This window comes from Oenanthe melanoleuca, chromosome 1A, assembly GCF_029582105.1.
Source record: "Oenanthe melanoleuca isolate GR-GAL-2019-014 chromosome 1A, OMel1.0, whole genome shotgun sequence".
NCBI lineage: Eukaryota > Metazoa > Chordata > Aves > Passeriformes > Muscicapidae > Oenanthe > Oenanthe melanoleuca.
In genome coordinates, this window is record NC_079334.1 from 12,928,033 (window position 1) to 13,049,928 (window position 121,896).

Consider the following 121,896-nt stretch of genomic DNA (forward strand, 5'->3'; position numbering starts at 1 on the left):
GTCAGCAATTCCACCCTGTTCCACAGGTTTGTGTTGCTGTCAGTAAACCCTGAACATGGCTAGCCTGTACCAGATATTTGTGGAAGAGCTTGCATAATATTTGTTTCCATTTTCTAGGTACATCTGTTCTGTGCCCTGCCTGGTGCCAGCAGAATTTGCAGAATTAAGCCTTGGGGATCTATGAACTCAGAATTGCACATGCTTTTATAAAAATTAAGTTTCATAAAAGACTTAGGCAGTAGGTAATGCCCATCTGAATTATGGATGGATACCAGTACTTGTCAGAAGGCTGATGTTGGCACCTTCTTCAAAAGCAGTTTTTTAGCAGTATTGGTTTTCTGTACTCCTTTTCCTCTTTTGAACTTTTTTTTTTTTTTTTTTTTCCTTGCCAAACAGCAGGAATCTCTTCTTTTCCCACTGAATAAATAGTTATTTATACCTCTTTTATATTCAGCATGGTTGCCATGAGCTTTCTAGAGTTCAGATCATCAAAATATGCACTGATGAAAAAGTATTTGCTTCCTCCAGGCTACTTTTGTGGAATTTTTCTCTACAGCATCACTCTCAGTCTGTCAAACGTCTCATATGTCTTTAATGTGGAGTGGCAGCTTTACCAAGGCCTCTAAGGATCTGAGTGGGAACAAGTTTGAGGCACAGAGAATCCCTCAGTGTGGGGTAGTGGGCAGGGAACACCACAAACAGCAGGGCCCTAAAGAGAAGTAGAAGTTTGAGGACTAGGAAAGGAGCAAAAGGTAGGAGATTAAATGGGAAAGAAGAAGAAGAAATGTGAAGTACTCAAAAAATTGGGAAAGGTGAAAGTCCTGAGAGGGCTTGGCCAGAGCAGGTGGGAGCAGGAAGGGATCTGGAAGGCAAAGGGAAACCAGCCCTCACCCACCATGACCCAATCCCACAGAAATATGAAGGGAGATGCTCCAGCTTCCCATTTTCAGCCACTCTCCTGCCAGCTGAGGGCATACATGCCCTTAACACTGCCTGATTGTCTTCCTCCGTGTCAGTCAGAACACTTGGACTTGGAAAAGCCAGGAGTGAGGTCCTTGGGCTACTGAACAGCCCCAGGGAAGGAACAGCAGCCGTCTCACCATGTAACTTGCTGCCAAGCTGCAGGGCAATGGGATCGAAGGAAGTACTCACAGTTAGAAGAATGACAGTTTGAAGAATCATTGTTTAGGTTGGAAGGGACTTTTAAAGGCCATCTGGCCCAATCCCAGCATGAGATGTAGCATTCCAGATGCTGATTCAATTACTCAATTACATGGGAAAATTCCCTGTCTCAGCCTCCTGGCCACACCACATGATCACTGGCCATGGCAAGTCCACATTATTGACTTGACACCCAGTTTGCTGCCCTCCCAAGCCCTCTTGCCATAAGCACTGTCCCTCATAAAAACCATTGCACTTGCCTTTTTCCTATTAGGCATGAGCTCTGAGGACACCTGACAATTATCCATCTCAACAGTTGATAATCCTAAGAGCTAAACTACAACTGACAGGCCATGTACAATCTGAGCCCAAAGTGTCGTGTCATTTAATGGACCTAAGGCCATAGTGCTGTCACTCGTGATTTCCTTTTGTTGTCATGTTTTTGTCACACTTTCCCCATCCCCAGACATGTCTGGTGTGCCACCAAAGCTGGTTTCTCTCACTTAGCATTTTTAGCAGCCAGCTGGTGTCCCAATGGCAACAAGTGGTGGATTTGGAGATGGGGAGTGAGGAAAGCAAAGCACCTGATTTATAACCTGGGTTATAAAGTTTGTTAAATTGCTTTTCTGAACTATTGTAGCTTTTGAATGAAATCTTTGTTTAATAACTTGAGTGAAACAACTTTTGGCAGACTTTTCTAAAAGGGACTCTGAAAAATACATTAAGTCAAGATGAAAATGCTCCATTATGACACAGGTTCGTTACAAGAGAATGCAACTGAACTATTTTGAACTTCGTCTTCTCTCTCAAATGTATATTGTCAGTTTCATCTCCTTACTGAAAAATCTCATACTCACTTGATTTTCAAATTATTAAAAAAAAATTAATTTTAAAATTAAATATTTTTAAATTTAAATATTTTCAAATTATTTTTAAATTTAACCACACAAAGTCTGATAGTAATTCAGCATACACAGTTGTATTTTATTTTTAGTATCATGGCAGATAATTTTTAAAACAGGGATTCTGAATAGCTTTTCCTCATCATCTATAATGCTTTTTGGTAGTAAACCTGCATAACACAGTATAAAAACATTCCCTTTTTGGGAAAGTACTCTATGTCTTATGAAATGTTTTTGCATAATAACATGGGTATAGATTAATTTCAACAGGTAGATCTGCAAGTACCATCACTTGTAATTCTAAATAGTGAATACAAAGCTCCAAGAAATTGATGTGTAAATTCTGCCTGAAAATTATATCAATTTTTTTTTTTTTTTTTTAATGGTATTGACTTTTTCTTTGGCAGTATATCCAGGCACTTGATTTTTTTAACCATTTTTTAAGATCTATACATTGCTGGTACTGGTAAAGAAAACTGTTTTTTTGCTCAGTTATGGGTACATATAAGAGAAATACAAAGTGGATGGACTGACATCAAAATATTGTTAATACTACAGTGGTCTTTTTGAAAATTGGATCAAAATTTTTGGGACAAGGACAAGGTCTAAACCACATTACATTTTTACCCCTGCTAAATACCTACAAAATAAAAGGAGTCTGTAGCAGAATGGAGCACAGCAAATGATTCTGCCTCCCAGTATCTTTCAAGATAATTAAATTAGTTCTTTTTGCTCTTTGCAAAAGGGACCAGCGGAGATCTTTTCATGGAAAGTAGTTGAGTCCTAACATTCTTTCTTAAAAACATCCAGGTATCCAAAGGGGTTGCATTTAAATCCTTCTTTAGTCAGATGTCTACTTTAGATATCTGAAGCCTTCTCACCAAACTCCAGAATATATACATGTGTGTGTATATATATATACACATATGTATGTATACAGAAATCAAATAGAACTATTAGATTAAAGAAAATGCAAAGATGCTCTACTTTTAAATTTAATTTCAGCTGCTTAGCCCACCAGATTTACAGATCTTGAGGTTCTCAGCAAAGAGGCTAAAAGCTGGAGATGAGTAAGACCTGATTTGACAACCACTGAAAACAGTGAAAAGAAACCTTGTAATTGAGATTCCATGGAATTCTAAGCCTTTTATCTCAAAAAAAAAAAAAAAAAAAAAAAAAAGAAGTAAAACCAGAAAAGACTGCAGGGAAAAGCAAAGAGCAACAGGGATAATAACCACAGCTGCTGGATGGCTTTCATCAAAAGCAGTAAGTAAAGAGGGAGTCCTGTCTGGAGGAGAGAAGACTCAAAGGTTTTGTGTTGATAAATGGAAGTTTAATTACCAAACTGACTGGACAATACAGGAGAATATTTTATGAAGTAGCAGTTTAATCAAGATGGACATAATGCAGTATCTCATGGTTGTGGCAGACTTAAAATATTCTCTAAGCAGATATGGCAACACAAAATGTCACGGTCAGCTGGGTCTAGTGTTCTACTGAAGGAACTTCTGGGCAGGGGCAGCTTGCTTCTTTTGATTCTCCAATTATCTTCACCAGAATTTTTCAAGTATGTTAAGAATATTTTACCTTAATATCTGAGAGACTGCAAAGAATTGGTTCTTGTCAACAAACAGCAGCAACTTGACATAAAGTGGTTGATTAATTTGAGGGGATAAAGAGGAAATCTGCAGCAGAAATCACAAATTAAGGCTTTTGTCCCAAGTCCCACATGTCTTCTCCTGAAGATCTTCTTCTTGAAGTTGTTCCTTATGTTACATACATATGTTCTGTGGCCATAAGGAAGACAGCACGTGCTACTAGAGGCTGAGATCTCACTGCTGCTGAACAGGCTCAATCCAAATGTCCCAGCCAGCTAATAGATCCTGGTGTGTCTGATGCATCAACTCCACAAAACCTCTCAACAGAGTTTGGCAAAATTGCACCAGATGGGAATACCTCCATTAACTCATCCTTACCAACACCACTGCAGTTCTCTCTGCCAGCTGACCTTTGCATTTAGGAGCGTATTTTCTACCAGACACCCAGATCAAACCATAGAAGATGTGCAACACTTTCTGCTAAAATGTCATGAAGGGATGAACTGAAAAAGCACATCAATGAAGCAAATACTTAGAAGCCAAAAAGTGACACCCACACCAGACTGTCTCAGCAGGGTATGTCATTGCAGGCTGTAAATCTGGGTGGACGAGGATTTGAAGTGAGATACCAAGAGAATTTTCTGCTTTGGATGTGCTTCTCTTGTCCTTCCCTTTGATATTCAAGCATCTTATGTGAAAGCCAGATAGAAAGAATTCTAAGGCCCTGATACTGACAGTATTTTGCCTTTCCACAGTATATTTTCATACAAGGAATGAATATCAGTGTTATCAAGGTTAAAGGGTTAGGAAGAAGAGGCACACGGCTAAAAAAAATCCATGGGATCAGTGGTGCCACTAAGGAAGGATTCCTTTCCAGAAGTAAAAACTGCAAGACATCACTTTCAAGTAGCACTTCACCACCTCAAGGTGTAACGTACCTTCAAGGACTTGGATATTTGACCAGGTTTCCCACATTCCAAGGCAATTTTGCATCCACAAGGAAGCATCCACAGAGAGATCCTGTGCAAAAGCTTCCACCCACAGACCGCTCCCCTGGTGCTAACATCTGAGATGTCAGAGACAGGGTGTTCTCATTTTCTGAGCCCTCACTGACATCTGACCCTCACTGCAACAGGGAGTAATCTAGAGAGTGACCTTGATGGAGATGGTATATTTAAAAAAAAATTAGAAATATTAACTGAGAAGAATGAGGAACTCTCATTTAATCACTATGTAGGAACTTGCATTTAGAGAAAGGAAATCAATGTGTGAGAGAGCCAAGGAAAGTTATGGCATAATCTGAGGATTTCTAGCGTAAACATAATCACAGGGATATTATCCTTGACTGGATTCAGCAGTTTATATCAGCCCACATCTGAGTAAACTGAAATTACATGGTCTCTAACTCATCTTGAAACACAGGGTTTTGAAAAAGAGCCATCATGGCTAAAGGAAAGGGAACATCTGTCTTTCCCCCTTACCAGAGTCCATCTTTGCTATGGATAATCCTTCCAATAAAATGAAAACAGAGATGTTTGCTTTTTGGTACCTACCAGGCTGAGGAATCCTGCTCCAACTGTCCCTGCAGTGCTCAGGACCATCTGGCCCTTTATCCTCATTGTTTTTAAAGGGGGCTGAGGTGGGGAGGTTTAAAATGTAAAGAGGAACAGGAAATTGCCTTGATTGTTTGGACATACTGGGTTAGAGAGGAGGAACAGAGAAGAAAAAGAAGCCCAAAGAATACTCTTTTCATTTCTTAAAATGGCGATATTTATTTTTTAAGATATTTAATTTTGAATAACGAATAACATAATAGTTTACTTTGAAAAACTTCATCAAAATTAAATGAAACAATGAGCCTGTCCCTTCTGATCATGCTCATTAAGACTCTGCAGCTACGAAAAAAGGCATGGGCTACTATAAAATCATTATTTGTTTCCATCCACTTGCACAAACATTATAAATATGACTTTCCTTATAAAAATCATGTAAGATGCTTGTGGCACATTTTGTAAAATGCAACTAGAAAAAGACAAGATACTGTTAATAAATAATACATTCAATAACAAAGCAATTTTTGCTATTGAGAGACATCTAGACATTTTGGGGTACAGTCATCATGAAACCACCGGAAAAAGGGACATTCTTCAAAGAAGCACTGCACAGTACTTGAAAAATGAACAAATTCCACTGACATAATCATAGAAAATACATTATTGCAGGGCAAAGAAAGAGATTCCCTTAGTCCTTGTAATGGTGTTGGCTGACAGCAAACATTTGCTACATTGGAGAGTGAATTGGATCGAAGCCCTAATCACAAGACTCAGAACAATACCACGCTTTGGATGCTTAACACACTCCACACAAGTACCTTTGCCCCTGAGTGTGCCAAAAAACCAATGATTTGAGATGTTCACCCAAGTGCTCCTGTCATTTGGACACAATATCCAGCCTGTAAAACTTACACACATCAGAAATGAGACAATAAATATTACACGCTGGGCACTGGAGGTAAAACAAATTCATGGAATTATACAATCTCAGAGGCATAGTGGTTTGCTTATCTACTTTAAAATCACCTCATGACATCGAACTACCACATTACCATCACATTTTTTTCAGTAAACAGGGCAAGAGAAGAAGGAATGCAAATAAAAGTACCAGAATTTAACAGTTAACACTGACATCCCACATCACATGGCTCCTTTGGGAATATTGTGTGAGAGAGCAAAAATGGCCAAAGTGTCCAGTCCCTAAAAACCAGGAGAAACCTTGTGTCTGTCCTGCCAGGGCTTTGCATACCAGCATTCCTGTAAACCACAGACTGATCCTAGCGTGTTTTATCCAAACACTGAGCTCCTTCCCAACATCCGTTTAAGTTTTGGTAGCACCACTCACCCAAGCACCACTTCCTTGAGCACCTTGAGCCCCTTCTCACAGCCAGAGTCAGCTACAAAGCAGGAGGTCTGAGATGTGCAGAAGGCAGGTCAGGGAAGGTGGCAGCTAGGACCTTGCAACTACAGGGAGAAGCAAACAAGCTTTCAAGCAGTGACTCCTGGGCTGCTTGCTTTCTGTCAACATAGTTTGTTCCCAAAGTTAAAACACCAGGGAGTTGGGATAACCCCAGCTATATTCCCTGGTCCCCTGTCTGGGCAGATATTCAGGATGGCTGCAACTCCCACAATTATTGGTGCCCTGTGAAATCACTGACTTCTTGTAAATGCTCAGTGAGATAAATGCAAAATTAACAATTTTGAAAAAACTTTGCCTGGCCAATTTCGGCTCTGGTCAAGCACACAACTTCTCCAAGTTGTAGCTGTGCCTACAAGAAATGGGAGGCAATTCACAGAGTTTTAGTTTGCACTTCAGCTTCTATCCATAAGCAGGAAAATGTAACAAACCACAGTCTCCTGGCACAGGCACAGATTACTGGATGTGGGATGTGGGCAGGAAACATATGCCATGGCATCAACAGCGAGCCTGACTGATCTCCCAGCCACTGCAGCCCTGTGAGCCCATGCCTGGGAATAAATCAGATATGCTAGAAATACAAACAGATTGTCCCTTACAGTGCTGGAAAGAAGCAGATTTCACTTTAGGAACAGAGCAGTTTGTTTATTACTAGTCTAATGGTAAGGGCCATGTTACCAAATCTGAGTCTGAGTAGGAGAAATAGTCAAAAGGGGATGTGGTTCACTGCAAAACCTGCTAGAAGAATCTTCTTTCCATTTCTCTTCCCTTCTCTTTTCAGTATTTTTACACTACAGAGCTCATACTAATAATCCATCTCAGGGACACAACATTCAAATAAAAACACATGCATGTTTTTACATTCATCATCATCCACATGCTACATTTCACAGTTCATTACCAGAGCAATGTACCACTCTAGAAAAACATCACAGGAAGGCACCTTTCATTTCCTTGGTGTCTTTGTTTGCTTGCTTTTCTCTGGAGCTTTGAGAAATAGCCAGATAGAAACAGCATTAACACAGGTAAAAGCAAAGTGTCTGGTATGTGTAAGAAATAAAAAAGTTTAGAAGTCCTTATAACTTCCATGAGACATAAAATTATAATAAAAAAATACTTGTATTGATGCTGAATTTTTTTATGATTTGGGGTTATGGTTAGGGGTTAGGATTAGCTTTGAGTTCCATTTTGCAGAAGTCCAGACCAACACGACTGGACACATCTGCCATCTGTTCCAGTCTGGAGACTAGGTCTGTGTTAAATGGTGGGACAGTTAACCTTGCAAACTAAGTGAAGAGGACCATTCAAAGTCATGACTACTCTCACTCAAGCCAGGGTTGCTGGCAGGGAACTCTGAATTCACTGCTCCAAAGTTAAGAGACCTCTCTCCTGAAACAACTGGAAAACAGAGGCTGATAGAAATCAGGATTATATGATTTAAATGGTTCTTTCGTGCCTGTTATACGCACAGGTCGTAACTATGGCGCAGATTTGGTCCCAAAATTTGCAGACGGTTTTAGTCCAAAATGTATCCAAAAGCTCTTCATAAGAACAACTTATCAGGATGGTATTGAATATGTGAAAATAAGGAGTGGTAAGTTTTGCCTCTAGATAAAGCTTGGGCCTGTGCCCATGGGGCTGTAATTTCAAACTTAGTATTTGACCATGGTAAGGACTATTAAACATATTGAAAAGCAAATTTCAGATGCAATTTTGGCCTTACAAGAAGAAGCCCATGATTTGTCTGGTATAGTTTTAGAAAACAGGATGACTCTCAATTCCTATTAGCTGCAAAATCATTAACACTAGTTGTTGCTTTCATGTAGATGTGAAAAAATTATTAGGGATTAGGTTGAAACTTGAAAGCAAACTCAAATTCTTCATCAGGTAGCTTTCAAAAGGCCCATTGAGCTTTGAATAGATCTTTGACACTATCACCTCATGGTTAGGGAACTGGGCCTGGACAAAAGGAACTGCTCATACTACTTACATCTCTAGCTGTTCTTTAGATAATAGCTGGCTGTATGATACAGTGGTGTGGTTAAATATGGAGTGGACACTAGACAAGGTAGAGTCTTGTTAGTTTCTAAAAATGGGGGGAAATTATGCCAAATTGATTTTTGTCTTTTTCCTTTAATATATATTTTCTGTATTCTTTACACATCTGTCTGTAGTTCTGCAGCCTATTATTGTATTCTAGCTAGCTTCCCCAGTACTTTTCCCTGCCCTGATAGGCAGAAAGACAAAACACATTCCAAGGCCCCTATCCTATCCTATCTCAGTTCTCTCTAGGAAACAAGGTTGAGACCAGTTCTTTGAGATGTATTTTTATAAACAAAGTTTAGTTTCTGTATAAGGGAGGGTGGGCAGGATTCAAAGAATGTTGAAAGAGGGGAAATTGCCTCACCACTTATGTCTCTAATTGGTGATTTTTGTCAATTATGCTAATTTGCTAAACTTATAAATCTATATTCACCCCAATTGGGGGTAAGCATTTTGTGGATATTTTCCATGTCGGCCCCTGGGGGCCTCCAATAAAGACCAGCCTTTGTATTATCTAATAATATTAGTGTGAAGATAATAGATAATCTCAAAAGATAATTTCTTCTTTCGAGGCTCTTTAGGCCTCAGTATCACCATGGCAGTTACAGGCCCCTATTAAGGAGAAAACTCCTTGTTTTTAACTAAAGTTGAAAGCTATTTCGGAAATCAATTTCTATTTTAATGATATCTGATTGAGTATGAGTGTACTAAGATATACCAAAGATTCAACATGTGACTATGTTCAATCTAGGATATGTTCTAGGATAAAACCCAGAGACAGTTTAATAAACTGGGGTTTGTGAAAGCCAGTAAAATGTTCAGTTTTTAAAGAAGAAGATAAATTCTTGAGATTTCATCACTGAAAACATAAGTACTGCTATGAAAATACTGTGCACAACACAGAAAAAAAAGCATAAGACAAACTTTTTAAAGAAAACCATCATTTGAGTTTAGAATAATGCCTTAGATATAAACTGTCATTTAAAAAAACAAGAGAGAAGAAAGAAGAATTTCTTTCTTACAAACACTATCAGAAAAGAAGAATTGCAGTCGAAAAGCAGGGGAAAAGATCATCCCATCAATAAAATCTAACAAAATTATTTGATGAGTGGAAGCACTCACAGACATCAGATCCATCAAGAATAATAAATTACTTGGGGATATCTAGTTCCCAGTTACAGCCAGTGAATGGTGAAGCTTCCAAGTGTAGAAAAACCCTTTTTTCATTTTCACTTGGCTCATCCAACACACTTGACAAATCGAGCAGCTCATGGATCACTCCCATGAAACAAGGACATGACATAGATCATGATTTGATTTCAATCTGTGATGCCTTCATGCAGCAGAAGTTTGAAATGCAGTGAGATATTTGCCTTATCAACCAAAAAACAGCATAAACTGCTCAAGGTCTTTACTTGTCAGGAAAAAAGAATTGGTAGATTACAGAATAGGTTACAGAATTATGATACTTCAACAAAGTATCATAATCTGGCAGTGCTTTAGAATAATTTTAAATTTTCATAGGATGAATTCCCTGAGGTTTGAGAACAGTCAGCTAGTTAAAATCCAGGCAATTCTATTGATTTGGTTGAGTCAGAACAGTGAAAGAGCGCAGAGAAAATGGTTTATAAATTGAAGGGTGTAACAGAGAGGAGAAAACCTTATTTTCTCATTAAAAACACACAGCTTTTCCCTTTCCTGCAATCCAGAGGTTTCTATTGTACTTCCTAACAATAGGAGAGGATTTTAACACAAAAGCATAAATTCACTCAGATAAAAAGGGTAGTTCATTTGCTTGTTTTCACTGTTCAAAACAGATAACCTTAATAAAATTTCTGGGATTTTTTTTTTCACTGTAATTCCCAAGCATGAGTTAATTAATTCTCACAACTCTGAGCTAAAAGTAATCTCTATTCACCTAACAGAGAAATCACCACAGGAAGAAAGACTTCAAAACTCTGGGATAAGTAGCAGTTTCCACTTTTTCATTTAATCATGATTTAATAGAGTAATTAGTACTAGGAAGATGTAAAATGCTGCATACAAATATTGATAAACTTAAAGTGGTTTTTGTCCCTCTGTTAATTTTTTAGGTTTAGAGCCAGACAGAAGTTCAGTGTAGTGCAGAGAAAATTTTAAGCAACTTGTGAATACAGCAAGTTTCACCCCAGTACAACAAGAACTGAGGAAAAGAGAAGAAAAAGAATAAAGAACTAACATCTATTAACAACTTTGGGTTCCAAGTATTTAAACCTATGCTTTCATCCCTTTATCTCTACCAGAAATATTGTGTCCCTTTATCTCCTTTCTGATCTTTTTCTACTTCTTTGGCCACCGCTACTATATGGCAGCACATAAACAGTCACAGATTTCAGAAGAGCTGTTCATTTCAGAAGAGCTGAACCTCTGTCCTGATCTTGGTTTTTTTTTTTCTCTTTCTCTCTTTTTTTTTTTTTTTTTTTTTTTACTACATTTGGAGTATAATTTTTTTAGTCTACGGACATCACACAGGACAATCTAGAATTGGAAGCTTGAAAGAAGTATGGACTTGAATACAAAGCTAGAAGTGCAGAATGAGTTGGAAACCAGGGAAAATTCACATATCTTTTAACATGTTTTTTTAAAAACATGGTTTCTTTAGTTATTAGTGCATTTTATGAGAAAAAAAAATAGGAGATATTTTTCCCATGTAAAATTTTTGCTATTTTTTCCCTCTAAATGATGTGAAAGTAATTCTTCAAGATACTAACCAACATCTGAGCAATAAACTTCAGACTATTTTGTTTATATTTACATAACTGTGTGCCTATCTATTATTTAGGGAGTCTCCAGAGACCTCTGAAAAGGGTAAGAGCTCTGATTGACTTTTTGTTCCATTTTCAATGCAAAGTGACACACATGAACAAGAAAGAAAAAAAAAAAATCTCCTGTTTCTGCCTTTACATGGAACAATTATTGGAAGTGCTTATGGAGTTTCAAGAGCACTGAAAGCTGATCTAACCCAATATTACCTCAATGGGGATTTCATTATTGATAGAAATAAAACCAGAATAGTTTATGCACTCTGCAGCACCAGGGAGTCATATTCCTGTGACCTCCTCCTATATGCAAGTCTCATACTCAGATAAGACAGCTTTTGGATACTCAGATAAAATGATTTTTATGTATTTGTTCTGTAAAAGGCCAAACCATGCAGTGACCAAATTATAACACACTAAAGGACATAATTTCCAGGCATTTCCATGCTCCTTGTAGTTTTCAGTACAAAGTCCAGGCCTTTAAAACCAGTCAACACATGACTGATCTGTAGGATCAGTCCTTGAAGGGCCCTCACAGAATGAAGACACATCACTCAGTGGGAGACATCAAGCAGGCAGAGCTGTGGCTAAAATACCTTCTTTTTTTTCTGTCAGTGCAGCACACTCTGTATCATCTGCCCAAACTCTGCAGCTCAAGAGGCAGCAGTCAACTCATATGCTCAAAGTCAGTCAACTCATATGCTCAAAACTCATACGCCAGACTACTCCAAACCAGCATTTTCCTGAAAACTGTACATCTTCTGGCAGTTTTACTCTGCATATGATGGATACCCAAAAAGAAACTTGTGTTCCTGAAAAAGCAGTGTTTATTTTCAGCATATGGAGGGTTTATAAAAAAAAATAAATTCATTTCCTATAAAATCACATGCACAGAAGAAAAATGAAGATAATGGCAATTTTGCAGAACACCTAAATCTTTGTTGGAAATACCTGAGTGGAAACTCGAATTGGTCTCTCAGTACTTCAGACTATGCATTTATTTTCAGTGAAGCATTTTCAATTACTATCACGATAATCACGCAATAACAAAGTTTCCTGCAGAAGAAAGATACCTTAAGTTGTTGATACAATACAATTCTGTAATACAATTCTGTAATTGTTTCCTTCCAATGAAAAGAAAATAATGCAACTCATCTCTGCTATGAGTCCCATCTGACTGAAACAATTAATTGAATATACAATTAGAAATCAGATGGTACTGTCCAAATGTACTCCAGTGTTTTGTTGAACACCATCTTATTCATAAACCCAGAGAACAATTACTAGTAGCGCTGCTTTCAAACTCACTCTAGATTCACTCACAGGAGTTAAACCCAGGATAAAGGGGGGAAAAAGAAAGATTTAACTTGGAAGTTGAAGACATCAAATAACACAGTAAATTCCACTTGGTCGGAGTGCTAAAGGTTCCCTTGCTTTAGAGGGTCCTAGACAGGATAAATATTCTGCTCAGCAGAAAGCCGACCCCCTCCACAGCAGAGGGAGTACACAGTCAATAATTTAAGATGCAGCTTTAATCGGCCTTTCTGAGACTTGCTAGGGATTTCAGGTGCTGCTAGAAGCAGGCTGGTCTCCAAAGGGATGTGCTACTACCATCATTTCCAGTAAGCCCAGCACTCCTGACTGTGAAGCAGGACATCATTACCATGCCATTGGTAACTACCTGGGATCATGAGCTGGTCATGGAGCTGCATCCCCTGGTGCTGAGCCCAGTCAGGGTGGCATTGGTGGGCACTGGGCAAAGCCACAGCAATGGCCACAAGAACAATCAGCCTTTTACACCAGGGAAAAAGCTCCAGCTCCTGTTCTGTCCTGCAGAGCTGGGTCTCACAGCCACAGCTGGAGTATTTTCACAGTCCTGCAGAGAACTCAGAATAGTCAGAAGTAACTTGGATCTGGCAGTGCCTCTCTCCTGGTTGTACCAAATCCAGCATTTTCAATGAGCAACACTTTTTTTCCCCAGAGTAACAACTGAAAAGCAGAGTGAAATTCATTCTAAAGCATGTGAATTAAGCTGAAGAGACTGAATACACCAGGGCTCTGATGAAACTGATGAAAATGAATAATCAAGAAGGAATGAGTAGCTGTTTAAGTCCTCACTGCTGCCAAAAAATATCAGCCAGGGAGGAGAGGTTAAGCCTCCTGTTGGTTCTTTGCATTCCACTTATGGAAACAAGTTTGTTAATATTTAACATAAATAAATCTAAGTCTTTCACTAATTGTTCTCTTCAGAAACTACAAAAACTTCAAACATATGATAGATTCCAAGAGATGAAGTATGGGAATTCAAAGAAACAGGTATTATTTTATGACAATCGCCCTGAAAAACACATCCTCCTTCTATCTTCTTCCTCTTCTCCAGTAAGGGAATTACCAACACCTGGCTGAAGCTGTATTTTTTATTTGGAGCTATTTTGAACTGGTGGATATGTCAACAGTTGAAAAGAAAAGCTTGTTCAAACAACAAAACACATTAGCTGCCTTATGGCTGGACTTTTAAAAATCACACTTCTATTCGCAAAGGGAATGGTCATCTCTAAGAACAGGGAAGAGAGATCCTTTAGGATGACAGTTAGGGGCAGAAATAGAAGTCCACATTAAGAGGAGGTCACTGCACATTAGAACAGCTACAGTACCCAGAATACCCCTCAAGCAATCACGGAGATGGGGAATAGGCATTTCTGGACAAAGCCTGATGAATTTTGCTTACTTGGAAGAATCAGCTAAATGAAACTCCACCATATGAGCTTTTGAAGGAGGCCATGATTCAAGATAGCAGCTGGTTAGTCCATTTTATATCAGTGTTTTGATGGGAGTGGCAGGAAAGAACAGCTTGTCCTTCCTATGATCTGGACTTCTTCCAATACTTTCTAATCTATTAAGCTGAAGAAGAGTCAGTGAGGGAGCAAATGGTGAGACTGCTGTCATCTCTTTCATTTTCCTCACTTCTAGATCAAAGGTTCCCTTACGCCATAATTACAGGCAAGGATGAGTACAATATTAAGCTAGCATTCATGAAGCTGTTTCCAGGACTTTTCCTTAACTACCACATTTCAGGACAGTTTGAGTTTCTAAAAGCAGATGCTTTGCTTAGTTTCAGTTCTCACAGAGGTGCTAACTCAGCTGCCGAGAAAAGGTGAAAGTAATCAAGTGAAAAAAACAGCTGGTATTTTCATATTCTGTAAAGCATCAGCTGTAACAGAGTCCTAGACCTTGACTTTAGTAGCTGCCTCAGACCAAACTTGCTATCTTCATTCCAGCAAAAATATAAAAATACAACATTCATGAGCAAGAGTTCTTAGCAATGTAACAAAGTCTTTGCCAAAATTAGAGATGTTTTTATTCTCATGAGCACACCTCCCAGTCCCTTCTCTAGGACTTTTCTCTGCTGGTTTCAGTTTTGCTTGTCTGATCTAGAAAGAACTCCAAGAGGCTTCCTAATCAACAAGGAGGAAAAGTTTTACATAGTTTCATCACAAATTCAAAAATTGGTCTTGGTTTCCTCAAGAACATATACAGCCCCGAAAAGATTGTATCAAGAGGGATTTCAGTTTATACCTTTCTTGTAAAGGTATTTAATTTATTCTCCTTACAAACATGGGACGATTCCTACGCAGGCAGAGCAACATTTCAGCACTTCCGTCCCTTGTCAGCTCTATGATAAAATTAATAACTATGAATATTAACAAATCATTTGGCCAGCCTGAACCAGTTTTTATTGAAAATCAACTACAGTAGCTTTCAACCTGGCAGATTTGTGCAGCTTTAGCTACACTATCAGGGAAATTCAGGGACTGGCAGTGGAAACAGAGGTGCTGCAGGAGGGAATTTCACTAACAAATATTAAGATTTCAAAAGACTTCACTAAAAATACAGCAACACAAGCAATAATCTCCCTCCTGAAGGTGGATAAATTCTTAGGCCCTTCCATGTAATGCCATTTTTCATATCAGTGATCCTACACATGGACAGCCCTCCTCTGAGACATCCACAAGGCAAGCTCCACACTCCACACAGATGGAGAGCCTTCACTCCAACATTTCTGTCAGGTGACAGCCACTCTTGCAGCTGCTTGGTTTTGTCTTTTTGACCGCTCTTGCCACAAAAGACTTGAAGGGCTCTCCTGCATCCCTTTTTACCTGCTGGGCAAAAGGCTGATTGCTGGCGAGTGTTTCCACAGACAAGTCAGGTAAAACAGATTTTGCCTCTCAAAAGCAGCATTTATTTTTTTTTGTTTCTCTCCTTTTCCCAACTGCCAGTTTTCTGGAAGTTATAGAAGATTGTTTGCCCTTGAAGCCATTACTTCCTCACCAAAAGTGGTTGCCTTTGTATTGCTATACTCACTAAACATAAATGTGAACAGAGCCAGAATTATAGATATCTCCAATATCAGCCACACATCTCACACAGCCTGGGTCTCTCCTGCCCCTATAATTCCTTGGAAGCTATCTCCTAGCAAACATCAGGACTGCAGACACCAGAAGGGACTCACAAAGGCCTCAGGTTCAGTCTTACAGAGGTGGGGAATACAACTCCAGATATCCAGAGCACTGGTTGAACATGACCTTATGAAACACTGGAGAGAGTTTTCCTACAAGAACACTTGTACTTCTAATCCAGTTATTTTCCTAACATGTGGCACAAATAATTACCAAGGGGTTGGAGAGCTGTAAGAGAGGTTCAGAAGTGAATTCCTAAGTAATGCTAAAAATACCAAAAGACGACCGACAAAGAGGGAGTTCCCCCCTACTCTCCTTATTCCCTCCTGCTCTCAAGGAAATGCTGACATCCTGCTGAAGTGCCATTTGTAGCAGATCATATTCCAACTGCTGTTTTCACAGATCTATAAAGCACTAAAAAACGCAAACTTGATGCACCCAATAAAAACCATACAGACACCTCTTCATCTCTAAGAAAGGCAGCTCAGTCAAATTCTGCCGTAACAAGCAACAAGGAAAACATTTTACTTTCAAATCCTTCCTCACCGAGTCCCCACATCATAGATAATGCACTAATAAAACTAAATGAATTATCAAGTGATGTTCCATCAGTGTGCTCTCTTACTTTTAATGAAAACATGGAAAAGATAACATGGCTATGAGGTACATTCAGATTCTATCAGAACAATAACTAGAACACTCCAAAATCTTCACATTACCCTTTAGCATTGCCCTGTAATCCTATGAAACAGTGCTCACTTTATGTTTGGAATATCCATATTCCAAAAGAAAATTTTTATTATGAACATAGGTTTAAAAAGAAAAACACGACTATTTTTTTCCCCAGTTTCCTATACAAAGAGTTGAACTATTCATATTTAAAGAAGAGCCATGGATTTAGATTTTTTTAAAATTATTTTTACCTTTAGAACTTGATGCTGGTAGTCTACAAGGAGAGGGCTTATCAACACTTGAGAAGACATATTCTCCAAAATACTAGAACTTTGGAGCTAGAACAGCACAGTAAGTTGTTGTGGAAAGTTGATGACAGTTTTGTTGCTCCAACATCTTGACTAGATTTTCAGTAATAAGATAATAAGAAAATAAGAAAGAGAACACTGATCTGGATTTTTCAAGTTAATGGTGGGAACATCTTGCAGCTTAAATTGCACTGCAGACTGAGGTGGGATTCTCCTCTTGTCCTCCAGTGCTAAACCAAAGCAAACAAACAAAACAATTTCTCATTTCCATGGTGAGAGGACCATCTGTTGCCCAAGTAATAACCCAAAATAATACAGTCCTTCAGGCACTGTACGCACTGACAGAATTCACCACTGTGAGCACGGCAGCCTTACATCAGGCATGCCCTTATCTTTTCTCCTTTTTATGCTGCCTGTGCAGCTTTTTGGTGCTCCAAAGGCTTTTTTATTTCCCAGACTCTCTTTAAGCAGAGACAATCTCGTGTGAGAAGTATAAGTCTTTAAGGCTAATGTTACAATCCAAGCAGAAGAGCAAGACACACGCAGAGAAACGATTTTTGAATCTTTGACTAATTTAAAATGACACTTACATTCATTTCTGCAGTTTTCCTGCTATAAGCACATGAAGAACCTCATTCTGCATTCCACTGAACCCCTCAAATACCCTCAACAGTCCATGAACATCTGGAGTCCAAATGAATACAGAATTAATCCCTAAGGCTGGACAGCAAAACAGGACAGGAACCATCCCTGCTATGAAGGTCACTGTGGAGATCTTGCAGCGGGTCACTGAAATCAGGCTGCGTTTCACTGCTGGTTTTGTAACATGTTTTCTTTTCAGACCAATTTGCTTTAACCAGCTCTTGCCCACAGTACAGCACTTGCATAGCTCTAAGTACAGTGACCTGAACTATCCTAATAAAACCTACAACACATAGGTCTGTCCAGCCCCAGCAGCAAGGCATTCCTATGACATTCTAACCAGATTCTTAGCACCTTCACACTCCCAAGAGTCTTCAGAGGAGCTGATAGTACTCAGCTTCTTGGGCTTTTAAGCCCTTCCTTTTCCTCCCGGGGAAGTGGGGGGGGTGGGGGCTGTCAAAATAAAAAGGAAGAAAAGAAACAAAGATTCAATGACACACATATGCTGTCCTACATACACACACATACACAAACAGAGGAAAAAAGCAAGGAAAAAGGAAAGTTCTACAGGGTGCTGATCTGGAATGAAATGGAATTTGGAACAGATAGTCATATTTGGCACTGTCAGCAAAAGCTTATGAGTGGCCCGGTGACTCTCTGAGCCTTAATGCCCTTTTTACGCTTGTCACTTAAAAACGTCCCTGGAAAGTTCAGCTGCACTGCTTCTGACATTGTTTTCCCACTGCTGCTGAATGGACTTGATGGAGAGATACATTTCATCCCCTCCCAGTTCCATAAAGCACTAAACAATAAGGACATATTCCATTTGGCCTTCAAGCAGCATTTATATGGTCCATGCAGATCCCTTTAAGTACAATCAACATAAAACAGAACTCTCTGTTGGAGAGCATGGAAATTAAAAACTATTGGATCGCCCAAACTGACTCCTATGATCCTCAGGCTGAAGGTTGGATTAGAGGGTCCTCACATGGTTCTAGCTGCATTCTCAGTACACCACTTTTATGAAGAAACCAAAGCTGTAGAAATTCCTCCGGCATGGCGTGGAATCCGGAGTCAGGCAGGACATTGTCATAGTAGTGATGGCTGATAAACTTCCCGTGCAGGTCCACCGAGAACGGCCAGAAGCCGTAAATCGTTACTTCCTCACACAGACCAAGGGCAGCGCTGACCAGGAAAAGCCCTGTGGAAAGGCGTTTGGCATGAATACCTTTGCTCTTCCAGAACTTGCCAATGTCCCGCAGGAAGTTTGGGTTGGCAAAGAGGACTGTCTGCTTGGCCCCAAAATCCTCCAGGGTGTAGTAGACGCGGAGGGAGGGTCCTGTCCCTGTTTTCATGGAGAAGGCTGGCATGTAAATGTAGCTGTGGTTATAGACCTTCACGCTATCCACAAAGGCTTTCCGGGACCACAGCAGATTCTGGAACCTGAAAAATCACAAGGGAAAAAGAGTTGGTCACATATAGGTTTTTCCAGATGTTTCATAATCCACCTAAGGGCTGCTCTTCATACCCATATTTACAATTCCCTGTATACCTTTTCCAAGCCTAGAAAAAGTCCAGACAAACTTCTGGTTGTCTGACACTGCCTGTCATTTGAAAACAGACACCTGAAAAGACAGCTGAAAACTATCTGGTATCCTGCTAACTCCAAAACCTTTCTGATTTAATCTTTTTTAAAAAACCCAAATGAACACTGACAACATTCTGTAAGACTCAATCCTTTTCAGAAGTATTTTTCATCTGTCTGAAAACCAGGTATGGGAATCAATAAAATAGATTTTCAAATCTGTGTTGTTCTTGTTTCTTAAAGGCAGACTAAAATAAAAACCCAATTTAGATTAGGAGGGCAAGGCATTTGTACAGAATATTTCTGTATTTTCTGTATGAAAACAGCACATGACAATTTGTTTAATTGTCAACAGTTATTTGCTGATGGCTGTTCTATTTCTGATGTTTGACTGACAAACTACTCCACAACCAGTACCACGAACTATAAACTTTCCTTGCCATACGTTTCCTTCCTACCTTTATCACTTGACAATATCCAAAACCTTGAAAGTGTGAATCTTATTACACTAAAATATACTTTTGTACAAGTCTCAACACACTTATTTCATTGCAGCTAGGCTGCTCTCCTGTGTGTGATCCCATTTTTTTCCTCAGCTCCCAAATGCCCATGGTTGCTGCCTCTTCTCCCTGTTTCCTTCACCCAAGCGTCATGACTAATTCCCTAACACCAGAAGAGTCAGAACAAGAAAGTTAAGTCACAGCACTGGATTTTTTTTTTTTTTCGTTTCTTTGTGCAGGCAGAAACACGTATAATAATATGTTTTTAAATGGTTATAAAGAGATTCATTTTATGTACAAACCTCTTTAAAACTATAACAAGAATGACACAATCAGGTTTAAATAGAATGCCAGATGACCTCAAGACCATTAGAATAAGTTTCAGCTAAAATGATTTGAAACAAAAAACCTGTGTGTTGGTTTCACGTGCTGGGCAGGAGGGGTGGATTCGCCTCAGGGCAAGCTCCATGGGGCTGGGGAGGGGCTCTCCTGTCTCTGGGAGCTTCCCCTGTGAGCTGCTGCCACCAATCAGAGGGCTGATTTGGTGATGGACAGCTCGGGAAACCAATGAAAAGTTATTTCGCTTTCACAAATCACAGTGGATCAAATTAACTACCCTCTCTTTCGGCTTCCGGCTGCTGGAGGTGCGGTGGTCCCTGGCTGGGGCCTGGCCCAGCACCCCGGCCCTGGCTCTGCTGGGGAGGGCCCGGCTCGGCACCCCAGCTTGGTGGGGAACCCGGCCCGGCCGCATGGTCCCGGGCCCCGGCCCCCCGACCAATGGCTCCGGGCGGCTCCGAGCAGCCCGGGCTCGACTCTCCACGTGGCATGGCCGAGCAGGGGGGATCGGGGAACCACCAAAAGCTCTCCCTTCCCCCCTCCCCTCCCCGTTCTGAGAGAAGAGGCCTCCAACTGCCCACGTGGCTTCTTCACGATCTGGATACAATTTTAACTTCTTTATGCCTGGATAAGATTCTCAATCTCCTGAGCTCCCCTGAATGAGAAGGAATAAAGCATGGAGTCTACAGAAGTCAGCGGAATGAAGATAAAGTTCCTGATGGGAAGAGACTGAAAAGATCCAACTGATAAGCAGCTGAAACCCCTTTTTTGTGGGGCTATGAGGGGATTGTGACTTCACTAAAATTCCTTTAAACTGTAAAATATATTTGGAGAGGTTTGGGGTGCTTGAGAAGAAGACTTTTTGCCTCAGGGAAATTGAGCTCTCTATTTTGGGACTGGAATATGAACAGAGACATTTGACAGAGGAGGAGATGAAGAGAATTTTGCTTTTTGCACCAGCCTGCGTTTAAAAGTAGTACCCCATATGTGCATCGCAACCCATAACACAGCTCTGGAAGGACTGTGTAAATGGGAGGAAAATTCATGGTTCTGTAGGTCCCAGGTGGATGCAGACTGTGAAGGTGAAGACACCCCCTAAGCCATAACTAAAAAAGGGACTTTTCTTTCTTAAGTGAACTGAAATAATTATTTGGGTGGATAACTGACTGAAGTGTTCTCTGTATGTTGTTGGTAAGAAATGTGGAATGGAGGGAGGAGGGAATAATCTAGGAATCTTATTCTGAATTCTTTTTGTGTTATTAATAAATTTCTTCTTGTACCTTTTTAAGTTTTGAGCCTGCCTTGTCTCTACTCCTGGGTCCTGTCTCTAAAAGAAATTAAATATATTAAGGTTGGCAAACCCAAGTCACACCGTGACAACCTGAAACAGCTTCAACAGCATTGAAATGTCTCATAATGTATGCCAGATTTTTTTGTAGTCTTTGTTTTGGAAAAAACACCCCTTGAAATATTCTTGACAAATTGAAAGGTTTTCATTGTCATTTTTAATATTAAATATTTGGTCTCTGGATTGCTATAAGGTTCCTTGCAAAACTTCCTCTACATGGCATTAGAATGAAGCTGGCTTGAAATCTGAAGTCTGTCTGGGTCTTCACTGCTTCTGTGCTCTGCAGATCTGCTCCTACTGCATGGTGCTATTTGCTAATGGAGACAGAGCCACTGGCTTCCAAGCAAGACATCAATTCAACCCCAACCTACAAAACAAAAACCAGTAATTTCATAATTTATTGTATTTGGCTTTCTTTTCTAGAACCAGCCAAGACACCGCTTAGTGTAGAAGGTCAGCCAAGACCAAGGTGCCTTGGCAGAAATTCAGTGTCTGCCTCTCCCTCCATCACTATCACACGTATGACTGCTCTCCAAAATAAGCTTTAGCAGCCTCTCTTCCCAAGGAGTAACAGGACAACTTACAGATTACCAGGTCCATGAGCTGGCTCCATCCTACCAAGCCCATTTTGCTTCCATCAGCACACTGTCACTCAGCAGAAAAAGACAAATTAAAAAAGGAAACTTCAAGTTTAAGACTTTCAATATTCACCTAAGTGCTCAGACCCCCAGTACCCAAATATTGTTCTAATATCCCTAATCACTTCTGAAAGGTCCTAAGGCAAATAGCAGGCTTTCAGTCCCCATTCAGTCACTGGGCACTGCAGGCTCAAACTTCCTTCCACAGTAAAGGGGTGTTGAGAGAACAGCTTGATGTTGTGAGGTGTCCTTGCACCTTGGCTGAGGAGAGGCCACAGGCACATTCACCGTCACTCCTGAAGCACCACGTCCTTTCCCATTTAGAATTAGTCCACAAATTTTACTTCAGAGGGCAAATAGTTGTGATTATTCTAAACCTACATTTTCCAGCATATTTATTATCCTTAGAAAAGCCCCGTGCAGCTCAGGATGAACACATTAAAATTCCTCTGTCTCAGAGGGCCAGAGCCTGTGTCTGAATATTAATTTGCTATCAATGCCACAACATTTGCAATTCTTCTGAATAAATCTCCCCAAATGCCTTAAAGTAACAAGAAGTGAACAGCAGTGAGACCGGTGCATGGGAGGGACTCCATGCAGAAGGGACAGCAGCATTTGTCACCCTGCTGCAAACCGTCCTTAAGGAACACCATCACCTCCTGGAAACCCATGCCTCATTCCAATGACCAGGAATGTACTGCTAGGTATCCTGCCCAGTTCAACAAATGGACATTATACATGTGGCCAGGAGCCCATAAAACATGCTGATTATGGCTGGGCTGATGGTCTAACAGCCAAAAAGCTGCAGCCCAGCTTGAGCACCTCATGAGGGGAAATTAGAAAAACAAATGAAAATTTCTGTTCTCTATTTCTAAAAATAGAGAGCACTCTCCAGCATAGTGACACTTCACAGGCTGGAGAGAAGCTGAGAAACCTGGAGACAAATGCTGTGCATAAGCAAGCTTCTAGAGATGGTGCTGGAAGCTCAAGTGTGTTTTCCTTTAACTTCCAATCCAGACAGGGAGTCCTGCAGGCTTTGAAGGTACCATACCACACAAGGCTTTTCCGTGTTTGTCTCCTGCATGTCCTGGCATAGACACTGCCAGCCTGGTGCAGCCCTTGCATCCACACAGGCACAAATGCCTTCCCTTGTGCCAATCCTCACCCAGAATGAGGAGCTGCTGGTTCCTGGTTAGTGCTGGCCTCTACTGAGCATTCAGTCCTCTCAGTGGCACAGCCCAGAAGCTGTGCGGCTCCACCACAGCCACACAGCTTCCAAAGAAATGCATCAAATGGTCTAGTGCTTTGCACAGGAGGGCATCTCAGGCAATGTTATATCCCCAGGGCAGCCTGGAGCAAGAAACGCTGAATTGCTTTCAGGGTCCTCCCCTGACCTTCTGCAGTCAAGCTCACACAAACCTGTGGTGAGTTGCTAGAATTTGGATAAAACTGGAGCTGGAACCTTCCAAGCCCTGAGCAGCACCTGGAGACTCCACAAGCACTTGGGAATTTGCAATTATGTGTTCCAGCAGCTCTGCAGTCCAGGGAGAAACGAGTGACTGTGAATCCTGGTGAAAACAGATCCACACAGCAGGTCCAGCCCAGACACTCCTATTTCCACTGCACTCATCAGTAGACAGCAAGAAACTCAAATCAGCACCACATTTTTCTGTCAGGTTCCTATGAAAGATCAACTTAAAACCAGCAACTTTCAGCAGCATGTGGAGGCAGAGCAGCAAAGATATCAGAGAAATAACTTCTCTGCTCCTAGCTGGAGAATTCCCTCAAATGCTCTGGTCTACTTTTTAGAGAGAAATATTCATCCAAGAGAAAACTGCCATGGCACATTGTCATCACAGAACAATCTAAGACTTAAGAGCATTAAGTGTTTTGAGTTCTGTTTTTAATCTGTTTTTAATGTTCTTATTGATGTTCTTTAGCAAATATTCAGGGACAGGGCTGCTCTCTGGTACTGAGAGAGAGTTTTCAGTAACCACAAGGAATTTGCTGCAGTGACATTGAGCTAACCCTCTTGCAGATAATTATGGCAGCATTCTCTTGCATCTTGGTTTCTTTTTGATCTCCCCAGAGAGTTGCAATCTCATGCCTGTGACGATATCCCAGGCACTGACTCTGTTGACATTGAAAAGTCATAAATTCAGCCTTCCGGATTAACTGGGAGTTGACTTACCAGAGAGGAAAAATAAAATTATGTAATGAGTGGAACAGCTCAGATGCCAAAGAAATAGTGTATTATTTTAAAATTGTGACATAGAGCTCAAGGGAATAAAGCAGAAGGCGTAAAGACTTATGTTTGTCATGTCCCTATGACAATCAAGAACCTCACAAAAACTATTTAGATAATTTGATGTCAGCATTAGCCAATAATGATTTAGCAATTTGCTGCAGCTGTTGGACTCTGCTTACAGCTGGGATCACAAGAAGTCAGCTTGCAAACACACATCTGAGCCTCCTCTGCTGTGACAGAGGGGTTGTACTGCACTCATTTCTCGGAGTGCTTTTCAAACAGAAATACACTCCTTAATGCTCTGTGCCCTCACTCACATCTGGCTCTTCTTGATGATGTGCCCCTCTGGGGCTTGTGCAGAAAATCTTACTGACACACAGAGTGTGTCTTGATTATCACATTATTTCCATGTGCTCATTCCATGTGTGGGCACTTCTAGCATGCTTTTGGTGCAAGGTAGACTTTCCACTTGTCCACATAGGGAGAGAATATTGAGCACTTGAAGCACTATAAAGGGACTCCCTTTCTTATTTTATCCCAGTTTTCCCAACTACACAAGCCGCTGTTTACCCACCTTTACTCACCTACCTGACTTAAGAATCAATTATAATCCCATTAAAGTCAATGGCAAAACCAACTCTAATCCCCAGTGTTCTGTCTAACCTCAATTCAAACACCTTCAGCAGGAGGTATTCTCTCCTGTTCTCACTGTGGGTCCCTCCACAGGCACCATGGTCACCCAGCTGAGTGCTCGCAGCATGACTGGAGTGGTGCTATTCCGACATTGTCCTTCCCCTTTGCCCTTCTTCCCTGCTGGCTCTTTATGCAACAGATGTTCGCTCCTCTCAGGGGGTGACTGACTCCCAAACTCACCACAGCTCATCCCTTCCATGCATCCTGCAGCCTGCTGAGACCCCACACCGCTTCTTCTTTCTGATGGACAGCGACTTCCAACCCTAAAGAGCCTGTTCTTCTCTGTCCTCCCTGATACCAATAATCAAAGACCAATTTGCCTCATTCTCCTTTTCATAAACCTTTTGAATGGTGTTTTCCAATGCAGGGATTTGGGTACTTCCACCATTCATCTTTAAATACTCAAAAGCAGGGAATAAACACTCCTTGCAGTGACTTTCTGGGCCAGTCTGTTTCTTACTGATGCACTGTCCTTCACACATGACCTTCAGAATAATTTTATACATTCAGAAAGTCCAGTGAGACATGGCAGAGGTATGCTTTAATCCCCATGAAGAAGTAGGCTCATTTTCTGCCTGAATTAAGCATTAATTACAGCTTTTTTAAAACCTCCACCCATACTGCTCTGTGGCCCTGGAAATACTATATATAGTGCCAAGGGAAAGCTGACTTTTTCAATGGAACACAGAGCTATCCTGTACAGCAAAACAATGAAACATTAAAATCAGTGTTCACTGGTATTTTGGGACTGTGTGTGATCCTTATTCTGCCAACTCAAAATAAAATGTGCTTTTAATAGCTACTCTTTCCAAAACCAGCAGAGGTAAACATCAATCCTTTCTGTTATCTGAGAGCTTGGACCTTAGCTTTCAGAAGATGAGCTGCTCATCTTAGTCTGACTCCTTGAAAATCGTGGCTGCTGTAGTCACACACAAGTGACTACAATAAATATTAAAGAAGGACAGGCAGAACAGCACGGATGGAAATTACTTGTATTGTCAAAATTGCTGCCTGGTATTTCTGTGTCTTCTGAATACTTTGAAACTCTTACAGCTGGAAGTCAGGAGGACGGGCAAGTAGGTGAAGCAATGAAATCAGATAGGAAAAACCCCAAACAACACAGAACTAACTCTGGTATCTTTGGCATTGAGTTTCACTGGATGGCATGGCAGAGAGAACTGAGAAGAAACATAACCAGATCACATATTTCCTTGGGTTTTAATGGAAAAAGAATCACAACAAAACTCAGAGATTTTAGATTAAGTTTGGATTAAGACAGTGTCCCTAAGACTGTCTGCTGTGACTTTGTGACAAAAAAACTTGCTAGCAACAAAACAGGAACAGAATTGAGAATCATCTCCTGGATCTTTCCCTCAAATACATTCCAGACACAGGCCCCTGTGGATCACTGACCACAAGAGCACTGAAGAAACACAAGGTTAATAACACTACACCTTCCTGATTGTGCTGGCCTCCTATGCTTTGTAACCCAAACAAAATCTACCAAATAAAATAAAATCTATCAAATTATGGCAGTTATGAAAGACCTCTTAATAGATGAGAATACTTTAGCTGAGTCTTTGAGTTCTCTTTGTAATGTCATAACATCCTTCACACATTAATAATTTGCAAATATCAGTGAAGGTGACATTCAACTACATCCTTGCCTCAGATTCTTTGAGCTCTCTCCAAAAAAAAAACTGGAAAGGGAGAGAAAAACAGTGATGTTTGAATGTGTATTCTTTTTGAAGGTGCTCTCTGCTACAGAAATTATAGACTGAAGGAAATTATTTAAAACATTTAAATGCTCCATTTACACATTATTATTAGGGATTATGGCAAGAACTGTAACTAGGATGGGCTCTCTTTTTAAACTTTAGTACATGAATCACTGGTGTTCTCCCAGATCATACCACAGCTGCAGGATAAATCCCTCCTAAACACTGTCAACTATAAGCTTGGTAAGAAAATCAGAAGTTCAGAGCCCAGAGGAATATGTGGTGAATTTAAAATACTTTAAATGAGGTAAAATAAATTCACACAGCTCTAAAATACATAAAAGAAGTTCTCTGTATTTTTTCTGCTAGCTGCTCCCACTGGCCAACCTCACCTGCACTCCTAAGGGGACAAGCATTGTAATTGAGCAATGAACTAGTGGCCACCTGAGTATAAACAGAGGAGGTGACAAATTGCTCTGGAGCTAAACATGAGGCTAAAATTACAGAAAAAAAGAGAGAAACAAACAGCTGTTCCACAGACAAGGAAGTCCCCTCCAGTCCTTAAACACAAAATCTCAGGCCATCAGTAAAATTCCTGGAAATAAACAAGGAGGATTTAAACAGCCCAAGGACTTTCTTTCCATCCAATATCAATTTACAGCAATCTTGGTGCTGTTCAGTCATCCCTGGAAGGATTAGATAATCCTCAAGGCTTCCAGCAGGGTCCAAGGTGTATTGATTGCTGCACACTGGGTCTTGGAAAGAGCCTTCCTTCCCTTCTGCAGCTCACACACAGACCCTTAAGGAAGGCTAAAACCAAAACCAGTATATTTTCAACTGTACATCCAAGTATTTTCAGCTCAGATTTCCTGATAATTGTGTAGTTTGTCAACCCCAGTGAATCTTACTTCCAAATATTTGCCTAATCTGTTATCCTCTGCATCCTCCTAACCAATTATTTTATCAGTACTTTCCCTCTTACTTCGTGATTGTCTCAATCCCTTCATCCAAAGCCTTTTAAAAAAATCAAATATACTCTATCTACTGGGTATCCACATGCATCTATTCAAAGAGCCCCATAGTTTTACAAGAGCACATACATTTATCCAGGTGTTCACTAATATTATCTTCTACTATAGTCCCCACCAAATCAGCTGGAAGAGATGTCTGCCTTACAGATACACTTGAGCTATTTTTAATTTGGACTGTTTTTAAACACTGATCCCATTTCTAACACCTTCCAGTCTTCAAGTACCAAGGCAATTTCCAGTGAGGAAGTACATACACTACTCTTTTTTCATGGGTGAGCCCAGTTCTGCCTAAAAATTCACATCCATCCTGCATCTATACTATAAATTCACTTAAAATTATCTCAGTCTCAGCCTGGTGAGCATCCCTATGGGCACAGGGGATATCTCAGTGTCTTCCACATTGAACAAAGATGCAAATCTTTCATACAGCCTCCTTTTTAGACCTGTTTTTTACAGCTGGCCATCAACTAACCATACAAACACAGAAGATGTAGGTGGGTGTTTTCTGCTTCTTTTTGGCTTATGTGGTTGCTGGAAAGAGGTTGTAGCACTAGGCTTTAATCGCTCTGATTAGTTGTTCTTGAAAACTTTCTCTACTTGCCACAAAGATAAAATATTTAATCAGCCAGAGTTTATTATAAATTCAATTTCCTTTGGAAACAGCTGTAGCTTTTGATAGGATGTTTCTCTGTTTCCATTAATCTCCTCTTTCTCTGTCCTTTAGTGATGTCAACTTCCTGTTACCTTTTCTTAAGGCTTGACAGATGCTCCTGGAACTTTGTCCAGTATGATACTGTTAGGAGAGTCCATTATTTTGGGTAGATCATCCAGATGCATTTTCTAAGATGCTTCTTGGTGTTTAAGGCTGAGAATGCCACTTAAACTTCTTTTCAACACAATCAAACTGCCAAGGTTTCCCCTCCACTCTTAGTACTGCCTGTACTCACTTTAAATTGCTATAGCTACAACAATTTTGACCAAAGCAATAGAAAAGAATGAAAGTACAGATAGCTGAAATATGCTGGAGCTTTTTTTAATATCTTCAACTATTTTGACATCTGTGCAAGTTCTAGTTCCTACACCTTTTTACCCTTCACTAACTTCATTTAAAGGAGACAGAGCGTAAAAGAAGTAAAAAGCAAACTTTTTTTCTAAGATAGAAGGAAAGGAGTGCTATGCTAGGATAGAAAGATAGTTTTGAAAGCCACTGAGTACTTCAGAGCCCTCTATGCATTGCCTGAAGAAAGTGGAGAAGAACATTCAATTCCTTATTTTTCTTAGTTTCCAAATGCCAATGAAGGTTCAGTGGCAGAGGTATTTACATTATTTAGGAGCAATTTGCTAATTGCAGTTGGCTGTTTCCCTTATTGCACATCTAAAGATGCTATGGCTCTTTATTTATATAATATGCCATGACTCAGATGTGGCCCCACCTTCTCACAATCTGAAACACCATGCAAAAATACCTTTTTCCCTTTTGCTCTCTACCTCAGGGAATGGTCAATCCCATGAATTGTTAGAACTGGATGGAGCTTGACTCCAGAAGACAGCATTGACCCTTCTTTCAGATTCAGCAGCACAAAAATAAGCCCATTTTCTTTAATGCTCAGGGCATTTAATCCTGAATTACAGTAGAAATTCTATCAGAAGGCTTCTGACAATCACATTAATACCAAATAAATTCCACATGCTTTATGTGATTACAATAAATACTGAAGATACAAACACAGATTAAGCCACTATTTTAAAGTATTATTTACTAATCAAACAGGAACAAAAGCTACCATTAGTGTCTTGGCTCTAATGTAACAGTAAGCAGCAGTAACATATTACCCAAAAAAAAGTAGATGTGGACCTAAAAACCAGGCTTAGGGTACTTTTCAGGGATGAGGGAGGTCTGGTCTGGGGTCTACAGCACAACTCAGACACAGGAAAAGATAATATCTTTAAAGGCACCTGTTAGAGAAAGCCAAAGTATTTTTCAAACAAGTCCAAATTGTAGGTTTGAACGTAGCTATAAATGTCAGCAGCTCCAAAGAACCTGAGGTTGGCCATGAATCATTGGAACAGCCACAGCCATAAACTCCCCCTTGAGGAATCAATCACACTCCCAGAAGACTTACAGATACTTGAATGATCATTGAGGGATGATGCCTGGCCGACCTTCATATCCCCAGCAGCTCAGCACATATATTCCTAAAGCAGCAACTCAAACAGCACAAGTGATGAAATCCAGCTCCATGTTTTCACAGACTGGGGCCAGAATAATTTGTCTGGTGATGTGCAGAAGCTCTTGCTGGGATTTTTATCCACAGGCTTTACCCAGATAATGATTTGGATAACAAATACAGTTTTTAACAAGTGACATATCTTTATCTGAATTTGTCTCAGGGCCAGAATTTCCCTTCCTTAATCTGCTACTCCAGCAAGCCACAGTCCCAGGGCTGCTCTGCTTCACCAAGCTAGGCAGTAACCTTACACGCTCCAGTAAATCCAGCACTTTGCTTGGAATACCAAGTCCTCTTTAGACTTGGGTCTTTAGTCCTCTTTAGGTCTTACTTGTTCTAAAAATCAGACCATTTTTTCTACTTTCCCCCCACATCTGCATTTTTATGTTAAAAATGACCAACCTAAGGAGTGCTGGCAAATATGACAAATCCTCAAATATACTTTGACAGGGAATAAAAATATAATCATAAAGATCCTGTCTGGAGTCTTGAAATTACAGAATTCCCCCAGTATCAGTGGATTTACACCAACTTTCATCAAATCAGGATATAGCTCAGTCTTGATATCATATGCCAGATACTTGAAGTTGCAGGGACCACCAGCACACTGTGTACATACAAGTAAAGACAATGACATCATCTGGATGCATGAGGCTATGGAGATGATTCATTCAGCATAATCATTTGCATTCCTGAACCAAGTTTAATGTAGCAGGAAAAATGAGGGTTGGCAGCAACTATGCTGGAGTATGAAGTGAGAAAAATAAACAGAGCACCAGTGTTCTGGCAAAAACAGTCCTGTGTGTTGCATTCCAGAAGCCATTCCCAGTTCCATTTCCAGCTTAATGGGCCTAGGAGCATGTAGTGAAAAGCAAAACAATTTGCACAGGAGCATGCTAGTGTGCCTAAGGAGTTTTCTTTCCCAAAGCCAGTCTGCAAAAGCACTTCAGCCAATATACACCACCTCCTTCCTGCCTTGTTTTTCCCAGTGCCATCTCTGCATTCCCAAGAGCTGGAGCACCAGGTATGCATGGGGCAGATGATGACCTAGTTCAGATGCATAAACCAGCCTCCTCAGGTCCCCTGGCCAAGCCCAGCAATTGGATCTTTTGCAGTACAATTTAACTCCAGTTGTTTGGGAACAGCTTGTTTGCATGTAGCAACACTTCCAGATTTCCCCAGCAGTCAGGGAACAAATGATCACCTGGGTTTAGGGTTTCTGCTAGGGCTGGGTCAGGGACAGATATTCTGGCAGAGCTGAGATGCCACAGGGGAACCCAAGGAGGAACAGAGAAGATTAAAAAAGCTCTGGAAATCCTGCAGTGTCAGCACTGTAAGAGATGCTGACTTCAGAAGGCTCTTTATGAGCTTTCAGCAGCCCTGAAATGCTTCATAATGTTCTGTAACTACCACAAATGCTAGACTGTCAAATCCTGGAAAAAATAAAAATAAAATGAGCAGAAGAAATCAGGGATATCATCAGTGTCCTCTTGCCTCTAAACTCTGATGATATTTGCTATATAAAAAGCTCACAGATGATCTTAAGAAGCTGTCTGTGGCTATACTGCAAAATCTATGAGTAGATTCACAATTAACACTCTCGACTCGGAGAAAAACTTGCTCAGCCCAGATGCAGAGAGCATTTTTCTTTCAAAGTCAGATGTACAGACACAGAGTGTATCCACACCATCTTCACTCCAAACTTTGTTCTAAAAATTCTTCCTGAGAGAACAGCAAGAACTTGCGCAAGTTCCCATTTTCAGGACAATGGTTTTGTACAGCCTTCCTGTATAAGGACATAGTGCTGCAATACTGCTGAGAAACTGATTGTCCCCTTTCCATTCAAAGGGACCTCGAAGCCAGCAGAAGAGCAGGATTCTCAATTGCTCCAGATAGTGCCTGCAGGAAAAAAAACAGAGCAAGGCCATCCCAGGCTGGGGACAGGGCAGAGCAGGGCTGTACCTAGCTGTCAGCTCAGGGAGGAAGGACCCAAGGAAGGACAGTAATTCAGTGCTTCCTTTGAAGGATCACAGCAATGTATTCCACATGCTCACAGTAGGGGATGGAGTATTGTATAATACTCTTTACAGCACAATCTGTGCACTGTCCACAGTTTTTTACTTTATTTTTACATTTATGCTGACTACAGTGCTATAGGCTTTCACATGCTTTCAATTTCCATATGCGTACAAGTTCCCACTGAAAATATCCTGCTTGTCATCCTCCTGAATTTTACTTACTTTGGGAAAGCTCCTGCAAGATTCAAGCAGCCGTCTTCTGATTTACTGTCCTGAATTGGGAAAAAAAGACCTCAACTTTTTCTTCAACATTTTGACACTTGAGAGCATGTTATATTTTTGGATATAATTAGCAGCCCATTCCCTCCACATAAAAAGCTCATTTAAAAATTTCACTGCTGTGTTTAAAAACTAATGATGATAAAGAATAAAATTCTAGGATAACAATATTCAAATCCACATTTTAAAAAGTTATGTTACCAGTTGAGCACTTCTAAATATACAGCAATATTTTAAATAAAGCTCCCAATCAGCTTAAAAACCAATTTGTAATAAAGAGCTCCCTATTTACAATTCTTTTAATTCTTTTATCCCTTAGCATTCACAGCTAAGCCATAACTTTACAAGAAATCCAGTATGTAAGAATAGTTTATTACAACCATAATAAAAGAAGCTACTTCCTCATTTTCCTTCCACAAATCCTCATATTTCAGTGCCATAAAACTTTTAAACATCTGCACTGTTCTTCGCATGTTTGATGAAAGATTAGTGATTGTCCTTAGTGAAATACACATTAGCTAAAAAGTACATGAAGGCTGAAGAGAGAATTTTGCTAAGGGTTTATCACCTAGAAGAATTCTCTGTGTGACCTGCATGTCAGGAATTGGGTACAGAAGTAAATAAAATCTCTCCAATCAATTTTTCCATCTTCATCTATTCTCAAAGTTCGTTGAAACAGCTGTAATTTTTAAATTGCGACTAAAACAAGATGCAGAGATTCAGATCCTACTTTTTATTCATTCTGGGGCAGTTTTCCTGCCATGAGAGCCATGTTGTTCTCTGCCCTGTTGAACTGTACATCCTAACAGCTTGGTTTGTCCCATCCTGCTTTATCTTTCAGCAGTACCATTTGGTTCTCTTTCAGCATAACAGCTTTTATCAGGTTTCTGTTTCCTCTTCCAACAAACCAGCTATTGTAGAAAAAGGATGAAACCAAGATGAAGAATTCCAGTGGATCAGCTTTAACCTACCAAACTGCTCTTCATATCTTGAAAGCCTTTTCAAGATATGTCCTTTCACCATTTACTCTTTCAAATCAGGAACTGAAAAAGCATCATTGCCAGAGGCAAACCCCACCCACAAAAAAAAGAAAAAGAAAAAGAAAAAGAAAAAAAAAAAAAAAAGAAAAAAAAAAAAAAAAAAAAGAAAGAAAAGAAAAAAGGAGATAGAGAGCAGAAATTAAGATATTTATAATTTAATTAATTAATTCTGTAGAAGTTCTTGGCTGTAGTATATTCCAGACTGGATGGCAGAAAACTGCCCTGAAAAATTGATTAAAACAAACTTCCTCAAAAAGGAAGTGGCTGAACTTAATAGGAAAGCAGTCTGTGCCATTTACTACTATACCCAAATAAACCAGCCAGAACTAATTTCAGTTATTTAACTTTTCACCAAAAACTACATCCCAGAGAGGGCTCTTATCATGTTCTGCAGTAAAAAAAAAAATCACTTGCTGACCTGAGATCTAACTGACACACTTATTTTTTTGTTTATACATGAACCTATTTTATATTTGCTTCTGGACTTTCAGTTATCATCATTGCAGAGCATTTAGAAAAAGTAAAAATCAACTAAAATTTTCAATTGAAAAAACATACTGTCCTGAGAAGAACTTGTAAACTGCTTTTGAAAATACAAAAATTGTAAATTTTATTTTTCAATTGATAAATTATTCTTCTGAATAATGTTCCCCAGAACTGAAAACATCTTTAAAAGTCAATTTTGCTGTATTAATAATACTATGGCTGGGGCAAATAACACTCACATCTGTGATGATCAATGTATAAACATGGAATGTTAAAAGAGCCAACAGTCCTGGTAACCCTTGCACTGCTGAACCCAGATGGAAGCCCACCCGTGCTGACTGTGAGCACACATAGCCAGATACATCCTCCCAAGTATGTTGTATCTTCAATGAGATCGAGTGAAAAAACATTGTATAAACTCCATGTCTCATCAGCTCAACTGGAGATCAAAAAAAGCTCTAATGAGAGTAAGGGAAAACAGTCAGAAGCAGTGATTAAAACACAAGTAGAAATAAACAGCTCAGAGATGACAAAACATGGAAAATGCCAATGTAGTCTAGAAACAGATGCCATCAAAGAAAAGAGACATCTTTCAAACAAGAAGGTCTGATCCCACTCTGACAGAACCCCAAAAGAAATTCCTGTTGACTTTAGCATATAGGAATATATAGCACAAATCAAATAGGATAAGAATTTTATGGAAGGGAAGCTGTTATTTGATGACAGAGGACCTACAATCCATCTGCATCATTATCATAGCAAGAAACTCACTGGAATGAAGTTATCTAAATCTAAGAAAGATTAATTTCAGTATCACCCTGACAGAGATCCCAGATGCACTTTTGAGATGATATGTATCACCTTAGCCTGAGGGATTGCATTCATCCTTGTAAATTCAAAGGATGACAGATGGGTCTGTTAGGCACCAGCAGTGCACCCTGAACATGTTATGACAAGTAATCTGCTTGCAAGCAAGGAATAATCCCTTTTCTAATGCTGAATCTTATACTGAACGTGCTGCTTAGACAAAATCATTGATAACAAAGATGTCTGCTTTGTTTCTGCAAGTGCAAACACTGACCACATCCAAATCTCTGTGCTGTGCCTGAAGTGCTAAGGCTGCACCCCCTGTTGAAAGATGGTGATCATTGGATGTGGTTACACACCCAGTTTTGGACTAGGGAAGTGTGTGGCACAGGAACAATGGATGGAACTTGCTGCCTGGGCAACGCTGCTGATGTCATGTCTGTCTCCAGTGGAGTCACTCCAGACTCTCCTCAATTAGGGCACAATTACCCCAGCAGCATTTTGAAACATGAAGTCTCAGGGGAAGGAATTAAGGAAAGGAAGAGGGACTTTATAGTCCACCAGCCTCAGCTAAACCCTGTGCAAGAAACAGGCCACAACCTCTTAAGGATGACCATTCAAAAAATGTCCTTGGCTTTTAAATGCTGAGTCCTGTAAATAAATAATGAAAGGATGTGTGTGTGGAAATGTCTATCATGCAGGAAGAAACTGGAATGATGAAAATAATTTCCCCACAGTTCAGGGAAAACACTGCAGCTGCAATAGTGAAAAAAAACAAAGCGTCATCAGCACAGCCTGCAAGTTTGCTTGTACAGCACAACTGCAGGTAGCCAAAGACCAGGTATAAGAGTGTCTGACCATTTTTTAACTCCCCAAGGCAATGTCTTGCCTAGAGATACCCCAGCCTTTTGCCTTTTCACAGTTAACACATTTTTTGAGCTGTTCAACTTCCCTCATTCTGAAACAAAAAAGAAAATTACACTGTGCATAATCATCTTTACTTTGAAGTACTTTGAGAAAGTTATGAAATGAGGTGGCTGCATGGACTTACATCAGCCAGCAGATGCTAACTATTCACACTGTTCATCATGCCTTCGTTGCAAAGCTGGGGTTGCAAGATAATAAGACAAACAAAAGGCAGAGGTGAAAACAATGCAAAGGCTACACAGATTACCCAGGAACAGGCTGAGGTTAAAGCTATGCTTTGAGAGGTGCAGTCTAAGAACATAGGGAGAAAATCCCCAATAAAACATTTAAAGGTAATTATGTGGAAAGAAATATTTAAAGCTAGTAATGTGCAAACCACAAGGGAGTCAGATTGAGATCAGTTTATGAGAAGGTGAGAAAGACAAAGGTGACCTAAAGTGGCACAGGTTTATATAGAAATATATAAATTTTAATAATACAAGAAATAATATATATTACAACATTCATTATTATAAATATATTATTACAATTACATAAATATAACAATAAAATTACATTACAGTGTATTGTATATTTTACAATAATAATTATAATTATATAAATATAATATTATAATAATTATTATAAATAATATAATAATCCTTTAAAAAATATAACCTTTCCAAAATCTCTCCATTGCCCTTTCCAGGCTATGATTCCTGCCCAAAGGAACAACGTTTTCATGCTTTGCTAACATCTGTTAGCAAAATCTTCTCTCTCTCTTCTCAGTGAACATTAATCTAGACTCCATTGAACCTACCAGCCACCTGCTGACCCGGCATGGCACAGTCGGCTCCATCATCCACCTGCCTCCTATTTCCAGGATTCCAGGGCTACTCAGATGAGAGCTTCATTGAGAAAAAGATGAGCTTCCACCATGCCTGGCAGAGCCAATCCCTGATGGCTCTGGAGATGGACATGCTGCTGACCAAAGCTGGGCCAATTAGAGATAATGGTAACGCCTCTATTTAAGAAAAAAATCAAAACAAAGAGGACACAGTTTTTCCTTCTAGCCAAAGAGAAAGAGGTGAAAACATGTGAGGGAAACAACATGGGGACACCAAGGTCAGGGCAGAAGGAGAGGCAGGAGGTGCTCCCAGGGCCAGAGCTGAGATTCCTCTGCAGGCTGTGGTGAGACCACGGTGAAGCAGCTGTGCCCTGCAGCCATGGGGATCCAGAGGGATGCAGAGATCCACCCACAGCCCATGGGGATCCAGGGGGATGCAGGGATCCACCCACAGCCCATGGGGATCCAGGGGGATGCAGAGATGCACCCACAGCCCATGGGGATCCAGGTGGATGCAGAGATCCACCCACAGCCCATGGGGATCCATGGGGGATTCAGAGATCCACCCATAGCCCATGGGGATCCAGAGGGATGCAGAGATCCACCCACAGCCCATGGGGATCCAGGGGGATCCAGAGATCCACCCCCAGCCCATGGGGATCCAGGGGGATGCAGAGATCCACCCACAGCCCATGGGGATCCATGGGGGATGCAGAGATCCACCCACAGCCCATGGGGATCCAGGGGGATGCAGAGATCCACCCCCAGCCCATGGGGATCCATGGGGGATGCAGAGATCCACCCACAGCCCATGGCAGAGGTGCCCACACCAGAGCAGGTGGATGCCTGGAGGAGGCTGTGATCCAGTGGGAGGCCCAGTGGAGAGAGGGGCCCTGCTTCCAGGTTGGAGCAGCCTGTCCTTGGGGGATTGTACCCCATGGGAAGAGTGACCCACACTGCAGCAGTTTTGGGAGGATTGTTTGCCCATGGGAGGGACTCACACTGCAGCCGTTTTGGGAGGACTGCTGCTCATGAGAGTGGAACCATGCTGGAGAATTCACAGAGAACTGTCTCCTGTGGGAAGGGACCCCACAGTCTCACAGGAGAAGGACTCCTCTCCCTGAGCAGTGCAAGAAAATCTTGATGATGAACTGACCAAAACCCCCATACCCTGTCCCCTGCTGTTGGTGGGAAGGAGGGAAGGGTTGGGGGAAGAAAAGGTGGTGTTTAAAGGCCTTATTTTACTTCTCATCATCCTCCTCTGACTTTGTTCATAATAAACTCACTTCTTATCTCTAAGCCAAGCCTGTTTTTCTCCCAGTACTTACCTCAACTCATGAACCCTTCATTAATTTTTTTCTCTCTTCTGCCCAGCTGTGGTAGGCAAGGGAGAGGGAGTGGCTTTTGTGAGTGCCTGGTGTTTGACCAGTGTCTAACCACCACACAACTACCTACATTGCACAGCAATTCTCCATATATCCTTCCCTCTAAATCTCCTATTGCCTTTCCTCCTCACTTCACAACAGTCACATGAATTCTCAGAAATCACCACAGGACCATTTTCCAAGACTTCCTTTTTTATTTTTTGACATCCTCCACAGTAGAGTAACGCACAGGTGACATTTACCACAAAAATAATGCACAGCATTATAATGCAAAAATAATGCACAGTGTTTGCATCAAGTGATTTTACTGCCTGGCTGGAAGCAAGACCTCAATGAACAACAAGGAACTGCCTTATTCCATCTGAAGCCAAGAGCATTTCTACCTTTGCTTCCCAGGAAGTGGTGTCTGACAGGAACTAAAATCTACTGTTGTAATTGAGTCCAAACTCAGTGAGGAAAGCTTTAATCATCTTTGGGATTTCAAACCACAGCTTACACTCTCAGATCTCTTGAGCACTCATTTATTTAGCTTCTTCCATTTAATTTATACTGAGACTGAGTACAGAACAGCATGTAAAGGCCAAGCAGTTCTAAGGCTTTTCACCTTCATCATTGAAATGTCACATAAAATATTTCTTTCCTGAGGTAGATCTACACCAGAAGCAAGCCAGACACACCATCTCTTTCTTTGTGATGCTGCTAAATGTACCAGACTTCTTACTCAGACCTAGGGCTGGGGAAGAAAGGGCTGCTTCTAACAAAGAAGAAAATAAACAAGGACCTTGAGCCCTGTTTCAGTCCTGGAGCACACTGAATCATGAGCTTGTCCCAGCTTATCAGGACAAGAAAAAAAATTATATTTTCTTTTTTTGTGAATGAGAGAACATTTTTGGTTATCTGGAGAGAAAGCTCTCGATACTGAAAACAGCTTTTTCTGATTCATTTTTACATGGCATGGCTGTTGTGGATTTCAGGGATCAACTTCCCCCTTTTGCTAATTTTAAAAAAGCTTTACTGTAAGCTCTGCCCCTCATTCCATGCCAGGGAACTCGTAATGATCATATAAGCTTTTGCAGTGCTGAGGCAAACAGGCTGATGCCACTTTACTGAAAAACTTACCCTCTCTGTGGAGCATTCAAAATTATAATGTTCTATCCCAATATCACAGTGTGGCCTAATACACCTTCACTCAATGAACAACTTATATCACTCTATCATCCTTCTATCCCTCTCTAAACAACTTGAAATTCCCTGCACCTGCAGGGTTTTTTCCCACAAATCACTGCTGATTTCTCACTTTTAAATGCACTTCAGGGGTGATTCTTTTTAAAATCCAGGGGTTATGACATTAAGAGACACTGATGCTGCTCACAGACTCAGAGCTCCACAAGAACAACCCTCCCAGGTTTGATGGGTGACTGCAAGGACACGAAGAAAGGATGTCTCTCTAAAAGGGGTTACAATTCACAGTGGGAAGCTAAACAGAAACAGTTGGAAGGATTTTCAGAATTGCTAGAGGCTCTGACTCACGTTCATTGTAAGATGATTTAAAATGTAATGACCTGTTCTCCCAAGTGTTTGTTCTCACCTCCTGCTAGGCATTACTAACTCCAAGGAAAATCAGGAAAATGAAACTTGTGAAGGCTGGTTCCACCCAAAGCTCTGAAACTTTGCTAAAGCCACACTTGGAGATTAATTGAGCTATGGAACATGCACCAAACTCCAAAAATTCCATCTCAAATCAGTAGCAAACAGATAGGAATGAGGCACTTAAATCCATGTACAGCACTGGGTAAATAAATACACATATAAGGCATAAGGCCCTAGTGTGTCTAGAGAAAGGGGCCAGAAATTCAAAGTTTACCTGAAGAATAATAATTCTATATTATAGAATTATTATATAATAATATATATATTATTATATAATAATAATTCACCAACTAAAAATAAAAACAGTGCAAAAATACTTTTTCTGAGAAAATTTTTAATCACCTCTAAATTGATTATCTTTTAATCAGAATTTTTTTAAACATCAGAAGTTAAAGATGTAAAACTTTACTCATTAGCTCAATTTTAAATTGTTAAAATGGTAAAGAAACAGGAAAAAGTATGTTTTATTTCAGAGCAGAACTGAAATAACCAGCTGGTGGAGATTAGAGTCTCCTAATGTCCTGCAGGGAGGATATAAATTCTTGTTTCACTTCTGCTAGAACAGGCTGAAAGAATAGGTAGTCACTGCTGCCACACATGAGTTACCAGCTCTTGGGCTTCATATGTTTACTCTGTCTGAGCTTACAACTGCCAGATGCTACTTTCAGTTTTCAGTGCTCAGCTAAAAGATTTGTATTTTTTCCCTCACATTGAGAGCAGGTAAAACTGTTCTCACAAACAGTGAAGCTGTGAAACTGAACCCATGCTGGACATTTACATCCAAGGAAAGGCTTTTCCTCATAAACTGATCCAAGTGTCCCCTGACAAAAGCAAAATAAAGCAGTAGGAAATTAAAAACAGAATAATAGAGTACATTTCTTTTTTTACGATACGCTGCTGCTGCTATACGTGGTACTGACTGGCTGATTCCTAGAGAAAGGAACATCAGTGTTTTGGTGGCCAAAAGCACATTGCTGGTTTATAGGTAGTCATCATAAAGTCAGGCCACAAAATACGAGGCAGGCTTCCCTGCTATCGACCAAAAAAGTATCCAATCACACCCTCTAAAGAAATCACATGAATTTTAAGGCATAGGCATTGGAAAATATATAGCAATTGAGAGTGAGAGGCTTCTGGAAACACTAAGGTTTCTATCAATGTTAATCATTGCCAGAAGGCCTTAGTCATTCTGTAGCTCATCATTGAATAAAACCAAGAAATTACAATTTCAGCTAATAACCAGTAGCTTCTGGTTCCTATTAAGTTGAGTTTTCCTACAAAACAAACCCCAATTCTGCTCTTAATTACATAATTGCAAATCCAGAGTAACTGTTTGGGAGATAGAACACCACAATGAGAATAAAAGGCTATTAAGAGTTTGATTCAGAGTTTTCTGCTTGCTGACCTTAAGTGATGGGAATTAGGCAATATTTTTCATGGGCCCTTCCATTCCAAATGTTGAGATGCATATATAGTCAGCAAAGATGCTTTCTGAAGTGCAATACAGTAGGTACAAACATTGTTTACCCGGTAAAGCAGCTTCTCCTGTCTTTGAGAGACTGGAGAGGATTGGTTTTGGAGGAGAGCTAAGACAGTTCAAACATACATACATTTGGCCAAAACCACAAATAATGCTGGAGTATGGGTTTTTTGTAATAAAAAGTTTCCCAAGGACTGGAAAATACACTCATTTCTCTGAAAAATACTCAGAAATTATTGACCTGAGTTTTTAAGAAGTACAGGCTTGTTTATGTAATAGATTTCTGTAATAATTTCTATTTGGCTATGTTTGACTGTGGACAGCTGGAAAGCAGACACAAGTGCAAATAATTTAAAAGTTAAAGGAAATGGGGAATCTGTCTCTAATTAAGGGTTATGCTATGAAATGGGCTTATGAATTGCTAATTTAAATAACTGGCCTTAGTTCAGCACTAATTCCATCACAAATGAAGGGCATAGTTAAAAAAATAAAAGCACCTCACATGTGACCTAAATCTGGACCTCCAGAAGTGCTGCACAAACTTCAGTATTGTGGAAAGGCAAAGGCAGCTCTAACACTCACTGATTCAAAACAAAGCCTATTCTTTATAGGACTCTCTGCCCCATTCAGATATCATTTAGTTCTGCTGGAGAAGCACAAAAGGCACAAACATAAGCTTTGGCTTATGAACAATTGCAGGAACTGTAGCTGTTCAGATGGTGAAAATTAGTGTTGCTCCCTTGGCTTCCCTAGAATTATATGGATATAATGCACCAGCTGAGGATGTTATCCATTATCTGTAACTCCAGCTGTGCCTGCATGGCTAATCCAGACAGATCTTTGAGTCAAGGCTTATATGGCATGAAGCATGCTGCTTGAAATAATATAATTTATCCAGAAGAGACTCATAGATAATTTCTGCATCAAGTCACAACTCAGAGCTAAGTGAATATGGGAGAGCAAATAAACCAAGATCAGAGTTGTTAGGAGGGTTACTAAGTGATCCAAAGCTGAGTGGTCCATGTGCACATCAAAAAGTCATTGAAATTATTTAAGTGTTGAAATGACCCGTGCTGTGCAATTTGAAAGCAGTTTGTTATGAGCACTGAACATTCCATATTCAAGCTGTTGTCATTCAAAGTCCACAGCTGCTGCAAGATGGGAGATAGCTGATGAATTCCAACCTTATAAACAGTTTACTCTTAAAATTCTTTATTCAGCCACCTCCCTTCCCTCCCCCCACCCCCCAGCTTGCCCTAGAATTCAGGGCAAATTTGCAGCAAATATTTTAAAAAGAAATCTTCTCATCTCTCGTGAGCAAGTGTACAGAGGGAGGGAAAATCTAGGTTTGAACCAATTTTTCTCACCAAGTGAAACAATATGCACAGAAAACCAGTGACAACATATGCCTGGCTCTATTAGTGAGCCACCCTCTGAAAGCTGTCCCTTTATCATGTCCCAGGATGTCCTCTTTCTTGAGGCTACTGCTGTCAGAGCTTCCTGAAAAGCTTGCATCCACTATCACAATCTATGCATGTAACCCCTGTGTCACTTTGCATGGCTCGACACTCCTGGCAAACTGCACTAAAAGAAATGGCACAGTATCTTATGAGCAATTCACAGATGAGTCTACAGCCAAGAGGCTGCAGGAGGATGTTAATGGCTGGTCTGTCTGCAATAGAGGGAACATGTGCCTTCTTAAGGGCACACATTACCCCCACATCAGTCCCATACATTATCCTGGCCAACTATCCAGCAGCACTGACATAGTCTGGCCTCCCTCCATGCAGATCTGGTGTTAAATCTTCAGTGAGGAAAGGAGAAAACACAGTGCAAGAAAGAGGAGAAGCAGATCTAGGGTTTAAATCTTTGTTATCTGCCAATACCCTCATTCCCCACCCCCAAGCACTTCCTGCACCTAGTCTGTGCCTACCAGTCCACCCTATTCCTTCCTGGTTTCAGCATCAGCAATTTTCACTCTGTTGGGCTGGGAAGGAGTCACTTGGCTATTCAGACTTTGCTGATGGACTAGCTATCCCCCATCTCCTCCACTGAAAGTGAGACTGGACAGAAGGTTTCCAATGCTGGATTCAGACCCCATGCACACCCTCAGTTAGACAATGTTACTGTACACTGAAAGCCAGAATAAATGGTTGCATAAAGCATAAACCAGAAAATGGGAATTAGAATACCTAATATTCCAGCTCAACATAGGAATTTCCCCCTGTTTACAAAGGCAAAACCAGTCTCACTTCACTTCAAAGCAGAAGATGTTATGTCATTTGAGTACTAGCCAAGGTCATCAGAAACTCCACACCTATTCTAAAAACCAAGCCCCTCCTTTGCCAGTAACATTATAGCAAATTTCTCAAAGAAAAAGATCTTTCCTGAAGTCTGAAAGTTAGCACCCAACATACACCTTGTTTCTCAGTGTCTGCCCTGACCACTGGAATGTTGCTGTCATTATGAGCACTGACTGTCCTTCAGGGAATGAGAAGCCTTTATGAATAGTGCAAGACAAGTAAAATTAATATGGAAAATTCTGATTCATGGCTTCAGCTCTCATACCTCTGTTATCTAAACATTTCCAGCAGAGCCTCAGTTCCAAACACAATTTGGAAGCTGTCAAGCTTGAATTCCCTTCATATGAAGAAGGAATCAGTCCCTTAAAAGCAGCTCACTCTACAGAACGGGCATCATTGGCTCCAAGCAAAGTAGGATGCTCAGGGTCCTGCCATTCCATGCCAGAGGAAGATTTCTTGGACAATAAGTTTGTCACCTGATGAGCACTTCTGCATCTGAGGAAGAAGCATCAGAGATGAGAGCCAAACACTGCAATAACCTGACAGTGTGTGAACAGCAATTAGCAACTCTGTGGACAAAAACAGATTTTCTGGCAGGTCTCATTAATCTCTTTATGCAGATTTAACACTCATGAAATAAACTGTGTGAGTGGCCAAGGACATTAAGTCTTCTTCACAGGAGGTACCTCAGCAAACACATGTTGTGGACGCCATTGAAGCCTCAGGCTGAAAATGGCGAGGGCTTGAAACTTTTCTCATGCAGGGGAAGCTTCCCAGGCTGAGACAGTTTCTCTCTCATGCAGAGGAAGTTTTCCCAGGCTGAGACAGCTTCTCAGTTCCAGCCTGAGCCTTTCCCAGGATGATAACACTGGGGAAAAATAAAAAGGAATTAATAACAAGATTAACACCTGGGCTTCAATGATAAACAGTTCTCACGGTTTGTGAGAAAGTTTTGTTTTCTTCAATTATCCAATAGACTGCTGTTCTGTTTGTAGTTTGCGGACCACACTATAAGAATGTGGTCTGGCCGTTCAATAAACTGCTTCTTTAGCCACCTAGCTAGAGGAGTCCGTGTCGTTATTTTGCGAAATACATCGTGAGTAGCGACAACCTGTGATCAAAGACTGGGCAAAGAAGCAGGGATATGCTGCTCTGGGCTTCACTGACTCCCTGCTGGACTGTGATGGTTCCCTTGTGTTTCCATTATCCTGTCTGAAAACGAGGGACAGGGGCTTTCATCCGCCTTCCTAAATACATATCTGCACCAGTCTGTAAACAGCTTGACTTAAAACTTACCAAAAAAATGCACCTTCTAAAGCAGAAGGGAGATCAAATTATGCCCTACAAACCATTTTGTCCCTGCTCTCCACTACAAAACCAGCAGTCAGGAACCCTTCCCAAGGGCCAACTCAAACATGGCTGCTTGCTGTCAAACATGCCTTCATCCCAAAACTCCATGGCTTTTCTGCAGATTCCTTCCTGCCTGACACAGAAGGATGAGATTCAGTCGTCATTCCCTGGGAGGCTGACTGGAACAAGATGGGAATGGAAAGTAAACTGAGCCAGGAGACAACCTGAGAAGGAGCTGTATTTCTGAACTGTTTCTCATTTTCCTTAGTGGTATCCAGGCCCCTTTTGCCAATATGAGCACCTGGATTTATTGTTCTATTGTTGGTCCATGCCACACACTGGATCCCACAGGTGGATGATCTGAGAACAAAACACAACTAGGACTCCTGGGATGTCCATCTGTTTGGCACATCCAGCTGGGCCACCCCAGAGTAAACTGAGTTTACCTAATCCTTTTAGGGTTGATGGGAAGAGCCTGAGCAGATAAGAAGCTGCCCATCTCCTGGAATGAACCATTTAGAGAACTATGAGCTTTGCTGGCTAGCACAGCTGTGCTTTACATCCATGAAAGCACATGGATCTATAAATGCAGCATGATCATATTCTGGTCAGCACAGCAGCTCCACCTTTGATTCAGATTTAAAAGGCTTTCCCCTGGCTATTCATTCTTCCTATCTTCCACAAATAACAGGAGCCTACAACAAACCTGGCACTGATGCCAGGTCTTCACTGTATTTGTATATATCTTCACTGGCAACCTCTGATATGTATCTGAGTAAATGTGTATCCTGTTACAAAGCCCAGGTCTCACAAAATGGATCACTGCAACTGCTATAAAAGAATGGTGTGTTTGGTTACAGGGCTGTTTTAAAATTTGTTTTATAAGCCAACTGCTGTCTTAAAAAATGAAGCTTAACTCTTGTTGTTTTCTTCCCATTGCTACTGCTCAACAAGCCCACTGTTAGGCTGCTTCTTGGATTGTCTTATTCCCCAAACATTAGTCTGCCTTAACCATAATGGAAGGTAAGACAGTCTAATGAATCCAAGAATCACACCCTTTTACCTCATAGGGTGTAAGTAGATCTTCTCAGTTACTGAGCTGACCTTCATAAAAAGAAAATACAAATAAGTCATGTTTCAACATTTTATCCAATTACTCTATTTTGTCTTTTATTCTTTTCAAAAGTCTTTACTATTGTCATTGGGAGTGAGTAAAAAGTGCTATGAGTATGTCTACAGACCAGATTTCAAGTTTTTTCTAAAAATATCTACAGGAATGCATAGGCTGCCAGGACTAGGTGGCCTTGCTTGAGCAGAGGCTGATCTCCAGAGGTCCCTCACAATTTATGCCATTCCATGATTTTGTGAATTCTCCTCAAGCTTTAAAAAAAATTGCAACCCAGACCTGCCAAGGTAGCAGCTGCTTTCATTGTGTATTTGCAACACTGCCAAGACTTGGATAAGTCATCTCAGCATTGCAAATATCCAGAGAGTAAGAAGAATTTTACAAATTACATGATTAGATGTGGGGATTTAAAAGTCTACCTACAGTGTTTAGCAGTCTCTGCCTGGAATGGGGTTGGACAAGGTAACACTAGATGACTCCCTCTCAGTTGGATAGTAAATATAACCATCTGGTGTAAGTCTACATTACTGATTTACAGTACTTCATTACTGGATAGTACAAGAGAGCAGAGACTAAAACTGGTAAGAGATCAGAATGAGGAAGGAAATCTTGACTGAAGTTTTAAATAAACCACAATCTTTTAAACCACAGGATGAACTTTTGCCATAGAAACAGTGACAGGCTCAGCTCTCTATTCTACACTGAGCCTCATATCAGTGTTAATCAATGTCAACCTGCTGCATGAAACAGGCAGGGCACTGAAAAATTCAGCTAAGGGTATTATGAGTACAAATTCACCACTGCTACTAATTAGAAATGCTGCTCTGAGCATAAACCCAGGCAGAAACACCCTCTCATTTGTAAGTAAGGCCTGCCAAGAATAGCAGAAGTAATAATTATCACACAAGAATCAACACCCTCCCACAATATAATACAATAAATTAATTAGAAATGTAATAATACATGTATTTTTAGAGAATCACAGAATGGTTTGGGTTGGAAGGGACCTTAAAGGTCAGCTGTTTCCAACCCCACTGCAATGGTCAGGGACACTTTCCACTAGACCAGCTTGTCATTTTCACATGTTTGCTATCCTCATAGAAAAAGCAAAAAAGGTAGAAAAGTCACAGTGGAACATTCTAGTCTGAAAAATTAATTTCTTTTTCCTTCTAAATACAAAGAATTCATACCCCCCGCTAGGCAAGCCAGTTATAGGGGCTGGCACAAATGAAGTTTAAAACAATAGTAAGATTTCCTGTTCAAAAATTTCATAAAGTAGCTAAAATTTCTTATTTCAAGACACTTGAGAAATTTCTTGCATATTGTTTCAAAACTCATGTGAAATAGACCCTTAATTTTAGTGTGTAATTTAATTAAAGAGTCAGAACCTTAAGGGTCTGATTTTAGCACCTGTCCTGCCTCAGTGTGAAGTGCACAAGTGATCCAAATGCATAGATAATTGCCAAAATCAGCACTGCCAAATCTAACAGCTGTATGGTCACATACTCAAGGGAGGGTGTTAAAATTACTCTATTGGAGATCTTTTATAGCCCCACTTTACAGCTCCATCTTTTATTAGCTGTTAAAAACACAGTTCAACATTACAAGCTGTCTACACACTCTGATCTAGCTTTGGATTCTAGCTTTTCTGAAATTAAACTTATGGAAACCTAAGCTTATTTTATGATTATTTATTATTATTTATTTTATGATCAGATGCCTAGACAGTCATGTTTTAGTTAACACAAGTAAATTCACTGAAAACTTTCAGTTTCACAGAGATGACAAAAGTAGCAGGAGGCAAACTTCAAATCAACACACCATCCCTTGGTATATCCTGTGTGCTGGTGGAATTCATGAGAAGTTTTTGTGGTTCCTCCTAGTCAGAAAACAGAACCAGAAATTGAAATAACTGTCTTCCTTGTTTACAAATAATCACAACAGTCTGTCATATCCTAAAATGCAGACTTCTCTGCTGTGTGTTTTCTCCATTTACATTTGGAAGAATTGGAACACACCAGGAGCATCACAGAGAGTAGGACTTCTTTCTTCACTAAACTGTCTCCCCTGACACCACCATCCACCTTTTGAGGTCCTCTTGCCCTCTTGCAGAGGAATTCCTGCTATTAAGCTCGCTGGTGGAAGATGCAGATGAACTGCGGCCCCTTTAGGCCACACATTACGTTTATTTGAATCTCTCTATACCACAAAATCCCACCTGGGGCCAAGGGAAACCATTAGAGGAACACTCTGCAATCACAACTCACTGTCTTGGTTGCTCACAGACCACCTTCAGAAATTCAACTAAGTCAGAAGACAAAAACAAAGATTTTGGGGGGAAAAAAACTCCAAAACTTGTCTTTTTCTCCCTGTTGTGTCATTTTGAAATGCTGGCTTCCATAAATATTCTACCCATTTTGCCTTTACACAGCTACCTAATTGTTCATTCTGCCAGCCTGCATACAAGAGAAACAGACACATCTATACAATAAAATCAGAACATTTACTCCAGAGACCTCTTAATGAACAGTAATGAGCCTGTGGGTAGAGCTGCTCAACACTTTCTTCTCCCACTTGCCAGCCTGTAAGTTTAAAAACACATTCTAGAATGGTCAGAACTAAGATGTTCACAAGGATTCTTATGGAACATAAATCAATTAGAATCAGCAACTCACAACCTTCTGAGACACACTTGGAAATGTGTCTTTCATATCTTGCACACCTTGGCTTTGAAAATAGGTTTTAATCCCTGACAATACTTCTCCCTCAATGACGATGCCATTTAACTTCTTTGTTACCTCCCAGATAACAGGGCCTTCTGAGTATGGAGTTATTTCTTCAATGTCTAACATTTCCACTCTCTTTCTGTAGACTAAACTAAGTCAGAGACTGCTGATCTTTTCTGCCCTTAATTTTTTACACCCCCTACCCTGACAGAATCGTAGAATCATTAAGGTTTGAAAAGACCTCTCAGATAATCAAGTCCAGCCATCAACTACCATCATTTTCACCATTAGATCATGTCCTCAAGTGTCATATCTATGCATTTTTTAACACTTTCAGGGATGGTGACTCCCCATGGGTATCTGTCCCAATGTTTTAAAACCCTTTCAGTGAAAAAAATCTTTCCTAGTATCTAACCTAAGCTTCTCCTAAGGCACTACTTTGCTTTTTTTGCCATCTCCAAGGAATATGTGGAAAAAAGTCCCAAAAATTCTTCCTTAGTGGTTCTGATATTGTACTGGCTATTTATAAACTCCTGAAAAAACATTTCTCAAGATCCATCTACCTTCTGGTTTACCTAAAAATCTCTAAAATTTGTGAAGCACTACAGTGTTCTACATGGGAGGATTATTCCCTTAAAGGGATTATGCCCCTAAAGGTCTACACATGAGAGTTTCTCTCTCCATTTATCCTTTCTTATCTCATTCTCAGCAATACCCAGCTGTTTTAATGAGAAAACAGACCCAAATTAATCCCTCTGCCTCTGACATGTATGCTTTAACCTAAAGCTTTTGGCCCACTGCCCATAAGGATCATTTCTACACTCTGTGCCCATCTCCCGAATTTGCAAGTTTTCTTTTAAGTTTATGGGATCACATGGCTGCAGATGTTACAAACTGTGAAAGTTACTTAGGGACAGGAACAAAAGAAAAAGTGGAAATGTCACAATCTGACTAGGGAGAAGTAGCTGTTTTCTGTGTTCTCATTATCTGCAGTCATTCAGATTGCAGGATGCCTTGTATCTTCATTTGAAAGAAATATATATATACATATACATATACATTTGTCTTACAATCAGTATCTGAAAATATCCAAGAGATGCAATACTGGTAAAAAAAATATCTAGGTTAACATTAGAGACTGTAAAGAAAGGCTGGTTACCTAAACATGGATTAGGCACTTAAAAATCCAATCCTGGGTTGTCCATACAAGACACTGAAGTATTCCAATTGACTTTGAAGATAATGGTCACATACTTAAATATAAGGCTCTTGATTAACTTCCACATATTGGTAGTAGGATTTAGAAGTTCTCATATCAAGTCCTACTGCAGGAATATGAGGATGAAAAAAACCTCAGTTTAGTTAAAAGCATTATTTACTCAAGGGCATATACAGCTTTCCCATTTCACAGACCTAATAATGGAAAATCAGACAGCTGGCTGTCTCTGATAGTGCTGGCAGAGTCTTGGATACAGTGGTCTGAGGAAGACACCAGGAGGTGGGAGAGGGGGGAGGAATGAAAAGGAACTGTCTTCCTACCATAGCTTGCCAAGACAGTGAAAACATGTGAGACAATGTGTTAATGAGTATGAGCAAGCACTGGTGATTTCAGTAAGGCAAAGATTTTGCAATTAAAATGTCATTAAGGATGGAGACAATGATGATTATCATCAAAATCCCAGACAAGAAACTTACAAGTGCATGTGTAAAGTAATGCATCCTATTCCTCTCCAATCCTACAATAAACACATTTGAGGATATTTCAATCACAGATCCAAATGGATTATTTTAATCCTGCTATCTTCTACCTCTACTTTATGACAACTACTAATAAAACATTTCTTTTTAAGAAAAAACATCAAATGATGATTTCATGAGATCTGATTTATAATTTTCCCATTTCACCCACACATCAATTTGTCCTTTAAATTACTGTAAGACCGAGACTTCTGCAGGATCTCTGGGAAATTCTTCCTAACCTCTAATAATTGCTTTTGCCGATGAGTTATCATTCCTAAGCGTATCCTCAGAAAACTCTTACTGTTCTCTGTCTTTCCTTCTCCCTTCTTTTCTCCTACCAGATTAAATAACTTTCCCTCCAAGTTCCTATTTCCCCAACCCAAAATTTCATCCCATTGTTTTTCATCTCAGCAACAGCACCTGACCTTTCTCTCTGGAGCCAATGGTGCCTTTGAGACACCTCTAAACCCAACAGTCCTTTCCTTGAGGCTGAGAGCTCCTAGATCTCCTTCGTCCTGCTCACTGCTGTATCTTGTGCTTAAGAGGAGCTGGATAAGACAGTAAAAGCCACTTACTTAAATGGGGTCAAAGCATGGCTATAATAACAACAAACTGTTACAATCACAGCAGGACTTTTTTCCAACTCCATGTATTTCTGTTCATCAGCTAAGAAAACACAAAAGCAAACCAGAAATTCTGGAATTTTCCTCTCCTGGCTCTGTCTTTGGCCTGGTGCTTGCACTGGTCCAGTCCCCTCCATCCCCACAGTTTTGCTTACTTTTCTGTTCAAACAAGGACAAAAGCAGATGTTCTACACAAAGAGAAAGTAAGGCATCATTTATAAATGTGAAGTTTTTTAAAGAAACTTTGTATTAGAGGAGGGAAAAAAATTATTACCAACAAATGGAGCTTCAAGCAACCTCCATATACAGAAGAGTTTATCAGAGGCTTGCCTCTTAAGAAGTACTTCCCAGAAATGTTATCCCTTTGTTGTTGGCACAGATGTTCAGAGATTCTTGTAGAAGAACGTCATATGTGAATTAAAATAATTATTCTTATCGCTTTGGACTTCTTATCAATGAAATAATCTGAGATATATTTAGATACTCAGAATGAAAATAGAACCTCTATATGAAGTATTTAAAATCTGGTGACTAATAGACTTTCACAGGGAAAGATCTTCCCATCACTTGACTTGTACAGAAAGGACAAGATAAGCATGAAGGGTTTTCCTTCAAGAACATATTTTATCAGTGGTTTCTACCTTTCTTTTTCTGATTTTTGCAATTACAAATAATAATGTAACTACCTAGGAACAGAATATGTAGTTTTTACATGGAGACACACTGAAGGTGAATTCACATGAAACATTTTCAGCAGTATAAGCAACAGGCATAACATTGTACATTTGTTTAATCAAAGATGAAGGAAGGTTTTATGAAATAAAATTATTGTTTCGATTCCATCTTTTTATTCCTAGTAGTCCAAGTCAGTTGGATTCAGAAATGTCTTCAGGACTGAATCCAGGAAAGATTATTAGTTACTTCTAAAATGTAGGGGACACTGGAAATTAAATCTAAGCCCACTCAAAATCCATGAGAACCTAACGAATAGCAGTGATATTTAACTGGCATTTCCAACCTGAGAGGCAGAATCATTGCATTTGTTAGTCTTTAGTCTCATTCCTTCATCATGATTTAGTGCAAGACACTGCTTGCAGAAAAAACTTGTCAAATATCACAGAGATCAAAAAGGTGAATCAATTTACTGAAATTCAGTGATGGAATTTCATACTTCCGCACAGGCCATAAACACACAGCTCATGGATAAAATACTCACCAAAAAATATTAGCTGGATTAAAACTCCCTGAATGCTGGGAAACACTCTTTGGAGTACTACATCCATGTTATTGACAATAAAAGTGTGCATAGGTTAGACAGAAAAGAAGACATGGCACTAGAAAGGAATACTACTGCAAACAGCATCTGTTTGTAGATTTAATTAGAAGTTTAGGCAAATTATTATTGTATGGCATTTGCAGGAGTTGTTGAGGATGATTAGGAATTAATAAAATTTTCTTCTCCTAAACAGGCCAGATGCAGTGACTTTAGAAACAGATAATACTCCACATCCACAAACTCTCTGTATTTCTTAGATAAAAGTCAAAAATTATCACTGTCTCTTAAACATTTTTATGTTCACTGATTCGTCCCTCTCCATAGCTGTAGACAAGAGCTCAGAATATGGATACAACCTCTGTAAGTGACATAACCTTGCTGATTTTTCCCAGTCTTAAGAATGGCTGTAGGCACATCACAGGTCTCACTATGCACTGCCTCTTTCCTGTGAGTGACTTACCGTAGCTACTCTTGGAAAGAAAATAAAACCCAGAACAAATATAAAGTAATCTTCTGCCTACAAAGTGGTTCCCTGCAGATGAAGCCAAGCTGAGTAAGTTGGAAGGGGAGTGAACTGGAAACATCAAAGATGTGGGACTGCAGCCCCAATACTCAGGGGTAGAGGGTGGAAGAGGTCACCTTGGCCCCAGGAGAACTTTTATGCAACATTTCAATCCCAACTGCAACCTTAACACAGGCTTTGACAGAAAAGTTAAATTTTGAATGCAAAATGGAAAAAGGAGTTTCACACAGGAGTGGAAGACTGTGAGCTCCAATATTAACTGAAGAGAGATGTCTGTGAAAAATTTTAGACGAGAAAAGAAACTGGGACAGTCAACACACATCCTCTTAGACTGGAAAATTTCTGCAACAGTACATCTATTGTCAGTTCTCCTGAATTATACTAATTGAAGTTAGGGCAGGACATTCCCAAAACCCAAATGAGTGGGACATTCAAACCTAAATGAGAATGGAATAAAATAAAGTGAAAACTGTACTACCTGCACAGTCACATCTCCTGCTGAAAACAGAGTAGGAACTTGATCTCTAAGTTTTGCAAAAAGCAATGTTTAGGAGCTATTTTTAAAGTGAAGGTACTCCAAGTTTAAAATTATGACTCTTCCATCCTAAGGTGCTAAATCGATAGGGAAATGGTGGTATCTCTGCAATAACTACTGCCGACTATTTCACTTTCTAAAGGCACTAATTCTGGTTTTAGAACCACACAGGAAATTGCTTTCACATCCCTGGTATGAAAACTTTGTCCTACTCAACATGTGTCACTACAAATTATCTGGTAAGGGTAAATCTTTTAGAAACCATGAATGGTGTTGCAGGACCAATTAATGAAACCTGCCATAAGACACTCGAGAGATAATTGAGATGTCAAGCCTCATCAATATCAACATACTTCAAGCAAGGACAAGAGGAGGTGAAGAATGACAATGAATAATCCCAATATGTGATGGTAGCTAAATCATAGCTTAGAAACAGATACATCAGTCACAAATTTGAATGTCTCTGAATTTCATGAAAGTCTGGATGTATAAGCAACCTTAATTCCTACAAAAGCTTCTTTCCATGTGAGTAATGACAAAGTTGTAGTCTTTTTTTTCTGTTTTAACTTTCAAGATATAACCTTTTTTTCCCCCACTCTAACTTACCACACAGGAGATAAAATAATGACTTTGGGCAGCACACAGGAAACATCAGTCAATTATTTTAAAAAATTTTAAAATTAAAACATTTCTTCCTGACCAGGCAAAGGAAGCAAAGCCTCAAAGGAGGCTTATTCCAATTTTCAGTGCTATGAATTTGTTCCCTGTGTCATTCTCAGTTACTGGTTGTGTATCTCCCCCTAATCAATACACACGCCCATACATTCCACTATACTCTTTCATCCGAGGTCTTGCATCACAGTTACTGTTCACTCACTTTGAAAGCTGACATTAATCACAATCCTGTTTCCTTCCTCTCTTTTTTCCCCATTTCCCACTCCCCTCCACTCCTCCTTGTGATATCCACCCCTCAAAAAGTAGCATATTGCTCTCTCCATCTGCTTCTTCAACCATCTTCTCACTCCATCCTTCCCCTCTTGCTGGAGAATTCCATGGTCTCTCCAGTGTGGCTCCAGGGTCTCCTTGAAGCATCACTAAAACTCTTTTCCTTTTCTGTTCAAAAATAGTAACTACAGTCAGCTTTCTACTCCAGACCTTGATGGAGGGAGGGCACAAAACAAATATGCCTGAGTTAAATAGCCCTGTCTTGAAAACTGTAAAACTCTCTGTAAGATTGTGTTTCACACTGCTTCTCTTTATTTAATCTCAAAATGCCATGGCCAAACTGATCTTCCCTTGATGGGATGTTCTGGCCATTTCATTCCGCTTCATAAATCAGTTAGCCATCTACACACCACAGGATTTTCAGATTCCTGCCTTTAGATCCACTGCCCTGACTAGCTCCCTGGTTTTGCCTGGCACCTGGTGCCATTCCCTGCCAATTCTGCTTGGTTTGCTTTGATCTCATCCCACAAGTATTTCTGCGCCTTCTCCTAGTCAGCACTCTTAGCCAGCAATCAGCTCTTGAAGCTCATCATTTCCCTCTTGCTCGCCCCTCTGTTCTACTCTGTCAAAGGCTGTCATCTCTTCCGCACACAAAACTAGAGAACCCTTCAACTCCTGAAAGAGAGGAAAAATAGTACATTTAAATGCCATCAAACATCCATTTCCAAGCCAGTGCCTTTCTTTTTCAAACACCTGGCTTTCTACTACGTATTTAATTTCCCTGCTTTGCTTCCTTTCACAATTGCTTCCCTCATCTTGCAGTACCCATATTACACATTTCTTTATGCCTAATCATTTCCTGTTCATCCCTTTGGTTCACATCTTCTCTCTTGTATTTTTCAGTGAATGTGGCAGGTTACTACCAGATTTTGTTCTGCCTGAGAACAACCTACCTCAGTCCAGATGATAAACAAAAAACATGGCAATTAAAATTCAGGAAGACAAAATCAGAGATAGCACTGACATTTTTTCCCCCCACTCCATCTTCCCCACTCTCATCAGTGACTGACATTTGGAAAATTTCAACCAACTCTAATAAACAACACAAATTTGTCCCAGTTTCCTAAGAAAGCAAAGCTTGTATGATCACATCCTGCCAAGCAGTTCCATCCTAACCCCTTTTATACTCTGTAAGTCAGTATCAAATAAATAAATCAAATCAAATAAAGGCAGTGAGGACTCAGAGGGTATCTCTGCTGAAGCAAAGAGAAACCCAAATTAGCATCCTCATTAACTGTGGGATGCAGCAGCCAGCTAGCCTGACCACCAGTTTGGGGCACCCATCAGTATGCACCTCCCTTAGCTTCCCTGTTTATACTGAAAGGATTAGAGGTTTAGCCTTTAATTATTTCACCTAACAACAAACCATTGCCCATTTCACCTTTTCCAGATCCCCTTCCAGGATGAGATTAAGAACACAACTCTGATGTAATAATTTCTGTAACAAAGATGAAGAATTTTTCTTTTTGTCTACCCCCCAACCAGAAAAGGAAAAATCTGATCTCTACCTTTTCTGAATTATACTGGGATTTGCAGTCACCAGTTGGGTTTTGGATCCAACGTCCTTGCTGTATTCACTGGATAGAGGAGGAAGGTTGCACCTGCACACAAAGACAGTCAAGATTTTAAATAACATTCAGGACTGATAGGTTTCAGAAAATGTAAAAATCTTGTACTATTGGACCAGGCTACAATTGTTCCCTACTGTACCACACCTATAAGCATTTTTGTACCAGATTGTGGGGAAATAGAGAAATAAAACCTTTTGCAGAGATGAGATCTGTGTAGCTGCTAAGCAAAACTAAAGGCTGATTTAACATTTCTGACAGGCTGAAAGGCTGTGGAAGAGGCTGTTACTTTCTATAGGAGAACTTTTTTTTTTAAATCCAAACTCTTCAAAAGTTCTGGTTTTCACTCTGTTTTGTTTTATTTACCAGTATCAGGCTCCAGATTGATAATACCACTCTGTGGTATTACAGTCATTGTAACTGGCATTTTAAATATTACACTGTGGGGTACCATCTTCTTATAGAATTTACTGAGAAAACACAGAGAAAAAAAGTTAGGCGGCTTTTAAAATATATGTCTCTCAGTTCTGCTCACAATCTTGTTCTGGTGGGCAGGATGATGATAGAATAAAGCCAAAGCAATCGAGTAAATTTACTTTGGGAAGCAGAGAATCAAGACTCAAAAAAATCTCAGAATTAAAGGGAAACATCCACACAGTGAACAGTCACAAAAGATCTCTTGTAAACACTAGGAGGAAGGTGCAGGAGATAAAGATGAAGATACATTCAAACAGTATACAAGCCTATGCCCTGCCCGAAAAACTAGTCTGGAGAAATCTACTCAATACATAAAAATTACACTAATAACTGTTTTCCAAACATTTTTCATTTCAAATTTCTCCTTTAAAATAAAGATACAAACAGTATTTGGAATGCTTAAAAGGCAAAAATGAAACCATCATTCTCAAAGACAGCAGAATTTGGATTTTTTTTTCAGAGAAAGGCTTTTAGGTGTTTATGTTGTTGGAGTTTGGGGTTTTCTCTCTGCAGTGTTTGTCAGGTCATTAAAAAAAAAAACGACCAAGCAAACCAAAACCGACGAAAAAACAACAACAACAAAACAACAAAAAAATCCCAACCCAACCAAAACCACTGTGGTGCTGTATCAGCCTCTATCTGCATATAAATAACTGCTCTCAAAACCTGAAATTATCATCATCAAGAATTACCAAGGATAAGGACAGCAATGTCCTACCTACATGGAACATAGATCAATTAAATCACATTCACCAAGAAATACAAAATTTCCTGGAACATTTTCTCCTTTTCATGACTATATTTGTTAAGATGCGTACAATGTACTGAGATTTCAGTCAGGAAACAGCTTCTAGATCACTCTACCATAAATTAAGAGAAGCTAGGCAATTTCAAAAGAAGACCGAAAAAATAATAAAAATAAGAGGTTTCAGAAACTGCAGTCATTGATGGGGAGGGAAGGAGGGAAGGAGGGAAGGAGGGAAGGAGGGAAGGAGGGAAGGAGGGAAGGAGGGAAGGAGGGAAGCATAGGGATATTTTAGTTCTCAGACATAACAAATGATAAAATCTTAACAAGAAAGAGTTCCTTAAAATAAAGTAAAATAAAATGAAAGTCAAACAAGTATTTGTGAAGGAAGATTTATAGCTGATTTGCCTTAGGGTAGAGAGGTGGCATAAATACCTCTGACAGATCACAATTAAATGCTCCCTGCTTTGACTAAACAAAAGCTCATAAGGTATGCTTTTAAGAAAGAAGTTTTGGTTAAAGTTAATTTAAAAGCACTATGAAGGACTAAGACCTCACCCTAGTTTTTATCATCTCAGCATCTAAATAATCACAATTCTTTCATGTGTCAGTCACAGATGCATTATTTAAATACATCCAATTCCTTTCATAAGTGATTCCCACCTTACTGTGCAGGGAAACATTAAGAAATGGCTAGAGTATCCACAGGAAACTGCAGGAAATCTGTTGCTTGACCTTCCCAATTATTTTCTTGGATAGGTCAGCAGAGTGCTTAGTGTTCTGCAGCTGAGGAGCACACCGAAGCACAAGATTCATCCTAACTTTATTTTTAATTCTCTTACTGTTATATCTGGTACTAAAAAGTAAGTATATGAAAAACAGAGATAAAAACATGGCTTAAGACTACTACCCAACACTTCTCTCTTAAAATAAGCATTAGCAGGTAGGGAGGGAGTAAATTTTTTTTTTTTCCTTAGAAATAAGAATTACAAACTTGAAAAATCAGAAGAGCCATTATAACCACAATGCCTAAACATATAGACCATTTGCACCTTTCTCATTGCATATGCAGCTTGCTCTGCCTTAGGGGCTGAAAACTGCCACTCTTTTCATCTCTGTGTTGGAACAGCTGGGTTTGTAGAAGATGCTCAGCAACCAGATGAGTTTAAACTCATTCAATAACCTTAGCAATTACAACATATGACTGCAGCCATCTTCTCTCACATGACAAAGCTTATGGAAATATACATAAGCAAAATCAAAACTCATGTGAAGGGAATTAACAATTAACAGGGCAAAACCTTGCAGGACACTTCACACTGCAGAAATACTTTGAAGATATTACACAAATTTCTTTTCAAAAAAATGAAAAGTGTTATGGAAGTCACCATTGTGATGTTTCTCTCAGCTCTCAGATTAAAGAAATGAGATTTAGAAAACATCAACAAAATTTTCCATTAAAATTATTTCATATGACTAATACAACAAAGCCTGCAGACAATGACTGGGATTCTCCCAATCACTTATTTCTAAATCAAAAAAAGCTCTCTACATATAAAGGTTGGTTTATTATGATCAAGCTAAAATAGCTGCTGTTTCGTTTGGGGGCTTTTTGTTGTTTTTGTTTTTTGTTTTGTTTTTAAACTTCTATTGTTTTTGTAACAGATTTGGTTCTACAGCATTCTAATTTTCTAGGAAATATAACCATAGCATATATGCTTGTTTCTTGTATTTAGTCTATGGAACACCTAAGGAGTTTTGCAGTAATGGCAATCAGAGTGCTGCTCTCTCCCCCTGTGCTTTACATCTTCTCTTCCATAAACATTCTACATATATGTTTGAATTTAATTTGTCCTATTTCTTTGCATTAACCGATATTTAATAATTAAGGCATTTTTCATCTTTGAGATGCAAACCAGAAGTTATAGTAATTGTTTAGAGCAAATTTGTATGGTTTTATAATAAGCCATCAGGATCTAATAAGGAGATGTGTTATAGTGGGAGCTCATTATGCATCCATTAGAAACCCAAAGAAACTCCAATTCTCATCTTTTTTGGAACATTCCTCCAGTTTCTCTCTGACAATGTTTCTCTTGTTCATGTTTATCAGGGAGGAACTAACTTCTGTCTTTCTTCCTTAAGGATCACAGACCTAGAAAGTGCCAAATTTAATCACAAAAGCAGTAGCTGGTTCAACATCGCTCCTGACAGGTTCTTATAAATAATGGAAAGCTGGAGGGAAAGGAAATGTGAAGAATCACAAAAACCTCACATCAACGGAAGAGGTTTGGCCTTTCCTCAGTCAGCCACAGTTCAGTCTTAACAGAAGAAAAACAAAGGAAGATTTTTGTTTTTACCAACTCAAGCCTTGCCCCATAAATCATCCACAACTCATTCTGAATTCCACAGGTTGCATACATGGCATTTAGTTACAGAGCACAGAGCAGGATGAAGCACCCTGGCTGTCCCTGCATAAATGATGAAAAAAGCTGCTCCTCAGTACCTCCCTGAGACACTGCACAAGCTGTCACAACTTTACTGACCAGCAGATTGTCCCAACACCCCACATCCCTTTGCCAAACCAAGCCAAAACTCCTTTTTTGCCTCTACTCATACTTTGACCCAAATTGCTTGTGTAAAGCATCCTGAAAAGGCAGGGCAACAAAGAAAATTATCAGTGATTAATCCCAACTGAACAGCTTTGAAAAGTCTGAGGCTTAGCAGGTGGAAGGGGGGACAATGTGTCATTAAGGTCTCTGTCTTACCGCATGACAAAATCTGCTTGATCTATTTGTTTGCCGCAGCCACTCTTTTTCAGGATCCCACCGTTTCCCACCACGGAACATTTCTTCAGTGGCAGCTGGAAGGGAGTAGCCTAGCAACACAAAACAAGACAAGTTTTACAGAGGAGAACACAAACATCTTTGTAGCAGCCACTCCTGGAGAATCCAGGGTGCTGTTAGAGCTCAAAGTGGCAGAATGAAAAAGGAAAATTAGGAGTGAAAGAAAGCAAACAAAAAAGGACAGAAATTAGCTGGTAAGTACATGTAGAACCAGTCTGATCCCCACTCCCCAAACCAGGATGCAATAAACATGGTACAGAAGATGATTTTCTGCAAAACCAAAACTGCCTGAAGTCCTGATGCAGACACTGACCAAAGTCAGGCAGTTCATAGCCTTCCAGGCAAGCTGCAAGGACACGGGGAAAAAAACCAACTAGGAAAACAGGGGGGAAAAAGCCACATGAGAGTGATCTTCCTGAGCTGATATACAAATAACACCTCTGAGGAAGAAAGGAAGGAACAGGGAATGCTGTAATGACAGAAGTATATTGGGAATCTGGAGTCACCCTGGCTTTCTCCATGGTTGTGCTGCTGGGACAGGTCAGTCCAGAGCCTTAGGCAAAGATATTTGGAGCTTAACAGCAGCTCCTTAAACAGCCAGCTGCCCAGACACATTACAAATTAGAATTAGCACGAATTAAAATTAGAATGGGACCATTTTAGCTGAGGAGCTCTTGTAGCTGCTTAGCAGGGCATGAAAATGCAAAGTCAAATGGTCATGGGATCCCGTGCACCAAACACAGTAATATATTAGATCTGTATAGTCCTCATTCCAGAAGATCTCAAAACTACGGATGGGACATGTTCCTGCCAGCCCCAAGCCATTTTGTGATCTTGGGGCAGTCATAAGCAGCACACAGCATTTCAGAGCAGCCCAGCATATGAAAAATAAAAGGTGGTAAAGAGACATTTGAATTTAAAGCAGTGTGATTTAGTTACAGAATATGATTTGTCTACAATACAAGAGTTTATATTCTCCTCAGGCAAAAAAATTGTTCAGGGATTTTTATTTATCAAACTTGCAAAAGCCTGACTTTGCAGCAGAGACAGGAGTTACTGCACAGGTCTCAGAGAATACAGATGACAGGGAGAGAGGATGCAGCATCACAGAACAATTCTCTCTGGGTCTGGGCCTCACTTGCACGTACAGAGCAACATCTGACATTGCATCATAAATTCACCAGGCATTGCCCTACAGGACATGGTCCAGCAAACAGACACAGTATTACAGAACAGACTCTGCATTTTTTATAACTTACTCCTGCTGTCTTATACCTTTCTCTGCAAACTAGACCATTCAGCTTCCATAAAGTCACAGCCTGTTTTTTAATAAAAAAAACCTAACTCTGGATTAAAATATGCTTAAGCAGAAAAGTAAATTTTAGTTTCCTGAGACCCAGCAATGGTTAGGAATGTACTGACAGCACAGCAGAGCAGTACTGAATATGCAGCTGAATTCTTGTCCTGCATCTGCCTTCTCAAGAACATTTTTTAACTTACAGTTTTCGAACCAGGAGAATATCTTGAGATTCAAAGGACGTCTCATCTCTGAGGTGACCCTGATCAGATGAGAATTCGCATTCTCCATAAAGGGGTGGGGTGGGAAGCAGAGGAAATGGAGACTAGATATGTTCTATATGTAACAGTACCTTTCTTGAAGATGTATCAAAGCTCCTTTCAAGACAGCTGGTTATACAAAGGCCATGCCAAAATACAAAGGCAGCAGACATTAACTCTTGATTTTAAGAGTAGTGGGCACTGTTGCATAAATTCTGTGCCTTTAGACCCCCAAATAGACATTTAGTAGTTACTAAATGCTTCCAAATTCTATGAGTTGCAAACAGCCTTTAATATTGCTTGAGATTGCTTCAAGAGAGGCTTCTTTCCTGTTCTGCTCAGAGATGACAACACCAGTTCTTGTTTGCATACGTACTTTGGTTTCCAAAAGCTGATGAAGTTTTGAAACTCTTGTCCTTCTGTTATCCTGAACACAGGCTTTCCACCTGGTGTGTACAGAAAATTCCCACACCAAAGTGAGGTAGTTCTATATTTTATTTTAGTTTGTGTGAAGTAGGGAGCATGCTGGGAACTCACAATTTGTGTAAATATACACAATTTCTACATTTTAACAAACAATGGCATCAACATATATTGGTTCCAAATTACACTCATTTTTCTTTACTTAAACTCTTACTTGCTATCTATATCTCTTGCTTATCATTCTAATTCTTCTTGCCCCCATTTACTGCTTAGTCCTGTTGACTAAGCTGGAGGCTTAGTCCTGTTCACTTCTGGTGGCTCTTACCCAAACAGCCTATTCATTTCAGAATAGCATGCCCTTTCCCTTAAAACAAAGGATTAGCCAAGCCTATAAATTTCCACAAGTTTCACAATGCAACACCTGCCAAGCTATAGCTGCTGATTAACAACAAAATAATTCCCAAGTTTGTATCACACAAGTCTGGACTAGGTATCACTTCAGGAGTCTAAGAAGCAAAAGAAGATGATCAGGGCTGACAAGGTGATGTGAAGAAGCCAAAGGAAAGTAGAAGGGGCACATTATATCATCATGGTGGTTGTCTTTCTGCCTAGTCTATGAAGATCCACTTCTATGGACACAGGAGGAAAACCAGGCTGAACACAGCTATTTGTGGAAAGCCACCATGCCCACCATGCCCATAGACACTTTTGCCTCCTCCAGTGAAGTACTGAAGATTCAGGACATGGCACAGACATCAGAGCCTACACATCATACTTTAGCTTGAAATGTACACTGTCCTATTTTCCAGAAGAGTACACTTTTAAACCTTCTACATACATTAATCAAAAGACATAATTCCAGTGCCATTACCAGCATGTAGGGGGTTACAAAGTCCAAAGGATTAACTGTCTCTGTTGCTTGGTGCTTTGAGCTTAATGAAGAGCAATTACTTAGGATGACCTGGAAGAAATCTGCATTTGTTATCTTACATGTGACTTTTTTTCAGACATTACAGATCTGTGTTATTGCTGAGATTGCAGGGACATTCCAGGAACTCTTTGTCCAAACAAACACAAAACTGTCAGGTCACACAAAACTTACACAAATCCTAGACTCAAGTGTTGCCCATTAGCAACTATGAAATATATGTCTTTTTTTCTCTCTGCAAAACCTTCTAATGCTTTCCTTCTTTACTTTCCACATCACAACACTTTGCTAGGCAAATTACCAGTTCATAGTTGACAGTGTGAAGGGACCCAGCTGTCGTTTATGCTAAATGATCACAAAAAGCTCAGCTGCTTTTCTCCTTAGAATTCTAAGCTAGCCTAACAAATGCTGGCTTTAGGCAGCATAGCTGTAACAAAAGCATTTCCACTAGTATTAGCTTCCTGTTATTTTCATTGTTAACACATATGTTATTTTTTTCATTCATGAAATTTTTATGAATGGCCAGAGTCTTGTGGGTGGACTGGAAAAAAACAGCCTCAGTTTATTTTGTCTGATAGAGAAAATGTACCAGGAAACCACCAATTTATCCCCATTATTAAGCAATAATTACCATAGAATTTACAAATACTTTTAAATAGTAACACCTTGCACATTGGAAATAAGCAGGATGAATTCCCTTGTAAACATAAGTCAAGTAATTTATTAAATTAATTGTGTAAGGCATTTTTTTAAAAGGTATCTCCCAATAAAGCCAAAGATAGGAAGGCCCCATTGTCTCATTTTCCCCTTTTTAAACAATGATACTCTACTGACAATCAATGAAGGTGTTCTAGTTCATATTCATGTAAACAAAAGAAGAACCTGCACTTCCCCCTGCAAATTCAATGACAAATAAGCACACAGAGCAATAGATTAAAGGTTCCCAATTGAATATAGGACTAATTTAACAAAGCATCTCTCAAGCAGTTCACTGATTAGTTTCATCATTCATCTAAGAAGAAATAAATCATTGTCATCAGTTAAAAGAACATTACACATACTAACAAAAAGTAATTTTAGATAATGCTACTTTAAATCACTTTGATTTCATTGTTAGGTTGTTAATGCACTAATTTTTTGCCCACTCACTGCCAAAGACTTTAATAAGAAACCAAGTTCTTACTGGAAAAACTACGGTATTCAGCCTCTGATTTAATGCTGAAGATACAAAAATCATTGTATCTTCACTAAGAACATAAATTAGAATAATTTATCTTTTAAATAAGCATTTTTAATCTGAAAGAGATGCTGTGATTTTGCTATCCCTTTTGAGAAGGCAGCATCCTGATGGGAAGAGTGAAATTCTACTGAATTTCTTTGAGGAACCAGCAAAACGCTGAGAGGTCACAGTGGTTTTTTACACTGTCAGATGCTGCAGGGTGGCACAAGCTCCTTCTTCATTGTTTACAAATCATGTTCGGTCTGATGAGCCCCTTTGTTCCACCTACAGAGCTGTCAAGACATGACAGCTTGAGGACAAAAACCCATCAGTGTCAAGAAGGCGTATTCCCAACAGGGTAATGGGAGGGGGGCTGTGGTTCTTTCCATTTCATTCACTCCTCTCCAGCCAGTTACCAATTACATCCTAAGCAGGTGCAGGAGCCCAGAGCAAGGAGTGGCCCAGTGACAGCAAGGTAACAGACACAGAATCACAGAATGGTTTGGGCTGGGAGGGACCTTAGAGATCATCTTGTTCCAACACCTCGGGCAGGGACACCTTACACTAGACCAGGTTGTTCAGAGCCCCATCCAAACCTATCTGGCCTTGAACACTTCCAGGGATGGGCCACCCACAACTCCTCTGGGCAACCTGTTCCACTGCCTCACCACGCTCACAGAAATAAATCTCAAATTCCACATATGTAGTCTAAACCTACTCTGTCTCACTAGAACAGGTGGGACTCTGATTAAAATGTGATTATTACAAGAAGAAATGGTGGCAGTGATTATGAACTAGATTAGGAAGAGATCCCACACTGGACCTCCAGCTACCTTCTTCAGTTTGTTCTGGCACTGCCAGCTAGTACATGCTGAAACCTGAAGCTCACTGTTTGTTCCAGGTGAGACAAGCCCCTCTGTAGGTCCACGTGTCTCAGCCAGGACAGCAGTGTTTTTATTTAGCCCTGAAGTGGAATTCAACATTCAAGCTTATGCAAACTTTGTGCTCTTCACAAATATGTACCTTAGGCAGTACTGTTTTTCATGAGATTAGAACCTCAGGAGCTATTTACACAGGGACATAGGGACCACTTAGAAGACTGAATGCATTGCTGTGCTGCTGCAGGAAAAGCTCTGCTATCCAAAAGGATCCATGAACTGCAGAGCAGCCACACACTAATGAGAGAACACTTTGCAATATTATTCACATAAACCACAGAGCAGCAGTGACTAAGCTGACAGTCACTTTTAGCTGAAGCTGTACTTAATGTAGGAACTTCAAAATGGTGTGATTTTAACAGCTTCCTACCCAGGATGATGTCACTGCAAGGCAGCACTTGTTTGGAATTAAAAGAAAATTTTAAATTGCTGATGTGGTATTTAATTCAACAGAGTCAGCCTCCATACAGCCAAGGACAGCACAGTGTGGGGACTGTGGAAAAAATAAACAAAACCCCCCATCTTTGTAGTTTGGAACAGACTATCGACTGTATATTATAGACAGTATTTTAAACAATAAATGCTCTGGGTATTCTCACTGAGAAGACAAAAAAAATAAATAGGTGAGAAATTCCAAAGATCTGCAAGATTTCTGGATCCAAACTTCATTATCTGCAGTGCATTGGGACCCCAAATTTTGAATTAAAACCTATAAAACAAAAATATCATTTGGTGATACTCTGGGGCTGGAGAGGGCATCTCATTCTGGGAAATGTTACAGTTTCCAACATTTCCACAATTGGGAAGCCTCAAGAAAAACTGACATTGCCTCCTAAATAGCTGCATTTAAGTGTTCTGTGGAGTCACCCAGTCACATGTAAATGGTAGAAAATGGAAAAATAGTGCACAAATTCCTTGAGGACCAGCATGACCAGTATCCATAAACAACCACCTCTGTTGGCTTCCCTTATCACTTTCTCTTGAGTGATTCCTTTCATTTTTTCTTTTTAAATCCTGTGTGATAAGGCTAAACATCGAGCCATAGGACAAAGCACTAAATTCTTCCAAGATGCACAGAAACACTCATCAAATCCTTTCTTTTCCCAGATCTCCTCACTACACCAGATGCCATGAGGCCCAGAGGGCACCACCATCCTCTGTGTGGGATTGTCAGCCCTGCTCTGCTTTGCCAGTATCTTTGGAGGCAGGTACACAACAGCCTTCCTCTCACATTTCAGCTGACTCAGGTTAAATGTGGGCACTGTCCAGCATTCACACAACCTCCCAGATCAGGAGCACTAGGTGGCAGAAAGACATGTAGGAACAGCACGTATTCCAGCACTTATTTCCCTGTTTCTTAATCTGCTCTAAGTCTGAGCAGAAGAGGAAAAGCTGTGTATCAATCTGTGAAGACTGTGGTTGCCTTAATAAAATGGTCTAAGCTTAAGCCAAAAAAAGTGCACCAAAACCTTTTCAAGTTTTTCATGAAAACAAGAATGAACACAAATCATCACTACTGGGCAGAAAAATACTTTTTTAATGTCAAGGAAATCTATTAAACAACACAAGTAGTTATATTATGACAATTTAACGAGTTTTTCTGCAGGTCTGGGAAAATGCAGTATAAACTTAAAGGCAGTTATCTCCTTCCTTGCAGTGCACAATATCCTGGCTGAGAAAGTTACTCTCCATAGGCACACACTAACTCTCATGCACAAAAACCTTTGTTAAAGTAAGTAACTGTTACATTCCAGGTAGAGAAACAAACACAAAAACAAATAATATGACTGCCAAGTGACAAAGTCCTCCAACTTTGCCTGTACTTTCTCCCTCCATGATTTCAAGATGCACAGTTTGAGTAGCAAGCAGAAATCAAAAGAGAATAGGGAAAATTGCAGGGTATCTGCTTACTTATATCTGGCGTAGGAATAAGTAAAGAATGTTGAATTGTTCTCTGTGGCAGTATGGGACAACACATAGTCAGCAAGGAAGATATCTGGAAGTTTTGCAAGACCAACTATTGCTCAGTAAGTGGTAGTGTTTACTTTTTCCAGTTTTACAAAGGGTTTATCAACAATTTCATGTTCTTCAAAATCTTATTAGCAAGACACAGGATATGCAATATATAAGGCTAGCTGCAGCTCATAAAAAAAAACGGTTTCCAATTCTACTTGTAGAAAGGAAAATTACACTTACAGAAAGGAATAGATCTCTGAATTCCTGATCCTATTGATATGAATAAGCAGGTACAGTAGAGGTAATTATCAACTTATATAGGCATCAAAATATGGATTAAGTTATCATGGGAGGTATCAAAGTAGCAGCACACTTCCATTTTGATAGTACCTCAGACAATGAACCTCTACAAGGAAAAGATCCTCTCATCAACAAGTGATCCTTGCTTTTCTGTTACCTCTGAATAGTTCCCATGAATCACTGACATCTTTTGAGATTCACTGGTTAAAAAGACATCAAAGACAAGGATTGAGCTGTTCAGGATATTGCAATTAGAGTTTGAGCAGAGTTTAAACACTGAGACTGGTTTCTCAGCAGCGTGGAAAGACTGCTTATGCTAACACGTACACACTTTCATTTTTTTCTTCTCTATTAATGAGAAAAATCAGGCCTCGTAAGAAAATTTCTCCTTTCAGATAAGGAACCAAAACATTAATTTCAGACTTCAAAAACTCCAAATTTTAGTTTATCCTTCATGCAGAAAACTATATGGCACATCTGGCTCATGTAACTAACAAGACATGAAAAGCTGACACATGAGACTTGAAAAGCAAATAACAGCACACAAAGAAAATAACACAAAGAATTTCAAGGACTGCACATTAAGCAATGGTGTAGGTCTACATTTAGAACACTTTCTTCAGGGACAGTCTTCCTGCAAAGAAGTAGAGCCAAGTTAAAATCCCCTGCTGGAAAGTCAGAAAGGAGGTAAGCATCATCAAAGGATTTACATATAATGAGAGACTACCAATGTGTTTAAAAAGCCATGTTTACCAAATAAGGAAGCAATTAGAGGGAAGTGCAGTGCCATGTAATGTCATGTCTAAAGGTTATGAAAACAGAAGTTTAGAAGGCCAAGGAGACAAAGGAGAATAACTACTGCATTTACAGAACCAATGAAGTTTCCATTAGCTATTTATTTTTTCTGGTAATGAAAACAAAACACCTTAAAACCTATTTTCACACAGAGGCATGAGAATAATTAATGAATAACTTATCATGGCTGAATTTATTATAAATTACTCACCAAAATTGGAATAAGGCAATTTATTAGTTCGTTGATAAGGAACAGGCAAGCAGCGCTGGGGGTGTGGGGAGTCTGCGCTCCACCAACACGTCCATCCCACCTTTGGTCACTGCCCCTTTTATAGGCAGCTTCTTGGTGGGCTGTGACATGCCCACTGTGCTGAGGTACACGTCCAAGCAAGCCCAAACACGTTGGCTAGGACTCAAGCAGCAGTGGCCACAAGCCCCACCAGGTCTGGACAAGGCTCGAACATGTTGTCAGGTTACATTCCAAGCAAGCAGACAGCAGCAGTGACAAGCCTGCTCATGTCCACAAAAGCTTGCGTTTTCCTTATACATAAAAGTGAATACAATTCATAATTATAGTAAGAAAATAATAAAAATACATAAAAATAAAAAACCCCAACAATTTACAGCAAAGTGATTTAAACAAATATAATGAAATCATTAGATTTTCCTGTCTCACGTCTAATGCTTTACTTTGGATTCAGAATTCTTGTTTATATTGATTTCATGGTGTATTTTCATAATGATGTATTTTCATAATGAAAATGTAACATCTCACAATTTGAATACACAACAGTCACTTCTAAATCAATAATAAAACACTTAGTAACATAAGATTAAAATTAGAAAAAGTGACATTTCATCATATAAGGGTATAGCTTCCATAAAATGTAATCAGAAAATGTAACTTGTTGCAAGCTTACACGAAGCCTTGCCCAGAGAAGAGAAACAGAGTTGGAAAAGGGTCTGGAGCACATGTCCTGTGAGGAACAGCTGAGGGAGCTAGGAGTGTTTAGCCTGGAGAAAAGGAGGCTCAGGGGAGACCTTACCATTCTCTACAAGTACCTGAAAAACAGGATGCAGCCAAGTGGGGGTTGGGACCTTCTCCCAGGTAATAAGCAACAGGGCAAGAGGAAGTGTGCCAGGGAGGGTTCAAGTTGGACATCAGGATGAATTTCTTCACTGAAGGGCTTGTCAGGCACTAGAATGGGCTGCCCAGGCAAGCGGTGGAGTCACCATTCTTAGAAGCAGTCAAGAAACACCTGGAAGTGGCACTCAGTATTCTGGTCTAGTTGGCAAGATAGAAATCCTTCAAAGATTGCAGTCGATGCTCCTAGAGGTCTTTCCCAGCCTAAATTATTCTGTGAAAGTACTTTTGGGGCTCACTCCTCTACTAAAAGTGCAGCCAAACAGGGGGGCCAGGCCTCAGGGACCCAACTCAACCTAAGACCAAGATAGCACAGTTCTGCATTAGAGTCTGAGAGCCAATTTTATACAAAGGCCTTTCCTTACTGACTCGGTGCTTCTCTTGCTTTTAGCATCACAGAATTCACATAATCTAGTCCACCTGCTCCAGCCAGAGCCACCTGGCCACTCACTATTTGCTGTTTCTTACATGTCAGAACCCTGGACAGCTCTGGATACCACTAGGGAGCCAGCTTTCCCTGCCATCCTTTGCTAGGTGTAATTCCCTGAGGTAAGAGGCTGAAACAAAGGATGTGCCACCCTCTGTTCGAGGCTGCAATTTGGAGAAGACAATGACAAGTTTCAAACTGCAACTCTCTTCTGGCAGCTGAATAAACAACCATGGAATAAAGTTTCAGAAAGAATTTCTCCACGGAGAAGTGGTTAAGCATTGGAATGGACTGCCCAGGGAGGTGGTGGATTCTCCATCCCTGGAGGTGTTCAAGAAATAACTGGACATTGCACTCAGTGCTATGCTTTAATTGACAAGGTGGTGATTGGCCAAAGATTGGACTTGATGACCTTGGAAGGCTTTTCTAACCTTAATGATTCTATGGTTCTATGAAATCACAGTAGGTACTAGGACATCATAATATTTTGTTATTTTTAAGATATTGTCAGACCCAGCAAGTAGATTCTGAGTTTCCTATCGAGCTGAAACCAATTTTATTATTCACTTAAAGCAATTCCCAAACCTAATGCAAATCCAGGGCAAACTAATGAACATCCAGAGCAGCAGGAAGCTGTTAACACAATGGGAATGCACTGGATTGAATATTCCCTGAGTAATAAGCAGTACACAATGGCAAGCTACTTGAGCCTGGAGCCTTTCCCTCCACTTTGTTTTTGGGGCCTATTTCAGCCCCAGTTTAATGGCTAGGCTGAGGAGGGAGTTTCCTATCAGCAAACATTTGAGCCTTGCGACCTGGAAGAGGATGGGGCAAAAGAGCAAACACCTTGAAATGTACCAGCAGGGAATATTTGAATCCCCAACAGGGATGAGAAGTCGTTAATTAGGCTCATGCTGAACCCACTCTCAGTACGTGCTAACATATAACAGTAACACTCAAACATGATGACTGCAGTTTTCATGCAGCATTTCCAAAGACATATCCTTGGGCCAGACTTGTTTCTCTGGATGTGAAAATTACTTCATTCTGCCTCTTATACTCACTCTGCTGCTTTAGTTTTCATCCTTCTACCAAGACACAAAAATTGTCATGATCTTTCACCTTTTTGAAAATTGAATTGTCTGATTTTGTTAGCCCCCAAAATTAAGCTTCTAAATTTTCCTTTGGCTTTTTTTATTCACATGATGAATCTTATGGAAGACAGCACAGGTTGGCTGCTGGCTTTTGATAAGAGATATATAAAATCATGGAATGGCCTAGGCTGGAAGAGACCTTAAAGCTCATCTTGTTTCAACACCTTTCATTAGATCAGGTTGCTCCAAGGCCCAATCAACCTGGCTTTGAACACTTCCAGATGGAGCATAGGAGTGTCTCCGAGGAACCTGTGCCAGTGCCTTTCCACCCTCACAGTGAAGACCTTCCTCCTAATGTCCAATGCAGACCTGCTCTCTGCTAGTTTAAAGCCATTCCCTCCTGCCCTGTCACTACATATAACTGTGCCCTCTGTTTCATCTTCCCACAGTATCTCTATATTTTTTTTTAGAGCTCTCTAAGTCAATTAAAGAGAGATACTCAAGTGTTGTTGCACTCCACATGTCTAGATAGCCTTTAAAGGGTGGAGAAAAATGATTGCAAAATTACTTTTTGAATGTTGAACAACATTCTTTCACAACTGTGTCTAGCCAAAAAAAGTCATACTTAGAGAAAATGTTTTTTCCCCTAGGCATATAACCTGTTATAATATGACCTGTAGTTATAAAGTCAGATTAGGTTATTTTTCTCTTTTTTGTATCACTGGTAAAGATTCTACACAAGTAGACCACCTAGACATTCCATTTCTGTCTTGGTCCTCTGACAATGCCATTTATGACACCTGGAAGCAGTAGATATTAGACCATCCCACCACTAACAACCAAGTAGCAACAATATTGTGCCCTTTTTTTCCCAATAAATAAGATTTAAGCGACTCTAGAAGATGCAGAGAACAAGTAGATTAAACAGATTACTTTTAACAGCATCCCTCTTGTAGTCTTACATTTCCATACCTTTCAACATAGATCTGTACTCTTTCCACTACAAACGAATATGACTCTGTCTTTGCAAGAGCTTACATGTCCTCTTCTTTTTCATTTAGCTTCTCCTTTTTTCAGCAAAGCAATGGCACATTTGTGTGTTTCATTTCAGAGTTAAATCCCAAAGAGAAACCTTACCAGAACTACTGAGTTTCATTGAGCTTTTGTATGAAAATCTTGGAGTCCTGTGAAGTTTGTAATCTTTCATAAATCAATCAAGATTCAACTAAGAAGTTTATAGCTATTAATAAATTAATGGCCTGCATTTTTCATTCATGAAATAGTTTGGTGGGGAAGTTTCCACTTAAGCAGTGCGAATTTTCGCCAAGGTTTCATTAAGCCTGAAGAGGACACTTTTAGATACAACTGACTGGCAGACTGCACTCCAAATATTCCAGTGAAGAGGAGGTTGCTTTACAACACTTTGCTAAAGATAAATTAGCAATGATTCTACATCAGAATTCAAAACGGGCAAGTCTTTCACAGTGAATTTGGCAAGTGGTGGGTCACAGGCTACACTATTTTGTTTAAATCACTTCTCCCACTCCCACTTAAAATTCAGACATCCAAATTCAATACACCAAAGAAATGCAAGAGCTCTACTGAACTTGCAGTAATTCATAAGTAACAGGACTCCACAGAGAGCTCATTCCACTACAGAGCAAGCACAAATCCCACATGTTTCAGAGCAGAAGCTCTGCTCTGTCAGGTCAGCCAGGGGTAGAGATTAAACATTCCCTCGGTCTTTCAAGCCTCAGATACTATGAATGCCACTCATCCCAGGGAGTGGTCCAGGGAATAGCTCCACACAGCTTCGTATATTGGGTGAGTAAAAGGTGAAAAAATCCCCTTTTCAAGAGCATTGCAAAGGAGGATGCAAGATTTCAGGCAGCCAGCATTCAGCACTTCTCCCTTTCTCCCAGTTGCCACACACAACAACGTATTCCAAAAATGAAGGCACACAAAAAGGTGGTTTTTTTTTGTCTGTCTGCCTGTGACAGAACAGGTTGCTGTGAAGAACAGACCTCAAACACAAAAGCTCACACCGTAGTCAGATAAACCCCCCCTGTAATTGCTAACATGAAACGTGTTCACATAAAGAAATATCAAGCCCTAACCTGGAGAGTTTTCAACAGAGATAGAATATTTTCAGCTACTTCCAAAGTGCTGAATGATGTAATTGTATATTGTTATGCACCACACACATCTCCAAAGAGAGACTACAGCAATAAAAATGCAATTAGAGACCATGACATCTGGGAATAAGTAATAAACAGAGAAAACAAACTGCATACATGAATGAAAAAAATACTGCCATAATTTTGTAATGAATATGTGAGAAGAGCAAGTGCTCAGTGCTGACCCAGCAGATGAGGTAATAGCCTACACAGCTGATTGGAAAATCCTGAATTCATTTTCTCTAAACGTTGTTGTAATTTATATGCATTTTCACAGCCACAGTGGTGCCTTAAAGAACCTAAAGCAGGAAAGTACAGCTCAGTCATTCCATTAACAGCCCAAGCACCTGTGAGGATAGAAATTGAAGTTTCTCTCCTACATCCAAATGAAACTACTGCAATACCCAAAAGAGTGAGAAGAATATCAAAGTACAGCATAAATTGCTCTTGCACACCAGCAAAGTGAAAAATAATTTTCAATCAGCTCATTTTTGCAGAGACAGCTTTTTTTATCCCTCAAATAAGTAGCTAGACATCCAGTGAAGGCAAAACATAAAGACATGGCAATCAAAAGACAAATTTTAAAGTGAAATCTGTGTTTTTTAAATTTACTCTTTCTGACAGGAATTTGAAGTGCACTGCCAGTAAGTGGTAGTTAGGTGTATGTTAATGAAAGGAAAAATACTCTGAAAGCATAATTTCAGAGAAAATGCTTTTTGAAAGACCACGAATTCTGATGGAAAGGCTATTAATCAAAGCCAAATGTACACCTTCCACATTTTTGCAAGTTGTACTGTACTTGGCTTCTTTGAAAGTACAACAGGATATTAACATATTTGCCATAAAATGACAGAAACTTCTTAAATTTACAGGGAAAAGGGCTATGAAGTGACTGACTTGGATTGCTACCAAATGAGGAATCCTGTACAACTTACATTATCCATATTTACTCAGGTTTTAAGGAGATTTCAAAAATGAACTACACCTGACCCACTAATGAGATATTTAACAAAGTAATTTTATATGGCTTCCAAACCCCTGATCTGTAGAGCATGAAAATAACATGAAATTAACTTGAAAATTCCACAGACAAATGTCATCACAACATGCTAATTGAGAATGGAACCAGGGTATTTTTGTGATCTGAAAAGATTAAAATAGCACATAGAAACAAATGGAGAGAGCAAAGGAAAAACATAATAATAAAAAAATTTAGGATCAAAAAGACCTCCAAGGTCATCCAGTGCAACATTTGAGCCATTGCCAGCTTGCCACCTAACCCAGAGGGCACTGAGTGCCACATCCAGTTGTTTCTTCAACACCTCCAGGGGTAGTAACTCCACCACGCTCTACACCATCTGAGGTCCTCTTTCACCACTAAATTTTACTGGATAAGATTAGAAGCAACTGTGGCTTAGATTAGGCAAATCTACAAAAACCTCATACAGGCATTTAAAACCTCAAAGAATTGTGCACTTTTTCCTTCAGATATGGCAAACCAAACATATAATGCGTATCATATGACTTAATTCCACTGGAGTTCTGCTCTAGGTTACAGATGCACAACCTGGCTGAAGTAAGAATAGCCCACACTAGGGTCATGTAGTCCCACCTCCCAGCTCATGCAGGACCATCTCAGAGCACATGGCACAGGATTGTGTCCCAATGGTTCTGGGATATCACCACTCAGGGAGACTCCACACCCTCTCTGGACAATCTTAGTCACTGCACAGGAAGAAGTTCTTCCTTATATTTCAGTTAGAACTTCTTGGGCATTAGTTCCTGCCCATTCCTCTTCCCATTGCTGGGCCCTGCTCTGAGCCCTCCCTGCAGACAGGGAGAGACAGGGATGAGGACCCCTCTTAGTCCTCCTCTCAAGGCTGAACAGCCCCAGCTCCCTCAGCCTTTCCTCGTCAGAGAGATGCTCCAGGCCCTAAATAATCTTTGTTGCACTCCAGCAGTTCTGTGTCTCTTCTGTCTAGAGGAGCCCAAACTGGATGAGGCACTCCAGGTGATCCTCACCAGGGCTGGGCAGAGGGGCAGCATCACCTCCTGACCTGCTGGAACTGCTCTTCCCAATGCACTCCAGCACACCATTGGTTTTCTTGTCCTCCAAGGCACTGCTGGCTCACACACAGCCTGTAGCCCACCAGGACCCATTGGTCCTACTCTGCAGAGCTGCTGGGGCTACTCCTCCTCAGACACATGACCCAGCATTTGCTTTTGTTGATAGTTAGATAGTTGTTCTCTGCCCATGTCTCCAGCCTGTCAAGGTCCGTCTGAAGGGCTCAGGACTAGCCACTCCTCCCAGCTTTGTGTCACCAGTGAACTTGCCAAGTAAGTAAACTCAGATTCTGCTAATCCCTCAGGTAACTGCTTGCTACCCCAGCCCCAGAAGAAAAGTGAAACCTGTGTTGTGGGATCTGCAGAGAAGGAGTGCCCTGCAAGAGCCAAGCATACCTTGCTTTTATAAAAAAATACTTCCTCTCCTGATAAGGTTTGTTTTATCTGTGTTCTTATACCTTCAAAGCCACAACAAAGCTATTAGAATAACATGAGAACATTATTACACAGTGTTACTACAGGGAGAAAAAAGCCATCCAGACAACAAAAGAATAGGCAGCAGCAAAACAACTACATCTCCTACCTGACACCAATGATGAGCAAATCATTTTACATTTTGAATTTCACTCCAGGTGTGCAGATTACTCTGGCATTGGACTAATGGAGTAGCACTTCCAGGGAAGGGGGCTGTCTCATCTTTATGCAGGATTCATATGCCCACAGCAGGATAAAGCAGAGATGCCAGAAGCGTTACACTGTAGGAAACAGGTGCAAAGTGGATTCATGCTTCTTCCCTGCATCCCTGCAATGACACTCTGCCTCTGAGGTCTGTGCTAAGCTGCACAGACTCCACACAGCGTGACAGCAGCCCAGAAAGCATTCGTGGGGAGTCAATTGATCCCCTGACCGTGATTAAAAGGCCAGCTAGAAAGAGATACCAATAAAGACTGAGGAATAGCAGCAGTAGGTGGGGACCTGGGGGCTACCTAGGAGTGAATCCAGAGACAAAAAGGTGGTGAGAAAAGTAGGATAAAGAACTGAAGCAGCAGACCAGAGAGCTGTCATCATTCTCCATCAGAGAAGGGGACACTGAACCAAAGGAACACTATGGGTAGCAGATGTCTTTACCAAAAGTCAGCACAAAAGTATACCAGAATGAGAGAGCTTTGAAAACTCTCGCCCTCTTACCTGTAACAGAATTAACCACAAATACACCTTTAGTAGAATGTACATGCTAGTTCACCTTACTTCTGTATTACCAAAATACCAGTTGCTATCAACAAGAGGTGTAATTACTGTTGTTTTACAGTTTTTCCCCCTCTCAGTCAGATACCAGCTCGAAGTTCAGCTCGGGCATGGAAAGATCCAGTCCCGACTGACAAGCCAGAGTTTTGCTCCTACAGATTTAAAGACAAAGTGTCTATTACAAGAACTTCTGAAATAAAGACTTCTGTGAGGTCTCTTGGCAAATCAGGTTTGATTTTGATCTGTCTTGTACATTGTCATCTCCACAGAGAAGTAAGGCTAGCAGAGTCATGGAGAACATTAGCCCTCAACAAATGTATGTCAAAAAACCAATTAAGCTGGTGACACTATTTAGGAGTAGGGCAACTTACAGCCCAACCTGTTTTTATGTAGCTGGAGATGCTCTGAAGAAATGAAAAAGTAGCTCATCAGTGGGAAGATAAAACGAAGTGGGATATGAAAGAAGCAGCTCTGCTGAATAAAAAAAAGGTAGCATTTTTGCAAGCTCACATATCTGTAAATATCTATTCGTTGCATGACTTGACAGAGCTGTTACACCAGATCCCCTTCACTGCAGCTCCCCTCAGAACCATCAATCCAGAGAGGGTACCACCGGACATAACATTAAGGTCCCTGCCGGGTCAAGCTGGCCTTTCAGGCCACCTTACCCTGGGCAAATATTAGCCTCAGCTAGAGCTGGCAGAGAGAATCAAGTGCAGTGTTCCATAAAGCAGAGAGCCAGCAGTATTCACAGGAAGGGAAAGAAAAGAGAAAATATAGCAGGGACATAGTCATTAACATGCATTTTACAAACCAAATGAGTGTGAAAATCAAGTTTACATGGTTAGCAAGTGTAATATTGCATGGAGGTAACCAGCATATCAAACTTCAGACCAAAAGCTTATATTTAGAAGAATAAAACCAGGTATTATATCTTGCATAGCTAATTACTGTGAATGAGGAGTTCCTTGCAGGATCAAAATGCTAATAGTGAAGCAAGCTGGAAGGATCTAATTTACATTGGAGTAGAACCACGCTGAACACTTTCTAACTTTGCGTCTACGTTTTTCATCTCTGATGAACAAAGACCCTTTGAAAGCACAAAAAGCAAGTTCCTGGTCTACTTGGAAACATTATTTTGTAGACTTCACGTAACAGCAGTTTTCAGAAAAGCACTCAGCCTTACAGGTGGCTCAGTGGGAGCAGATATCAAATTTAGAGAGAACACAACATTGCTAATTATCACTATATAGGTTTTCCCTACAACTTCTTCATCTCTGGAAGATAGATGGTCTATTCTCAAACAAACAGATATTCAATATAAAATTCGCAAAACATAGGGACTACCTTGGCACCATGACAACAATCTGGAACAAGTGCATACCTGAACAGGGTAGTATCTGATCGCAAGAAAATGTTGCAGAAAATAACGTAGAATCAGAGAACAGTTTGGGTTGGAAAGGATCTTAAAGACTATTGAGTTCCAACCCCACTGCCACGGGCAGAGACACCATCCACTTGACCAGGTTGCTCAGAGCCCTATCTTTTAATAGTTCCAGGGATGGGATATGCAGAACTTCTCTGTTTCAGTACCTCACCACCCTCATGGTAAAGAATTTTTTCCTAATATCCAATCTAAACCTACTGTCTGTCAGTGTGAAGCCATTCCCCCTTGTTCTGTCACTCCAGGCCCTTGTAAATAGTCTCTCTCCACCCTTCCTGTGGGCTCCCTTTAGGCACTGGAAGGCCACAATGAGGTCACCCCACAGCCTTCTCTTCTCCAGGCTGAGCAATCCCAATTCTCCCAGGCCTTCCTCACAGCAGAGCTGCTCCAACCCTGTAATCAACTTCAGTGTTTCTCCTCTGGACTCACTCTAAGAGGTCCATGTCCTTGCCATAAAGGAATCCTCCTTCAGTCAGACTAGACAAAGAGAACTCGTTCACTACACAAAAACAATGGCTAATAAAGGCTGAGAAACTGGGGAAAAGAAAAAAAAAGTAATTATTTGTTATCCAAGAAGCCACAATACCAAAATTTTGAGTGCTAAGCAGAACTGCACTTAGCAAAAGGGTATTGTCAGCAAAATTCTGGCTGCGCTGAAGTCAGCTGGAACACTTCTGTTACTTCAAAGTAACCAGGCTTCACTTCCTCTATTTTACCACATACTTTGTTACTCATTTCCACGCCAGGGCTTTTTCTGTATTCATATACTGGCCTGAGTATCACAGAGGGTCTCTAGGTCTCACTCTCTCTTTTTTTTTTTTTTTCTCCTTCCCTTTTTGTGAAGGAAAACAAATAGTGGTCCAGCATCTCTATCTGTTTACAGTATGGTAAAAAGGGATTTTGCAATACTTCCTCATCACAAACTCTACCTGAAGAAACCCCAATTTTAATTTTTTCCAGAGGTCTCCAGGCAGAAAATTACCTGTGCAATAACAGCACACACTGAATTTGAATGACCATGAAGTGCCCAATGGAATTGTTATAAAGAGCATCATTCTCACAAAAGAATTATTTCTCTTTGGCTTTTGCATTTTGACTGGCAAAATGCTGGATCACAGAACAGATCTGTGTAGCCTTTGCATTTATTGTCTTCTTTCACCTAAACTGTCTCCTATTGAGGCCAGTCTCAACACTAAAATTTGCAGCATTGCTCCACAGTACCAAGCTACACCGTGCATAGAATAATCAGCTGTAGATGATACCTAACCCTAACAGTTACAATCAGCAACACTAAATACAAACTTGTTCAAGCAGAAAGGTGACATTCAACCCTGCTTTGGAGTATTTGGTATTGATGTGTTGTACCATCCCAAAGTATAAATCTGAGACTATATTTCTGAGGGCACTATAAAGTTAAATGGAACATATTTTCCTTACAGACCATTAAAAAACCAAAAATATTTGTAAGTTAAAAAAAAAGAAAACCCAACTATTTGAGTAAAAGACTTGTGGTTGCTCAGCCTAGAGAAAAAGACTATGGAGAGACTTGATAGCAGTCATATGTGGAAAAGATAAGAAAAAAAAAAAAATCAACTCTTAACTTATAGCCAGGGGGAATTTGAAGTTAGATGTCAGGAAATATATTCTGTGCATAAGGGCAGCAATTTACTAGATTGGACAGCCTAGTGGGTTGTGGAATTTTCATTAGGAAGCTATAAAAATTATTAGATAAATGTTTCTGAAAAACCTGAAAGATGATAGACTTAGATTAACGTTAAAAAGAAGTTCTTTACTACTGTTTATTACTGTTCATAGTAAAGAACTTCTATGAACATGGTGAGATGCTAGAACAGGATACTCAGAGAAACTGTGGATGTGGATACATTAGACCAGTATGTTTTACACTGAGGAAAATACAGCCATTGGAGACTGCTTCCATAAGGCAATATTAAAACAGCTCTATACTGCAGCCACCAAACAAGCAGGCAGAATCTCAAACCTCTGCCCTAACCCCACTCACAGAATTTTATAACTGATTTTCAGCTTATAGATCAAGGGCTCACCTAGGAAAGTGTGCAGAATTGTGCAAGCAATAATGTACCCTACAGGAAAATATCCTGTGAATGCCTCCAGCAGTCTCCCTGTGACTGATGGATTGGCCTAAAGTCAGTGAGCTTAAGCCATGATCTTGGACTCAAGTATTCTTTCTTCAAACCATCTGCAAAGCCAGATATGTTTTAATGAAAATTGCTTTTCTCCGCAATTTACCCAGACTGGCACTGCCAGCTGCCCCCAGCTCCAAATGCCCATGGTTGGCAGAAATCTCTAGGCCAGTCTTTGAAAAAGAAATTACAGAAGAAGAAGAAAAAAAAGAAGACACCATTTCTGCATTGAAAAAAACTATTTATTTCAGCACCTGGGATTCACAATTATATTACACAAGTCAAAATTCACTAGGCCACTAAATGTCATATGTTGGCTCAGTTCACAGCTGTACTCTCAGTTTCCTTGCCTTTGCCTGCCACTACAGACAGCCCTTTGGCCACGGCATTCCCAAGTCGCCTCAGGTTGGTAGTTACTGGCCAGTAGACAGCCTGCAGCACCGATTTAATTGCCAAAGTTCTCCTTAAAGACCCCAAAAGAGTATAAGCTTTGTAGATCAAGAAGGAGAAAGCAGCCTGGATTCTTGGTCTGAGCATCCTGTACATGCAGGATTTATCCAGTGCATCCTGACAGAAGAAAACCACTACTGTGTTATTTTCCCACTGTGTTACTTTCCCTGTGTCCAAGATGTCAGTGCCTGCCACGAGGGAATCATTCAGGTGATAAAAGCAGTTCCAGGAGAGAACCCCAGCCCTTCTCCTCCATGTCATATCAGGTTATAAGGACACTAAATCAATAATGCCTGGCTATGTTAAGTCTATTTCTGAACTGTAACGCAGCAGAGCTCTCATTACATGTACAGCTTGGCTTACACTCCCCCTTAAGACATAACAGATCTCTTGAAAGTCACTATTTAATCTTCCTACAAGATCTGTAACTTTGCTACTCCTTCTTAATAGCTTCAGCAGTGGCATAACCTTCCCTGACTTTGTCCAAGCCTGCAGACTCCACTCCATCTGTGTTTAGGAATATGTGGGAGAAGAGGGGGTGCTGCATCTCTGCTACACAATAAATACCTTCTGAACATAATCTGGTACCCTGCCATATTTCAGTAAAATTTACATAAGTCATATCAAGGAACCAAATCATAATAACACAGAAAACCAGAAGTATGTAGCATTCCATAAATTCCTATTCAGTCTTCTGCTGCCAGGTGGTAAGAGCCATGTACGAAAGGGACTCAAACCTAAGTCTCAAACTAGCCAGTGGAGGTATTAAGCCTATTTTAAGAAGTACCTTACCAAAAAAGCCAACTACAGCAGAGAGAAGATTAATGTAATGTGATCACTGAATAATTCAAACATATACAGTATTCACACATACAGTAAAACATCTTTAAACTGAACAAGATGAATTCTAATAATAAAATTCATAAATAACATGAAAGGATGTAGGCCTATAAAGGATAAAGCTTTCTCAAGAATCAAAGGTTTCACTGCACCTGTGGGAGTCTTCGTATATAAACAAACAAAAGAGTTCACTGCCAGAAAAATCTCTGCAATCTCATTTCAGTATCTTATCAGTTACATAAAACTACAATAAAACAAACAAAGTAAACCTAACTGTGCTGCCTTTGAGCAGATTAGAACCACCTTTATTTCTATTTTCACACCCCCAGCAGGGCAGCTCATATGCCCTGAAGTCACTTATAGCCATCACAAGTTTGATGTCCCTGTGGCTTCTCATCTGTGCCCACTTCCTTTGATTATTCTTTTGCTTGCAACAGCTCCTGCTTCTAAAGCAGCAAGTTTATATCATCATAAAACAGATGAACATTGACAAAAAAAGCCCATAAAATTCCCAGGGCCTCTCTGTCCCTCTTTGCTTGCACTTCCCACTTCCTGTTTGAGTTCAGCCTTTTAGCTCTGTACTTTGCAACCCCACAGCAGAATGTTTGCAGCTGTGACCTGTAGGTAAAGTAAAGATAATACTTCAGGGAGAACATTGCAGTTGTACAGCCAATGAACAGAAACACGAGCTCTTGTATTGCCTAGGAAAGAGAGTGATGGATGCTCAGTCACTTTGGATTTGAAGCACAAAGGCTGAGTAAGGGCAGCCATCCTCTCTCTGCCTGCGGGCCAAACTGACACTGCAGCCAGCTCGAGTCCTTCCCTTTCTCTCTGTTACATTTGGAAAGGTCAGCATCTCTTTATGTGTTTGCACCCTCTCAGACAAAGCCCGTTTGGCATCTGCATTATTGCAGATAAAACCCACAAAAATCAGGCTCATCCAAGACAGCCTGGCTGAGCTGCTTGGCTGGACACATTCAGCAAGCCCAGACTGACCAAAGCCACATCAACAGGGGACAGAAAGCAACTCCTTGGTCTCAACTCAACTCACTTCAATGAGGGCATATTGCCCATCCTTAACAAACTAAACACATTCCAGCTCAAATTGTTTAGCATGAATTCGATTTTCACCATCATGTATGTTTGCATTTTGTCTCTACGGAGCAGTTTCGGAAAAACTGTGGCTCTTGCTTAACTGACCAGCCAGAGTAGAGCTTTCCTAACATGCCACACAAACTGCCTAATTACACAGCTCTTAATTATTCAGGATGGAATCATAGAAAATGTAGGGGTTTCTCTTAATTAAATATTAAGCCACATTTTTGTTTTGATCACCCTGATGCCAATGGCTAGAGATTATCCACGAATGAAGGTGATGCCTTAAGTTTTAGCTTTCATATTTTCCAGATTCTGTACTGCATTAGTATGTAACTCTGAACTTCATATAGAGTGTTATCAAGTTCTCCTCACAGTTTAGTCAGACAAAACAATCATTTGCCAGCCCAAAAATCAAGGACACCATTGCAGCTTCAGGCCAAAAAAAGTGCGAACAACAGCATATTGAGGAAGGCAAACAGAAGATGGGACTTCATAGCCTGAGGCTGTAATTGGATAATTAACCCCAATATGTAAATGGCCCAAAAGTTATAAAAGTGTGAAAACTCGTGACCCGCCATCCATCTTGGGTGTAGCCATGGCCAGGCTCTTGTACTGCCCAAGGTGTATCCTTTGAAGGCCTTTTTAATAAATACCAACTTTAACACTGTCAAGCCTCTGTTCTAGGTAGCCTCTCAAGGCATCAAAGTGAAGACTCATGCTCCAAAAGAGCACAGTTTGTCAGGTCTCTACAAGACAGTATTTCATCTTCCAATTTATGAAAAGCACTGTGTAACACAATAATAAAAAATATATTACTCGCTTTCCACAACTTTTATTTCATAATATTTAAATACCTCTTCACCTTACAGTATACAATGTTTTTCACATTTCCAATAACTAATGTTTACCACACTTTCATTTTCAGTCAATATATGCAGCCCCAATCAAGAACAGAGTTTGCATATTAAAGTAGGCATAGGGAGCAGGAAAAAAATTAAGGAAGAAAAAAAAAAAAAAAAAGGACCAAAAGGGAAACAACCAAGAAATTTTCCCAAGTGCTAAGTACAATTCAAAGGCAGACAAGGAGGTACTATTCAGACAGCAGAATTAACAAAAATAGAAATAAAAGCTGCTTAATAGAATGTCTGTAGACTTAAAATTTATGTCCATATCCAAGACATCTAGAAAAAAACCACCATAAATGACAGTTAATATTCCACTGTAGTTCTCCAAGCAGTTATTCATTAGAGCATTACCGAGAACAGAGTACTCTACTAGCAAAAATTGACCACAGCACATCCAAAAATCAACAGCAAGGGCAGTAATTCCTGCCTCCTGGCAACACTGCAGCCCATCCATCAGATCCTAACCCACATTGCTTCAGGCGGTTTCCCATTTTACACACAATTTTTGGATCACCTGCTCTAAAATCGGTCCAAGACAACAGAGCATTTGCCCTAAGGAAGGAAGCATTGTCCTCTTAAAGGGATTGACTTTCTTTACACAGCTTTAGCTTCACATTCCACCCTGGATCTGCACAGCAGCTGGATCTCATCTAACCTTTCCCAGAACCCGCTGCTCCTACACCTCACCTTTTGCTAGAACCAAAGTGCCATTTCCTTCCTTGGGATGTTTTTCCTGTTATTCTCAGCATGCAGTTAGGGAAAAAGCTTGCAGACTCTATACCAAACTCCCAACCTGATTTTTGTTTTCCTGAAATAATTAGAAATTATTCTACTTGCTGAAGGCTATAACTGTAAGAGCAGGGAATTTGCTTTGAAACAGCACCAGCAGGATGACACAAAATCTCTGGCTAAATGAAAGATGTTGTGAGCATCCAAGAAATACCAAATAAGCTGCCAAAATTTAACAGGTACCCTGAACAGAAAGCACAAATCATGCAGCACAATCATCAAATAATTCACTGTTCCCTAATACACCACTCAAAAAATTCAGAAAATGTCAGACAATGTCTCCATTTTACATTTACAATTCGAGCAACTTTTCCCCTGCCTTTATATTAATGGTGGGAATTTCAACTTCAAACAAACATTTATATTATATGTGTGATTTGGAAAATATCATCTTTCTCCTGATCACAAAGTATCCAGAAACAGATGCAATACTTCCCAATTTCTTTTTTGTGGCAGGCAGTTAAATTCTTTGGATTTCTCCAACATCATTTGTGATGGTCACTCTTGTAACTGACAGCATCTGCAAGTGAAACTTTACAAGTGATTTGAACAGCTGAGGAATTGTATTTCAGTAATTTAAAATCATTTACTGGTATTAAAAGTGTCTAACTGCGTCAAGTTAAATACAATGAAACTATAAATTTTTTTTCAATTAATAATTTTATTTTGCCAGATTGAAAAGGTAAGTTTAGCATTTTAAATGTCTTTTGAACTGTATTCATTCCTCTACCCTCTAAAACAATACATGGCAGAGTGAAAAGTTACATTTGATTTAACTGGGGTTTTTAATCTCTTTGAGGATGGAGAAGGGTGACCTCAGAAATTTACCTCAGTTCTTCCTTGCTATAGACTTTTGCCAACAAGCACTAAAAACCAGATATTTACACAAAAAGTTAACTATTGGGGTAAACAGTTTCTTCCTCTCTAATGCTAAAATTTCAAAAACAAATTTCAGACAAAGGAGGAAAAAGACAGCAAGGAGGGAAAAATTAAAAAAAAAAAATAAATTTGAAACTGGGGCTTGATGCATTCTCTATGTCCAAAGCAGATGAGTGTCAGTTCACTTTTCTCTCACATAGTTTTGAGTTACATCCTAGCCACTCATGTGGTTACATCCTGATTACTCAGAGCAGCTAGAAATGACTGCAGGAATATATGGAAACCTGGTTTCTCCCATCCCAGTCAGGTGGTGCAGGGTGGGAGATGCCAGTCATGCCTGACTGTGCCTCAGTGCAATGCTGCAGGACCAGAGCTGATGGCTCAACGTCCACACTGTGGGAAGTGTGTGTCTGTCTCATCAGGGACAGCACTCCTGGGCACTCACCAACAAACAGTTCTGTGCTCTGTTTAACAGAGGTCCACAATGGTGACAAGATACATTTACAAGCTGCCCATGACCTTTGGTGGCCAGTCTGGCTCCTCCTGACTGCTGAGTATTGACCAGGCTCTCCACAGGAGGGGAAAGATGGTGCAGTCAGTGCAATATCTCATTTCTGCTTCCAAAAATTTTAATTCTCAAAATCAAGTGGTAAAATAACACAGAGGGATAGACTAAGAGAAGCTGCTTCCAGCATCTGGAATTACTGATTCATGCAAAACTCTGCAAACATCAAATTTTCCCCTTATAAAATGAAATGGAACACTGAATGGCTGTTTCAACATAAAAGCTTTTCTCTTTTACAAATTTCTCCCCTGATGGGTCAAAAACTTGAAGAAAATAAAAGGAGTAATATAATTACTCAAAGCCTGAAGAAAAAAGAGGCAGCCACAGAACTGATAAAAAAAAAAAAAAAAAAAAAAAACAACCAACAGCAGTAGTACTACATTAAAAAAAAAGGTTAAAATGAAATTTCATAACACCACCAAAGCCTTTTAACCTTTTCACTTCAAAGAAAAATTGAAAAACTAATGAACTGATACTAAATTTATATTTTCATGAAATAGCATTTTTAGTGGAAAAGCACTCTGTCAGAAAATGTTGACCCAGCTGTAAGAATTTTATCTACAGACAGCTCAGAAGAAAAACTATTGTATTTCATATTGCTCACATTCAGAAATAAGTAACCTTTTGCATGTTAGTTTTGGACATATTTATTTTTGTGTAACATTAAATACAGCAAGTTCCCTATTCAGTTTTGAGTTACATTATCCCATAAGTTAGTCACTGGTTCAGGACTGATAAATCTTCTGCAATCACCAAATTGCTCAAGCTCAACAATGTGGATGGAGCCATTTTTATTTATTCCAGAGGAAATATTTTTTTATTATACCAACACAGCTGTGGCCCTTTACATTCCTGTTACATCCCCTTGGCCCTTCAGAGTAGTAATCATATTTTGTGAATTGTTTTGAGCTTCAGGATATTTTTGAAAGGAATATTCATCTTCAGGAAAATTACTTGTAAGCAAGCTAATAACAGACACCATTCTTCAAAGGAGAAGCCTGAAAAATTTAGGCAAGTACTTCTCTTGAAACAGAGACACAGAAAAATGCATTAAAAAGTTGCTGCAAATAAATCCTCCTTAGCTTCTAAGTCTTCCAGGATTTCATTTGATAAAAGCCTACAAAAATTACTCTGGGCAAAATGCATAGGAATAAAACACATCAAATCAGAGGCAGTGGTACTTGCCAGGAAAGGAGGAGCAGTAGTGAGTAGCACTTGTCAGAAACAAACTGCCTATCACCTCATTAAAGGGACAGCAGTTCTGGGTTGGAACATTCCAGGGCTAGAACATGATGAAAAATCCCCTTTTCCACCACCAACCCTCCAGCAGCATCTACCCACCCCTCTGCAGCCTGACAAGCCTAAGGACACTGAAATCCCAGCTGCTTAGCTCATGCTGTCCCCCAGGAGCTTCTCTCTTCCGGACTACCCAGATCTTTGCTCTTGATCTGGCCAGGTGATAGGATCCTGGGAACCAGTGGAGCTGCAAAGACTATTATTTCTCTCTAATCTCTACAAAGGAGCCCATCCAGTAAGCAGCTCTGTGCTGCAAAAGGAGGTAGGACACCACTGTGGCCAAGCAGACTGCTAGGTTTTAATCCAAAAAACCCCCAAACTTGAAATCCCAAATCCATCACAAAACAAGTGACCTTCCTCTGCCAGCCCAGGTGGGGCTTTCCTGAAACCTTGGAATGGACATACACACTTTGAGCACCTGTTGCCAGTATCTTTGTGGTACAAAGCTCACAGCTCTGCCAAGGATGCTGATTTTCTCCAACATAGTAGCAACAAATCACACTAACCATCATAAACAAAACTTAAAACCACTTCTCTGCAACACATCAAAAACTTTCTATCAGTTTCCAGAAGTTCAGTCCAGCTGGGAAACCCCTTCCCAGATGTACTGCAGGAAAAACCCACTTGCCAGGCAGGTTTCAGCATCTACTTGTTTGCTGAGCTTGCTGGGACACAAAAGCTAGGAGCAGGCTGAGGGAGGCAGAGGCCCATCATCCAGCTCATGGCAACAAGGACAAATGACAAGGTAGAGGACCTGGCATCCTGAACAAAACACAGCTGTAACAGAGCTCCTCTGGATCATGTCAACATAGACTTCAGCTGCTCCCATCTCCTCTGCCCCACAGGATAGCTTCTCCTCACTCCTTCTCCATTAAAATAAATTCACTCAAAGTAGTAACTCTGGGGTTTTTTAGATCAAATACTACTCTAAAAAAACCCCTAAAACTTCTTTGATGTTTTATTTGCAGAATGAAGTTAACAATGCAATGCATTTAACTGAAATAGCAACAAATAAGAAGCCCTGTGTGAATGACTCAACACTGGGAGGCTGAATAAATCCCTATACCTTGAATTTGACAGATTAAAGTAGCAGGTAAATCAATTAATACAGCCAGAAGTTTGGCTTTCTTTAAGTGTGTAGCCACATAAAACACTCATTCACAATATAACAAATTCACTATTTAGTATCAGTTCCTGTATTAATTAAAAATACAAGAAGCAGCCTAGATCAGTATTACAAATTGCCAGCTCTAAAAACCCCTGCACTTAATCATGCACCTTTGATATTAATAACCAACCACTTCCAACATTCAAAAACACAGCAAGAATCAACAAAGTCAAGCTGCTGCTTCTCTTACTGGGCTTATGTTGTTTGCCATCAGTGAACTTCCTGAACTTGGAAGTAACTTGGGACACCTTCACACAAAGCACTCTCCCAGCTTGACTACGCAGATCTGAACTAAAGCAATTGCAGGTGAAGGATCAGGCTCACAGTGACTGTGATCCCTGACTGAAATGCAGAAATCACCCTCTCAAAACAGCCAGAACTAAACATTTTAAAAATCAAGACAGGTGACCCAATTTCATCCCTTATGTACATCCTAAAAATCAGTCAGGGAAGTATTAACATTCATACAACCCAAATTTTCAGAATGTGCAAGTAAAAAAAGCAGTTTTGTTGTTTGGTATTGAGAAATGAAGATACAATTTCTTGATGACCCTTCAGCCTATTTATATTCATTTGTATCATGTTATAATTTAGTATTTTAACACTTAAAATGAAAATAAAACATGGTTACTAACCTGTGGGAAGAGAGAGTAAGTTGCATTGTCAATTGTGACGGAATATAAAAATTCCCCGTCAAACCAGAGGTTCTTTCCCATAGGGGAATTCATCTTTGTCATAGCAAAGAGCTGCCCAGGGTCACAGCATTCTTCCAGCAGCTTCCTAGAAAAGGGAACAAAAGAGTAAGTGGTATTAACTGGAGCCTTGTCACACTTTTGTTAATCATCACCCCTCAAATCCATGTTCCTGCTACTCTCAGGTGCTCCACAGCCACACTTCCCAGCCAGCAGATGAATCATGGGACTCTTTTTTACTTACAGAACAGCCAGAAAACCTGCTGTTATTTCAGAAAATCTTAGAAATAGACAAAAAAAACATATAGATCTAAATTTTCATTCAGACTGACACAGAAACAAAATCAAGATTCAGCAAAAGAAACTGCATTCTATACAGCCCGTTTTAATGGATAAAAAACTGGTCTCCAACATATACAGAAATCAGATAAGTTCCTTCGAAAATTTAATCTAAGGTACATAAATATTCAGTATCAAACATTATTTATGAAGACCAGTCCTCCTAAAATCCCACAGTTACATACTTATGTATGGAAATTTTGGCACCTCTCTTCAGTTACTGAATGTCCTTGTGCTACATTCCTAGCAGCATTAGAGCCTGCCTCTTAACTGAAGGGCAGCTTGAGTCATCCCAGTATGATGGATATATATATAGAGTGACTAGACTTGTTAGTATCCCTGCTGAAACTCCATATCCCCTTACTCCATCGTTTCCCAAAAATACTACTCAGCCTGAGTAGAAATTAGAGACTTGGTGAGGTGGTTGAAGGTTACCCTGAAAATTCTGTACCATAGCAAACTCAGCAATTAATATCCTGAAATACAGAACGATGAAAAGCTCTAAAAGTCCAGAATATCCTATCTTTCCAAAGCCTACACCTAAGGAAGGGTGACACTCACAGATGTATGTAAAACACACATTACAGAATTCCACCATTACAATATAATATTATGTTATCATACATATTCCTCATATATTTGAAATGTAATCCCAAAGAGGCTGGACCTTTTCCAGTGGCTGCACAGGAGCTGTAAGCAGAAAAACATCAATTATTCATGACTACTAAAATGCTTGATATAGCTGTTCTCCTCTGCAAAAGAGGAGATTGTATTCAAAACCATAAAGCTATTCACAGAAATTTGAATTTTAGCATTTTTTAAAGTTTTACTGCTACTCTGCATCTCTAAAAACTGATATTTGAAAAAACACATTATTTTTTTCCTATCAAAAATTGATTTTGCCGTAAGTTCATAATTCTCTGCAAATACATGAGCATTATTTTTCAGATACACCTCAACTGAAGTAACAATAAGTTCCCAGCAACAACTTCCCTAAGAGTGTGGTCGAGTCCACAAGGCTGGAGATCTTCGACACACAACAGGACAAGCTGCTGCATATTCTCATCCCTCCTGCAAAAGGCTGGAATAGGTGATGATCTGAGGCCCCCTCCAACCTTGGTAGGTCTGTAATTCTGGAACTGGCTGTTGCAGAGCTGGTTTATCTCCCTCTGAGCAGGACACAGCAATGTGTCAGCCAGAGTAGCCATTCCCATTCCAAGAACATCAATGGCTTTATCTACACCCATCAAGGAAAGGCTTCACATCACCCCCAAATAATGCCTTCATATTAGATGAGATGTATATCCCTCCTACTCTTTCCTATCCCCTAAAACTTCTTTCAGTTCTCACTGAATCCTTCATTAATAAACCTATTATGAAAAGCAGCAGGGGTCTCCTGGAAGCTCCACAAATAGGCAGGCCACTCGTTCAAGTATGAGGCTGTGTGTATGAACACAAAAATCTTGTGCACTCGTGTGTGCTGTCAGAAAAGAATAATTATTAAAAGTCTCTCCTTCTGATCCAAATCTCAAAGTTACCAAGCAAGAAAAGCTTCATAGGAAAATGTCAGCAAATGCCACTGAATAAGGGTACTTATTCAATCATTGCACAAAAATGTTAACATGAGACTTATTATTTCACTACAGTATGACTTTAATGGAGCATTAAAATAATGACTGAGGCTCACATCCAGGTTTGAGATAAAAATAATTTATGAAATTAATTGCTTTAGTCAGACTTCACTCAGCTGTCTGGATTTAGGTGGCATCATGCTAACCTTGATCTAATAATGACTGCAAAACAGAGCCAGGATCTGACAGCACAGCCTGACACAAACCTTCCCTTTACATGGCAGCTCCCATTCGCCTCAACTTTCCTTGTTTTGCTTTGGGATCAAATGAATCTGAAAGCCCAGGAAAAAAAAAAAAAAAAAAAAAAAAAAAAAAGTATCTGGACCAGGGCTTTGCAGAGCTGCTGGAATCCAGAGTACAGGTGGTCACTTTGGAAGATTTGCACAGATCCATTTCGCTGCAATTTGTTAACTGCTTCCATCTACAATCTCCCAGCAGAGGCAGGAAGACCTACCAAGAGCCTCGTGGAGTCCTCAACTAAATCAACACCTATTTCCCAGCATGCACATCCCCTACTGGAAATACTGCAGGGATTAATATCCATAGTGGCTCTGAAACACATCTGGCTTGACCCTCTCTTACAGTCTCAATCTAATAATGAAATTCTCCTGATTATGTCTTTGGTGTAATGTTTCCATAAAAACAACACATCCCCATGTTTTTGCAAGAAGTTTTGGTGGCAGGGGGGAACCAAAATCACTGCTTAATAATATATTGTCTTTATTAACTCTCTTCAGAGTCTGATTTTTGGCACTTCAGGTTGTTGGCTGATTTTTAAATTATTTCTCCTCCCTCCTTTAAGAGATCCCTAAAGGAGGCTGCTGAAATTTCAGCCTCCCCTAAGAAAAAGGTTGGAGTCTCCCAGATTTCTTGCTATGGACCAAGCTTTTTACTTTCTCCATAATTCCTGTGGCTATTCTCTCTTTTTCAAGATGCACCCCTAAATATTTCATTCTAAATAAAGCCTGAAAACATTATTTCTAGGGTAGCTACCCCTTGACAACTACAGGGACAAACTGACCTCTCATTACTCATGCATCCCATGCCATCCAAGAATAGACAAAAAGTCTAGGCTCATATCCCATCTCCCAGAGTAGGCAGCAGCCAATCCCTGCAGCTGTAAGAGACCTCTCAAATACCACATAATGGCTCTACATTTTTTGCTCCAAGCTGGCAGTCTGGGAATTTTACGGGCCTAGAGAATTCTACAATGCCATTCAAAAACAGTAAAATCACTGGTTCTACTACTATTGGTAAGCTTGGAGCTGCAGTTGGCATTTGGCTTCTGAATATTCTGTGAAAACATTGCTGGATATGGGCACACAAATTGAATTTCTCTTTCCTAAAATTCTCTTTTCCTAAAAAGCTCCATCTAATACTTGTAACTGGGGATTAGCTTGAAGAATTCACTGAGACTTGGAGGTGTTCAGAGTGTTTAAAGCACCTTACTACTCCAGGCATACCACCACACTCAAGATTAAATTGAAAATTAACCTCAGCACAACTGTTTGGGAATATGATCTTAAAACCTCCCTCCTAAGATCACCTGGACAAGTACCAAATGAATAAGAGAATGGCCAGTGCAAATGCTCTTGATATCCACAAAAGCATACCAAATTGGGATTTTGGGACAACAGTCATAGTTGAAGCTCTAGCTAAAATTAATTGCCAAATACAACATCTAAATCCAGAATACGTTGCTGTGCCTAGGTTCACTTCTGAAAATACCCAGTTACCCAATGAAAAACAAATATGCAAAGAGTGGATACCACAGAGCAGGACAGAGAGAACCTGATTTACTCCCCAGTCAAGATCTCTGCAATATGGTAAGATTTCATGAAGACTAAAATCATGACCATTTTCCTCCTCACGTTTATTATTATATTGTTTCTTGATGTGAAACTTTCAGCCTATTTCAATGCCACCTGCAGCAATTCCTGGTGTCTGGACTTCACAAGGATCATTTAATATTTCCCCAACTTCCTCAAGAGAAGAAAGTTATCAGGACAACAAAAAGGTCAGACAGTAAATCATGCCTGGCACAGCACCCTGCATGGAAGGGAAGAGGTTGCATTGCAGAGACCACAGAATAAAAACAATTCATGAAAACCATCTTCATTAGTTCAGCAACAGAGCTGCTGTGACTTTTTAAAGTAAGAACTTAACCTATAAATTAACGATAATTTGCTACAAATTGCCAAATTAATAGTTGAGGAGGAAACTATGAAATCAAGAACTTGCACCTTTTCTGCTTCATCAGTATCTTTTTAGAATTTTCTTCCAGGCTTTTTTCAGGTGCCCAGAAGGGAAACAAAGTATTTTATTTAACCTGAGAATCTAGTTTTCACTACCTACTTTGATTTATGCAGAGAATATTTGGGTTTTCATATTTTAAAATCACTGATCTGCTGCCACCCACGCAGCAGAGTTCCCAGTTCTGTTTCCCAGATTGCAAAAGAAATATAGAACTTTTTTCATCCTGTGGGATGATATGGTTACCCTATCCTTGCTGCCTTGGCCTTGAACAAACAAACCCTGCTGCATTCTAGAAGGTAAAATCTGAGCTGTCAGTCATCAAAGCACCTCATCCTATTCTCTGACTGATTTTGTTTAACTCTTTTTTTTTTTTTTTTATATACAAGTGATACATTTTTCTTCCAGACACATTAAAAAATACATTTTTCTTCCAGACACATTCAAAGTGTCAGAGAAAATGGGGGATTTGATTTTGATTGTACATTTAGTCGCATTTAGATTGGAGAAATACAGATGAGGCTAAAATTTGCCAGGGACTACCATTTTGATTGAACAATGTTTGTGAAGTAGAAGGAACCAGGATTGGGATTTTTCAGCCTGGAGAAAAGAAGCTTTGGGGTGACCTAATTATGGCCTTCTGGTGCCTGAAGAGAGGTGGGAATGATGAAGATAGACTATTTCCAAGGGCCTGGAGTGACAGGACAAGGGGCAATGGCTTCAAACTGACAGGTATAGATTGGACATCAGGAAGAAATCGTTCCCTGTGAGGGAGGAGAAGCCCTGGTACAGGTTTCCCAGAGAAGCTGTGGCTGTCCCATTCCTAGAAGTGTCCAAGGCCAGGTTGGATGGGACTCTGAGCAACCTGGCATAGTGGAAGGTGTCCCTGCCCTCGGCAGGGAGTAGAATGAGACGATCTTTAAGGTTTGTTTCAACCCAGGCCATTCCATGATTCTGTAACTGAGTGAATAAAAGTCTACCAGATCACCTGACAAGCTTTTAGTCTATCTTTCCTCCTGTCAATTTTTTTTACTTAAATATGGATCAGGTTTGATCTGAAAAACTATTGCAACACAGAATTGTTCTCTTTTTTTCAGAAAAACACATTTTGATTCATGCAAACTTGTCTCAAATTCCTATGCTCAAACCCTGCTTGCAAGCTTTGAAATACAAATTATAAGGTATGAATTACAGAGTATGAATTCTAGGACTTGGTCAGATGAAATTTTTCTAAGACTCTCATACCAGATGTATAAAAGAGCTGTATTATAAGGAAACCACCACAAACTGTGACTAGCAGTAGCAAAGATATCCAAATTATTCATGCAGTAAAATCTACTGGAATGCAGGATGTCTCTGAGCCATCTATATTTTCCCAACCACATCCAGGAGAGACAGCAGCACTGACTTGAAATCCCGCCTGGGAACTGCAATGAACAGCCACATCACCTGGAGAAGTGAGGAACCTGATCATGAGCCCAAATGCTGGTTTCTGGGTGGCAGACAGAAACCTTACACAATGCTGAAATCCAGCCTTTGCTTTGCTAATGCTGCCGCCACCACCACCATTCCCTAAATACAGCTGTGTCAGAGAAGACACAGGGTTCATCTTATTTACAGTATTTGAAATGCAAACTGAGGTCACTTCAAGCCTTCCTCAAGGAGACCACACCTTTTAGGGTGGGTTTCATCTCAGACTAAACACCTACCTGCTCTCTAATGACCATAAAGGAACATCTACATTTGATAGCTTTATTCCAATCCATGAAGCCAGGTTTGCTGCTCCAGATCCTAGGAAGCAATGGAGGCTTCTGCAGCAAAGGTGAGCTGTGAGAAAGGGATGGTAGCTCTCATGCTTCTCTACAGCATCCCATGGAAGGATCCTATTTGCCAGCAACCCCATCTGATGGATTTTCATCTCTGCTCACACATCCCTCACAGTGTCAGGAAGATGAACTGGAACAGCTGTACTGACGGGTGATATTGTCACAGAGAATTCAGAGGCAAAGGGGAGGAGATTAATTGCCACATGTGCTAGCTCTCCTTTTTTTTTTTTTTAATCTTATGAACCTGGCAAGAGGAGAGCAGTTTTCACAGATATGAGGTGAAATTAATGAACAGCTGTCTTGCAAAACAGCAGAAACATCAACTGAGACATGAAGTTACACTACACGAGATGCTGCTGCAGGAGGGAATAGTTATTCTCACCACTTCCCTCCTACCTTCCAGTGAAATTGCTGCTTGCTTTGTGCCATCACACACACAGAAATATCTGGCCTCAACAAGGGCACAGGGCAGCTGGTTTTTTTCCGGAGATTCACTAAAAATTAACTGAGCAGCTCCAATCTTACATTTGAGCTTGCACTATCTAAAGTGTTGACAGGTCCCACCTGGATCTGAGCAGCCAATTATCACACCTCAGTGACTTCTCCACCTGCTTCTTCAACTCAGATAAAAGCCCTGTAAGTAATGTTCCTTGCAAAACTGCCCCTATCCAAAAAAGTCCGTAGAATGCTTTTCACTAATCTGGTCAATTCACTCATGCCCCTTGATAGAAGGAAATGAGACAGAAAGAAAGAAAAAAAAAAAATCCGTCATTACGCAGGTTTCCTAAAAGCTGAGGCAACAGAAATAAAGAGAAGGAATACTCTTGCACTTGTCACTCCAAGTGGTTTTTGATGCAAAAACTATAGGTGACCCAGCAGCCATGGCCTATACACGTGACAGGGACAAGAATATGTAAAAGTATCACAGGAAAAGACATGAAAAAACTATATCTTTTCAAAGGCATATGAAGGTGCACATCTGGATAAAAGTTTTAACCCATCAAAGGTAGACGAATAAATCTGAAAGAATAGACTGAAGGAAGCCCAGTTTTGAAGAGAAACTTGCTCCTCTCATTTCTCAGAAACTGCTTCCCACATCTCATAACTATCAATTGTTTAGGAGGTGGAATGAGTTTTGGTTGGGAAGCATCCATCTGATGCCTACCAGCCAGCAGGATGAGCTGATCAGCCAAATAGGAGGCCAAACAAAAAAATAGGAAACCTTGGGCTTGACTTCTCTCTTTTCTCCAGTTTTTCATTAAACTGGTAGGAACTCACTACCTGTAAGCCTTCTATTATTCCATTTAATTTGGATGAAATCTGCCAGTGAGAGAAATTTCTTAGAGTGGATTATGATTTGAGATTCCAGTTACATCACATTTGCTACAGACTGAAAAAGGGAAAATAATCCATAAATGCCAAATAATGCCTTGCTTTAGCTTCCTTGAAATGGACACTGACAAAACAGCGTGCTCTTTGTTGCATCTGTACACCCAGAATAATACACCAGTTAAGCTGTAATAGTCTGATTTTGGATGAAAGCCAGGATTTAATGCATCACCAAGCACTGAGAGTGGACTTCACTTACAACCCTAGCTGCTTCAACCATCACCATCACTCCTGTAAACAGCTGACCATGGGCTGGCCGAGGATCCAGAAATATTTCTGAACTGAGTTCAGTGGTCCTTCTGTGTGCTGACAGATGGCTTCTAACAGATAAACAAGAATGGTAAAATTATCACAGATTAATACAGAGCCATTTATCTGAAACACTCCTTGAACTTGCAATTCCTCTGTTTGCAGGTAAAAGCTTAATTTTTGAAATGTTGCTAATGTGTTTTAAACCTGGCCCAAGTGCTAGGTCTATAGAACCAGCTTTACTGATGCAAACACTTTGCTAAAGGCACTAAGTAGATTAAAATAAAGGAAAGACATATACAAATTGGAACCTCTTTTCATTAGAAATTCCAATTCCTAGGATTTTAAGTCTCTTTTGGTGAAGCTAAAGAAAAAAAAGTTAAATGTTAGTCATCTTGCACTCATATTGAACTCCATCATAGTGCAATTCTTTTACCTCTTTACAGACTTACTGAAATAAGATCTCACCAGCTCTGGGTTAAAATGAGTCTGTTCTTACAGGGAAGATCAGCTGAGATTCTCTCACAAATCCCTTTCAGACACCAGTTCCAAGAACAAGAGGCCATATACCCTGCTTGTCTTCACACCTTTCTCTCCTGTAGGCCCAGTGAAACCCAAAAATCAAGTTTATTGATGATCATCAGGGACTCTGTTATGATGAAATAAAAGCAGAAGCAAATGCTGGATTACAGAACTTCTTTTTGCTACTCTTCTACTTCCATTCCCAGTGGCTGAGTGACAGCTGTGGTGATCAATTGTATCAATTGATTTGAGATGGTCAAAGCCCCATTTTGCAAGAGCAAAATCACTCAGTAAAGTGATTTTTTTTTGTGTGTGTCTTTCTGGACATCTCAGTAACAAACAGTACTAGCACCACATTAGAAAGGACAAAATGCTGATGCAGAAGTAATCTTTGGCTATTTGGTCTCAACAAGGCTGCCAGCTTACTAATAACTCTGTAAAATGCCTCTAGTGATTGCTTTAAGCATTCTCAAACCTCTTTGTCTAACAATCGCTATGGCAAAGAAACCTCAGGAGTCTCTAACAGGAGGTGGGGAACAGCCCAGAAGATATTTCCCAAGTTTCATCCCACATCATCTCATTTCTGAGTCACTCCACTCCTTCACTGGCAACCTAACCAGAGACAAGTCTCTCTGGACAGAGTCACAGCACCAATCCACTGCTCACCACAAACATCCACCTGGAATTCAGGATGTACAAAACACAGGGAATTCCCTGGGTCAGACTTAAGCAGTGGGGATCTAAGCACTTCTTGTTTCATCTAAAAACACGTAATCTGCATTTCTATTTTTTAACAGCTGCTTCCAAAGGACATGCAGAGGCTCATCATCTGAGCTATTCCAGACCCTAAAAAGAGCTGGCAGAACTTCCCCCAACCCACAAGAAAGAATTTTCCAGTGTAATCAAGGAACATAAACCTGGTTTCCACTACAAATATTCACATGGTGCTGAAAACAGTGTTTCCAAAACTCACTTCCAAAGCTTCCAGAAGTTCACAGACACCACTACAGCCTGTCAGGGCTCTGAAAGAGTCCTTATAGATTATATAACCCAAACAGCTCCAGCCATCAAGGTCATCACATACTTACAACTTTCATCCCACTGCACGCTGTTTTGCCATTATCATTTAGGAAATTGAATTTGGCAGCACTCACTACAAACCGAGTTTCACAACATGCCACAATGTTTATGGTTCTGGGGTGGGGAGGTTTCCTGCACAGGCACAGAAGAAGAAGCAGAAGTAGAAAACAGAGAGCAGGCAGTGAAAAAGAAGTGAGGACAAGACAGGAAGCATGTTTGAGTCTCCTAATCTAAGCAGGTTACTGTGCAATGCTCTGTGCTGCTGGGAATAAATCAGGAATGCACAAACCCTGCTACCCAGAGCAATCAAACATCTTCCTAGGGGATAAACATGATTTATGTACTAAGCTCTTATAGGCCTGAAGTCCTGGCAGAAAATGTAATTCATCCAACTTCTCCCTTTGCCCAATCTGTTGGCCTTTAACAAGCTAACACTCTATGTGAGATTAGAATTCCTAAAAGCCTGTCAAACACAAACCACCGAGATTATTACATACTATGACTCCCACCCACCTTGCCAAGACGTTTTCTTTTCCATCCATGTCTCCTTCCTCTGCCATCTGTCAGACCTGCCCCCAGCTATACAATCACATCTCCCCTGCACAGCCATGAGTGGGTGGGTCTGGGAAACCCTGGGCTTCCAAGTGCTGCAGAACAGCTACAGGAAATGTTCCTGGCAGAAATCAAGTCTGGAATTTTACCTCCCCCTCTTCTTTCTGACTGTGTTTCCCATCCTTTATAGACTTCTTTATTCTGTGAGAACCCAGTTAGAAGATCCATTAGAGTAAAGGTAGTAAACAGGAGACCTGTTGCTGTTTTGGGAGCTGCCTAGCATACTACAACAAAGGAAAACACACCACGTTGAAACCCTGCAAGAGTTATATATATCCACCACTATGAAATTCTAAATAAAATCCAAGTCTGAAGAGTTTGACATATACAGCCACACATATGACGGGAAACTATTCTGGGTTGAAGTACTGTCGAATTCCTAAGTTTAATTAGCTGCCATGCTCCATTTTTCACAGACTACCCATAATCCAAAAAAATCTAAATATTAAAAATACTTGAGCTGGGTTCTGAAAAGATCTGAGGGAGGAATTTATAAACCAGCTCTTTCAAACAAGACAAGACATAAAACTCACAGACATGCAGTCTCTTAGGCTCATGTATCCAACCTGAGCATACTTTTACCCAGGAATCCACATCCTCAATTCCTAAAGAATGAGGCTTAGTGCTGGGAACAGAAACCTCCTTTAAAAGAGTCAAGGAAATCCCTGGATCACAAACTCTGGGCCCATTAGGAGACTTGTATATATCTCCCTGACACACATAAGAAGGGCAACACAGAGTGATGCAAGCAACCTGAGAGATTTCTGGAGTGTGTCAGGGATAAATTTTGGTACAGGTATTGATGAGTCAGCTTACAGCTGGATCTACTATTCACTAACAAGAAAGCCCTGATTGGGAATATACAATCAATAAAACCACTGGCCCATGAAACAATGCAATTCAGGATCCTGAGGGGAGTGAGGAAAGAAGGTGGCAGATTCTCTAATTTATTGATCCTGAACTCCACAGTTCGGATTGGAAGTAGCTCATAATCCTTTGGGAACACTGTGGAAAATCCATGCTAGAAACAAGAATCCCACAGTCTCTGGCCCCAAGCACCCAGGGCATTCTCTCTTTCTGACCCCTTTGTCCCCAGCTTCTTAGGGCAGCACTACACTTACTTCATAACAAACTGACTGAATCTGTGGTTTTCCTTCCTGCTACTGAGTAAAAATAAAAAACATGCCCTATCAGGCAAATAAATGTCAGCATCTTGACCTGCATGAGAAGACTAAGACTCCCACATTCATACCTACAAGATGTGTACTACACAAAAGTTAACCCAACATACTTCCTTTGACAGAGCATCAGCTCCCAGGACTGATACAGCTGATTTGAGAGCATCCATCAACTGCACAGCCCAACTGCCACCTTTTTAGGTCTCAAATTCATCTTGAAAATTCACCTTACAGCTCAAGAATGCAAGTTACAGAGCTCTACTGAATCATGGCCAATTAGTCTATGCTACTCATTTCAAGAAAATGAAGCAGTGAATTATTTAGAAGGGAAAAAAAAAAAAAAGGATCAGTTCAGAAGCAACAACTGAAAAATTTTAGAGAGCAATAATTCAGTTTCCACAATAATCAAACTGTTTACTACAGGGCTGAAGATGAGCTATTTAGCTTTCAAAAGCATGGTGACATTTTGTCTTCTAGTACAATGTCACAATCTAAAATAATCAACCAGATAAAAAAGCAAATTAGTACAAAAAGGGTGTATAAGCCAAAGAGGAAACACATTTCTTTTAAATTGATTAAGCAGCAATCTAAGAGTAAGACAAATTTATTTAAGAACTAACCATTCCAAGAACACCTGCACTTCCTTAATTAAGCATAATGAAGGTTAAGAAGGAATTGACTGCTTATGTAAGCACCAAGAACACAAAAAGTTGTTGTAAGTAACAACAATAACTTGGAATGAGGTATTAAACTAAGTTAGTGAAGGCTAAATGAAGTCTCAAAATGCTAGGAACCTGAGACATTGATTTATTTGGGAAATCATACTACTACTACATTTATTGCATGACTTTCTCTGCAGAATTTGGTGCCAGGCCTTGACAGAGATAGGAAACGAAACCAATAGGACCTGATAGAGTAAGCAGTCCTGCTAGACACTTTTCTGTGCACTAAAAGTCCATTATCAGTTGATTTATGCTGCGCATCTCTCACAAATCTCCTGGAAATCCCCACAGGATTCCTACAACCATTGGGAAGTAAGCATATTTGGGGCAGAAGCTACACAATGGAAATGCTGCAGAAGAGAGAGAAAGACAACACCCAAGACCCAGAATTTCACTGCTTTGCACCCTGCCTCCCACACAGAAAGATCACTCTGGAGAAGATGCTGGCATTTGACACCCAGAAGTGTAGAAGCTCCATGTCTGCCCCCACAAATCCCTCAACTTCCCAGAGCTGCTCCAAAGCTTGGAACCAAAACTGGCCAAGTGCATGTGGAGTTTTGAAGCAGCCGAATATCCCCGAAACAGTGAAGCTTGGAGTTCTTTCTAAATACACATTATGTATGCATCCATTTAATGCCAACAATGTGTATGATCCTACTAAATATAAGTGAGAAGTCATCTCATCAGAAATGCTATGGATGGCATCCAGACAGAACAAAGCATGCCTTTGTTTTTGAGTCTCACCCCAAAACCATAGTAACCAACCCCAGTTTGAGATATGAGAAATCAAAGAATTGCCTGCTGTAATTCATGATGCCTCAGCCTGAGCTGCTGGTGCCCCAAAGGGCAATCTAACCCTCAGCAAACACAAGTTCACTAGATGTCAAGCTTGTGAACTGTCTATTTGGCAAAATGCAATTAGAAAATGAAAAAAATAGAGCAACAAATGTTGTTTTCCTGTCTTTTCGCTAACCATATGGACATTTTCCCTACCACAGCTCTTAAGTAGGACAGGTACCAGAGATAGCTGCAGTGAGTGGGCTGCACTCCACATATTTCATCACTCCACTTCCAAATCTCACCACTTCAACAGTCATCTCTAGAGCAAAATGATTTTCCTATCTTGTAGCATGAAAACGCTCTCTCCTATAATGGTTTCATAGCCTCTCATATACCTCTGGCCATTGAAACTGGACCCTCAATTTACTCAAGAGATCTGCTTCCATCCGGTACTTGAGCTTCTTCACTGAAATTTTAATTTGCCTCACAGTGTTTTAATTAATCGTTACTTCCTTGGGTTATCTTGCTTAACCAACTGAGCAGCCCTTAAACTGTCCACTTCACAGAATGTTTTACCCTTAATTGATTGCTTTCCTGATTTAGCCACATACTTGTTCTCAAATTTCCTAACCATGGTCTTTCTCTGTTATTCTGCTTCACATAAATGCTTCTTTATTTTATTCTCTGCTTTTTATGTTCCTTCTTCTTCAGTGCCCCTGCTGCTACAAGCTCTTTGTCTCTATTGTGTTAAGCCCTAGCAATCTTCCACCTCCCTCCCAACCTCCCAAGGCTTCTTCATCTCACCACCTTCCCTCTTGCCCTCCAAGAGGATTTTCTTTCCTTTATTTCCTTCTCCATTCCACAACCCTTCTCTTTCAGCCAGCAAGAGGGTTCTGACGCTTTTTCCAACTCAGCTTTTATGTAAGAATATGAATATATAAAGGAAGGCATCCTGCTCCTGAGAGCAGCCAGCAACCAGGACAAGACCAAATGCTGGCAGAGCTCTGCTCCCTGCCCTGCCCAAGCTGGACACTGGAGCAGCACCTGCTGCCTCTCACTCCACAGTCCTGTCACCAGGGACGAAAGAAGTTGAGGGATCTGGGACACAACCAGAGACTAATTTGCACCAGTATTTATAGAACATATTACTCTGAAGTGGGAAGAGTTGCTGGCGATAGCTGAGGTAGTTCTGGAAATTATCCAAAGCATTAAGGCAATCCTTTTCCAAAACACCAGGGCACAGGTTATTCTGGAGCTGGCATGCCTATGACGTCACCTGTAAACTCCCAAGGGACAGCAGGCACAGCCACCACCTCCAGGCAGTGAGGGATGCGAGAGCAGGACCAGAAAAAGGAGGGAAGAAATCCCAAGGATGCCTCCTCACTCCTCTTTTCAGAGGAGGTATATCAGCTTGATAAGGGAAAGCATAAACCCAGAGGACCCGGAGTGCTTTTCACTGTGAATTAACTTTCTGAAGGTCTATGGTCTTTTACAGTATCAACATTTAAAAGCAGCTGCTGAAAAGAGCAAGCAAAAATCCTAAATATCCTTCAAGAAATTCATCCAAGATATCTACTCAGTAAAAATCACTAAACGTAATTCAGTAAAAAAAATTCACTAAAAGTAAAAATTCACTAAATAAATCATTCAACCTACTTAGCCCTGCAACTAGGTATCTTAAGAAAGGAATATTGCCTGAAAATTGGTTTAAATGCTTTTAAAATCATGTTTATGCGCTCAATCACTCGTCCAGTGTGTTTTGGGAGATCTTCCTCTGCAATACATTCAGCCCATTCACTTTAGACCCAAAAAGGTGATGATGAAATGACAATGCCTGGCTATTTCTTCCTTAAACTTATTTAAGGCTAATCTGTTCTTAGCAGCTATCCAGGTTTCTGAGAAATACCTGTACACTGGCAGCAATTCCTGAGTGGAACCAGCTTACTTCTCAGGACTTTGAGAAGTCTTTTTAACTTCTCTAAGGCAAAACAAATTATTGATCTTAAATGGAAAGGAGTAAGAGTCTCACCAGACAGACTGAAGAGCCACATGAGACACCACGTAAAACCAAATGACTAAGCTAGAAATTCTTTGGGAAAGAAGTGATTAAGCTCTAAAGCGCTGAGCAAGCTCATATTCATCTAGGTTGATCCCTGATGTCAAGTGACAGCACACTGCACACGTTCTGCTGGTTATGCTACAGAGAAGAAAGCCCACATCCACTGGAACCCCAGCAGCCCATTTCCCTTCACTCCAGCAGAGGGAACCTCGCTTTTCTCCGTGATGCAGATCTGCTGTTCTGCAGCAGATGAGAAAACAGAACTTGTACTAAATTTGTAAAACCAACTCAACATTTTCCCACAGGTTAGGTGAGGAAAAACAACAAACTCAACCCTCTTAGACTTTCAGCAGCAATGGCCTATCAGACAAGCGAAGCACGAAACAGTTTGATCGGTTTTTTTGAGAGAAAGCATCCAAGACCCAAGGCAAAAATAAACATGTTCTCAGATGCTGGACCCATTAGCATTTATTGAACTACACTAAATAAGTGTTTCCCACTTCTTCTGTTGTCCAAACAGATCTATCAAAACACATGATTTCTCTATTGATATGCTAACTTCTTTGTTATTGTTACCATTTGTGGATCAGAAAGCTCGAAGAGCACACTGCCATTCCCTTCTGGATACTTTTTCTATCCTGTTTAAGCCATTGCCTTTAAATGTATCTAACGTGCATTTTTACTGCTTCATCCAGCTGGGCATACATCAACCTGGAGATGTTCAGCATTTGTCCATAAGGCTCAGCAAAAGTATTCGTGCTAGATGTTTGCCAAGACAAAATGTTCAATAATATACCTATGAAGGAATGCCCAGATTGGTTTTGTTTCTCCTATTCCTTTCACTGTTGCAGTTTCCTTAATTAAAAATTGCATCTAATTACAGGCTGATATGTAATTCTCACAATAGCAATCCCTAGCACTTAAGGGCTGTGAGTCAGGCCCCCAAAATGATGATTAAGCACAGAAATTAGGCATCTGAATTACAACAACCCACACTAGATTTTTACTTGCCTTTTGGGGGACCAAGCCACTATTTACATTTACAAGCACTTCACTGTAGTTATGAGGACTGAAACATTCTGTTTCATATCTATCCCATGAAAGCAAGACTGTCACAAATTCACTTGATTGATGAGCTGGCACAGCTATTACAACGGTGGGCATTCTCCAAGTCATATAAATGCCCCTAGCCTCAAAATGAGTAGTTTGGCATCCTTTCCTGCTTTCCTCTGAGAGGAGTAAGCATCACCAAGCCAGGTGGAATTTTGCAGGGGGATATTCTCTGGCCTGCTGAGCCTCAGAGCTCCAGAACCTGAAAACAGCTGGACTCCTGGTCCTTGGCAAGAGGTGTCCTCCACATACTCCTAAATTAAGATCATCACAATGATAAATCTTTAACTACTCTCCGCATAACTGAGGAACAGTGGTAGCTGTATAAACTTTCTGAGAACTTACACGTGAGCTATCTGCTTTACAGATTTATGTAGACAGACTAAAGTTTCTCAACCCATTTCTTAATTACATAATAAAAATTATAGAGATCTAAAAGCACATTAAATACAGCATGCTTTTATCTCAAATTTATTTTTCAAATCAATCTTTAAGCAAGCTGTAGACAGAGTGCTCACTTCATCATTCCCATTCTTCTCTGATCTAACTGCATTCCTCTGATCCTGCCTCACGAAGTTTGCATCTCCTTGCTATCCCATGTTACACACCCTATATGGATTCATTCTCATGTTCTCTACATTGCCATTAAGCACTAAATGGCACAACAAAGGAGACTGCAAAGAGTCTGAAGCTCGCTCAGACAAATAAGAAGGCAATGCTGCCTGACTGGATAGCAGTAAATCATCCATAATGAGCAAGGATCATCTAAATACTACATCCCATTTAGGAATGTCTGCTGCAGCACTCGCTACTGTTGTCTAGTGACAGAACTCACAGATGAAGCAAAAGGAGAAAATTTGAATTTCACCAGTAGCTGACAATTCATTCCTTATACTGTAAGTAACTGTGAGTTACTACCCAGGAACAGGAATTCATATCCCTAGTGAATGCTACATATGGAATAAAGAGCTCTTCTATTCTCTTTGAAATAGATAAATGCTTCAATGGAAGTCACAGAAAGAAGAAAACAACTAAAACAAATGCATTGCACACTTCACAAGGAGTAAGTTGGTATTCCAGCTTCTAGCAGCAGGAAGAGCCACTACCCACCAATCCTTCAGCACAAGCACTGGATCACTTCTTCAGGGGACATTCCTACAGCCTGTCACTTGCCCAGGTATTCCTCCACATTAAAAATTGCATTAACAGATGGAAAACCCATCCCACTAATCAAAATTCCTAATCTGCATAGCCGGGATCTCACCACACACTCTTGAAAGGAAAATCCTCCAGAGCACAGAATGTCTCTCTACAGCTTATGGTACTTCAGAAATAATAATTTCTGGACAGTGGCAATTACTCACAGAATTCCCAACCGATGCTAGTGGTGACCTAGACCTGAAGTTCAGTTACAAGAGATAACCATGTCATGTACATAGTTTCCATAATTCCCTTTATAACTCTGCTTCCTTTGCTGTACAGAAGTAAATGGGGAATCAAAATCCAGTCCTCTGACAGTTAAAAGCAGGAGTAACCTCAGTCTTCATCCCATTTGCCATTAGGCCTAAACCATACCAACCCACTGAGAAAGGCAGGCATCAATCACCCAGAGCTTTGGGTTCAGCATCAGCTGTTCACTGCACATTTCCAGCTTTTTGCACTAGTTTCCTCAACCCTCTTGGCATTTCTGAGTACTACCTACAGCAGTAGGTCCCTCATCAAGCTGTCCTAGGGTATCACCACACCACAGGACCAACAGCATCAGCAGAACAAGGGAACATCCAAACACTGAGGTAGATGAAATAGAATCCCAGAACTGACATTTGGCCAAGATAGATCATACAGGAAAATATGTAAATCGCTTCACTGGAGAAAAAAATATGTTTTGTCTTCCATCTCTGACAGGAAATACAAAGCTGTTATTTCTCTATTACATCAACAGCCACTCCTTGCATTCTAGAAATATGCAGAGCAAGCTTTTCTCACAAGAAATCAAGGAAAATAGTTGATGATCTGTTTTCCAGCATCCCTTAAAATACAGGATAGCTCTATAGCAACTTTCAAATTAAACCTGGTGGTGCTTCCTCAGAGCAGAGGCAACCTGAACTAGAGCCTTTTTCTTGCTAATATATGAATGCAAAGTCTGCAATTTACCTGGAAAGCCTGATAGCCAACAACTGGAACATCAAGGATGCAAAACAACAGATGCCCTGATCATCAGTGGGAGTTGCAAGACTCTGGAGAAGAGTATTGTTAGTTCAGATGGGGAAGGAGATAAAGGAGTAAATAATTTCACACAAGTTCTTTGTATCACTGCTATGAATGTTAATTGGATAATTTCAAAAGGAGACACCTATAGTCTGGGGCTCTCCTTAAAACTGAGGAGGTCCTCAAGCAGCTTAAGATGGGAATAGGCTGGAGATGGAGGGGACAAAAGAAGTAATAGAAACACAATGATTGTTCAGGAAATGTTCAGGATACTCTCAGCAATCATGAAAGATGTAGATCCCAGCAGTTTTGAAAGCCTCACTGTAGCCACATCTCCATCTGAAAAGGGCATCTCTAAATTAACAAATTAAGGAGGGCATTTTCCAGCAAATGGAACAGAAATCAAAATAAAAATCTGTTTATTTAATGCAACAACAAAACCCCCACACCATTCTGCTAGCCATAAAATATTTTATAACAATCTAATTTCACAACCTTCAGCTTTATCCTAAATGGACAATGGGAAAATGACCTCCAGAATCCTGGTGAAAACCAGGATTTAGTTCTCCACAGTATAATTCACCTTGTTAAAAATTTCAAATATCACTAAGGTCAAGGCAACAGGCACAGCTTCTTCATGAAGTTCAGAGCTTCTGTAGCAAATAGTTTACAGAAAAAAAAAGCTTTGCCAGGGTCCAGGAACTTATCAGTGCCTTGTTCCACCCCATCTGCTGTTTATCTAATCAGGTTAAATTCCAAGACATGGGAGAAGAATCTCTGATCTTCTGTATTTAAAAATTGTGACATGACAAAACCTGAATCTACACTGAAGTTTACAAGCACTACTTAGCTTGGATAATGTGCTTCAGTCTGAATTTAACTGTATGCAGCTACATTAAAATGATTTAGCATTAGGAGCAATTTCCTTGCATTTTGAGAACCCCATGCAGCAAAAAGAAGAAGATTAATGTATATCCAGGGATTTAAAATTTAAGTATTTTTTGGTGCTCAGAAAACTGGAACAACAGAAGACTGCAGTCCAAACAGCTTCCTTATTTCAGTGAGGTTCATCCACACTGGGGAAAGATAAATTCTACAGGATGAAAGACAATTCATTTTCCATGCATTCAGCTCCTAGGAACTAGCCTCAAAAATAGCGATTTTCATATATGTCATTGAATATACGTCAAATGGCAACAACTCTTAGCTGCTCTGAAGATGAAAATTACAACTAGAGGAATAAATCACTCATTGCTACATTATGTGGATGATTCAGTGCCCATTCCATCCATTATAGAGCAAAGAAAGGGAAAACATAAATGGGAAAATACATACATTCGGCAGGGTCTGGGTATGCACATAAAAGATTATCGGGGCCCCAGCTGTAGCCTAAATTCCAACAAAGCCTCTAGTTCCTCCTGCTCCCCAGTGCCTCTGGCTGTGGGCCTTTGGCTGCTCCCAGCTAACAGGAAAAGAATCTCAGGGAGCTGGCTACATCCTCCCATATACACTGGAGTTTTTACAAGTCCAGATATGGACTTGTAGATATGGACAGACTTGAAGATATGGAGCCAAGCCTCTCTACAGCTTGCTTTCTTCATCACAGCCTCCAAATAATGACATGCAGTAAGAACCATTCTTTCCTCTCACCTTTAACCTGCTTTTAAAAATTGTACCTCTTCAACAAAATTTCTCATCTCAGCTGGAAACTACAAATTACAAATACTCCATTTATCAGCAATAAAGTAAATACCACAGCAACAACAAAAATCAAGTAAAATGTTGATGAAAACACAGCCAGGCAGTAGCAACACCTACTCAGTACAGAAAAATGAACTGGATTTGGCTCAACATGTGGACATATCCATTAGTTTCAGGGCAGGGCTTCTCAGGCCATACAGGTAGAACTAACCTGATTCAGCATCTCCCAGGTCTACTCCTAACTCCGTCCTTCATATGCATCTAGTGAAAGCAGGAATAGTTCTGAATCTGATGAAGCTGTTCAAGAAGGTCCAAACTCTTATCTAAAGAGAACCTGAGCAACACAAAATTTAATCTCAGATTTGCCTTGAAATAGCCCAGTGAAGATTCCAACACTCATGTAATTTGCAGTGCTGACATGAAAAGAGGAGAGAAAAAAAAGCCATCTGAACTAAGGAAAACCTTGCTGACTCAGCAACAGCATCTGTCTCACCCAGCTGGAGAAATTACCTGGAATTCTAGTTCTGTGTTAATGCAATCCAGAATGAACAGTGATGTGCACGGGGGATGCTCCTCATGTGATTGCACTGCAGGTACAGCCATGAGCAGCCAGCAGAGAGCAGCTGACAAGAGGGAGTCACAGTGGAGAAAGCCCCTCTGGCACACTGGGAACAGAGCAGGACTCTTGCAGGGCACAGAAAGCCAAGAGTAGAAGAGGCTCCTCAGTCTATTCACATTCATACTGCATACACCAGAGCATGGATATTCTGTCCAATTCAGCCACTGACTGTGTTGTGTGTTTTCAGGGCAGTAGCTTCTCTGCTCTGTCCATGGAAAATGGACAGGAAGACAAATCTGGTGGAAAGGAGTGGAGAAGCCACCAGCCAAGGTGAGCATAGACAGTTTGGCCATGTCAGAGGGGACATCCCTGGAGAGCAGAGACAAATTGCAGCAGATGCTCTGGTCTGGAGTCAGGTCGTGAACAGTGAGTTCAGAGGGGACATCTGCTACCAAGTCACGCCAAGAAGAACCCCTGGCGACCTTACAGAATCACACAAAACTGAAGCAGCAGAAGCAAGAACACAAGCTAAATCTCAAAGAAAGCCTTTCTGCTGTCTTGCAGGGACTGTCCCATCTCTTCCTGAAGAACCCTTAGGACACCAACCATCATCCAACCTGTTCAGTGGGACTCCTGACAGCCCAAAATCCACTGTCCCCCATGAGCATATTCACTCCCTAGAGGAAGTCCACCCTCTAAAAACAAATGAAAGAAGTGCCATATAAACAGTGCTTGAGATTTATAGTTGTGTGGAGCTTGTAAGGCAGATAAAAAGATCCAGTTCTGCCTTTAATGAATTGCAGTATTTTAAATAACACCATCCTAAAGGTATTACTGTATGTAATTTACCTTAGCAAATAACAGACGGGTAAAAACATTTTTGCCTAAATAATCTCAGCAGCACTATGCCCTAAAAAAAAACCCTAAGCAATCCATAAAAACATTTAGGGCTCAATATCATTAACCACCTGAGGATGACAAGCCATTATATTGTAGGCAGATTAGACACATTAGCTCTTAGTGGCTCTAATGATGGTCTTACTCCTATTTTGACCACTTTGCAGTTCTACCATCTGACTAACAGAATATTCAGCATTTGTCAGACAGGAGATATTTTCACAGTATGACTACCCTGAACTTCTAGCATCTCGAAATTTAAAAGCATCCATGGCTAATTATACAGGTATTTATATCTGATAACCAGTTCTGGAAATTCGTTCAAACACAAAACCGCCATTGAATCAGTCCACAAGAACCAGGCCAGTCTGAGTCCTTGCATAAGCAAGGGTGTACAGGGATCACATCTTTCCATAAGGTTTCTGGCTGTACAGAGAAGAGGGAAGCAGCAGTGGAGATTGAAGAGCCACCAGCTTGGGTTGCTAGGGCTTAACTCAAACTATCCTAAATTACCCAGATGGTTTTGTTGAACTCGCTAAGTCACTTAGTGAAGCTGCCCTTGATCCAGGTACAGAAGGCAAAGGGAGAATAGTCTTTCTGAGGTTTGAAAAGTATAACTTCATCAAGTTAATTACCCAACATCTACTTCAGCAATAGAAGTCCAGTGAGTTTACATGAGGAGAAAGTTCCAAACCTATCAGGTGTTTGCTCTGTGTACCAAGAACCTGGCTATACAATACCACAAATGCCACTGTATTACACAAAATAGTGCTGTGAATATTTGTGTATGGATTTTTAGCCCAGTTTAACTCCAATTTATGCTTCAAACTGAGCAAAACCAAAATTGTTTGTTAATCAGAACGTGGCAGAAGTGCTAGGGAGAACAGCAATTAACACTGCTCTTAAAAAATATTTTATTAATAATAAATTAAAGCACATTTAATATTAGACTACCATGGAATGCCATATTACTTGAAAGTTCACATGCAGGTTTTCTGTGAAGTTCTATCCCTCCTTTCCTATTCAAACAGAGACTGATAGTCTCTGGAATTTTCCAGCAGAAAGTTAAACTTGGAGTTTTTACAGCTGGCTTGCTTAGGGACAGCAGGACCAGAGCAAAGAGTTTCTGTTAACCTCAAATATACAGCAGCTTGCCTGACATGGGCTTCAACTTCAAAATCTTTTGTCATGAAGAGAAGCAAATTTAAGCAGCAAAGATAGAGTTCTACTTCACAACTGTTGGAATAACACAGTTTACTAGACTCACTACATATCTCCAGCATACAACTTCTCTGAAAAACTACTTTCAAAGCAGACTGATTTAAAGTTCATTGTATTTAGTGCTGCACCAACTCATCAAGAGACTCAGACAAGAAAACAAGCTCCTCTTATTGCATAAGACTCTCTTCAATAGCACCTCTGAGAAAATCTCTATGCTTAGAGAGTAGAAAAAACATATGGACAAGTAGAATAGCTGATAAGCCACAGTTTTTGTTACTAAACCATGTGGTAGAAAGGGTCTAAAACTGTTTTGTAAAATGAAACTGCAGCAGCACTACCAATCTTGAAACAACATCTGGTTTACTAACATGACAACTAATAGACCAAACTCTTTCCTACATAAGCTATGGGGCAATTTTTAATAAAACCTGGATTCATCTACCCCCAAAAGGCGGGTCTTTGGTGCACAGGATCAAGATTAATTAATGTTCAAGAAGATCAACATAGCTTCTACTGTTAGTTAAGTGCTTTAGGAGAGGGATCCTGCATCTGTACCTTATTGCTAGTTCGGTATTAAAGGGAAGACTTCTTCCAGGCCTGCCTAATGAAATAGTATTAACACACACCTCCTTATCACCTATCATTGCTCAGATTTCCTGCAGGCTTTAGGGGCTAATGACAAATGTGCCTTTCAAGAACTGTAAAGTTTGTTATCCCAGCACACAACATATTAAGCAACCACATCAGCTCCAGTTCATGACAAAGATGAATATATTCAGAAAATACTGAAGAATTTAAAATAAAACTGTATACCACTTAAAAACAAACAAAAATATTTTCAAATGGGAAAATAAGTCCCTTGAATTTTGGCTCTGATTCATTTTACTAAAGAGGATTTTTCTGGAGGCAATTTGATTACCACTCACTCTGATCTTTAATTTGCTACTTGGAGGACAGGGAGAAAAAAACCAGCTTCCCTCTGGGAAAGGGAGGGAAATCTGTCTCTCTTCCAAATGTCTGTATTTTATCCAAACACGTGAGAAATTTTTGAGGGGATGCAAATCTCCGCTGCACACGCTTTTAAAGCGGAGTGATTCAAAAAATCCTCCCCACCGCAGGGACCCGCTCGGTTTTCCACCGCTCTCGGCTGTGGTAGCTTGGTTGCAACATTCGTCCTCTCCTGTGCAGCTGGGCAAGGTGAAGCGGGCCGCAAGGATTATCGCCATTTCCCAGCCACGTCAAAAGCACAGAGGAGAAAAAAGGTGCCTTTTCACGTGGCTTCTATAATAAACCCACACAGAGCCGAGGAGCAGCGCGGAGCTTCCCAAGCGCTGCTCAGGGCGGGCAGGCTGACACGAATGCACATCCACGCAAACCTTGCCTTGCGCATCCCGGGGAGCTCCACAGGCTGGGCTTTCTCCTGGCAGCAAGCTGGCCGTCCCCAGCACCGAGGGACGCCGGGCTGGCAGCCCTGGGCTTTGTTAGCAGCCACAGGGGCTGCCAGTGCCGCTGATATCCGAGAAGCATCCCATTGTGCAGGCAACCGCCGCAATCCCTGGGCATCTCACCCCCCTCGCAAAGGTATCCCTGCGAGGAAAAGCCTCCATCCCTCGCGCCAAGCCCCTTCTCCTCCCTGCAGCGAACGGAGCCACCCCAAAAAAAGTTTTGCTGGGCAGAAAGGGCCCTGCCTGCCTGCCGCCCGCTGTGAAAAAACAAAAGCTCGGGGAAGAAAGAATAAAGTTTGGGGTTCGGCAGGGTAGGGAAGGCGCCCGAGTGGGCTGAGGGCCGCGGATTCGCGCGGCTGCCCGTCCCCGCTGCCCTTGGGCCGCGCACGGCGGTACCTGAACAGGGCGACCGCAGTCTGGTTCCTCCTCCACGCCTTGCCCTGCTGCAGCAGCACCCCCTGCACGATTTCCTTCTCGTCGGGCAGCCGGTACACGGGGAACACGTAAAGCCAGCAGAGGACGAAGACGCCCAGGGCGCTGGCGCCCACGGGCAGGCGGGTCCGCGGCCACTTCCACGCCAGCCCCGCCATCCTCCTCCTGCTCCCGCAGCGCCGCCGCGGCACCGGGCCGCGCTCCGACATCAGGCCCGCGCCATGCGGCTCGGCTCGGCTCGGCCCGGCTCAGCTCAGCCCAGCCCCGCCGCCGCCATCGCCGCCGGGGGGAGCGGGGCTGCTGCTGCCGCTGCGCCGCGGCTCGCTCCTCTCTCGGTGGCGGCTACCGCCCTTCCTCACAGTCATTTGGTCCCTCGCGTTCCCCGCCAGATGATGCTCCGCCGCTCCCCGCCCTCCCTCCGCCTCCTGCCGAGCCCCTCGCTCGCAGCCTCGCAGAAGACCGACCCGGTAAATTTCCACCCCGCCCCGGCTGCGGGGCGCTCCGGCCTCGCCGCCCGGCCCGCAGCCGCCGGGGGAGGGAGAGAGCGGAGACCGAGCTGCTACGGGGCTCCGCTCCGGCGCCACGCCCGCTCCCGCCCCACCGCGGGCGCCGAGCGGAGCGCAGCGAGGAACTGAGGGAGGGAGGGAGGGAGGTCCCGCTCCGGATGTCGCCGCCGGCACCCACCGACCCACCCTCCCTCTCTTTCTCCTTCCCTCCCGGCGTCTGGCTCTCTTCCCCGGCAGAGGCCGCACCAGTCTCCGACGCGACCTGGCGGGCACCGACCCCTGCTCGACGGTGGCGGCGACGCCGACCCGCTCTGTCCCGTCCTCCGTCCCCGCGGGCCGCCCGAACGCTCCGGACCTGCCCCGGGCTCAAGCCGGGAGCCCCGGAGCCGGGATCACCCCGCCCGCCCATTCAAAGTGTATCCCGCACAAATTACATCCTACAAAAAGTACACAGAAAAAACTGCGGGTTAAGATATTTTTGGGAGAATGTAGCAAACCGGGGGCACGACAAACCCAAAACCAGAGCTTGCCCATGCCAGCAGCACCGATTCTGATTCTTATAAGGAGCGGCTGAGGGCACTTGCTCTCTTCAGCCTGCAGGAGATGGAGGGACACCTCGCAGCTGTTCTGCAGCTTCCTTGTGAGGGGAAGCAGAGGGGAAAGCACTGATCTCATCTCCGTGGTGACCCCTGAAAAGATCTGAGGGAATGACATGAAGCTGTGTCAGGAGGGGCTTGGGTTGGATATTAGGAAAAGGTTCCTCACCCAGATGGTGGTGGGCACCCCAGGAAAGTGCTTATGGTATCAACCCTGACAAGGTTCAAGAAGCATTTGGACAACCCTCTCAGGCACACGGTGGATTCTTGGGGTTGTCCTGTACAGGAGCAGGAGCTGGATTTTGATGATCCTTTTGGGTTTCTTCCAATTCAGGATATTCTATGATTTTCTGTGTCCAGTAGCATGGTTGGGTCTTTGAAGAGAACACAGTGAGGGTTATACCCCCGATTGGAGTGTGGGTGGTTGATGGGTGCTCCAGACATCTGGGGTTGTTGTTGCAGTGCTCAGGGTGAGGGAGAGTTGGTAGAGAAGCCGCCCACAAAGCAAGGAGCAGCAGCGTGAACCTTACACACCTATGGCAGTGCCCAGCTCAGGCTTCCCTTTGGGAATTCATCTCTGCACCTGGATGAGGGTGCCACATGCACAGCCGTCAGCCCTCCTAAATCATCAGTGTCATCATTTTATGCCAACAGATTGACTCCAACAGTAGAAAGCACCTCTCTGTGATAACCAGGTAGGCTGAAACGTGATACACATTCAGCTCCTCTCAGTATCTCAGTGGCAGATCCTAGTTTCAGAACCCAGTCCCTAGTCCCTAGCGGATTCAGCCAGGCTGGTACTACCCACTTGTGTTGACCATCTCCAGACACACCTCTCAGACCCACTGACAAACACTGCAGACTACCACATAACCTTCCAAAGAGTTTTGTAGGAGTTAGTAGCCAGCTGCTTCCCAGACTTTCAGCACATGGAGACCTGGCTATTTTGGGGCAACTTGCAGGGTTGAGTAGTAATTAAGGGTATTAAGGGGTAATTGGATGAAGGAAGGATATCAAGAAGAAAGTTTGATATAGTTAGTTTAGTATCTTCTGGCCCTAAGGCAGGAATAAAATAACCATAAATACCAGCTGGGTGTTTCAACATTGTTTTCAGCTAGAGATCCCAACATACTTAGTTCTCAGTGAAAAAATAAATGTGGAAATCTCAATACACTTTCATTGCTTGAGAGAAGGGATAACATTCTCATTCACAGCATGTTGTTGTGTAGAAATATACACTGACAAACAGAACATTTACTTCATGATGTGTAATGAACATAAACATGCAATTGCATAAGAAATATATTATTTACATTCATATTTGATATGCTAGAGCTCTTTGGAGTGTTATAACTGTTTCCTCTGGACAAAAATGAGAAAATAAATTGAGCAAGGCATTTTGGTTAACCTCTAGAAAAAAAATATTTAGAGTCAGATAAATATTTTTGTTTTGGTGAAGAAACTACTTACCAACAGCAGAATAAACCAGAATCTGTTCAGTCACATTTATTAAAAACAATCAGAACCATTCACTGTCTGGATACTAATTCAAAACATAGTTAGCTAGAGCCATTAAAAGAGGTTCAGAAGAGAGACAAACAAGAGGCTCTGTATTGCTTTGGAAAAGAGCAAGTGGAAAAGAATAAGAGAAAGTAGGAATGACTTATTCTTTTAATATTCAAAATGCTTGCAATGAATTAAAGTATACCCAATATACACAAGATTTTGGGATATCTTTTATTTGTGATCCTGTGAGATATTCCTAAGCATTTCCTCCTTTATTTTCTAAATCTGTTTAAGCAGGAAGCCCCCAGGCTGTTCACTGATTTCATAGCAGTCCAGGGGCTGTCTGGCACCAGGGCAGTAACTCCATCACTATATCCTGCCTGCTGCCCTCAAGGAGCCACATGGGTCAAGTCAGACACGAGGCAGAGCTTGTTATGTTGCCACTGACTTGCCATGGGGAACTGAAAATGCCTGGCCTTGATCTGCTCTTGCACAGGTGGGAATTACAGACACCAGGACGAGATCAAAGCCAGGTCTGTTACTCTGGCATCAAATCTGTTTCTATGCAGTGTTATCAGTTGCTGTCCATTTCCTCTGTCAGTGAGCCCTGAAGAACAGCACACCACTCCTCCCTGCTGGGAATAACAGCTGCAGGTGGAGAGTAAACAGGAGGTAAGAATACTCTGCCAAAAATGAATCTTGCTTACAAGCAAATAGCCTGAATTACTTCAGTGACACTTTGCAATTGTTGAGCAGATGTAGAGATGTCGTGACTAACAATCCATATCTTTAAATCGAAGCAGAAAATTGATATTCAAGTATGATGCTACTCTGTTGAATTTCCTTTTACTGAGAATTGATGGTGAGTTTAACCTTACCTCCATTACTTGGTTCCAAGTAAGGATCGCAGCCAGAAATGCCAGGTATCCTGGGCAGGGTCTGTCCACTACAGAAAAAAAAAAAAAAAAATAGCTCCTGAGAGATGCTTTTTAAAAGCAGCACAGATATAAGCAAGGAGTGACAGCATGGAATAAAATACCTTTTAAAGTTTCAGGTGAAACAGCGTGACTATTCACGGACTATTCACAGCCGTGCTGTGATTTTCCCGGCTTCCCTCCAAAATGCCCCAGAAGGATCCTCTCCGTTCCCTGTTGCATTCCTCCTCTGCCCCTGCGGGTGGAGCTGACACTGCTCAGCCAACACCAGTCCCCAGCGACAGAAACCAGGTTTTCTTGTTTCCCTTGCTCCCAGCCCAAAACAGTCGCGAAGATTAGAACTACATCCTTTAAAATATCCAACTTTAGCCTGCGTTCATTTGAAGTATCGTGTATTCCTACAGGCATCCCTTTGTACCTTGTCTTTGCACTCTTTCAGCTCTCTCACTTCCAAAATAACAGGGAATTTCCCTCCACTTCATCATCCCACACACTTTCTGTTCTGCAGAATTTAGCAGAGGAGTTGCACTGGAATCAGTTTTCAGGATATGGCATCCTTTTAGTTGATGAAAATGTTACCATGCCGTATACCTGGCAAATCCGTTATCTTCCCAATGCACTCAGTTACCATCTGACTAAAATTGCTTGCTCTACTCTGGGACCTCTCTTCTGCACCTATTTCATGTTACATTAGTAGAGTCTATATGAAAATTGGATTTTATTCTCCAAGGGAAAATGAAGCTGAAAGAAAAGTAAGCATTCTGTGTGGAAACCTAGCCCTTATTCCCCACTGCCATAAGTAACCGGCACTCCTTTGGTACTTTTTTTTGACCCAATGCACAATACAAAAATATTCAGAAATCATCACCTGTCTGAACTATAACTGTAGACCAGCTTTTGTGTGGTGTCACCTGTGAACAGGCTGATTTCTCTGAATACCTTCTGTTCACACAGATCTAAAAACTGGCATCTGAATCTCCCTCTGTAACAAACACTTAAACTGTATGAATGGATGCAGTCACCCTGATGGCAATTCCCATTGTACTATTCCTCTCTCTATCAGAATTTACTCTGCAGCTCTGTTGAAACCACCCACAAATATATATTCTCACTGATAAAGCATTTTAAGCCCCTAAAGTGACAGACAGTTTTATATAATCCTATTAAAGGGGAGAATTGTGACTGCAATATCAAATTAATTTCTGCAAAGTCATGGTGTCCAAAAACTCATCAGTTTTTACCTGGCTTGAACCAGTTATCCTCTGAAAAAATAATATCAGTTTTTCCACATGTTTTTCCCTCAGCTGTCATGTTGTAATAGTATCATTACTGTGACAACATCTACAGTCATCCTTCCAGCTGCAGAGAGGAGTTAGAATGCACAAGTAAGAAGCATAGAATGGGGGAAAATTATTTACTGATGAAAGACAGAGCTCATTCTCTAAAACCTAAGAGAACCTCTTTAATAAGCAGTGTTTAAAGGACTTGTAAAACATCTTTTTATGCAAACAGTGTTGTTGGCTGGTGAAAAGGTGGAACAAGAATGAGTGAAAACATGCAGGAGTAAGTGACAAGGAATGTATCAAGGCATTAGCCACAGGCACTGCACTTTTTGGTTTTGCATGGAAAAGTTTTCACATAAAATGGAGGAACAGGCAATTTTTTGACAACCTTACCATCACTGCTGTACATAATTACAGTATCTCTAGGGAAGCCATAAAAACCAAACTTTTGTTCTACAGCACTGGCTTCAAGATGGCTCTTTAGTGTGTTTTAATGCATGTAAAGATCCCCATTTAAGACATGGATGGGCAGGAGCTCCAGTAAGGTAAAGATAAATAAGGACAGTGAAATTCCTTCCTCTGCAGCTCTATGAATTTGTCCTTACTGTTAACAGGAGCAAGCTGTGCTGAAAATAATGGGTTTACTCATAAAAACAGCTACAGAAGGGTAAGGAACTTCCTGGATTAGTATCAATTAAGTTCTGTTCAGCCTAGAGAAGAGAAAGTTGCATAAAGACCTCATGGCAGCCTTCCTGTCTGTATGTGAAAAGGCCTAAAAGGAAACTGAAGAAGGATTCTTCATCAGGAAGTGGTGGGAAAAGGGGAATTGGGTTCAGACTGAAAGAGAAGGGAAATTAGTTAGATTTACAGAAGAAATTCTTTTCTAAGAGGATGGTGAGGCCCTGGCACAGGGTGCCTTGAGAAGCTGTGGCTGCCCCATCCCTGGAAGTTCAAGGCCAGGCTGGATGGGGCTCTGAGCTAGCTCTGGTCGAGTGGAAGGTGACCCTGTCCATGGCAGGGGGTTGGAACTGGATGATCTTTTAGGCTCTTCCAACCCAAACCATTCTGTGACTTTATGTATTAGAACTGACATGCCAAAGGTATTATGGCGGGAAGGTCCTACTGTATAATGCACAATTTATGAATGAAATAAAATGCATCTAAAAGGCACAATAGTACATGCACACCCACATGCACAGAGACTACAAGCACATCTCTGAAGCAAACAGGCTCTTCCCTTGTAAGTCCAGTTCCTTTTCCTTGGGGACTCAAACAGATTCTGGCCTCATATCTGACATTTGCTGAAGTTTCAATTTGAGCAGTTGCTGTCAGGAAACCATCATTCATAATTTATTTTGGGTTAAGAATCCTATTCATGAGAAGGTTGTGTCTGATATGGAGGGGAATGTAATAAATTTAGTCTCACAATAAGAAATCCCTCTTGACCAGAATGAAGTGGATAGAAGAAAAACAGAAGAGAGAAAAAAGCTTGTTAATGTTGTTGCTGTATCTTTTTCTTCTTTTCACAAATGATTTTTAGTTCTGACTAGGGAGAAACTTGAATTTGTGTGAGGCATCAGGAGACCTCTCCACTGCTGAGAATTAACAGCAGATCTAGATTATGTGATTTGTTCAGCTGTCCACCCTGGAAAAGGTGAAAGAGAAAAGGATGAATCAAAAAAAGAGGATGCAGGAGTATGTTTAAAGACAACTTTCACCAAGGGTGGCTGAAACCCTCAAAGCCTGGACAGACAAGAGTCTAAAGGAAGCCTCACAAACATTCTGGCTGTCGGTAGCCTTCTCTGACAAACACTCAGACCCTGAGTGTAAGCTACTGCTTTGAAGGGTGCAGGATCATGGGCAAAGCCAGATCCAACATCAACAGTAAAAATGGAAATCTGACTTAAAATTGAGTAAAAGCTTCAGTGATGGGAAATGAAACAGCCTAGCCAGATGGAGACTTCAGGCACAGAACCAGTGCAGAGTGCTGGGTTCTGTGCAGAGCTTGGGTTGATTGTCAGGTTTGCATTAGTCAGATTTTCCATTAACCCATACATCAAAGGCAAAATTTACATACTGGCCTCATAACAGTCATTCAAATATATTCAATGACATATAGTTGTGTGCACCAGCAATATGCATACAGTGATACTGGTATAATGGAACCAGAACTAGGATCTCCTTGCATTTTTACATATGCCTCAGAAGTGATTTAATTTTTTTCTGGAAAAAAGTTGTTAGTACCCTTATCTCCATTTTTACAGAGAAAACAGAGACTTGAAAATATTTGGCTGATGACTGAGGTAGATTTGTAACAGAGACTTCTTCAGACCTAGAGCAGTGCTGTGGGTCACACATTCCAGAGAAATTCAGCTGTGATTTGAACTGTTGGACACACCAACAGCTAATATTAGTGAAGTGCTTCAAGACTATAAAGACTTTTTTATGGCCTCCAAATTTAAATTTTTAAATTAGCATCATGTCATTGGGACCCAGACAGAAAATTTAAAATTTGGTTAATGGGCAAACAACAGTGAAAATTTATTCTTTCTGTTCACAAATATAATTAAGACAAAAGCAAGGCTTGGCACAGAAATGTCCACCAAAGGACAGAGATGAAATTGAAAACAGCTGGAGTATTATTTTTCATGCTGGGTGACAATACAAATTGCTAGTGAAGGAAGAGAGAAATATCCTGTGACTGAGTGTGGTTTCTAAAGGAAAGCAGCCTCCCACAGGGATTTACAGTTATTGCACAAAGACAACATCAACACCATGACTAAAAACTCAAGAAGTGCAGGACCAGAAACCAACCTTCACATTCCTCTGCTGAATTTCAGCCATACTTTGCATCCTAGACCACAACAGCTCTTTCACAGCTGTCAAATAATGTGATCCCACCATGGACTCTACACACAGAGACATCTTTAGTTCTGGAGCTTCGTCATTCTTATTTTTCTCAAGTTGCTTATTCAAATGTGAATCTATTTGAAAAGATTTGAGGGTCTGTGCTTTCACTCTGTTTTGAGATTAGTCCTTTGAGGTTTTGAGATTAAACCATTTGAAAGGCAGGGAAATAAGTTTTCTCTCTTGAGAAGAGACCCAGGAGATGGATGGCTTTGTCTTAAAAAATGATGTGGTGTCTGTGATGCCTGTCATGTTAGCACGGAAGTTTCACAAGGCATTAATTCAGCCAGCTGGTGGGAGAAAGTCTAATAGATAACATAATCTGGTTGGGAAGATAAATACCAACAAAGCCCTTTTATTTGGAGACTCAACATATTTTTCAAACTGCCTATTCACTTTGTGGGAAATATGAGATCATAAGTTTATTACATTTTAACATTGTTGCACAAATAATATTTTTTAGAGAGGGTAACAGAAAATTGCCAGTGTATCAGAAATTGAGCAAGGAACAAAATCTTTGATGTGCAAATAATCAGTCACCTGGTAGCAGCTGTAATTTTACCATCATTAACATGATTTTTGCTGAACTGCAAGGATCAAAATATAGGTTGCTGTGTATAATACACAGTCTGAATTGAGATAACACAATGAATGCCATTCAAAAATCAGTTATTCAAGTAAAGTCCTTACTTGCATAGTATGATGACTTTTGCAGACTTGAGGATTCAGACAGACATGGTATTCCTGAAAAAAAAATGTTGGGAAAAACACATAGTGAAGTGCCATGAAGTGCTTTGAAATAGCTTTGAAATGTAGGTCATTTAACCAAACTACCTGAAACCACCAAGCTCCTTCATGTCAGGACATGAGGAAGCTGTAAATTGTAGTAAAAGCTATTATTTTAGTTACTGTAATCACAAACTGAGAGAAAAAGAAAGACATTGATATCTCTTTCTAGAGTTGTCTTCAGAGAGGGAAATGGAAATGAAAATATTATTTGTGAATCCTCACACTGAAGCTGCCTGGACTCTGCAGAGTATAAAAGAGAAGGAGCCTGTCCCTCCAAGTGAACAGAGAGCCCATGATTTGCAAGAATGAGGGTGGATTAAGCTGACCCTGTGTTCTTCAGATGCTTGCCTTCAACTTCTAGGTCTGAACTAGGTTTAGATTTGGCTGCTGTTTCTAGGTCTTGAGTGTAAACAGGAGGTTTTACACATTCTGCAGTGATGGTGGTGTGATGCCTGAGTGGGATGCCAGCCTACATCATCACCTACTTTCTCTTCCCAAACAGGAGGGGAAAGTCTGTCAGAGAGGTTTCATTGCAACATGATGGGCTGCTAGGGTGCTCTCCCCATTCCAGGGGTCATGATTTATAGCACCTGGTGCCAGAAATGGGTGGAATATGCCTCTGGAAAGGCTGATGGCAAGCTCAATGTCTACATCCAAAGCAATGGAAGGGTGTGAGGGAGGCTTGCTGGCTCCATGCTCAGAGTCAGATTTATCTTACAGTCCCAGCTGTCACGGCTTTGTGACAAAAAGCTGTAATTGACATTGTGGTGTCCCACCAGGAGCAGAGGAAGCATTTCCAGAGGGTGATACTATCAAGCACCAATGTGGATGTCAACTTCCCTCCCTTAGAAGTCAGGGAGTGTGTAAGGAGGTATTTTAGTAGGAAAATGTGCTCACATGCCTGGGATTTGTGGCAAACTTGAAAGTCTCTCTTCAGCAGCAAAAAGAAAACACAACTCTGCCCACATGTAGTTCCACACTGTGGATTGAGC

The 121,896-nt window shown here is 40.6% G+C and overlaps 1 protein-coding gene across 1 annotated transcript; it reads right to left on the reverse strand.

Annotated features, from left to right (window-relative positions):
* Positions 1 to 16,706: 16,706 nt before the first annotated feature.
* Positions 16,707 to 112,769, reverse strand: ST8SIA1 (ST8 alpha-N-acetyl-neuraminide alpha-2,8-sialyltransferase 1). Its single transcript, XM_056516280.1, has 5 exons — positions 112,347 to 112,769; positions 88,113 to 88,257; positions 59,537 to 59,646; positions 55,490 to 55,582; positions 16,707 to 18,994 (listed from the first exon to the last, which is right to left on the reverse strand). The coding sequence occupies exons 1-5, from the start codon at positions 112,589 to 112,591 to the stop codon at positions 18,508 to 18,510; spliced, it is 1,080 nt and encodes a 359-aa protein (XP_056372255.1). The 5' UTR covers positions 112,592 to 112,769; the 3' UTR covers positions 16,707 to 18,507.
* Positions 112,770 to 121,896: the final 9,127 nt, after the last annotated feature.

What these genes read in the sequence shown, in the direction of transcription:
- ST8SIA1 (XM_056516280.1), bottom strand. Translation starts at nt 112,591, where the DNA reads ATGTCGGAGCGCGGCCCGGTGCCGCGGCGGCGCTGCGGGAGCAGGAGG. An exon ending in ACTGCGGTCGCCCTGTTCAG is followed by an intron (nt 88,258 to 112,346) that starts GTACCGCCGTGC and finishes TCCCTTTTCTAG; the next exon opens with GAAGCTGCTGGAAGAATGCT. An exon ending in CAAGCAGATTTTGTCATGCG is followed by an intron (nt 55,583 to 59,536) that starts GTAAGACAGAGA and finishes CTTTGTGTGCAG; the next exon opens with GTGCAACCTTCCTCCTCTAT.